Source organism: Pongo abelii, chromosome 12, assembly GCF_028885655.2.
Source record: "Pongo abelii isolate AG06213 chromosome 12, NHGRI_mPonAbe1-v2.0_pri, whole genome shotgun sequence".
Classification (NCBI taxonomy): Eukaryota; Metazoa; Chordata; class Mammalia; order Primates; family Hominidae; genus Pongo; species Pongo abelii.
The window spans coordinates 954085-1098263 of record NC_071997.2 but is presented as its reverse complement, the minus strand read 5'-3'; positions in this window follow the sequence as shown (position 1 = coordinate 1098263).

Below are 144179 nucleotides of genomic sequence, written 5' to 3'. Positions count from 1 at the left end.
TAATTAGCATACGCCTAAATAAAGTTTAAGCAAGCTAGCTCCACTATTCCCAAGCATGTATTATCTAGGGTCTAGTCTTTAGAAGTATAAAGGACAAATCTCAGGAGTACAACTACAGAAAATGTTGTACCCAAACTGGAAAGGCTTAAGTGATCAATTGACGGATTTGTGTTTCCTATGGAAGAGGGTAGAAGGCAGAGTGCTAATATAGATATATAGGGGAGAAGAGGACAGGGCTTTTATGAAATGAATGCAGTCAAATCTTGGGAAAAGTTTCTTTAGTAGCATGAATGTTAGAGAGAGGATTCATGCAATTTCAGCTTTAGCCGTGTCTAAAAATATCAAGACATAGACAGCAGTTTTTGAAAAATAAACTATTCTCAACAAAACTATTAATGAGACTGATGAGGTGTTTCCTTTATTTTTCTTCTTCCAGTTACTTGGGTTTCATAGTCACATATTCAAGGGAGCGTACGGCTGTTTGGTAAAATGAGAGAATTCCACATCATGTTTTTGTTTGTTTGTTTTTAAAGATGAAAGAGCTGAACAACCTTGTTTGGTGTTAGCAATACCACCAAATTGTTCAAATTTCTTTAGAATCGTACTCCTTAAATTACAGTGTGATGTAGTTTCAAAAATTGTCTGTAATGGCCTGTGAATTGACAGCTCATTAGGGCATTCTTCAGTTTGGCTGAAACCAAAAACCTGAAACCGTCGAAATTGAAAAAAAATGGGGTTTGCCAAATTCTGCTTCCTACACTTTCACCTACCACGCCGTGTTCAAATATTGTGCTTGATAAGTATCGGAAACATAAGGTACTCCTGATTTCAGTATAGTTTCACCAAAGTGGTATTCTTTGTGAGAAAGCCATAATCTCATCAGTAATCCCTTTCGAAAAGATCCAACGGAAAATATGAACTAGCAATTCCTCATGACAAGAACGTAAAACTCAGGAAAAATCCTAAGGCAGAGCAGCTTCAGGCCTCAGTGTGAAACTATCATAGTCTGGGCGCAGTGGCTCACGCCTATAGTCCCTTCACTTTGGAAGGCAAGTTGGGGCAGATCATCTGAAGTTGGCAGTTGAAGACCACCCTGGCCCAAATGGTGAAACCTCCTCTACACTTTATAAAAAAGACAAAAATTTGCCTGGCGTGGTGGCGTACTCATTTAGTCCCAGCTACTCTGGAGGCTGAGGCAGGAGAATGCCTTGGGCCCAGGATGCGGAGGCTGCAGTGAGCTGAGCTCAGGACACTGTAATCCAGCCTGAGGGACAGAGGGAGACTCTGTCTCAAAAATAAATCAATAAGTACATAAATAAATAAATAAAATGAGATGAAATTGAAATAATATTTTCATATTCCCCTCACCCAGCCCATTTTATTTCCAGAGTATTGGATAAGCCACCTGTTTCCCTGTGCGTTAGGGATATTTTTTTCTCAGACATTGAAGTTTTCTAAGTGCAACTTCTTAAAAAGTCTCATTTTTAGCGTAAATAGTTTCTTTATGGTTGTGAAACGTGAACTTTGCGATTCTGTGAGGAAGACTGAATTCTGAAATACCCCCTGCATTTCCCGCCCCTCGGAGACTCGCCCTGTGTCTGCCCCTCCCTTGGGGGTGGGCGGAAGCGTGAATTGATGAGCCCGCCCAAATCCCTGATTTCCTTAGGGATATCCTGAGCCAATAGCTGCTAAGGGCTGGGTCTAGTTCAATCATCCGAGCTCTTTATAAGGGAGGACTGGAGCTCCCTGAGATGACATTGCCCTGTGGGAGATTCCCCGGCACTGGCCGTGCAGACCCAGGGAGCCTCACAGCCCAGACCTGGGCAACACTTGCAGGAGCCGAGAGCGTCCTCACGGCAGCAGGCAGAACAGACAAGTGGGCCTGGGGCTCACAACCCGAAGGCATTGAATTCTGCCACCACCTCGAGTCAGATCGAAGCCAGACCCTTCTCAGGTGAAGGCAGCGACCACACAGCCAGACCCATCCCGGAGGTCCCTCGTGTGGCTCTGAGCAGGTGGCAGTCACTTGGACTGGTAGAACTTCTGACCTCTGAGCTGGGGTTTGTTTTAAGTGTCCAAAATTTGTGAGAATTTATTCTGCATTGATGTAAAACTAATATACTCTCCATCCACAAGTTTCTTCACATTGTGGAAGTGAGAAAATTCAGCGTGTGTGTTTGTGTGTGGGAAGGGGAGGCAGGGAGCTGTGTCCAGTTATTTCTAAAGTGGCTCAGCAGAAACACGGCAGCTAAAATCTTCGAAAGGTTCTCGCTGCAGATCCGTAATCAAACCACCCCAGCCAGAACTTCTGCCTCTACAGCTGCCGTCACGGGGCAGACTTGAATCTCACCCGTGGAGATGGGCAGGCAAACAGGTGTGTCTGCTGAGATGTTCGCCATGCCCCGAGGTCTGAAGGGCAGCAAGAAGGATGGAATCCCTGAGGACCTAGGTGGGAACTTGGAAGAACCCAGGGATCAGGGAGGTGAGCTCAGGAGTGAGGATGTCATGGACCTCACAGAAGGGGACAAGGAGGCCTCAGCCTCAGCTCCTCCTGCCGCCAAAAGACGGAAAAGACATACCAAAGGAAAGAAGGAGAGGAAGCCCACCGTGGATGCAGAGGAGGCTCAGAGGATGACAGCCCTGCTGTCTGCCATGTCTGAGGAGCAGCTGGCCCGCTACGAAGTGTGTCGCCGGTCAGCTTTCCCAAAAGCACGCATTGCAGGTCTGATGAAGTCTATCACCGGCAGTTCGGTGTCTGAGAACGCCGCCATTGCCATGGCTGGAATCGCCAAGGTCTTTGTTGGAGAGGTGGTGGAAGAGGCCCTGGACGTGTGTGAGATGTGGGGAGAAACGCCCCCGCTGCAGCCCAAGCATTTAAGGGAGGCTGTCCGCAGGTTAAAGCCCAAGGGCCTCTTCCCCAACAGCAACTACCAAAAAATCATGCTCTAGGCCCAAGGCCAGAGGCAAGGGTCTGTTGGTGCAGGAATAAGTACTGCATTCATCTTCCAGCCACAGGACTGTGTTTGCTGGAGCTTCCGCCTCTCAGTCCACCCTGGATTTACCCACGACCTTAGTGTCTGAAAATGTGAAGTTGCCCTTACCTGGATGAAGACAGCAGACTGTTTCATAGGAGCCTTGGCCAAATGCTTGGGCATCTTCATGGGATATGGAGGCATCTTTCTATGTCTCTCTAGTTGGAAGAATAAAGGTGCCTGGGCCTAGAGCATCCTGTGGACAGGTAGCTGCGTTCAGAGAGGGAAGCCCTTCCCAGGAGTTGTATGGTTTCACGCTGAAGCCTGGTGTAGCCGTGTCTTAGCTTGTAGGCTCATGTCTGGGTTTCAGAAACTGAAGCTTCCGGAAATGTCTCCCAATTGTTGTTCTTCTGTACATTTTCAACGCTCATATGTATTTTTGTGAGCCGCCACAAAATCTGTTAAACTGTTAAACTGTTTTCCAAACTGCAGAAATGAAAATAAAACCGAAAAGCACTTTTTTTCTCTAAGTTGACTCTTCCATTCCTGCCTCCTGTGCTTTATGTCAGCAAGTGACCCTTTGCTTTATTATAATGCAATATAGTAGAGATGCATCACGTAAGACTAGAGGGAAACCAATTCCAAAACTACCTTTCCTCAAGCCGCCGTTTCTAATGAACACATGGGCAGTTTCAAAGACACAGAGAGAGCCTGTGGATACTTCACGTTCGTTACACATGGTGATTTTCCCAGTGCTTCCGGAGACACTGAAATTGACTTCCAAACATTGCTTTAGAGTATTCTTGATTTCATTCATTCTACCGATGACCCACTCAGAATACCCAACCTGAGTGCAGAGACATTGGAGAAGTTGTTAAAGTATCGGACCGACTAGGTTCGTCACGAGTGACAAAGTTATCGCATACTCTACTTGTACATACTCGGCTTTACCTTGATGATGGAAAAGAGGAATTTTTTGTTACAGAAGAAAGACCTGAGATTTATTATGGAATCACCGTGAATCTTCCCAGCACAGCTCACAGCTATCCACGGTGCTGTTTCAGTCTGTTTACCTTTGCCATGTGCCCCCTGAATCGCAGAGGGTAAGCAAAAAGGATCGAAAAGACCCCATAGTTCAGCCCTAATATTGAATGGAGAGTAACATGTGCTCTTTCTTCCTGAAGCCAGAGATACTCCCGGAAAATATAGTTTTATTTCCTCATACCCTCAGCTCTTGTTCTTAAACTAGGACTTATTGTACATAGAATCTGCCTTCGGGTATTACACAAATTTCTAAACTTTACCAAGTATGGGGAAATTCTGTTTCATACCTCCATATTGTGACGTTGTTCAGCTTTCCTTTTATTTTTACCAACTTTCTTGTAAAGGCATGTAACAAGTTAGACCAGCGTATCTTCGAGACACAAGGAGGGTACAGGTTCCTGGAAGAACTGATGGAGATGGGAGGGCTCTCTCGGGAATTAAAGTGCTCGAGCAACCAAAAGAAGTAAGATCCAAGAGACCTAATATCTCCCAGTCTTTAGATTGCTCTCAGCTCATTCCATTTCCATGGCACTGAGGAGTCATGGAAGCTGTATTCTGTCAGATGTTGCAGGTCTAGCACTTTCTGAAGAGTAGAGGAAGAGAGAAGCTGGCCCAGGCAGGTTGGTCTGCTGAGGTGGAGACAAGCAATTTTTCCCGGAGCTTCATTACTATCCTTAAAGTACGTTACTATTTGTAATGTACATTTGGAGACTGCCTAGAAAAATGTGGTCTCTGATTGGTGCTGGTTAAGTGGTGACGAGATAACTCAGAAGTAAAGTGAGTGTACCTGAGTACACACACACACACAGACACACACACACACACACACACACACACATTCATATATATGAAGATGTTTTTTTTCTTTCTTTTTTGAGGCAGAATCCCACTCTGCCGCCCAGGCCGGAGTGCAGTGGCGCAATCTCGGCTCACTGCGAGCTCCGCCTCCCGGGTTCGTGCTCTTCTCCTGCCTCAGCCTCCCGAGTAGCTGAGACTACAAGCGCCTGCCACCACGCCCGGCTAATTTGTGTATGTTTAGCAGAGACGGGGTTTCACCGTGTTAGCCAGGATGGTGTCGATCTCCTGACCTCGTGACCGGCCGCCTCGGCCTCCCAAGGTGCTGGGATTACAGGTCTGAGCCACCACGCCCGGCCTGTACTTGTGTCTTTTCCAAAATTGACTATTTTGGGATAAGCTTAACATCCTCACTGCCTGCCTTTGCCCCCCACAAGTAATTAGCATACGCCTAAATAAAGTTTAAGCAAGCTAGCTCCACTATTCCCAAGCATGTATTATCTAGGGTCTAGTCTTTAGAAGTATAAAGGACAAATCTCAGGAGTACAACTACAGAAAATGTTGTACCCAAACTGGAAAGGCTTAAGTGATCAATTGACGGATTTGTGTTTCCTATGGAAGAGGGTAGAAGGCAGAGTGCTAATATAGATATATAGGGGAGAAGAGGACAGGGCTTTTATGAAATGAATGCAGTCAAATCTTGGGAAAAGTTTCTTTAGTAGCATGAATGTTAGAGAGAGGATTCATGCAATTTCAGCTTTAGCCGTGTCTAAAAATATCAAGACATAGCCAGCAGTTTTTGAAAAATAAACTATTCTCAACAAAACTATTAATGAGACTGATGAGGTGTTTCCTTTATTTTTCTTCTTCCAATTACTTGGGTTTCATAGTCACATATTCAAGGGAGCGTACGGCTGTTTGGTAAAATGAGAGAATTCCACATCATGTTTTTGTTTGTTTGTTTTTAAAGATGAAAGAGCTGAACAACCTTGTTTGGTGTTAGCAATACCACCAGATTGTTCAAATTTCTTTAGAATCGTACTCCTTAAATTACAGTGTGATGTAGTTTCAAAAATTGTCTGTAATGGCCTGTGAATTGACAGCTCATTAGGGCATTCTTCAGTTTGGCTGAAACCAAAAACCTGAAACCGTCGAAATTGAAAAAAAATGGGGTTTGCCAAATTCTGCTTCCTACACTTTCACCTACCACGCCGTGTTCAAATATTGTGCTTGATAAGTATCGGAAACATAAGGTACTCCTGATTTCAGTATAGTTTCACCAAAGTGGTATTCTTTGTGAGAAAGCCATAATCTCATCAGTAATCCCTTTCGAAAAGATCCAACGGAAAATATGAACTAGCAACTCCTCATGACAAGAACGTAAAACTCAGGAAAAATCCTAAGGCAGAGCAGCTTCAGGCCTCAGTGTGAAACTATCATAGTCTGGGCGCAGTGGCTCACGCCTATAGTCCCTTCACTTTGGAAGGCAAGTTGGGGCAGATCATCTGAAGTTGGCAGTTGAAGACCACCCTGGCCCAAATGGTGAAACCTCCTCTACACTTTATAAAAAAGACAAAAATTTGCCTGGCGTGGTGGCGTACTCATTTAGTCCCAGCTACTCTGGAGGCTGAGGCAGGAGAATGCCTTGGGCCCAGGATGCGGAGGCTGCAGTGAGCTGAGCTCAGGACACTGTAATCCAGCCTGAGGGACAGAGGGAGACTCTGTCTCAAAAATAAATCAATAAGTACATAAATAAATAAATAAAATGAGATGAAATTGAAATAATATTTTCATATTCCCCTCACCCAGCCCATTTTATTTCCAGAGTATTGGATAAGCCACCTGTTTCCCTGTGCGTTAGGGATATTTTTTTCTCAGACATTGAAGTTTTCTAAGTGCAACTTCTTAAAAAGTCTCATTTTTAGCGTAAATAGTTTCTTTATGGTTGTGAAACGTGAACTTTGCGATTCTGTGAGGAAGACTGAATTCTGAAATACCCCCTGCATTTCCCGCCCCTCGGAGACTCGCCCTGTGTCTGCCCCTCCCTTGGGGGTGGGCGGAAGCGTGAATTGATGAGCCCGCCCAAATCCCTGATTTCCTTAGGGATATCCTGAGCCAATAGCTGCTAAGGGCTGGGTCTAGTTCAATCATCCGAGCTCTTTATAAGGGAGGACTGGAGCTCCCTGAGATGACATTGCCCTGTGGGAGATTCCCCGGCACTGGCCGTGCAGACCCAGGGAGCCTCACAGCCCAGACCTGGGCAACACTTGCAGGAGCCGAGAGCGTCCTCACGGCAGCAGGCAGAACAGACAAGTGGGCCTGGGGCTCACAACCCGAAGGCATTGAATTCTGCCACCACCTCGAGTCAGATCGAAGCCAGACCCTTCTCAGGTGAAGGCAGCGACCACACAGCCAGACCCATCCCGGAGGTCCCTCGTGTGGCTCTGAGCAGGTGGCAGTCACTTGGACTGGTAGAACTTCTGACCTCTGAGCTGGGGTTTGTTTTAAGTGTCCAAAATTTGTGAGAATTTATTCTGCATTGATGTAAAACTAATATACTCTCCATCCACAAGTTTCTTCACATTGTGGAAGTGAGAAAATTCAGCGTGTGTGTTTGTGTGTGGGAAGGGGAGGCAGGGAGCTGTGTCCAGTTATGGCTAAAGTGGCTCAGCAGAAACACGGCAGCTAAAATCTTCGAAAGGTTCTCGCTGCAGATCCGTAATCAAACCACCCCAGCCAGAACTTCTGCCTCTACAGCTGCTGTCACGGGGCAGACTTGAATCTCACCCGTGGAGATGGGCAGGCAAACAGGTGTGTCTGCTGAGATGTTCGCCATGCCCCGAGGTCTGAAGGGCAGCAAGAAGGATGGAATCCCTGAGGACCTAGGTGGGAACTTGGAAGAACCCAGGGATCAGGGAGGTGAGCTCAGGAGTGAGGATGTCATGGACCTCACAGAAGGGGACAAGGAGGCCTCAGCCTCAGCTCCTCCTGCCGCCAAAAGACGGAAAAGACATACCAAAGGAAAGAAGGAGAGGAAGCCCACCGTGGATGCAGAGGAGGCTCAGAGGATGACAGCCCTGCTGTCTGCCATGTCTGAGGAGCAGCTGGCCCGCTACGAAGTGTGTCGCCGGTCAGCTTTCCCAAAAGCACGCATTGCAGGTCTGATGAAGTCTATCACCGGCAGTTCGGTGTCTGAGAACGCCGCCATTGCCATGGCTGGAATCGCCAAGGTCTTTGTTGGAGAGGTGGTGGAAGAGGCCCTGGACGTGTGTGAGATGTGGGGAGAAACGCCCCCGCTGCAGCCCAAGCATTTAAGGGAGGCTGTCCGCAGGTTAAAGCCCAAGGGCCTCTTCCCCAACAGCAACTACCAAAAAATCATGCTCTAGGCCCAAGGCCAGAGGCAAGGATCTGTTGGTGCAGGAATAAGTACTGCATTCATCTTCCAGCCACAGGACTCTGTTTGCTGGAGCTTCCGCCTCTCAGTCCACCCTGGATTTACCCACGACCTTAGTGTCTGAAAATGTGAAGTTGCCCTTACCTGGATGAAGACAGCAGACTGTTTCATAGGAGCCTTGGCCAAATGCTTGGGCATCTTCATGGGATATGGAGGCATCTTTCTATGTCTCTCTAGTTGGAAGAATAAAGGTGCCTGGGCCTAGAGCATCCTGTGGACAGGTAGCTGCGTTCAGAGAGGGAAGCCCTTCCCAGGAGTTGTATGGTTTCACGCTGAAGCCTGGTGTAGCCGTGTCTTAGCTTGTAGGCTCATGTCTGGGTTTCAGAAACTGAAGCTTCCGGAAATGTCTCCCAATTGTTGTTCTTCTGTACATTTTCAACGCTCATATGTATTTTTGTGAGCCGCCACAAAATCTGTTAAACTGTTAAACTGTTTTCCAAACTGCAGAAATGAAAATAAAACCGAAAAGCACTTTTTTTCTCTAAGTTGACTCTTCCATTCCTGCCTCCTGTGCTTTATGTCAGCAAGTGACCCTTTGCTTTATTATAATGCAATATAGTAGAGATGCATCACGTAAGACTAGAGGGAAACCAATTCCAAAACTACCTTTCCTCAAGCCGCCGTTTCTAATGAACACATGGGCAGTTTCAAAGACACAGAGAGAGCCTGTGGATACTTCACGTTCGTTACACATGGTGATTTTCCCAGTGCTTCCGGAGACACTGAAATTGACTTCCAAACATTGCTTTAGAGTATTCTTGATTTCATTCATTCTACCGATGACCCACTCAGAATATCCAACCTGAGTGCAGAGACATTGGAGAAGTTGTTAAAGTATCGGACCGACTAGGTTCGTCACGAGTGACAAAGTTATCGCATACTCTACTTGTACATACTCGGCTTTACCTTGATGATGGAAAAGAGGAATTTTTTGTTACAGAAGAAAGACCTGAGATTTATTATGGAATCACCGTGAATCTTCCCAGCACAGCTCACAGCTATCCACGGTGCTGTTTCAGTCTGTTTACCTTTGCCATGTGCCCCCTGAATCGCAGAGGGTAAGCAAAAAGGATCGAAAAGACCCCATAGTTCAGCCCTAATATTGAATGGAGAGTAACATGTGCTCTTTCTTCCTGAAGCCAGAGATACTCCCGGAAAATATAGTTTTATTTCCTCATACCCTCAGCTCTTGTTCTTAAACTAGGACTTATTGTACATAGAATCTGCCTTCGGGTATTACACAAATTTCTAAACTTTACCAAGTATGGGGAAATTCTGTTTCATACCTCCATATTGTGACGTTGTTCAGCTTTCCTTTTATTTTTACCAACTTTCTTGTAAAGGCATGTAACAAGTTAGACCAGCGTATCTTCGAGACACAAGGAGGGTACAGGTTCCTGGAAGAACTGATGGAGATGGGAGGGCTCTCTCGGGAATTAAAGTGCTCGAGCAACCAAAAGAAGTAAGATCCAAGAGACCTAATATCTCCCAGTCTTTAGATTGCTCTCAGCTCATTCCATTTCCATGGCACTGAGGAGTCATGGAAGCTGTATTCTGTCAGATGTTGCAGGTCTAGCACTTTCTGAAGAGTAGAGGAAGAGAGAAGCTGGCCCAGGCAGGTTGGTCTGCTGAGGTGGAGACAAGCAATTTTTCCCGGAGCTTCATTACTATCCTTAAAGTACGTTACTATTTGTAATGTACATTTGGAGACTGCCTAGAAAAATGTGGTCTCTGATTGGTGCTGGTTAAGTGGTGACGAGATAACTCAGAAGTAAAGTGAGTGTACCTGAGTACACACACACACACAGACACACACACACACACACACACACACACATTCATATATATGAAGATGTTTTTTTTCTTTCTTTTTTGAGGCAGAATCCCACTCTGCCGCCCAGGCCGGAGTGCAGTGGCGCAATCTCGGCTCACTGCGAGCTCCGCCTCCCGGGTTCGTGCTCTTCTCCTGCCTCAGCCTCCCGAGTAGCTGAGACTACAAGCGCCTGCCACCACGCCCGGCTAATTTGTGTATGTTTAGCAGAGACGGGGTTTCACCGTGTTAGCCAGGATGGTGTCGATCTCCTGACCTCGTGACCGGCCGCCTCGGCCTCCCAAGGTGCTGGGATTACAGGTCTGAGCCACCACGCCCGGCCTGTACTTGTGTCTTTTCCAAAATTGACTATTTTGGGATAAGCTTAACATCCTCACTGCCTGCCTTTGCCCCCCACAAGTAATTAGCATACGCCTAAATAAAGTTTAAGCAAGCTAGCTCCACTATTCCCAAGCATGTATTATCTAGGGTCTAGTCTTTAGAAGTATAAAGGACAAATCTCAGGAGTACAACTACAGAAAATGTTGTACCCAAACTGGAAAGGCTTAAGTGATCAATTGACGGATTTGTGTTTCCTATGGAAGAGGGTAGAAGGCAGAGTGCTAATATAGATATATAGGGGAGAAGAGGACAGGGCTTTTATGAAATGAATGCAGTCAAATCTTGGGAAAAGTTTCTTTAGTAGCATGAATGTTAGAGAGAGGATTCATGCAATTTCAGCTTTAGCCGTGTCTAAAAATATCAAGACATAGCCAGCAGTTTTTGAAAAATAAACTATTCTCAACAAAACTATTAATGAGACTGATGAGGTGTTTCCTTTATTTTTCTTCTTCCAATTACTTGGGTTTCATAGTCACATATTCAAGGGAGCGTACGGCTGTTTGGTAAAATGAGAGAATTCCACATCATGTTTTTGTTTGTTTGTTTTTAAAGATGAAAGAGCTGAACAACCTTGTTTGGTGTTAGCAATACCACCAGATTGTTCAAATTTCTTTAGAATCGTACTCCTTAAATTACAGTGTGATGTAGTTTCAAAAATTGTCTGTAATGGCCTGTGAATTGACAGCTCATTAGGGCATTCTTCAGTTTGGCTGAAACCAAAAACCTGAAACCGTCGAAATTGAAAAAAAATGGGGTTTGCCAAATTCTGCTTCCTACACTTTCACCTACCACGCCGTGTTCAAATATTGTGCTTGATAAGTATCGGAAACATAAGGTACTCCTGATTTCAGTATAGTTTCACCAAAGTGGTATTCTTTGTGAGAAAGCCATAATCTCATCAGTAATCCCTTTCGAAAAGATCCAACGGAAAATATGAACTAGCAACTCCTCATGACAAGAACGTAAAACTCAGGAAAAATCCTAAGGCAGAGCAGCTTCAGGCCTCAGTGTGAAACTATCATAGTCTGGGCGCAGTGGCTCACGCCTATAGTCCCTTCACTTTGGAAGGCAAGTTGGGGCAGATCATCTGAAGTTGGCAGTTGAAGACCACCCTGGCCCAAATGGTGAAACCTCCTCTACACTTTATAAAAAAGACAAAAATTTGCCTGGCGTGGTGGCGTACTCATTTAGTCCCAGCTACTCTGGAGGCTGAGGCAGGAGAATGCCTTGGGCCCAGGATGCGGAGGCTGCAGTGAGCTGAGCTCAGGACACTGTAATCCAGCCTGAGGGACAGAGGGAGACTCTGTCTCAAAAATAAATCAATAAGTACATAAATAAATAAATAAAATGAGATGAAATTGAAATAATATTTTCATATTCCCCTCACCCAGCCCATTTTATTTCCAGAGTATTGGATAAGCCACCTGTTTCCCTGTGCGTTAGGGATATTTTTTTCTCAGACATTGAAGTTTTCTAAGTGCAACTTCTTAAAAAGTCTCATTTTTAGCGTAAATAGTTTCTTTATGGTTGTGAAACGTGAACTTTGCGATTCTGTGAGGAAGACTGAATTCTGAAATACCCCCTGCATTTCCCGCCCCTCGGAGACTCGCCCTGTGTCTGCCCCTCCCTTGGGGGTGGGCGGAAGCGTGAATTGATGAGCCCGCCCAAATCCCTGATTTCCTTAGGGATATCCTGAGCCAATAGCTGCTAAGGGCTGGGTCTAGTTCAATCATCCGAGCTCTTTATAAGGGAGGACTGGAGCTCCCTGAGATGACATTGCCCTGTGGGAGATTCCCCGGCACTGGCCGTGCAGACCCAGGGAGCCTCACAGCCCAGACCTGGGCAACACTTGCAGGAGCCGAGAGCGTCCTCACGGCAGCAGGCAGAACAGACAAGTGGGCCTGGGGCTCACAACCCGAAGGCATTGAATTCTGCCACCACCTCGAGTCAGATCGAAGCCAGACCCTTCTCAGGTGAAGGCAGCGACCACACAGCCAGACCCATCCCGGAGGTCCCTCGTGTGGCTCTGAGCAGGTGGCAGTCACTTGGACTGGTAGAACTTCTGACCTCTGAGCTGGGGTTTGTTTTAAGTGTCCAAAATTTGTGAGAATTTATTCTGCATTGATGTAAAACTAATATACTCTCCATCCACAAGTTTCTTCACATTGTGGAAGTGAGAAAATTCAGCGTGTGTGTTTGTGTGTGGGAAGGGGAGGCAGGGAGCTGTGTCCAGTTATGGCTAAAGTGGCTCAGCAGAAACACGGCAGCTAAAATCTTCGAAAGGTTCTCGCTGCAGATCCGTAATCAAACCACCCCAGCCAGAACTTCTGCCTCTACAGCTGCTGTCATGGGGCAGACTTGAATCTCACCCGTGGAGATGGGCAGGCAAACAGGTGTGTCTGCTGAGATGTTCGCCATGCCCCGAGGTCTGAAGGGCAGCAAGAAGGATGGAATCCCTGAGGACCTAGGTGGGAACTTGGAAGAACCCAGGGATCAGGGAGGTGAGCTCAGGAGTGAGGATGTCATGGACCTCACAGAAGGGGACAAGGAGGCCTCAGCCTCAGCTCCTCCTGCCGCCAAAAGACGGAAAAGACATACCAAAGGAAAGAAGGAGAGGAAGCCCACCGTGGATGCAGAGGAGGCTCAGAGGATGACAGCCCTGCTGTCTGCCATGTCTGAGGAGCAGCTGGCCCGCTACGAAGTGTGTCGCCGGTCAGCTTTCCCAAAAGCACGCATTGCAGGTCTGATGAAGTCTATCACCGGCAGTTCGGTGTCTGAGAACGCCGCCATTGCCATGGCTGGAATCGCCAAGGTCTTTGTTGGAGAGGTGGTGGAAGAGGCCCTGGACGTGTGTGAGATGTGGGGAGAAACGCCCCCGCTGCAGCCCAAGCATTTAAGGGAGGCTGTCCGCAGGTTAAAGCCCAAGGGCCTCTTCCCCAACAGCAACTACCAAAAAATCATGCTCTAGGCCCAAGGCCAGAGGCAAGGATCTGTTGGTGCAGGAATAAGTACTGCATTCATCTTCCAGCCACAGGACTGTGTTTGCTGGAGCTTCCGCCTCTCAGTCCACCCTGGATTTACCCACGACCTTAGTGTCTGAAAATGTGAAGTTGCCCTTACCTGGATGAAGACAGCAGACTGTTTCATAGGAGCCTTGGCCAAATGCTTGGGCATCTTCATGGGATATGGAGGCATCTTTCTATGTCTCTCTAGTTGGAAGAATAAAGGTGCCTGGGCCTAGAGCATCCTGTGGACAGGTAGCTGCGTTCAGAGAGGGAAGCCCTTCCCAGGAGTTGTATGGTTTCACGCTGAAGCCTGGTGTAGCCGTGTCTTAGCTTGTAGGCTCATGTCTGGGTTTCAGAAACTGAAGCTTCCGGAAATGTCTCCCAATTGTTGTTCTTCTGTACATTTTCAACGCTCATATGTATTTTTGTGAGCCGCCACAAAATCTGTTAAACTGTTAAACTGTTTTCCAAACTGCAGAAATGAAAATAAAACCGAAAAGCACTTTTTTTCTCTAAGTTGACTCTTCCATTCCTGCCTCCTGTGCTTTATGTCAGCAAGTGACCCTTTGCTTTATTATAATGCAATATAGTAGAGATGCATCACGTAAGACTAGAGGGAAACCAATTCCAAAACTACCTTTCCTCAAGCCGCCGTTTCTAATGAACACATGGGCAGTTTCAAAGACACAGAGAGAGCCTGTGGATACTTCACGTTCGTTACACATGGTGATTTTCCCAGTGCTTCCGGAGACACTGAAATTGACTTCCAAACATTGCTTTAGAGTATTCTTGATTTCATTCATTCTACCGATGACCCACTCAGAATATCCAAACTGAGTGCAGAGACATTGGAGAAGTTGTTAAAGTATCGGACCGACTAGGTTCGTCACGAGTGACAAAGTTATCGCATACTCTACTTGTACATACTCGGCTTTACCTTGATGATGGAAAAGAGGAATTTTTTGTTACAGAAGAAAGACCTGAGATTTATTATGGAATCACCGTGAATCTTCCCAGCACAGCTCACAGCTATCCACGGTGCTGTTTCAGTCTGTTTACCTTTGCCATGTGCCCCCTGAATCGCAGAGGGTAAGCAAAAAGGATCGAAAAGACCCCATAGTTCAGCCCTAATATTGAATGGAGAGTAACATGTGCTCTTTCTTCCTGAAGCCAGAGATACTCCCAGAAAATATAGTTTTATTTCCTCATACCCTCAGCTCTTGTTCTTAAACTAGGACTTATTGTACATAGAATCTGCCTTCGGGTATTACACAAATTTCTAAACTTTACCATGTATGGGGAAATTCTGTTTCATACCTCCATATTGTGACGTTGTTCAGCTTTCCTTTTATTTTTACCAACTTTCTTGTAAAGGCATGTAACAAGTTAGACCAGCGTATCTTAGAGACACAAGGAGGGTACAGGTTCCTGGAAGAACTGATGGAGATGGGAGGGCTCTCTCGGGAATTAAAGTGCTCGAGCAACCAAAAGAAGTAAGATCCAAGAGACCTAATATCTCCCAGTCTTTAGATTGCTCTCAGCTCGTTCCATTTCCATGGCACTGAGGAGTCATGGAAGCTGTATTCTGTCAGATGTTGCAGGTCTAGCACTTTCTGAAGAGTAGAGGAAGAGAGAAGCTGGCCCAGGCAGGTTGGTCTGCTGAGGTGGAGACAAGCAATTTTTCCCGGAGCTTCATTACTATCCTTAAAGTACGTTACTATTTGTAATGTACATTTGGAGACTGCCTAGAAAAATGTGGTCTCTGATTGGTGCTGGTTAAGTGGTGACGAGATAACTCAGAAGTAAAGTGAGTGTACCTGAGTACACACACACACACAGACACACACACACACACACACACACACTTTCATATATATGAAGATTTTTTTTTCTTTCTTTTTTGAGGCAGAATCCCACTCTGCCGCCCAGGCCGGAGTGCCGTGGCGCAATCTCCGCTCACTGCCAGCTCCGCCTCCCGGGTTCGTGCTCTTCTCCTGCCTCAGCCTCCCGAGTAGCTGAGACTACAAGCGCCTGCCACCACGCCCGGCTAATTTGTGTATGTTTAGCAGAGACGGGGTTTCACCGTGTTAGCCAGGATGGTGTCGATCTCCTGACCTCGTGACCGGCCGCCTCGGCCTCCCAAGGTGCCGGGATTACAGGTCTGAGCCACCACGCCCGGCCTGTACTTGTGTCTTTTCCAAAATTGACTATTTTGCGATAAGCTTAACATCCTCACTGCCTGCCTTTGCCCCCCACAAGTAATTGGCATACGCCTAAATAAAGTTTAAGCAAGCTAGCTCCACTATTCCCAAGCATGTATTATCTAGGGTCTAGTCTTTAGAAGTATAAAGGACAAATCTCAGGAGTACAACTACAGAAAATGTTGTACCCAAACTGGAAAGGCTTAAGTGATCAATTGACGGATTTGTGTTTCCTATGGAAGAGGGTAGAAGGCAGAGTGCTAATATAGATATATAGGGGAGAAGAGGACAGGGCTTTTATGAAATGAATGCAGTCAAATCTTGGGAAAAGTTTCTTTAGTAGCATGAATGTTAGAGAGAGGATTCATGCAATTTCAGCTTTAGCCGTGTCTAAAAATATCAAGACATAGCCAGCAGTTTTTCAAAAATAAACTATTCTCAACAAAACTATTAATGAGACTGATGAGGTGTTTCCTTTAGTTTTCTTCTTCCAATTACTTGGGTTTCATAGTCACATATTCAAGGGAGCGTACGGCTGTTTGGTAAAATGAGAGAATTCCACATCATGTTTTTGTTTGTTTGTTTTTAAAGATGAAAGAGCTGAACAACCTTGTTTGGTGTTAGCAATACCACCAGATTGTTCAAATTTCTTTAGAATCGTACTCCTTAAATTACACCGTGATGTAGTTTCAAATATTGTCTGTAACGGCCTGTGAATTGACAGCTCATAAGGACATTCTTCAGTTTGGCTGAAACCAAAAACCTGAAACCGTCGAAATTGAAAAAATATGGGGATTGCCAAATTCTGCTTCCTACACTTTCACCTACCACGCCGTGTTCAAATATTGTGCTTGATAAGTATCGGAAACATAAGGTACTCCTGATTTCAATATAGTTTCACCAAAGTGGTATTCTTTGTGAGAAAGCCATAATCTCATCAGTAATGCCTTTCGAAAAGAAACAAGGGAAAACATGAACTAGCAACTCATCATGACAAAAAGTAAAACTCAGGAAAAATCCTAAGGCAGAGCAGCTTCAGGCTTCAGTGTGAAACTATCATAGTCTGGGCGCAGTGGCTCATGCCTATAGTCCCTTCACTTTGGGAAGGCAAGTTGGGGCAGATCACCTGAAGTCGGCAGTTGAAGACCACCCTGGCCCAAATGGTGAAACCTCCTCTACACTTTAAAAAAAAAAGACAAAAATTTGCCTGGCGTGGTGGCGTGCTCATTTAGTCCCAGCTACTCTGGAGGCTGAGGCAGGAGAATGCCTTGAGCCCAGGATGCGGAGGCTGCAGTGAGCTGAGCTCAGGACACTGTAATCCAGCCTGAGGGACAGAGGGACACTCTGTCTCAAAAATAAATCAATAAGTACATAAATAAATAAAATGAGATGAAATTGAAATAATATTTTCATATTCCCCTCACCCAGCCCATTTTATTTTCAGAGTATTGGATAAACCACCAGTTTCCCTGTGCGTTAGAGATATTTTTTTCTCAGACATTGAAGTTTTCTAAGTGCAACTTCATAAAAAGTCTCATTTTTAGCGTAAATAGTTTCTTTATGGTTGTGAAACGTGAACTTTGCGATTCTGTGAGGAAGACTGAATTCTGAAATACCCCCTGCATTTCCCTCCCCTCGCGTCCCAGGGGAGTCCGTGTTGGGGCTGGGGCCAGGGTCCCCAGGTCGCCGGGGCTGCGTGGGAACCCCAAGCCGGGGAAGCCCCACCTCCCCAGCCCGCGCCCCCGGAGGCCTCCGCGCGGCAGTGGCAGGTGCAAGCCATCCGGGCGCCCCCCCAGGCGCGGCTCCTCCAGGAGCCGGAGCGCTCCTCTGCACTCCCCTACGCCTGCTGGATGAGCTCCTGGCGAGCCCGGAGTTTCTGCAGCGGGCGCAGCCTTTCCTAGAAACGGAGGCCCCTGGGGAGCTGGAGGCCACGGAAGAGGCCGCCTCGCTGGAACCACCCCTCAGCGAGGAAGAATACCGGGCTCTGCTGGAGGAGCTTTAAAAGGACGCGGGGCTGGGACGGGGTCGGTGCAGGGCGGTGGCCGGTGGCCTCTCTTTCGCGGGGAACACCTGGGTCGGCGTGGATGGGCGTGTCTTCCCTCCGGGCCGACCCGCCTGCGATTCCTGCCTTCCAGGTCTAGGCCCGGTGAGACACTCCACAGAGCGGAGAGATGCCATTCTTTCCTGGGCATCCCGGGGATCCCAGCGCCGGCCCAGGTACCAGCAGGTGGGCCGTCTGCTGCGCACGCGCGGGTTCGCGGGCAGCCGCCTAGGCTCTGGGAGCAGCCCGGGCAGAGCTCTCATGCCTTTCCGCCACGGCCTGACCGACCCCTCGCCACCCCCACCCCCCAATCCCTACCCCCGGAAAATGAGTCTTCACCTGGGCTGGGTGGAGACCCCCTTCCCGCGAAACACCGGGCCCGCGCAGCGTCCGGGCCCGCCATCCCTCCGGCGGCGGCTCTCCTCCTCTGCGCCTCCGCTCCACCGTCGCCCGGCCGCCCGCCCGCCCGCCCATGTCCCTGCAGCCTCCCAGCTGCCACCGTGGAGCGCCTGGCGGCTGAACGCAGACCCCAGGCCCCGCGCACGCCGGCGATGCCGACCGTTCCAGGCGGGAGGGAAGGCGGGCAGAGATGGAGAGACGAACGGGAGACCCAGAGGGGCCGAAGGATGGGCGGAGGGAAGTTGGGAGGGAGGGAGGGAGGGAGAGAGAGGGAGGCAGTTAGGAACGGAGGGATAGACAGAGCGACGCAGGGACAGAGGGCGGGCGGGAGGGAGCCAGGGACAGAGGGAGGAAGGCAGAGAGAATAAACGGTCTTTGGCCTCCGGGAGCAACGGGACCCCCGCGCTCCGGGAAAAGGGTAAGCGCCCGGCGCGGGCTGAGGGCTGGGCCCACGGCCGCCGCGTCGGGCCGGCGGGGCACCCATTGGCCCCGATTCCGTGGCCCAAGGAACGGGCGGCTTCCTCAGAGACAAAAGACCGGGACCCGTGTTGCCTTCGGGTTTTCAACCGCGTGGTTCACAGACCGCACATCCCCAGGCTGAGCCTCGCAACGGAGCGCCAGGCCGACAGCCCCGACCACAGAGGAGCCACCCTCAGGATGACTGAAGCGTGATTTGGGATTCCACGCTGCTGTGCCCTCTGCAAGGGGGCATGTTGCTCACGTCTCTCCGGCCCCCGAAAGGCTGAGCATGTTGACTGTTTGCTTCCGGAGCTCTGCGGGCACCCACGGGCATCCAGGGAAGGGTGGAAGACCAGCATGTTGTCTCTTCGCTCTCCTTGCCAGTTTCCAAACCGGCCACACTGCAGACTCCCCATGTTGCGGGACACAGGAAGCCATCGTCAGGCCATCACGCCTGGGATGCATCTTTTCCCCGGGGTCTCGCTCTGGCCTTCTGCGAGAAGACCTCCCAAGGTGCTGGGATTTCAGGTCTGAGCCACCGCTCGCGGCCTGTACTTGTGTCTTTTCCAAAATTGACTATTTTGGGATAAGCTTAACATCCTCACTGCCTGCCTTTGCCCCCCACAAGTAATTAGCATACGCCTAAATAAAGTTTAAGCAAGCTAGCTCCACTATTCCCAAGCATGTATTATCTAGGGTCTAGTCTTTAGAAGTATAAAGGACAAATCTCAGGAGTACAACTACAGAAAATGTTGTACCCATACTGGAAAGGCTTAAGTGATCAATTGACGGATTTGTGTTTCCTATGGAAGAGGGTAGAAGGCAGAGTGCTAATATAGATATATAGGGGAGAAGAGGACAGGGCTTTTATGAAATGAATGCAGTCAAATCTTGGGAAAAGATTCTTAAGTAGCATGAATGTTAGAGAGAGGATTCATGCAATTTCAACTTTAGCCGTGTCTAAAAATATCAAGACATAGCCAGCAGTTTTTGAAAAATAAACTATTCTCAACAAAACTATTAATGAGACTGATGAGGTGTTTCCTTTATTTTTTTTCTTCCAATTACTTGGGTTTCATAGTCACATATTCAAGGGAGCGTACGGCTGTTTGGTAAAATGAGAGAATTCCACATCATGTTTTTGTTTGTTTGTTTTTAAAGATGAAAGAGCTGAACAACCTTGTTTGGTGTTAGCAATACCACCAGATTGTTCAAATTTCTTTAGAATCGTACTCCTTAAATTACAGTGTGATGTAGTTTCAAAAATTGTCTGTAATGGCCTGTGAATTGACAGCTCATTAGGACATTCTTCAGTTTGGCTGAAACCAAAAACCTGAAACCGTCGAAATTGAAAAAAAATGGGGTTTGCCAAATTCTGCTTCCTACACTTTCACCTACCACGCCGTGTTCAAATATTGTGCTTGATAAGTATCGGAAACATAAGGTACTCCTGATTTCAGTATAGTTTCACCAAAGTGGTATTCTTTGTGAGAAAGCCATAATCTCATCAGTAATCCCTTTCGAAAAGATCCAACGGAAAATATGAACTAGCAACTCATCATGACAAGAACGTAAAACTCAGGAAAAATCCTAAGGCAGAGCAGCTTCAGGCCTCAGTGTGAAACTATCATAGTCTGGGCGCAGTGGCTCACGCCTATAGTCCCTTCACTTTGGAAGGCAAGTTGGGGCAGATCATCTGAAGTTGGCAGTTGAAGACCACCCTGGCCCAAATGGTGAAACCTCCTCTACACTTTATAAAAAAGACAAAAATTTGCCTGGCGTGGTGGCGTACTCATTTAGTCCCAGCTACTCTGGAGGCTGAGGCAGGAGAATGCCTTGGGCCCAGGATGCGGAGGCTGCAGTGAGCTGAGCTCAGGACACTGTAATCCAGCCTGAGGGACAGAGGGAGACTCTGTCTCAAAAATAAATCAATAAGTACATAAATAAATAAATAAAATGAGATGAAATTGAAATAATATTTTCATATTCCCCTCACCCAGCCCATTTTATTTCCAGAGTATTGGATAAGCCACCTGTTTCCCTGTGCGTTAGGGATATTTTTTTCTCAGACATTGAAGTTTTCTAAGTGCAACTTCTTAAAAAGTCTCATTTTTAGCGTAAATAGTTTCTTTATGGTTGTGAAACGTGAACTTTGCGATTCTGTGAGGAAGACTGAATTCTGAAATACCCCCTGCATTTCCCGCCCCTCGGAGACTCGCCCTGTGTCTGCCCCTCCCTTGGGGGTGGGCGGAAGCGTGAATTGATGAGCCCGCCCAAATCCCTGATTTCCTTAGGGATATCCTGAGCCAATAGCTGCTAAGGGCTGGGTCTAGTTCAATCATCCGAGCTCTTTATAAGGGAGGACTGGAGCTCCCTGAGATGACATTGCCCTGTGGGAGATTCCCCGGCACTGGCCGTGCAGACCCAGGGAGCCTCACAGCCCAGACCTGGGCAACACTTGCAGGAGCCGAGAGCGTCCTCACGGCAGCAGGCAGAACAGACAAGTGGGCCTGGGGCTCACAACCCGAAGGCATTGAATTCTGCCACCACCTCGAGTCAGATCGAAGCCAGACCCTTCTCAGGTGAAGGCAGCGACCACACAGCCAGACCCATCCCGGAGGTCCCTCGTGTGGCTCTGAGCAGGTGGCAGTCACTTGGACTGGTAGAACTTCTGACCTCTGAGCTGGGGTTTGTTTTAAGTGTCCAAAACTTGTGAGAATTTATTCTGCATTGATGTAAAACTAATATACTCTCCATCCACAAGTTTCTTCACATTGTGGAAGTGAGAAAATTCAGCGTGTGTGTTTGTGTGTGGGAAGGGGAGGCAGGGAGCTGTGTCCAGTTATGGCTAAAGTGGCTCAGCAGAAACACGGCAGCTAAAATCTTCGAAAGGTTCTCGCTGCAGATCCGTAATCAAACCACCCCAGCCAGAACTTCTGCCTCTACAGCTGCTGTCACGGAGCAGACTTGAATCTCACCCGTGGAGATGGGCAGGCAAACAGGTGTGTCTGCTGAGATGTTCGCCATGCCCCGAGGTCTGAAGGGCAGCAAGAAGGATGGAATCCCTGAGGACCTAGGTGGGAACTTGGAAGAACCCAGGGATCAGGGAGGTGAGCTCAGGAGTGAGGATGTCATGGACCTCACAGAAGGGGACAAGGAGGCCTCAGCCTCAGCTCCTCCTGCCGCCAAAAGACGGAAAAGACATACCAAAGGAAAGAAGGAGAGGAAGCCCACCGTGGATGCAGAGGAGGCTCAGAGGATGACAGCCCTGCTGTCTGCCATGTCTGAGGAGCAGCTGGCCCGCTACGAAGTGTGTCGCCGGTCAGCTTTCCCAAAAGCACGCATTGCAGGTCTGATGAAGTCTATCACCGGCAGTTCGGTGTCTGAGAACGCCGCCATTGCCATGGCTGGAATCGCCAAGGTCTTTGTTGGAGAGGTGGTGGAAGAGGCCCTGGACGTGTGTGAGATGTGGGGAGAAACGCCCCCGCTGCAGCCCAAGCATTTAAGGGAGGCTGTCCGCAGGTTAAAGCCCAAGGGCCTCTTCCCCAACAGCAACTACCAAAAAATCATGCTCTAGGCCCAAGGCCAGAGGCAAGGGTCTGTTGGTGCAGGAATAAGTACTGCATTCATCTTCCAGCCACAGGACTCTGTTTGCTGGAGCTTCCGCCTCTCAGTCCACCCTGGATTTGCCCACGACCTTAGTGTCTGAAAATGTGAAGTTGCCCTTACCTGGATGAAGACAGCAGACTGTTTCATAGGAGCCTTGGCCAAATGCTTGGGCATCTTCATGGGATATGGAGGCATCTTTCTATGTCTCTCTAGTTGGAAGAATAAAGGTGCCTGGGCCTAAAGCATCCTGTGGACAGGTAGCTGCGTTCAGAGAGGGAAGCCCTTCCCAGGAGTTGTATGGTTTCACGCTGAAGCCTGGTGTAGCCGTGTCTTAGCTTGTAGGCTCGTGTCTGGGTTTCAGAAACTGAAGCTTCCGGAAATGTCTCCCAATTGTTGTTCTTCTGTACATTTTCAACGCTCATATGTATTTTTGTGAGCCGCCACAAAATCAGTTAAACTGTTAAACTGTTTTCCAAACTGCAGAAATGAAAATAAAACCGAAAAGCACTTTTTTTCTCTAAGTTGACTCTTCCATTCCTGCCTCCTGTGCTTTATGTCAGCAAGTGACCCTTTGCTTTATTATAATGCAATATAGTAGAGATGCATCACGTAAGACTAGAGGGAAACCAATTCCAAAACCACCTTTCCTCAAGCCGCCGTTTCTAATGAACACATGGGCAGTTTCAAAGACACAGAGAGAGCCTGTGGATACTTCACGTTCGTTACACATGGTGATTTTCCCAGTGCTTCCGGAGACACTGAAATTGACTTCCAAACATTGCTATAGAGTATTCTTGATTTCATTCATTCTACCGATGACCCACTCAGAATATCCAACCTGAGTGCAGAGACATTGGAGAAGTTGTTAAAGTATCGGACCGACTAGGTTCGTCACGAGTGACAAAGTTATCGCATACTCTACTTGTACATACTCGGCTTTACCTTGATGATGGAAAAGAGGAATTTTTTGTTACAGAAGAAAGACCTGAGATTTATTATGGAATCACCGTGAATCTTCCCAGCACAGCTCACAGCTATCCACGGTGCTGTTTCAGTCTGTTTACCTTTGCCATGTGCCCCCTGAATCGCAGAGGGTAAGCAAAAAGGATCGAAAAGACCCCATAGTTCAGCCCTAATATTGAATGGAGAGTAACATGTGCTCTTTCTTCCTGAAGCCAGAGATACTCCCGGAAAATATAGTTTGATTTCCTCACACCCTCAGCTCTTGTTCTTAAACTAGGACTTATTGTACATGGAATCTGCCTTCGGGTATTACACAAATTTCTTAACTTTACCAAGTATGGGGAAATTCTGTTTCATACCTCCATATTGTGACGTTGTTCAGCTTTCCTTTTATTTTTACCAACTTTCTTGTAAAGGCATGTAACTAGTTAGACCAGCGTGTCTTAGAGACACAAGGAGAGTACAGGTTCCTGGAAGAACTGATGGAGATGGGAGGGCTCTCTCGGGAATTAAAGTGCTCGAGCAACCAAAAGAAGTAAGATCCAAGAGACCTAATATCTCCCAGTCTTTAGATTGCTCTCAGCTCGTTCCATTTCCATGGCACTGAGGAGTCATGGAAGCTGTATTCTGTCAGATGTTGCAGGTCTAGCACTTTCTGAAGAGTAGAGGAAGAGAGAAGCTGGCCCAGGCAGGTTGGTCTGCTGAGGTGGAGACAAGCAATTTTTCCCGGAGCTTCATTACTATCCTTAAAGTACGTTACTATTTGTAATGTACATTTGGAGACTGCCTAGAAAAATGTGGTCTCTGATTGGTGCTGGTTAAGTGGTGACGAGATAACTCAGAAGTAAAGTGAGTGTACCTGAGTACACACACACACACAGACACACACACACACACACACACACACATTCATATATATGAAGATGTTTTTTTTCTTTCTTTTTTGAGGCAGAATCCCACTCTGCCGCCCAGGCCGGAGTGCAGTGGCGCAATCTCGGCTCACTGCCAGCTCCGCCTCCCGGGTTCGTGCTCTTCTCCTGCCTCAGCCTCCCGAGTAGCTGAGACTACAAGCGCCTGCCACCACGCCCGGCTAATTTGTGTATGTTTAGCAGAGACGGGGTTTCACCGTGTTAGCCAGGATGGTGTCGATCTCCTGACCTCGTGACCGGCCGCCTCGGCCTCCCAAGGTGCCGGGATTACAGGTCTGAGCCACCACGCCCGGCCTGTACTTGTGTCTTTTCCAAAATTGACTATTTTGGGATAAGCTTAACATCCTCACTGCCTGCCTTTGCCCCCCACAAGTAATTAGCATACGCCTAAATAAAGTTTAAGCAAGCTAGCGCCACTATTCCCAAGCATGTATTATCTAGGGTCTAGTCTTTAGAAGTATAAAGGACAAATCTCAGGAGTACAACTACAGAAAATGTTGTACCCAAACTGGAAAGGCTTAAGTGATCAATTGACGGATTTGTGTTTCCTATGGAAGAGGGTAGAAGGCAGAGTGCTAATATAGATATATAGGGGAGAAGAGGACAGGGCTTTTATGAAATGAATGCAGTCAAATCTTGGGAAAAGTTTCTTTTGTAGCATGAATGTTAGAGAGAGGATTCATGCAATTTCAGCTTTAGCCGTGTCTAAAAATATCAAGACATAGACAGCAGTTTTTGAAAAATAAACTATTCTCAACAAAACTATTAATGAGACTGATGAGGTGTTTCCTTTATTTTTCTTCTTCCAATTACTTGGGTTTCATAGTCACATATTCAAGGGAGCGTACGGCTGTTTGGTAAAATGAGAGAATTCCACATCATGTTTTTGTTTGTTTGTTTTTAAAGATGAAAGAGCTGAACAACCTTGTTTGGTGTTAGCAATACCACCAGATTGTTCAAATTTCTTTAGAATCGTACTCCTTAAATTACACCGTGATGTAGTTTCAAATATTGTCTGTAACGGCCTGTGAATTGACAGCTCATAAGGACATTCTTCAGTTTGGCTGAAACCAAAAACCTGAAACCGTCGAAATTGAAAAAATATGGGGATTGCCAAATTCTGCTTCCTACACTTTCACCTACCACGCCGTGTTCAAATATTGTGCTTGATAAGTATCGGAAACATAAGGTACTCCTGATTTCAATATAGTTTCACCAAAGTGGTATTCTTTGTGAGAAAGCCATAATCTCATCAGTAATGCCTTTCGAAAAGAAACAAGGGAAAACATGAACTAGCAACTCATCATGACAAGAAAGTAAAACTCAGGAAAAATCCTAAGGCAGAGCAGCTTCAGGCTTCAGTGTGAAACTACCATAGTCTGGGCGCAGTGGCTCATGCCTATAGTCCCTTCACTTTGGGAAGGCAAGTTGGGGCAGATCACCTGAAGTCGGCAGTTGAAGACCACCCTGGCCCAAATGGTGAAACCTCCACTACACTTTAAAAAAAAAAGACAAAAATTTGCCTGGCGTGGTGGCGTGCTCATTTAGTCCCAGCTACTCTGGAGGCTGAGGCAGGAGAATGCCTTGAGCCCAGGATGCGGAGGCTGCAGTGAGCTGAGCTCAGGATACTGTAATCCAGCCTGAGGGACAGAGGGACACTCTGTCTCAAAAATAAATCAATAAGTACATAAATAAATAAAATGAGATGAAATTGAAATAATATTTTCATATTCCCCTCACCCAGCCCATTTTATTTTCAGAGTATTGGATAAACCACCAGTTTCCCTGTGCGTTAGAGATATTTTTTTCTCAGACATTGAAGTTTTCTAAGTGCAACTTCATAAAAAGTCTCATTTTTAGCGTAAATAGTTTCTTTATGGTTGTGAAACGTGAACTTTGCGATTCTGTGAGGAAGACTGAATTCTGAAATACCCCCTGCATTTCCCTCCCCTCGCGTCCCAGGGGAGTCCGTGTTGGGGCTGGGGCCAGGGTCCCCAGGTCGCCGGGGCTGCGTGGGAACCCCAAGCCGGGGAAGCCCCACCTCCCCAGCCCGCGCCCCCGGAGGCCTCCGCGCGGCAGTGGCAGGTGCAAGCCATCCGGGCGCCCCCCCAGGCGCGGCTCCTCCAGGAGCCGGAGCGCTCCTCTGCACTCCCCTACGCCTGCTGGATGAGCTCCTGGCGAGCCCGGAGTTTCTGCAGCGGGCGCAGCCTTTCCTAGAAACGGAGGCCCCTGGGGAGCTGGAGGCCACGGAAGAGGCCGCCTCGCTGGAACCACCCCTCAGCGAGGAAGAATACCGGGCTCTGCTGGAGGAGCTTTAAAAGGACGCGGGGCTGGGACGGGGTCGGTGCAGGGCGGTGGCCGGTGGCCTCTCTTTCGCGGGGAACACCTGGGTCGGCGTGGATGGGCGTGTCTTCCCTCCGGGCCGACCCGCCTGCGATTCCTGCCTTCCAGGTCTAGGCCCGGTGAGACACTCCACAGAGCGGAGAGATGCCATTCTTTCCTGGGCATCCCGGGGATCCCAGCGCCGGCCCAGGTACCAGCAGGTGGGCCGTCTGCTGCGCACGCGCGGGTTCGCGGGCAGCCGCCTAGGCTCTGGGAGCAGCCCGGGCAGAGCTCTCATGCCTTTCCGCCACGGCCTGACCGACCCCTCGCCACCCCCACCCCCCAATCCCTACCCCCGGAAAATGAGTCTTCACCTGGGCTGGGTGGAGACCCCCTTCCCGCGAAACACCGGGCCCGCGCAGCGTCCGGGCCCGCCATCCCTCCGGCGGCGGCTCTCCTCCTCTGCGCCTCCGCTCCACCGTCGCCCGGCCGCCCGCCCGCCCGCCCGTGTCCCTGCAGCCTCCCAGCTGCCACCGTGGAGCGCCTGGCGGCTGAACGCAGACCCCAGGCCCCGCGCACGCCGGCGATGCCGACCGTTCCAGGCGGGAGGGAAGGCGGGCAGAGATGGAGAGACGAACGGGAGACCCAGAGGGGCCGAAGGATGGGCGGAGGGAAGTTGGGAGGGAGGGAGGGAGGGAGAGAGAGGGAGGCAGTTAGGAACGGAGGGATAGACAGAGCGACGCAGGGACAGAGGGCGGGCGGGAGGGAGCCAGGGACAGAGGGAGGAAGGCAGAGAGAATAAACGGTCTTTGGCCTCCGGGAGCAACGGGACCCCCGCGCTCCGGGAAAAGGGTAAGCGCCCGGCGCGGGCTGAGGGCTGGGCCCACGGCCGCCGCGTCGGGCCGGCGGGGCACCCATTGGCCCCGATTCCGTGGCCCAAGGAACGGGCGGCTTCCTCAGAGACAAAAGACCGGGACCCGTGTTGCCTTCGGGTTTTCAACCGCGTGGTTCACAGACCGCACATCCCCAGGCTGAGCCTCGCAACGGAGCGCCAGGCCGACAGCCCCGACCACAGAGGAGCCACCCTCAGGATGACTGAAGCGTGATTTGGGATTCCACGCTGCTGTGCCCTCTGCAAGGGGGCATGTTGCTCACGTCTCTCCGGCCCCCGAAAGGCTGAGCATGTTGACTGTTTGCTTCCGGAGCTCTGCGGGCACCCACGGGCATCCAGGGAAGGGTGGAAGACCAGCATGTTGTCTCTTCGCTCTCCTTGCCAGTTTCCAAACCGGCCACACTGCAGACTCCCCATGTTGCGGGACACAGGAAGCCATCGTCAGGCCATCACGCCTGGGATGCATCTTTTCCCCGGGGTCTCGCTCTGGCCTTCTGCGAGAAGACCTCCCAAGGTGCTGGGATTTCAGGTCTGAGCCACCGCTCGCGGCCTGTACTTGTGTCTTTTCCAAAATTGACTATTTTGGGATAAGCTTAACATCCTCACTGCCTGCCTTTGCCCCCCACAAGTAATTAGCATACGCCTAAATAAAGTTTAAGCAAGCTAGCTCCACTATTCCCAAGCATGTATTATCTAGGGTCTAGTCTTTAGAAGTATAAAGGACAAATCTCAGGAGTACAACTACAGAAAATGTTGTACCCATACTGGAAAGGCTTAAGTGATCAATTGACGGATTTGTGTTTCCTATGGAAGAGGGTAGAAGGCAGAGTGCTAATATAGATATATAGGGGAGAAGAGGACAGGGCTTTTATGAAATGAATGCAGTCAAATCTTGGGAAAAGATTCTTAAGTAGCATGAATGTTAGAGAGAGGATTCATGCAATTTCAACTTTAGCCGTGTCTAAAAATATCAAGACATAGCCAGCAGTTTTTGAAAAATAAACTATTCTCAACAAAACTATTAATGAGACTGATGAGGTGTTTCCTTTATTTTTTTTCTTCCAATTACTTGGGTTTCATAGTCACATATTCAAGGGAGCGTACGGCTGTTTGGTAAAATGAGAGAATTCCACATCATGTTTTTGTTTGTTTGTTTTTAAAGATGAAAGAGCTGAACAACCTTGTTTGGTGTTAGCAATACCACCAGATTGTTCAAATTTCTTTAGAATCGTACTCCTTAAATTACAGTGTGATGTAGTTTCAAAAATTGTCTGTAATGGCCTGTGAATTGACAGCTCATTAGGACATTCTTCAGTTTGGCTGAAACCAAAAACCTGAAACCGTCGAAATTGAAAAAAAATGGGGTTTGCCAAATTCTGCTTCCTACACTTTCACCTACCACGCCGTGTTCAAATATTGTGCTTGATAAGTATCGGAAACATAAGGTACTCCTGATTTCAGTATAGTTTCACCAAAGTGGTATTCTTTGTGAGAAAGCCATAATCTCATCAGTAATCCCTTTCGAAAAGATCCAACGGAAAATATGAACTAGCAACTCATCATGACAAGAACGTAAAACTCAGGAAAAATCCTAAGGCAGAGCAGCTTCAGGCCTCAGTGTGAAACTATCATAGTCTGGGCGCAGTGGCTCACGCCTATAGTCCCTTCACTTTGGAAGGCAAGTTGGGGCAGATCATCTGAAGTTGGCAGTTGAAGACCACCCTGGCCCAAATGGTGAAACCTCCTCTACACTTTATAAAAAAGACAAAAATTTGCCTGGCGTGGTGGCGTACTCATTTAGTCCCAGCTACTCTGGAGGCTGAGGCAGGAGAATGCCTTGGGCCCAGGATGCGGAGGCTGCAGTGAGCTGAGCTCAGGACACTGTAATCCAGCCTGAGGGACAGAGGGAGACTCTGTCTCAAAAATAAATCAATAAGTACATAAATAAATAAATAAAATGAGATGAAATTGAAATAATATTTTCATATTCCCCTCACCCAGCCCATTTTATTTCCAGAGTATTGGATAAGCCACCTGTTTCCCTGTGCGTTAGGGATATTTTTTTCTCAGACATTGAAGTTTTCTAAGTGCAACTTCTTAAAAAGTCTCATTTTTAGCGTAAATAGTTTCTTTATGGTTGTGAAACGTGAACTTTGCGATTCTGTGAGGAAGACTGAATTCTGAAATACCCCCTGCATTTCCCGCCCCTCGGAGACTCGCCCTGTGTCTGCCCCTCCCTTGGGGGTGGGCGGAAGCGTGAATTGATGAGCCCGCCCAAATCCCTGATTTCCTTAGGGATATCCTGAGCCAATAGCTGCTAAGGGCTGGGTCTAGTTCAATCATCCGAGCTCTTTATAAGGGAGGACTGGAGCTCCCTGAGATGACATTGCCCTGTGGGAGATTCCCCGGCACTGGCCGTGCAGACCCAGGGAGCCTCACAGCCCAGACCTGGGCAACACTTGCAGGAGCCGAGAGCGTCCTCACGGCAGCAGGCAGAACAGACAAGTGGCCCTGGGGCTCACAACCCGAAGGCATTGAATTCTGCCACCACCTCGAGTCAGATCGAAGCCAGACCCTTCTCAGGTGAAGGCAGCGACCACACAGCCAGACCCATCCCGGAGGTCCCTCGTGTGGCTCTGAGCAGGTGGCAGTCACTTGGAATGGTAGAACTTCTGACCTCTGAGCTGGGGTTTGTTTTAAGTGTCCAAAACTTGTGAGAATTTATTCTGCATTGATGTAAAACTAATATACTCTCCATCCACAAGTTTCTTCACATTGTGGAAGTGAGAAAATTCAGCGTGTGTGTTTGTGTGTGGGAAGGGGAGGCAGGGAGCTGTGTCCAGTTATGGCTAAAGTGGCTCAGCAGAAACACGGCAGCTAAAATCTTCGAAAGGTTCTCGCTGCAGATCCGTAATCAAACCACCCCAGCCAGAACTTCTGCCTCTACAGCTGCTGTCACGGAGCAGACTTGAATCTCACCCGTGGAGATGGGCAGGCAAACAGGTGTGTCTGCTGAGATGTTCGCCATGCCCCGAGGTCTGAAGGGCAGCAAGAAGGATGGAATCCCTGAGGACCTAGGTGGGAACTTGGAAGAACCCAGGGATCAGGGAGGTGAGCTCAGGAGTGAGGATGTCATGGACCTCACAGAAGGGGACAAGGAGGCCTCAGCCTCAGCTCCTCCTGCCGCCAAAAGACGGAAAAGACATACCAAAGGAAAGAAGGAGAGGAAGCCCACCGTGGATGCAGAGGAGGCTCAGAGGATGACAGCCCTGCTGTCTGCCATGTCTGAGGAGCAGCTGGCCCGCTACGAAGTGTGTCGCCGGTCAGCTTTCCCAAAAGCACGCATTGCAGGTCTGATGAAGTCTATCACCGGCAGTTCGGTGTCTGAGAACGCCGCCATTGCCATGGCTGGAATCGCCAAGGTCTTTGTTGGAGAGGTGGTGGAAGAGGCCCTGGACGTGTGTGAGATGTGGGGAGAAACGCCCCCGCTGCAGCCCAAGCATTTAAGGGAGGCTGTCCGCAGGTTAAAGCCCAAGGGCCTCTTCCCCAACAGCAACTACCAAAAAATCATGCTCTAGGCCCAAGGCCAGAGGCAAGGGTCTGTTGGTGCAGGAATAAGTACTGCATTCATCTTCCAGCCACAGGACTCTGTTTGCTGGAGCTTCCGCCTCTCAGTCCACCCTGGATTTGCCCACGACCTTAGTGTCTGAAAATGTGAAGTTGCCCTTACCTGGATGAAGACAGCAGACTGTTTCATAGGAGCCTTGGCCAAATGCTTGGGCATCTTCATGGGATATGGAGGCATCTTTCTATGTCTCTCTAGTTGGAAGAATAAAGGTGCCTGGGCCTAGAGCATCCTGTGGACAGGTAGCTGCGTTCAGAGAGGGAAGCCCTTCCCAGGAGTTGTATGGTTTCACGCTGAAGCCTGGTGTAGCCGTGTCTTAGCTTGTAGGCTCGTGTCTGGGTTTCAGAAACTGAAGCTTCCGGAAATGTCTCCCAATTGTTGTTCTTCTGTACATTTTCAACGCTCATATGTATTTTTGTGAGCCGCCACAAAATCAGTTAAACTGTTAAACTGTTTTCCAAACTGCAGAAATGAAAATAAAACCGAAAAGCACTTTTTTTCTCTAAGTTGACTCTTCCATTCCTGCCTCCTGTGCTTTATGTCAGCAAGTGACCCTTTGCTCTATTATAATGCAATATAGTAGAGATGCATCACGTAAGACTAGAGGGAAACCAATTCCAAAACCACCTTTCCTCAAGCCGCCGTTTCTAATGAACACATGGGCAGTTTCAAAGACACAGAGAGAGCCTGTGGATACTTCACGTTCGTTACACATGGTGATTTTCCCAGTGCTTCCGGAGACACTGAAATTGACTTCCAAACATTGCTATAGAGTATTCTTGATTTCATTCATTCTACCGATGACCCACTCAGAATATCCAACCTGAGTGCAGAGACATTGGAGAAGTTGTTAAAGTATCGGACCGACTAGGTTCGTCACGAGTGACAAAGTTATCGCATACTCTACTTGTACATACTCGGCTTTACCTTGATGATGGAAAAGAGTAATTTTTTGTTACAGAAGAAAGACCTGAGATTTATTATGGAATCACCGTGAATCTTCCCAGCACAGCTCACAGCTATCCACGGTGCTGTTTCAGTCTGTTTACCTTTGCCATGTGCCCCCTGAATCGCAGAGGGTAAGCAAAAAGGATCGAAAAGACCCCATAGTTCAGCCCTAATATTGAATGGAGAGTAACATGTGCTCTTTCTTCCTGAAGCCAGAGATACTCCCGGAAAATATAGTTTTATTTCCTCACACCCTCAGCTCTTGTTCTTAAACTAGGACTTATTGTACATGGAATCTGCCTTCGGGTATTACACAAATTTCTTAACTTTACCAATTATGGGGAAATTCTGTTTCATACCTCCATATTGTGACGTTGTTCAGCTTTCCTTTTATTTTTACCAACTTTCTTGTAAAGGCATGTAACTAGTTAGACCAGCGTGTCTTAGAGACACAAGGAGAGTACAGGTTCCTGGAAGAACTGATGGAGATGGGAGGGCTCTCTCGGGAATTAAAGTGCTCGAGCAACCAAAAGAAGTAAGATCCAAGAGACCTAATATCTCCCAGTCTTTAGATTGCTCTCAGCTCGTTCCATTTCCATGGCACTGAGGAGTCATGGAAGCTGTATTCTGTCAGATGTTGCAGGTCTAGCACTTTCTGAAGAGTAGAGGAAGAGAGAAGCTGGCCCAGGCAGGTTGGTCTGCTGAGGTGGAGACAAGCAATTTTTCCCGGAGCTTCATTACTATCCTTAAAGTACGTTACTATTTGTAATGTACATTTGGAGACTGCCTAGAAAAATGTGGTCTCTGATTGGTGCTGGTTAAGTGGTGACGAGATAACTCAGAAGTAAAGTGAGTGTACCTGAGTACACACACACACACAGACACACACACACACACACACACACACATTCATATATATGAAGATGTTTTTTTTCTTTCTTTTTTGAGGCAGAATCCCACTCTGCCGCCCAGGCCGGAGTGCAGTGGCGCAATCTCGGCTCACTGCCAGCTCCGCCTCCCGGGTTCGTGCTCTTCTCCTGCCTCAGCCTCCCGAGTAGCTGAGACTACAAGCGCCTGCCACCACGACCGGCTAATTTGTGTATGTTTAGCAGAGACGGGGTTTCACCGTGTTAGCCAGGATGGTGTCGATCTCCTGACCTCGTGACCGGCCGCCTCGGCCTCCCAAGGTGCCGGGATTACAGGTCTGAGCCACCACGCCCGGCCTGTACTTGTGTCTTTTCCAAAATTGACTATTTTGGGATAAGCTTAACATCCTCACTGCCTGCCTTTGCCCCCCACAAGTAATTAGCATACGCCTAAATAAAGTTTAAGCAAGCTAGCGCCACTATTCCCAAGCATGTATTATCTAGGGTCTAGTCTTTAGAAGTATAAAGGACAAATCTCAGGAGTACAACTACAGAAAATGTTGTACCCAAACTGGAAAGGCTTAAGTGATCAATTGACGGATTTGTGTTTCCTATGGAAGAGGGTAGAAGGCAGAGTGCTAATATAGATATATAGGGGAGAAGAGGACAGGGCTTTTATGAAATGAATGCAGTCAAATCTTGGGAAAAGTTTCTTTAGTAGCATGAATGTTAGAGAGAGGATTCATGCAATTTCAGCTTTAGCCGTGTCTAAAAATATCAAGACATAGACAGCAGTTTTTGAAAAATAAACTATTCTCAACAAAACTATTAATGAGACTGATGAGGTGTTTCCTTTATTTTTCTTCTTCCAATTACTTGGGTTTCATAGTCACATATTCAAGGGAGCGTACGGCTGTTTGGTAAAATGAGAGAATTCCACATCATGTTTTTGTTTGTTTGTTTTTAAAGATGAAAGAGCTGAACAACCTTGTTTGGTGTTAGCAATACCACCAGATTGTTCAAATTTCTTTAGAATCGTACTCCTTAAATTACACCGTGATGTAGTTTCAAATATTGTCTGTAACGGCCTGTGAATTGACAGCTCATAAGGACATTCTTCAGTTTGGCTGAAACCAAAAACCTGAAACCGTCGAAATTGAAAAAATATGGGGATTGCCAAATTCTGCTTCCTACACTTTCACCTACCACGCCGTGTTCAAATATTGTGCTTGATAAGTATCGGAAACATAAGGTACTCCTGATTTCAATATAGTTTCACCAAAGTGGTATTCTTTGTGAGAAAGCCATAATCTCATCAGTAATGCCTTTCGAAAAGAAACAAGGGAAAACATGAACTAGCAACTCATCATGACAAGAAAGTAAAACTCAGGAAAAATCCTAAGGCAGAGCAGCTTCAGGCTTCAGTGTGAAACTACCATAGTCTGGGCGCAGTGGCTCATGCCTATAGTCCCTTCACTTTGGGAAGGCAAGTTGGGGCAGATCACCTGAAGTCGGCAGTTGAAGACCACCCTGGCCCAAATGGTGAAACCTCCACTACACTTTAAAAAAAAAAGACAAAAATTTGCCTGGCGTGGTGGCGTGCTCATTTAGTCCCAGCTACTCTGGAGGCTGAGGCAGGAGAATGCCTTGAGCCCAGGATGCGGAGGCTGCAGTGAGCTGAGCTCAGGACACTGTAATCCAGCCTGAGGGACAGAGGGACACTCTGTCTCAAAAATAAATCAATAAGTACATAAATAAATAAAATGAGATGAAATTGAAATAATATTTTCATATTCCCCTCACCCAGCCCTTTTTATTTTCAGAGTATTGGATAAACCACCAGTTTCCCTGTGCGTTAGAGATATTTTTTTCTCAGACATTGAAGTTTTCTAAGTGCAACTTCATAAAAAGTCTCATTTTTAGCGTAAATAGTTTCTTTATGGTTGTGAAACGTGAACTTTGCGATTCTGTGAGGAAGACTGAATTCTGAAATACCCCCTGCATTTCCCTCCCCTCGCGTCCCAGGGGAGTCCGTGTTGGGGCTGGGGCCAGGGTCCCCAGGTCGCCGGGGCTGCGTGGGAACCCCAAGCCGGGGAAGCCCCACCTCCCCAGCCCGCGCCCCCGGAGGCCTCCGCGCGGCAGTGGCAGGTGCAAGCCATCCGGGCGCCCCCCCAGGCGCGGCTCCTCCAGGAGCCGGAGCGCTCGTCTGCACTCCCCTACGCCTGCTGGATGAGCTCCTGGCGAGCCCGGAGTTTCTGCAGCGGGCGCAGCCTTTCCTAGAAACGGAGGCCCCTGGGGAGCTGGAGGCCACGGAAGAGGCCGCCTCGCTGGAACCACCCCTCAGCGAGGAAGAATACCGGGCTCTGCTGGAGGAGCTTTAAAAGGACGCGGGGCTGGGACGGGGTCGGTGCAGGGCGGTGGCCGGTGGCCTCTCTTTCGCGGGGAACACCTGGGTCGGCGTGGATGGGCGTGTCTTCCCTCCGGGCCGACCCGCCTGCGATTCCTGCCTTCCAGGTCTAGGCCCGGTGAGACACTCCACAGAGCGGAGAGATGCCATTCTTTCCTGGGCATCCCGGGGATCCCAGCGCCGGCCCAGGTACCAGCAGGTGGGCCGTCTGCTGCGCACGCGCGGGTTCGCGGGCAGCCGCCTAGGCTCTGGGAGCAGCCCGGGCAGAGCTCTCATGCCTTTCCGCCACGGCCTGACCGACCCCTCGCCACCCCCACCCCCCAATCCCTACCCCCGGAAAATGAGTCTTCCCCTGGGCTGGGTGGAGACCCCCTTCCCGCGAAACACCGGGCCCGCGCAGCGTCCGGGCCCGCCATCCCTCCGGCGGCGGCTCGCCTCCTCTGCGCCTCCGCTCCACCGTCGCCCGGCCGCCCGCCCGCCCGCCCGTGTCCCTGCAGCCTCCCAGCTGCCACCGTGGAGCGCCTGGCGGCTGAACGCAGACCCCAGGCCCCGCGCACGCCGGCGATGCCGACCGTTCCAGGCGGGAGGGAAGGCGGGCAGAGATGGAGAGACGAACGGGAGACCCAGAGGGGCCGAAGGATGGGCGGAGGGAAGTTGGGAGGGAGGGAGGGAGGGAGAGAGAGGGAGGCAGTTAGGAACGGAGGGATAGACAGAGCGACGCAGGGACAGAGGGCGGGCGGGAGGGAGCCAGGGACAGAGGGAGGAAGGCAGAGAGAATAAACGGTCTTTGGCCTCCGGGAGCAACGGGACCCCCGCGCTCCGGGAAAAGGGTAAGCGCCCGGCGCGGGCTGAGGGCTGGGCCCACGGCCGCCGCGTCGGGCCGGCGGGGCACCCATTGGCCCCGATTCCGTGGCCCAAGGAACGGGCGGCTTCCTCAGAGACAAAAGACCGGGACCCGTGTTGCCTTCGGGTTTTCAACCGCGTGGTTCACAGACCGCACATCCCCAGGCTGAGCCTCGCAACGGAGCGCCAGGCCGACAGCCCCGACCACAGAGGAGCCACCCTCAGGATGACTGAAGCGTGATTTGGGATTCCACGCTGCTGTGCCCTCTGCAAGGGGGCATGTTGCTCACGTCTCTCCGGCCCCCGAAAGGCTGAGCATGTTGACTGTTTGCTTCCGGAGCTCTGCGGGCACCCACGGGCATCCAGGGAAGGGTGGAAGACCAGCATGTTGTCTCTTCGCTCTCCTTGCCAGTTTCCAAACCGGCCACACTGCAGACTCCCCATGTTGCGGGACACAGGAAGCCATCGTCAGGCCATCACGCCTGGGATGCATCTTTTCCCCGGGGTCTCGCTCTGGCCTTCTGCGAGAAGACCTCCCAAGGTGCTGGGATTTCAGGTCTGAGCCACCGCTCGCGGCCTGTACTTGTGTCTTTTCCAAAATTGACTATTTTGGGATAAGCTTAACATCCTCACTGCCTGCCTTTGCCCCCCACAAGTAATTAGCATACGCCTAAATAAAGTTTAAGCAAGCTAGCTCCACTATTCCCAAGCATGTATTATCTAGGGTCTAGTCTTTAGAAGTATAAAGGACAAATCTCAGGAGTACAACTACAGAAAATGTTGTACCCATACTGGAAAGGCTTAAGTGATCAATTGACGGATTTGTGTTTCCTATGGAAGAGGGTAGAAGGCAGAGTGCTAATATAGATATATAGGGGAGAAGAGGACAGGGCTTTTATGAAATGAATGCAGTCAAATCTTGGGAAAAGATTCTTAAGTAGCATGAATGTTAGAGAGAGGATTCATGCAATTTCAACTTTAGCCGTGTCTAAAAATATCAAGACATAGCCAGCAGTTTTTGAAAAATAAACTATTCTCAACAAAACTATTAATGAGACTGATGAGGTGTTTCCTTTATTTTTTTTCTTCCAATTACTTGGGTTTCATAGTCACATATTCAAGGGAGCGTACGGCTGTTTGGTAAAATGAGAGAATTCCACATCATGTTTTTGTTTGTTTGTTTTTAAAGATGAAAGAGCTGAACAACCTTGTTTGGTGTTAGCAATACCACCAGATTGTTCAAATTTCTTTAGAATCGTACTCCTTAAATTACAGTGTGATGTAGTTTCAAAAATTGTCTGTAATGGCCTGTGAATTGACAGCTCATTAGGACATTCTTCAGTTTGGCTGAAACCAAAAACCTGAAACCGTCGAAATTGAAAAAAAATGGGGTTTGCCAAATTCTGCTTCCTACACTTTCACCTACCACGCCGTGTTCAAATATTGTGCTTGATAAGTATCGGAAACATAAGGTACTCCTGATTTCAGTATAGTTTCACCAAAGTGGTATTCTTTGTGAGAAAGCCATAATCTCATCAGTAATCCCTTTCGAAAAGATCCAACGGAAAATATGAACTAGCAACTCATCATGACAAGAACGTAAAACTCAGGAAAAATCCTAAGGCAGAGCAGCTTCAGGCCTCAGTGTGAAACTATCATAGTCTGGGCGCAGTGGCTCACGCCTATAGTCCCTTCACTTTGGAAGGCAAGTTGGGGCAGATCATCTGAAGTTGGCAGTTGAAGACCACCCTGGCCCAAATGGTGAAACCTCCTCTACACTTTATAAAAAGACAAAAATTTGCCTGGCGTGGTGGCGTACTCATTTAGTCCCAGCTACTCTGGAGGCTGAGGCAGGAGAATGCCTTGGGCCCAGGATGCGGAGGCTGCAGTGAGCTGAGCTCAGGACACTGTAATCCAGCCTGAGGGACAGAGGGAGACTCTGTCTCAAAAATAAATCAATAAGTACATAAATAAATAAATAAAATGAGATGAAATTGAAATAATATTTTCATATTCCCCTCACCCAGCCCATTTTATTTCCAGAGTATTGGATAAGCCACCTGTTTCCCTGTGCGTTAGGGATATTTTTTTCTCAGACATTGAAGTTTTCTAAGTGCAACTTCTTAAAAAGTCTCATTTTTAGCGTAAATAGTTTCTTTATGGTTGTGAAACGTGAACTTTGCGATTCTGTGAGGAAGACTGAATTCTGAAATACCCCCTGCATTTCCCGCCCCTCGGAGACTCGCCCTGTGTCTGCCCCTCCCTTGGGGGTGGGCGGAAGCGTGAATTGATGAGCCCGCCCAAATCCCTGATTTCCTTAGGGATATCCTGAGCCAATAGCTGCTAAGGGCTGGGTCTAGTTCAATCATCCGAGCTCTTTATAAGGGAGGACTGGAGCTCCCTGAGATGACATTGCCCTGTGGGAGATTCCCCGGCACTGGCCGTGCAGACCCAGGGAGCCTCACAGCCCAGACCTGGGCAACACTTGCAGGAGCCGAGAGCGTCCTCACGGCAGCAGGCAGAACAGACAAGTGGGCCTGGGGCTCACAACCCGAAGGCATTGAATTCTGCCACCACCTCGAGTCAGATCGAAGCCAGACCCTTCTCAGGTGAAGGCAGCGACCACACAGCCAGACCCATCCCGGAGGTCCCTCGTGTGGCTCTGAGCAGGTGGCAGTCACTTGGACTGGTAGAACTTCTGACCTCTGAGCTGGGGTTTGTTTTAAGTGTCCAAAACTTGTGAGAATTTATTCTGCATTGATGTAAAACTAATATACTCTCCATCCACAAGTTTCTTCACATTGTGGAAGTGAGAAAATTCAGCGTGTGTGTTTGTGTGTGGGAAGGGGAGGCAGGGAGCTGTGTCCAGTTATGGCTAAAGTGGCTCAGCAGAAACACGGCACTAAAATCTTCGAAAGGTTCTCGCTGCAGATCCGTAATCAAACCACCCCAGCCAGAACTTCTGCCTCTACAGCTGCTGTCACGGAGCAGACTTGAATCTCACCCGTGGAGACGGGCAGGCAAACAGGTGTGTCTGCTGAGATGTTCGCCATGCCCCGAGGTCTGAAGGGCAGCAAGAAGGATGGAATCCCTGAGGACCTAGGTGGGAACTTGGAAGAACCCAGGGATCAGGGAGGTGAGCTCAGGAGTGAGGATGTCATGGACCTCACAGAAGGGGACAAGGAGGCCTCAGCCTCAGCTCCTCCTGCCGCCAAAAGACGGAAAAGACATACCAAAGGAAAGAAGGAGAGGAAGCCCACCGTGGATGCAGAGGAGGCTCAGAGGATGACAGCCCTGCTGTCTGCCATGTCTGAGGAGCAGCTGGCCCGCTACGAAGTGTGTCGCCGGTCAGCTTTCCCAAAAGCACGCATTGCAGGTCTGATGAAGTCTATCACCGGCAGTTCGGTGTCTGAGAACGCCGCCATTGCCATGGCTGGAATCGCCAAGGTCTTTGTTGGAGAGGTGGTGGAAGAGGCCCTGGACGTGTGTGAGATGTGGGGAGAAACGCCCCCGCTGCAGCCCAAGCATTTAAGGGAGGCTGTCCGCAGGTTAAAGCCCAAGGGCCTCTTCCCCAACAGCAACTACCAAAAAATCATGCTCTAGGCCCAAGGCCAGAGGCAAGGGTCTGTTGGTGCAGGAATAAGTACTGCATTCATCTTCCAGCCACAGGACTCTGTTTGCTGGAGCTTCCGCCTCTCAGTCCACCCTGGATTTGCCCACGACCTTAGTGTCTGAAAATGTGAAGTTGCCCTTACCTGGATGAAGACAGCAGACTGTTTCATAGGAGCCTTGGCCAAATGCTTGGGCATCTTCATGGGATATGGAGGCATCTTTCTATGTCTCTCTAGTTGGAAGAATAAAGGTGCCTGGGCCTAGAGCATCCTGTGGACAGGTAGCTGCGTTCAGAGAGGGAAGCCCTTCCCAGGAGTTGTATGGTTTCACGCTGAAGCCTGGTGTAGCCGTGTCTTAGCTTGTAGGCTCGTGTCTGGGTTTCAGAAACTGAAGCTTCCGGAAATGTCTCCCAATTGTTGTTCTTCTGTACATTTTCAACGCTCATATGTATTTTTGTGAGCCGCCACAAAATCAGTTAAACTGTTAAACTGTTTTCCAAACTGCAGAAATGAAAATAAAACCGAAAAGCACTTTTTTTCTCTAAGTTGACTCTTCCATTCCTGCCTCCTGTGCTTTATGTCAGCAAGTGACCCTTTGCTCTATTATAATGCAATATAGTAGAGATGCATCACGTAAGACTAGAGGGAAACCAATTCCAAAACCACCTTTCCTCAAGCCGCCGTTTCTAATGAACACATGGGCAGTTTCAAAGACACAGAGAGAGCCTGTGGATACTTCACGTTCGTTACACATGGTGATTTTCCCAGTGCTTCCGGAGACACTGAAATTGACTTCCAAACATTGCTATAGAGTATTCTTGATTTCATTCATTCTACCGATGACCCACTCAGAATATCCAACCTGAGTGCAGAGACATTGGAGAAGTTGTTAAAGTATCGGACCGACTAGGTTCGTCACGAGTGACAAAGTTATCGCATACTCTACTTGTACATACTCGGCTTTACCTTGATGATGGAAAAGAGTAATTTTTTGTTACAGAAGAAAGACCTGAGATTTATTATGGAATCACCGTGAATCTTCCCAGCACAGCTCACAGCTATCCACGGTGCTGTTTCAGTCTGTTTACCTTTGCCATGTGCCCCCTGAATCGCAGAGGGTAAGCAAAAAGGATCGAAAAGACCCCATAGTTCAGCCCTAATATTGAATGGAGAGTAACATGTGCTCTTTCTTCCTGAAGCCAGAGATACTCCCGGAAAATATAGTTTTATTTCCTCATACCCTCAGCTCTTGTTCTTAAACTAGGACTTATTGTACATGGAATCTGCCTTCGGGTATTACACAAATTTCTAAACTTTACCAAGTATGGGGAAATTCTGTTTCATACCTCCATATTGTGACGTTGTTCAGCTTTCCTTTTATTTTTACCAACTTTCTTGTAAAGGCATGTAACAAGTTAGACCAGCGTATCTTAGAGACACAAGGAGGGTACAGGTTCCTGGAAGAACTGATGGAGATGGGAGGGCTCTCTCGGGAATTAAAGTGCTCGAGCAACCAAAAGAAGTAAGATCCAAGAGACCTAATATCTCCCAGTCTTTAGATTGCTCTCAGCTCGTTCCATTTCCATGGCACTGAGGAGTCATGGAAGCTGTATTCTGTCAGATGTTGCAGGTCTAGCACTTTCTGAAGAGTAGAGGAAGAGAGAAGCTGGCCCAGGCAGGTTGGTCTGCTGAGGTGGAGACAAGCAATTTTTCCCGGAGCTTCATTACTATCCTTAAAGTACGTTACTATTTGTAATGTACATTTGGAGACTGCCTAGAAAAATGTGGTCTCTGATTGGTGCTGGTTAAGTGGTGACGAGATAACTCAGAAGTAAAGTGAGTGTACCTGAGTACACACACACACACAGACACACACACACACACACACACACACATTCATATATATGAAGATGTTTTTTTTCTTTCTTTTTTGAGGCAGAATCCCACTCTGCCGCCCAGGCCGGAGTGCAGTGGCGCAATCTCGGCTCACTGCCAGCTCCGCCTCCCGGGTTCGTGCTCTTCTCCTGCCTCAGCCTCCCGAGTAGCTGAGACTACAAGCGCCTGCCACCACGCCCGGCTAATTTGTGTATGTTTAGCAGAGACGGGGTTTCACCGTGTTAGCCAGGATGGTGTCGATCTCCTGACCTCGTGACCGGCCGCCTCGGCCTCCCAAGGTGCCGGGATTACAGGTCTGAGCCACCACGCCCGGCCTGTACTTGTGTCTTTTCCAAAATTGACTATTTTGGGATAAGCTTAACATCCTCACTGCCTGCCTTTGCCCCCCACAAGTAATTAGCATACGCCTAAATAAAGTTTAAGCAAGCTAGCGCCACTATTCCCAAGCATGTATTATCTAGGGTCTAGTCTTTAGAAGTATAAAGGACAAATCTCAGGAGTACAACTACAGAAAATGTTGTACCCAAACTGGAAAGGCTTAAGTGATCAATTGACGGATTTGTGTTTCCTATGGAAGAGTGTAGAAGGCAGAGTGCTAATATAGATATATAGGGGAGAAGAGGACAGGGCTTTTATGAAATGAATGCAGTCAAATCTTGGGAAAAGTTTCTTTAGTAGCATGAATGTTAGAGAGAGGATTCATGCAATTTCAGCTTTAGCCGTGTCTAAAAATATCAAGACATAGACAGCAGTTTTTGAAAAATAAACTATTCTCAACAAAACTATTAATGAGACTGATGAGGTGTTTCCTTTATTTTTCTTCTTCCAATTACTTGGGTTTCATAGTCACATATTCAAGGGAGCGTACGGCTGTTTGGTAAAATGAGAGAATTCCACATCATGTTTTTGTTTGTTTGTTTTTAAAGATGAAAGAGCTGAACAACCTTGTTTGGTGTTAGCAATACCACCAGATTGTTCAAATTTCTTTAGAATCGTACTCCTTAAATTACACCGTGATGTAGTTTCAAAAATTGTCTGTAACGGCCTGTGAATTGACAGCTCATAAGGACATTCTTCAGTTTGGCTGAAACCAAAAACCTGAAACCGTCGAAATTGAAAAAATATGGGGATTGCCAAATTCTGCTTCCTACACTTTCACCTACCACGCCGTGTTCAAATATTGTGCTTGATAAGTATCGGAAACATAAGGTACTCCTGATTTCAATATAGTTTCACCAAAGTGGTATTCTTTGTGAGAAAGCCATAATCTCATCAGTAATGCCTTTCGAAAAGAAACAAGGGAAAACATGAACTAGCAACTCATCATGACAAGAAAGTAAAACTCAGGAAAAATCCTAAGGCAGAGCAGCTTCAGGCTTCAGTGTGAAACTATCATAGTCTGGGCGCAGTGGCTCATGCCTATAGTCCCTTCACTTTGGGAAGGCAAGTTGGGGCAGATCACCTGAAGTCGGCAGTTGAAGACCACCCTGGCCCAAATGGTGAAACCTCCTCTACACTTTAAAAAAAAAAGACAAAAATTTGCCTGGCGTGGTGGCGTGCTCATTTAGTCCCAGCTACTCTGGAGGCTGAGGCAGGAGAATGCCTTGAGCCCAGGATGCGGAGGCTGCAGTGAGCTGAGCTCAGGACACTGTAATCCAGCCTGAGGGACAGAGGGACACTCTGTCTCAAAAATAAATCAATAAGTACATAAATAAATAAAATGAGATGAAATTGAAATAATATTTTCATATTCCCCTCACCCAGCCCATTTTATTTTCAGAGTATTGGATAAACCACCAGTTTCCCTGTGCGTTAGAGATATTTTTTTCTCAGACATTGAAGTTTTCTAAGTGCAACTTCATAAAAAGTCTCATTTTTAGCGTAAATAGTTTCTTTATGGTTGTGAAACGTGAACTTTGCGATTCTGTGAGGAAGACTGAATTCTGAAATACCCCCTGCATTTCCCTCCCCTCGCGTCCCAGGGGAGTCCGTGTTGGGGCTGGGGCCAGGGTCCCCAGGTCGCCGGGGCTGCGTGGGAACCCCAAGCCGGGGAAGCCCCACCTCCCCAGCCCGCGCCCCCGGAGGCCTCCGCGCGGCAGTGGCAGGTGCAAGCCATCCGGGCGCCCCCCCAGGCGCGGCTCCTCCAGGAGCCGGAGCGCTCGTCTGCACTCCCCTACGCCTGCTGGATGAGCTCCTGGCGAGCCCGGAGTTTCTGCAGCGGGCGCAGCCTTTCCTAGAAACGGAGGCCCCTGGGGAGCTGGAGGCCACGGAAGAGGCCGCCTCGCTGGAACCACCCCTCAGCGAGGAAGAATACCGGGCTCTGCTGGAGGAGCTTTAAAAGGACGCGGGGCTGGGACGGGGTCGGTGCAGGGCGGTGGCCGGTGGCCTCTCTTTCGCGGGGAACACCTGGGTCGGCGTGGATGGGCGTGTCTTCCCTCCGGGCCGACCCGCCTGCGATTCCTGCCTTCCAGGTCTAGGCCCGGTGAGACACTCCACAGAGCGGAGAGATGCCATTCTTTCCTGGGCATCCCGGGGATCCCAGCGCCGGCCCAGGTACCAGCAGGTGGGCCGTCTGCTGCGCACGCGCGGGTTCGCGGGCAGCCGCCTAGGCTCTGGGAGCAGCCCGGGCAGAGCTCTCATGCCTTTCCGCCACGGCCTGACCGACCCCTCGCCACCCCCACCCCCCAATCCCTACCCCCGGAAAATGAGTCTTCCCCTGGGCTGGGTGGAGACCCCCTTCCCGCGAAACACCGGGCCCGCGCAGCGTCCGGGCCCGCCATCCCTCCGGCGGCGGCTCGCCTCCTCTGCGCCTCCTCTGCGCCTCCGCTCCACCGTCGCCCGGCCGCCCGCCCGCCCGCCCGTGTCCCTGCAGCCTCCCAGCTGCCACCGTGGAGCGCCTGGCGGCTGAACGCAGACCCCAGGCCCCGCGCACGCCGGCGATGCCGACCGTTCCAGGCGGGAGGGAAGGCGGGCAGAGATGGAGAGACGAACGGGAGACCCAGAGGGGCCGAAGGATGGGCGGAGGGAAGTTGGGAGGGAGGGAGGGAGGGAGAGAGAGGGAGGCAGTTAGGAACGGAGGGATAGACAGAGCGACGCAGGGACAGAGGGCGGGCGGGAGGGAGCCAGGGACAGAGGGAGGAAGGCAGAGAGAATAAACGGTCTTTGGCCTCCGGGAGCAACGGGACCCCCGCGCTCCGGGAAAAGGGTAAGCGCCCGGCGCGGGCTGAGGGCTGGGCCCACGGCCGCCGCGTCGGGCCGGCGGGGCACCCATTGGCCCCGATTCCGTGGCCCAAGGAACGGGCGGCTTCCTCAGAGACAAAAGACCGGGACCCGTGTTGCCTTCGGGTTTTCAACCGCGTGGTTCACAGACCGCACATCCCCAGGCTGAGCCTCGCAACGGAGCGCCAGGCCGACAGCCCCGACCACAGAGGAGCCACCCTCAGGATGACTGAAGCGTGATTTGGGATTCCACGCTGCTGTGCCCTCTGCAAGGGGGCATGTTGCTCACGTCTCTCCGGCCCCCGAAAGGCTGAGCATGTTGACTGTTTGCTTCCGGAGCTCTGCGGGCACCCACGGGCATCCAGGGAAGGGTGGAAGACCAGCATGTTGTCTCTTCGCTCTCCTTGCCAGTTTCCAAACCGGCCACACTGCAGACTCCCCATGTTGCGGGACACAGGAAGCCATCGTCAGGCCATCACGCCTGGGATGCATCTTTTCCCCGGGGTCTCGCTCTGGCCTTCTGCGAGAAGACCTCCCAAGGTGCTGGGATTTCAGGTCTGAGCCACCGCTCGCGGCCTGTACTTGTGTCTTTTCCAAAATTGACTATTTTGGGATAAGCTTAACATCCTCACTGCCTGCCTTTGCCCCCCACAAGTAATTAGCATACGCCTAAATAAAGTTTAAGCAAGCTAGCTCCACTATTCCCAAGCATGTATTATCTAGGGTCTAGTCTTTAGAAGTATAAAGGACAAATCTCAGGAGTACAACTACAGAAAATGTTGTACCCATACTGGAAAGGCTTAAGTGATCAATTGACGGATTTGTGTTTCCTATGGAAGAGGGTAGAAGGCAGAGTGCTAATATAGATATATAGGGGAGAAGAGGACAGGGCTTTTATGAAATGAATGCAGTCAAATCTTGGGAAAAGATTCTTAAGTAGCATGAATGTTAGAGAGAGGATTCATGCAATTTCAACTTTAGCCGTGTCTAAAAATATCAAGACATAGCCAGCAGTTTTTGAAAAATAAACTATTCTCAACAAAACTATTAATGAGACTGATGAGGTGTTTCCTTTATTTTTTTTCTTCCAATTACTTGGGTTTCATAGTCACATATTCAAGGGAGCGTACGGCTGTTTGGTAAAATGAGAGAATTCCACATCATGTTTTTGTTTGTTTGTTTTTAAAGATGAAAGAGCTGAACAACCTTGTTTGGTGTTAGCAATACCACCAGATTGTTCAAATTTCTTTAGAATCGTACTCCTTAAATTACAGTGTGATGTAGTTTCAAAAATTGTCTGTAATGGCCTGTGAATTGACAGCTCATTAGGACATTCTTCAGTTTGGCTGAAACCAAAAACCTGAAACCGTCGAAATTGAAAAAAAATGGGGTTTGCCAAATTCTGCTTCCTACACTTTCACCTACCACGCCGTGTTCAAATATTGTGCTTGATAAGTATCGGAAACATAAGGTACTCCTGATTTCAGTATAGTTTCACCAAAGTGGTATTCTTTGTGAGAAAGCCATAATCTCATCAGTAATCCCTTTCGAAAAGATCCAACGGAAAATATGAACTAGCAACTCCTCATGACAAGAACGTAAAACTCAGGAAAAATCCTAAGGCAGAGCAGCTTCAGGCCTCAGTGTGAAACTATCATAGTCTGGGCGCAGTGGCTCACGCCTATAGTCCCTTCACTTTGGAAGGCAAGTTGGGGCAGATCATCTGAAGTTGGCAGTTGAAGACCACCCTGGCCCAAATGGTGAAACCTCCTCTACACTTTATAAAAAAGACAAAAATTTGCCTGGCGTGGTGGCGTACTCATTTAGTCCCAGCTACTCTGGAGGCTGAGGCAGGAGAATGCCTTGGGCCCAGGATGCGGAGGCTGCAGTGAGCTGAGCTCAGGACACTGTAATCCAGCCTGAGGGACAGAGGGAGACTCTGTCTCAAAAATAAATCAATAAGTACATAAATAAATAAATAAAATGAGATGAAATTGAAATAATATTTTCATATTCCCCTCACCCAGCCCATTTTATTTCCAGAGTATTGGATAAGCCACCTGTTTCCCTGTGCGTTAGGGATATTTTTTTCTCAGACATTGAAGTTTTCTAAGTGCAACTTCTTAAAAAGTCTCATTTTTAGCGTAAATAGTTTCTTTATGGTTGTGAAACGTGAACTTTGCGATTCTGTGAGGAAGACTGAATTCTGAAATACCCCCTGCATTTCCCGCCCCTCGGAGACTCGCCCTGTGTCTGCCCCTCCCTTGGGGGTGGGCGGAAGCGTGAATTGATGAGCCCGCCCAAATCCCTGATTTCCTTAGGGATATCCTGAGCCAATAGCTGCTAAGGGCTGGGTCTAGTTCAATCATCCGAGCTCTTTATAAGGGAGGACTGGAGCTCCCTGAGATGACATTGCCCTGTGGGAGATTCCCCGGCACTGGCCGTGCAGACCCAGGGAGCCTCACAGCCCAGACCTGGGCAACACTTGCAGGAGCCGAGAGCGTCCTCACGGCAGCAGGCAGAACAGACAAGTGGGCCTGGGGCTCACAACCCGAAGGCATTGAATTCTGCCACCACCTCGAGTCAGATCGAAGCCAGACCCTTCTCAGGTGAAGGCAGCGACCACACAGCCAGACCCATCCCGGAGGTCCCTCGTGTGGCTCTGAGCAGGTGGCAGTCACTTGGACTGGTAGAACTTCTGACCTCTGAGCTGGGGTTTGTTTTAAGTGTCCAAAACTTGTGAGAATTTATTCTGCATTGATGTAAAACTAATATACTCTCCATCCACAAGTTTCTTCACATTGTGGAAGTGAGAAAATTCAGCGTGTGTGTTTGTGTGTGGGAAGGGGAGGCAGGGAGCTGTGTCCAGTTATGGCTAAAGTGGCTCAGCAGAAACACGGCACTAAAATCTTCGAAAGGTTCTCGCTGCAGATCCGTAATCAAACCACCCCAGCCAGAACTTCTGCCTCTACAGCTGCTGTCACGGAGCAGACTTGAATCTCACCCGTGGAGACGGGCAGGCAAACAGGTGTGTCTGCTGAGATGTTCGCCATGCCCCGAGGTCTGAAGGGCAGCAAGAAGGATGGAATCCCTGAGGACCTAGGTGGGAACTTGGAAGAACCCAGGGATCAGGGAGGTGAGCTCAGGAGTGAGGATGTCATGGACCTCACAGAAGGGGACAAGGAGGCCTCAGCCTCAGCTCCTCCTGCCGCCAAAAGACGGAAAAGACATACCAAAGGAAAGAAGGAGAGGAAGCCCACCGTGGATGCAGAGGAGGCTCAGAGGATGACAGCCCTGCTGTCTGCCATGTCTGAGGAGCAGCTGGCCCGCTACGAAGTGTGTCGCCGGTCAGCTTTCCCAAAAGCACGCATTGCAGGTCTGATGAAGTCTATCACCGGCAGTTCGGTGTCTGAGAACGCCGCCATTGCCATGGCTGGAATCGCCAAGGTCTTTGTTGGAGAGGTGGTGGAAGAGGCCCTGGACGTGTGTGAGATGTGGGGAGAAACGCCCCCGCTGCAGCCCAAGCATTTAAGGGAGGCTGTCCGCAGGTTAAAGCCCAAGGGCCTCTTCCCCAACAGCAACTACCAAAAAATCATGCTCTAGGCCCAAGGCCAGAGGCAAGGGTCTGTTGGTGCAGGAATAAGTACTGCATTCATCTTCCAGCCACAGGACTCTGTTTGCTGAAGCTTCCGCCTCTCAGTCCACCCTGGATTTGCCCACGACCTTAGTGTCTGAAAATGTGAAGTTGCCCTTACCTGGATGAAGACAGCAGACTGTTTCATAGGAGCCTTGGCCAAATGCTTGGGCATCTTCATGGGATATGGAGGCATCTTTCTATGTCTCTCTAGTTGGAAGAATAAAGGTGCCTGGGCCTAGAGCATCCTGTGGACAGGTAGCTGCGTTCAGAGAGGGAAGCCCTTCCCAGGAGTTGTATGGTTTCACGCTGAAGCCTGGTGTAGCCGTGTCTTAGCTTGTAGGCTCGTGTCTGGGTTTCAGAAACTGAAGCTTCCGGAAATGTCTCCCAATTGTTGTTCTTCTGTACATTTTCAACGCTCATATGTATTTTTGTGAGCCGCCACAAAATCAGTTAAACTGTTAAACTGTTTTCCAAACTGCAGAAATGAAAATAAAACCGAAAAGCACTTTTTTTCTCTAAGTTGACTCTTCCATTCCTGCCTCCTGTGCTTTATGTCAGCAAGTGACCCTTTGCTCTATTATAATGCAATATAGTAGAGATGCATCACGTAAGACTAGAGGGAAACCAATTCCAAAACCACCTTTCCTCAAGCCGCCGTTTCTAATGAACACATGGGCAGTTTCAAAGACACAGAGAGAGCCTGTGGATACTTCACGTTCGTTACACATGGTGATTTTCCCAGTGCTTCCGGAGACACTGAAATTGACTTCCAAACATTGCTTTAGAGTATTCTTGATTTCATTCATTCTACCGATGACCCACTCAGAATATCCAACCTGAGTGCAGAGACATTGGAGAAGTTGTTAAAGTATCGGACCGACTAGGTTCGTCACGAGTGACAAAGTTATCGCATACTCTACTTGTACATACTCGGCTTTACCTTGATGATGGAAAAGAGGAATTTTTTGTTACAGAAGAAAGGCCTGAGATTTATTATGGAATCACCGTGAATCTTCCCAGCACAGCTCACAGCTATCCACGGTGCTGTTTCAGTCTGTTTACCTTTGCCATGTGCCCCCTGAATCGCAGAGGGTAAGCAAAAAGGATCGAAAAGACCCCATAGTTCAGCCCTAATATTGAATGGAGAGTAACATGTGCTCTTTCTTCCTGAAGCCAGAGATACTCCCGGAAAATATAGTTTTATTTCCTCATACCCTCAGCTCTTGTTCTTAAACTAGGACTTATTGTACATGGAATCTGCCTTCGGGTATTACACAAATTTCTAAACTTTACCAAGTATGGGGAAATTCTGTTTCATACCTCCATATTGTGACGTTGTTCAGCTTTCCTTTTATTTTTACCAACTTTCTTGTAAAGGCATGTAACAAGTTAGACCAGCGTATCTTAGAGACACAAGGAGGGTACAGGTTCCTGGAAGAACTGATGGAGATGGGAGGGCTCTCTCGGGAATTAAAGTGCTCGAGCAACCAAAAGAAGTAAGATCCAAGAGACCTAATATCTCCCAGTCTTTAGATTGCTCTCAGCTCGTTCCATTTCCATGGCACTGAGGAGTCATGGAAGCTGTATTCTGTCAGATGTTGCAGGTCTAGCACTTTCTGAAGAGTAGAGGAAGAGAGAAGCTGGCCCAGGCAGGTTGGTCTGCTGAGGTGGAGACAAGCAATTTTTCCCGGAGCTTCATTACTATCCTTAAAGTACGTTACTAATTGTAATGTACATTTGGAGACTGCCTAGAAAAATGTGGTCTCTGATTGGTGCTGGTTAAGTGGTGACGAGATAACTCAGAAGTAAAGTGAGTGTACCTGAGTACACACACACACACAGACACACACACACACACACACACACACATTCATATATATGAAGATGTTTTTTTTCTTTCTTTTTTGAGGCAGAATCCCACTCTGCCGCCCAGGCCGGAGTGCAGTGGCGCAATCTCGGCTCACTGCCAGCTCCGCCTCCCGGGTTCGTGCTCTTCTCCTGCCTCAGCCTCCCGAGTAGCTGAGACTACAAGCGCCTGCCACCACGCCCGGCTAATTTGTGTATGTTTAGCAGAGACGGGGTTTCACCGTGTTAGCCAGGATGGTGTCGATCTCCTGACCTCGTGACCGGCCGCCTCGGCCTCCCAAGGTGCCGGGATTACAGGTCTGAGCCACCACGCCCGGCCTGTACTTGTGTCTTTTCCAAAATTGACTATTTTGGGATAAGCTTAACATCCTCACTGCCTGCCTTTGCCCCCCACAAGTAATTAGCATACGCCTAAATAAAGTTTAAGCAAGCTAGCGCCACTATTCCCAAGCATGTATTATCTAGGGTCTAGTCTTTAGAAGTATAAAGGACAAATCTCAGGAGTACAACTACAGAAAATGTTGTACCCAAACTGGAAAGGCTTAAGTGATCAATTGACGGATTTGTGTTTCCTATGGAAGAGTGTAGAAGGCAGAGTGCTAATATAGATATATAGGGGAGAAGAGGACAGGGCTTTTATGAAATGAATGCAGTCAAATCTTGGGAAAAGTTTCTTTAGTAGCATGAATGTTAGAGAGAGGATTCATGCAATTTCAGCTTTAGCCGTGTCTAAAAATATCAAGACATAGACAGCAGTTTTTGAAAAATAAACTATTCTCAACAAAACTATTAATGAGACTGATGAGGTGTTTCCTTTATTTTTCTTCTTCCAATTACTTGGGTTTCATAGTCACATATTCAAGGGAGCGTACGGCTGTTTGGTAAAATGAGAGAATTCCACATCATGTTTTTGTTTGTTTGTTTTTAAAGATGAAAGAGCTGAACAACCTTGTTTGGTGTTAGCAATACCACCAGATTGTTCAAATTTCTTTAGAATCGTACTCCTTAAATTACACCGTGATGTAGTTTCAAAAATTGTCTGTAACGGCCTGTGAATTGACAGCTCATAAGGACATTCTTCAGTTTGGCTGAAACCAAAAACCTGAAACCGTCGAAATTGAAAAAATATGGGGATTGCCAAATTCTGCTTCCTACACTTTCACCTACCACGCCGTGTTCAAATATTGTGCTTGATAAGTATCGGAAACATAAGGTACTCCTGATTTCAATATAGTTTCACCAAAGTGGTATTCTTTGTGAGAAAGCCATAATCTCATCAGTAATGCCTTTCGAAAAGAAACAAGGGAAAACATGAACTAGCAACTCATCATGACAAGAAAGTAAAACTCAGGAAAAATCCTAAGGCAGAGCAGCTTCAGGCTTCAGTGTGAAACTATCATAGTCTGGGCGCAGTGGCTCATGCCTATAGTCCCTTCACTTTGGGAAGGCAAGTTGGGGCAGATCACCTGAAGTCGGCAGTTGAAGACCACCCTGGCCCAAATGGTGAAACCTCCTCTACACTTTAAAAAAAAAAGACAAAAATTTGCCTGGCGTGGTGGCGTGCTCATTTAGTCCCAGCTACTCTGGAGGCTGAGGCAGGAGAATGCCTTGAGCCCAGGATGCGGAGGCTGCAGTGAGCTGAGCTCAGGACACTGTAATCCAGCCTGAGGGACAGAGGGACACTCTGTCTCAAAAATAAATCAATAAGTACATAAATAAATAAAATGAGATGAAATTGAAATAATATTTTCATATTCCCCTCACCCAGCCCATTTTATTTTCAGAGTATTGGATAAACCACCAGTTTCCCTGTGCGTTAGAGATATTTTTTTCTCAGACATTGAAGTTTTCTAAGTGCAACTTCATAAAAAGTCTCATTTTTAGCGTAAATAGTTTCTTTATGGTTGTGAAACGTGAACTTTGCGATTCTGTGAGGAAGACTGAATTCTGAAATACCCCCTGCATTTCCCTCCCCTCGCGTCCCAGGGGAGTCCGTGTTGGGGCTGGGGCCAGGGTCCCCAGGTCGCCGGGGCTGCGTGGGAACCCCAAGCCGGGGAAGCCCCACCTCCCCAGCCCGCGCCCCCGGAGGCCTCCGCGCGGCAGTGGCAGGTGCAAGCCATCCGGGCGCCCCCCCAGGCGCGGCTCCTCCAGGAGCCGGAGCGCTCGTCTGCACTCCCCTACGCCTGCTGGATGAGCTCCTGGCGAGCCCGGAGTTTCTGCAGCGGGCGCAGCCTTTCCTAGAAACGGAGGCCCCTGGGGAGCTGGAGGCCACGGAAGAGGCCGCCTCGCTGGAACCACCCCTCAGCGAGGAAGAATACCGGGCTCTGCTGGAGGAGCTTTAAAAGGACGCGGGGCTGGGACGGGGTCGGTGCAGGGCGGTGGCCGGTGGCCTCTCTTTCGCGGGGAACACCTGGGTCGGCGTGGATGGGCGTGTCTTCCCTCCGGGCCGACCCGCCTGCGATTCCTGCCTTCCAGGTCTAGGCCCGGTGAGACACTCCACAGAGCGGAGAGATGCCATTCTTTCCTGGGCATCCCGGGGATCCCAGCGCCGGCCCAGGTACCAGCAGGTGGGCCGTCTGCTGCGCACGCGCGGGTTCGCGGGCAGCCGCCTAGGCTCTGGGAGCAGCCCGGGCAGAGCTCTCATGCCTTTCCGCCACGGCCTGACCGACCCCTCGCCACCCCCACCCCCCAATCCCTACCCCCGGAAAATGAGTCTTCCCCTGGGCTGGGTGGAGACCCCCTTCCCGCGAAACACCGGGCCCGCGCAGCGTCCGGGCCCGCCATCCCTCCGGCGGCGGCTCGCCTCCTCTGCGCCTCCTCTGCGCCTCCGCTCCACCGTCGCCCGGCCGCCCGCCCGCCCGCCCGTGTCCCTGCAGCCTCCCAGCTGCCACCGTGGAGCGCCTGGCGGCTGAACGCAGACCCCAGGCCCCGCGCACGCCGGCGATGCCGACCGTTCCAGGCGGGAGGGAAGGCGGGCAGAGATGGAGAGACGAACGGGAGACCCAGAGGGGCCGAAGGATGGGCGGAGGGAAGTTGGGAGGGAGGGAGGGAGGGAGAGAGAGGGAGGCAGTTAGGAACGGAGGGATAGACAGAGCGACGCAGGGACAGAGGGCGGGCGGGAGGGAGCCAGGGACAGAGGGAGGAAGGCAGAGAGAATAAACGGTCTTTGGCCTCCGGGAGCAACGGGACCCCCGCGCTCCGGGAAAAGGGTAAGCGCCCGGCGCGGGCTGAGGGCTGGGCCCACGGCCGCCGCGTCGGGCCGGCGGGGCACCCATTGGCCCCGATTCCGTGGCCCAAGGAACGGGCGGCTTCCTCAGAGACAAAAGACCGGGACCCGTGTTGCCTTCGGGTTTTCAACCGCGTGGTTCACAGACCGCACATCCCCAGGCTGAGCCTCGCAACGGAGCGCCAGGCCGACAGCCCCGACCACAGAGGAGCCACCCTCAGGATGACTGAAGCGTGATTTGGGATTCCACGCTGCTGTGCCCTCTGCAAGGGGGCATGTTGCTCACGTCTCTCCGGCCCCCGAAAGGCTGAGCATGTTGACTGTTTGCTTCCGGAGCTCTGCGGGCACCCACGGGCATCCAGGGAAGGGTGGAAGACCAGCATGTTGTCTCTTCGCTCTCCTTGCCAGTTTCCAAACCGGCCACACTGCAGACTCCCCATGTTGCGGGACACAGGAAGCCATCGTCAGGCCATCACGCCTGGGATGCATCTTTTCCCCGGGGTCTCGCTCTGGCCTTCTGCGAGAAGACCTCCCAAGGTGCTGGGATTTCAGGTCTGAGCCACCGCTCGCGGCCTGTACTTGTGTCTTTTCCAAAATTGACTATTTTGGGATAAGCTTAACATCCTCACTGCCTGCCTTTGCCCCCCACAAGTAATTAGCATACGCCTAAATAAAGTTTAAGCAAGCTAGCTCCACTATTCCCAAGCATGTATTATCTAGGGTCTAGTCTTTAGAAGTATAAAGGACAAATCTCAGGAGTACAACTACAGAAAATGTTGTACCCATACTGGAAAGGCTTAAGTGATCAATTGACGGATTTGTGTTTCCTATGGAAGAGGGTAGAAGGCAGAGTGCTAATATAGATATATAGGGGAGAAGAGGACAGGGCTTTTATGAAATGAATGCAGTCAAATCTTGGGAAAAGATTCTTAAGTAGCATGAATGTTAGAGAGAGGATTCATGCAATTTCAACTTTAGCCGTGTCTAAAAATATCAAGACATAGCCAGCAGTTTTTGAAAAATAAACTATTCTCAACAAAACTATTAATGAGACTGATGAGGTGTTTCCTTTATTTTTTTTCTTCCAATTACTTGGGTTTCATAGTCACATATTCAAGGGAGCGTACGGCTGTTTGGTAAAATGAGAGAATTCCACATCATGTTTTTGTTTGTTTGTTTTTAAAGATGAAAGAGCTGAACAACCTTGTTTGGTGTTAGCAATACCACCAGATTGTTCAAATTTCTTTAGAATCGTACTCCTTAAATTACAGTGTGATGTAGTTTCAAAAATTGTCTGTAATGGCCTGTGAATTGACAGCTCATTAGGACATTCTTCAGTTTGGCTGAAACCAAAAACCTGAAACCGTCGAAATTGAAAAAAAATGGGGTTTGCCAAATTCTGCTTCCTACACTTTCACCTACCACGCCGTGTTCAAATATTGTGCTTGATAAGTATCGGAAACATAAGGTACTCCTGATTTCAGTATAGTTTCACCAAAGTGGTATTCTTTGTGAGAAAGCCATAATCTCATCAGTAATCCCTTTCGAAAAGATCCAACGGAAAATATGAACTAGCAACTCATCATGACAAGAACGTAAAACTCAGGAAAAATCCTAAGGCAGAGCAGCTTCAGGCCTCAGTGTGAAACTATCATAGTCTGGGCGCAGTGGCTCACGCCTATAGTCCCTTCACTTTGGAAGGCAAGTTGGGGCAGATCATCTGAAGTTGGCAGTTGAAGACCACCCTGGCCCAAATGGTGAAACCTCCTCTACACTTTATAAAAAAGACAAAAATTTGCCTGGCGTGGTGGCGTACTCATTTAGTCCCAGCTACTCTGGAGGCTGAGGCAGGAGAATGCCTTGGGCCCAGGATGCGGAGGCTGCAGTGAGCTGAGCTCAGGACACTGTAATCCAGCCTGAGGGACAGAGGGAGACTCTGTCTCAAAAATAAATCAATAAGTACATAAATAAATAAATAAAATGAGATGAAATTGAAATAATATTTTCATATTCCCCTCACCCAGCCCATTTTATTTCCAGAGTATTGGATAAGCCACCTGTTTCCCTGTGCGTTAGGGATATTTTTTTCTCAGACATTGAAGTTTTCTAAGTGCAACTTCTTAAAAAGTCTCATTTTTAGCGTAAATAGTTTCTTTATGGTTGTGAAACGTGAACTTTGCGATTCTGTGAGGAAGACTGAATTCTGAAATACCCCCTGCATTTCCCGCCCCTCGGAGACTCGCCCTGTGTCTGCCCCTCCCTTGGGGGTGGGCGGAAGCGTGAATTGATGAGCCCGCCCAAATCCCTGATTTCCTTAGGGATATCCTGAGCCAATAGCTGCTAAGGGCTGGGTCTAGTTCAATCATCCGAGCTCTTTATAAGGGAGGACTGGAGCTCCCTGAGATGACATTGCCCTGTGGGAGATTCCCCGGCACTGGCCCCGCAGACCCAGGGAGCCTCACAGCCCAGACCTGGGCAACACTTGCAGGAGCCGAGAGCGTCCTCACGGCAGCAGGCAGAACAGACAAGTGGGCCTGGGGCTCACAACCCGAAGGCATTGAATTCTGCCACCACCTCGAGTCAGATCGAAGCCAGACCCTTCTCAGGTGAAGGCAGCGACCACACAGCCAGACCCATCCCGGAGGACCCTCGTGTGGCTCTGAGCAGGTGGCAGTCACTTGGACTGGTAGAACTTCTGACCTCTGAGCTGGGGTTTGTTTTAAGTGTCCAAAATTTGTGAGAATTTATTCTGCGTTGATGTAAAACTAATATACTCTCCATCCACAAGTTTCTTCACATTGTGGAAGTGAGAAAATTCAGCGTGTGTGTTTGTGTGTGGGAAGGGGAGGCAGGGAGCTGTGTCCAGTTATGGCTAAAGTGGCTCAGCAGAAACACGGCAGCTAAAATCTTCGAAAGGTTCTCGCTGCAGATCCGTAATCAAACCACCCCAGCCAGAACTTCTGCCTCTACAGCTGCTGTCACGGGGCAGACTTGAATCTCACCCGTGGAGACGGGCAGGCAAACAGGTGTGTCTGCTGAGATGTTCGCCATGCCCCGAGGTCTGAAGGGCAGCAAGAAGGATGGAATCCCTGAGGACCTAGGTGGGAACTTGGAAGAACCCAGGGATCAGGGAGGTGAGCTCAGGAGTGAGGATGTCATGGACCTCACAGAAGGGGACAAGGAGGCCTCAGCCTCAGCTCCTCCTGCCGCCAAAAGACGGAAAAGACATACCAAAGGAAAGAAGGAGAGGAAGCCCACCGTGGATGCAGAGGAGGCTCAGAGGATGACAGCCCTGCTGTCTGCCATGTCTGAGGAGCAGCTGGCCCGCTACGAAGTGTGTCGCCGGTCAGCTTTCCCAAAAGCACGCATTGCAGGTCTGATGAAGTCTATCACCGGCAGTTCGGTGTCTGAGAACGCCGCCATTGCCATGGCTGGAATCGCCAAGGTCTTTGTTGGAGAGGTGGTGGAAGAGGCCCTGGACGTGTGTGAGATGTGGGGAGAAACGCCCCCGCTGCAGCCCAAGCTTTTAAGGGAGGCTGTCCGCAGGTTAAAGCCCAAGGGCCTCTTCCCCAACAGCAACTACCAAAAAATCATGCTCTAGGCCCAAGGCCAGAGGCAAGGGTCTGTTGGTGCAGGAATAAGTACTGCATTCATCTTCCAGCCACAGGACTCTGTTTGCTGGAGCTTCCGCCTCTCAGTCCACCCTGGATTTGCCCACGACCTTAGTGTCTGAAAATGTGAAGTTGCCCTTACCTGGATGAAGACAGCAGACTGTTTCATAGGAGCCTTGGCCAAATGCTTGGGCATCTTCATGGGATATGGAGGCATCTTTCTATGTCTCTCTAGTTGGAAGAATAAAGGTGCCTGGGCCTAGAGCATCCTGTGGACAGGTAGCTGCGTTCAGAGAGGGAAGCCCTTCCCAGGAGTTGTATGGTTTCACGCTGAAGCCTGGTGTAGCCGTGTCTTAGCTTGTAGGCTCATGTCTGGGTTTCAGAAACTGAAGCTTCCGGAAATGTCTCCCAATTGTTGTTCTTCTGTACATTTTCAACGCTCATATGTATTTTTGTGAGCCGCCACAAAATCAGTTAAACTGTTAAACTGTTTTCCAAACTGCAGAAATGAAAATAAAACCGAAAAGCACTTTTTTTCTCTAAGTTGACTCTTCCATTCCTGCCTCCTGTGCTTTATGTCAGCAAGTGACCCTTTGCTCTATTATAATGCAATATAGTAGAGATGCATCACGTAAGACTAGAGGGAAACCAATTCCAAAACCACCTTTCCTCAAGCCGCCGTTTCTAATGAACACATGGGCAGTTTCAAAGACACAGAGAGAGCCTGTGGATACTTCACGTTCGTTACACATGGTGATTTTCCCAGTGCTTCCGGAGACACTGAAATTGACTTCCAAACATTGCTTTAGAGTATTCTTGATTTCATTCATTCTACCGATGACCCACTCAGAATATCCAACCTGAGTGCAGAGACATTGGAGAAGTTGTTAAAGTATCGGACCGACTAGGTTCGTCACGAGTGACAAAGTTATCGCATACTCTACTTGTACATACTCGGCTTTACCTTGATGATGGAAAAGAGGAATTTTTTGTTACAGAAGAAAGGCCTGAGATTTATTATGGAATCACCGTGAATCTTCCCAGCACAGCTCACAGCTATCCACGGTGCTGTTTCAGTCTGTTTACCTTTGCCATGTGCCCCCTGAATCGCAGAGGGTAAGCAAAAAGGATCGAAAAGACCCCATAGTTCAGCCCTAATATTGAATGGAGAGTAACATGTGCTCTTTCTTCCTGAAGCCAGAGATACTCCCGGAAAATATAGTTTTATTTCCTCATACCCTCAGCTCTTGTTCTTAAACTAGGACTTATTGTACATGGAATCTGCCTTCGGGTATTACACAAATTTCTTAACTTTACCAAGTATGGGGAAATTCTGTTTCATACCTCCATATTGTGACGTTGTTCAGCTTTCCTTTTATTTTTACCAACTTTCTTGTAGAGGCATGTAACAAGTTAGACCAGCGTATCTTAGAGACACAAGGAGGGTACAGGTTCCTGGAAGAACTGATGGAGATGGGAGGGCTCTCTCGGGAATTAAAGTGCTCGAGCAACCAAAAGAAGTAAGATCCAAGAGACCTAATATCTCCCAGTCTTTAGATTGCTCTCAGCTCGTTCCATTTCCATGGCACTGAGGAGTCATGGAAGCTGTATTCTGTCAGATGTTGCAGGTCTAGCACTTTCTGAAGAGTAGAGGAAGAGAGAAGCTGGCCCAGGCAGGTTGGTCTGCTGAGGTGGAGACAAGCAATTTTTCCCGGAGCTTCATTACTATCCTTAAAGTACGTTACTATTTGTAATGTACATTTGGAGACTGCCTAGAAAAATGTGGTCTCTGATTGGTGCTGGTTAAGTGGTGACGAGATAACTCAGAAGTAAAGTGAGTGTACCTGAGTACACACACACACACAGACACACACACACACACACACACACACATTCATATATATGAAGATGTTTTTTTTCTTTCTTTTTTGAGGCAGAATCCCACTCTGCCGCCCAGGCCGGAGTGCAGTGGCGCAATCTCGGCTCACTGCCAGCTCCGCCTCCCGGGTTCGTGCTCTTCTCCTGCCTCAGCCTCCCGAGTAGCTGAGACTACAAGCGCCTGCCACCACGCCCGGCTAATTTGTGTATGTTTAGCAGAGACGGGGTTTCACCGTGTTAGCCAGGATGGTGTCGATCTCCTGACCTCGTGACCGGCCGCCTCGGCCTCCCAAGGTGCCGGGATTACAGGTCTGAGCCACCACGCCCGGCCTGTACTTGTGTCTTTTCCAAAATTGACTATTTTGGGATAAGCTTAACATCCTCACTGCCTGCCTTTGCCCCCCACAAGTAATTAGCATACGCCTAAATAAAGTTTAAGCAAGCTAGCGCCACTATTCCCAAGCATGTATTATCTAGGGTCTAGTCTTTAGAAGTATAAAGGACAAATCTCAGGAGTACAACTACAGAAAATGTTGCACCCAAACTGGAAAGGCTTAAGTGATCAATTGACGGATTTGTGTTTCCTATGGAAGAGGGTAGAAGGCAGAGTGCTAATATAGATATATAGGGGAGAAGAGGACAGGGCTTTTATGAAATGAATGCAGTCAAATCTTGGGAAAAGTTTCTTTAGTAGCATGAATGTTAGAGAGAGGATTCATGCAATTTCAGCTTTAGCCGTGTCTAAAAATATCAAGACATAGACAGCAGTTTTTGAAAAATAAACTATTCTCAACAAAACTATTAATGAGACTGATGAGGTGTTTCCTTTATTTTTCTTCTTCCAATTACTTGGGTTTCATAGTCACATATTCAAGGGAGCGTACGGCTGTTTGGTAAAATGAGAGAATTCCACATCATGTTTTTGTTTGTTTGTTTTTAAAGATGAAAGAGCTGAACAACCTTGTTTGGTGTTAGCAATACCACCAGATTGTTCAAATTTCTTTAGAATCGTACTCCTTAAATTACAGTGTGATGTAGTTTCAAAAATTGTCTGTAATGGCCTGTGAATTGACAGCTCATTAGGACATTCTTCAGTTTGGCTGAAACCAAAAACCTGAAACCGTCGAAATTGAAAAAAAATGGGGTTTGCCAAATTCTGCTTCCTACACTTTCACCTACCACGCCGTGTTCAAATATTGTGCTTGATAAGTATCGGAAACATAAGGTACTCCTGATTTCAGTATAGTTTCACCAAAGTGGTATTCTTTGTGAGAAAGCCATAATCTCATCAGTAATCCCTTTCGAAAAGATCCAACGGAAAATATGAACTAGCAACTCCTCATGACAAGAACGTAAAACTCAGGAAAAATCCTAAGGCAGAGCAGCTTCAGGCCTCAGTGTGAAACTATCATAGTCTGGGCGCAGTGGCTCACGCCTATAGTCCCTTCACTTTGGAAGGCAAGTTGGGGCAGATCATCTGAAGTTGGCAGTTGAAGACCACCCTGGCCCAAATGGTGAAACCTCCTCTACACTTTATAAAAAAGACAAAAATTTGCCTGGCGTGGTGGCGTACTCATTTAGTCCCAGCTACTCTGGAGGCTGAGGCAGGAGAATGCCTTGGGCCCAGGATGCGGAGGCTGCAGTGAGCTGAGCTCAGGACACTGTAATCCAGCCTGAGGGACAGAGGGAGACTCTGTCTCAAAAATAAATCAATAAGTACATAAATAAATAAATAAAATGAGATGAAATTGAAATAATATTTTCATATTCCCCTCACCCAGCCCATTTTATTTCCAGAGTATTGGATAAGCCACCTGTTTCCCTGTGCGTTAGGGATATTTTTTTCTCAGACATTGAAGTTTTCTAAGTGCAACTTCTTAAAAAGTCTCATTTTTAGCGTAAATAGTTTCTTTATGGTTGTGAAACGTGAACTTTGCGATTCTGTGAGGAAGACTGAATTCTGAAATACCCCCTGCATTTCCCGCCCCTCGGAGACTCGCCCTGTGTCTGCCCCTCCCTTGGGGGTGGGCGGAAGCGTGAATTGATGAGCCCGCCCAAATCCCTGATTTCCTTAGGGATATCCTGAGCCAATAGCTGCTAAGGGCTGGGTCTAGTTCAATCATCCGAGCTCTTTATAAGGGAGGACTGGAGCTCCCTGAGATGACATTGCCCTGTGGGAGATTCCCCGGCACTGGCCGTGCAGACCCAGGGAGCCTCACAGCCCAGACCTGGGCAACACTTGCAGGAGCCGAGAGCGTCCTCACGGCAGCAGGCAGAACAGACAAGTGGGCCTGGGGCTCACAACCCGAAGGCATTGAATTCTGCCACCACCTCGAGTCAGATCGAAGCCAGACCCTTCTCAGGTGAAGGCAGCGACCACACAGCCAGACCCATCCCGGAGGTCCCTCGTGTGGCTCTGAGCAGGTGGCAGTCACTTGGACTGGTAGAACTTCTGACCTCTGAGCTGGGGTTTGTTTTAAGTGTCCAAAACTTGTGAGAATTTATTCTGCATTGATGTAAAACTAATATACTCTCCATCCACAAGTTTCTTCACATTGTGGAAGTGAGAAAATTCAGCGTGTGTGTTTGTGTGTGGGAAGGGGAGGCAGGGAGCTGTGTCCAGTTATGGCTAAAGTGGCTCAGCAGAAACACGGCAGCTAAAATCTTCGAAAGGTTCTCGCTGCAGATCCGTAATCAAACCACCCCAGCCAGAACTTCTGCCTCTACAGCTGCTGTCACGGGGCAGACTTGAATCTCACCCGTGGAGACGGGCAGGCAAACAGGTGTGTCTGCTGAGATGTTCGCCATGCCCCGAGGTCTGAAGGGCAGCAAGAAGGATGGAATCCCTGAGGACCTAGGTGGGAACTTGGAAGAACCCAGGGATCAGGGAGGTGAGCTCAGGAGTGAGGATGTCATGGACCTCACAGAAGGGGACAAGGAGGCCTCAGCCTCAGCTCCTCCTGCCGCCAAAAGACGGAAAAGACATACCAAAGGAAAGAAGGAGAGGAAGCCCACCGTGGATGCAGAGGAGGCTCAGAGGATGACAGCCCTGCTGTCTGCCATGTCTGAGGAGCAGCTGGCCCGCTACGAAGTGTGTCGCCGGTCAGCTTTCCCAAAAGCACGCATTGCAGGTCTGATGAAGTCTATCACCGGCAGTTCGGTGTCTGAGAACGCCGCCATTGCCATGGCTGGAATCGCCAAGGTCTTTGTTGGAGAGGTGGTGGAAGAGGCCCTGGACGTGTGTGAGATGTGGGGAGAAACGCCCCCGCTGCAGCCCAAGCTTTTAAGGGAGGCTGTCCGCAGGTTAAAGCCCAAGGGCCTCTTCCCCAACAGCAACTACCAAAAAATCATGCTCTAGGCCCAAGGCCAGAGGCAAGGGTCTGTTGGTGCAGGAATAAGTACTGCATTCATCTTCCAGCCACAGGACTCTGTTTGCTGGAGCTTCCGCCTCTCAGTCCACCCTGGATTTGCCCACGACCTTAGTGTCTGAAAATGTGAAGTTGCCCTTACCTGGATGAAGACAGCAGACTGTTTCATAGGAGCCTTGGCCAAATGCTTGGGCATCTTCATGGGATATGGAGGCATCTTTCTATGTCTCTCTAGTTGGAAGAATAAAGGTGCCTGGGCCTAGAGCATCCTGTGGACAGGTAGCTGCGTTCAGAGAGGGAAGCCCTTCCCAGGAGTTGTATGGTTTCACGCTGAAGCCTGGTGTAGCCGTGTCTTAGCTTGTAGGCTCGTGTCTGGGTTTCAGAAACTGAAGCTTCCGGAAATGTCTCCCAATTGTTGTTCTTCTGTACATTTTCAACGCTCATATGTATTTTTGTGAGCCGCCACAAAATCAGTTAAACTGTTAAACTGTTTTCCAAACTGCAGAAATGAAAATAAAACCGAAAAGCACTTTTTTTCTCTAAGTTGACTCTTCCATTCCTGCCTCCTGTGCTTTATGTCAGCAAGTGACCCTTTGCTCTATTATAATGCAATATAGTAGAGATGCATCACGTAAGACTAGAGGGAAACCAATTCCAAAACCACCTTTCCTCAAGCCGCCGTTTCTAATGAACACATGGGCAGTTTCAAAGACACAGAGAGAGCCTGTGGATACTTCACGTTCGTTACACATGGTGATTTTCCCAGTGCTTCCGGAGACACTGAAATTGACTTCCAAACATTGCTTTAGAGTATTCTTGATTTCATTCATTCTACCGATGACCCACTCAGAATATCCAACCTGAGTGCAGAGACATTGGAGAAGTTGTTAAAGTATCGGACCGACTAGGTTCGTCACGAGTGACAAAGTTATCGCATACTCTACTTGTACATACTCGGCTTTACCTTGATGATGGAAAAGAGGAATTTTTTGTTACAGAAGAAAGGCCTGAGATTTATTATGGAATCACCGTGAATCTTCCCAGCACAGCTCACAGCTATCCACGGTGCTGTTTCAGTCTGTTTACCTTTGCCATGTGCCCCCTGAATCGCAGAGGGTAAGCAAAAAGGATCGAAAAGACCCCATAGTTCAGCCCTAATATTGAATGGAGAGTAACATGTGCTCTTTCTTCCTGAAGCCAGAGATACTCCCGGAAAATATAGTTTTATTTCCTCATACCCTCAGCTCTTGTTCTTAAACTAGGACTTATTGTACATGGAATCTGCCTTCGGGTATTACACAAATTTCTAAACTTTACCAAGTATGGGGAAATTCTGTTTCATACCTCCACATTGTGACGTTGTTCAGCTTTCCTTTTATTTTTACCAACTTTCTTGTAAAGGCATGTAACAAGTTAGACCAGCGTATCTTAGAGACACAAGGAGGGTACAGGTTCCTGGAAGAACTGATGGAGATGGGAGGGCTCTCTCGGGAATTAAAGTGCTCGAGCAACCAAAAGAAGTAAGATCCAAGAGACCTAATATCTCCCAGTCTTTAGATTGCTCTCAGCTCGTTCCATTTCCATGGCACTGAGGAGTCATGGAAGTTGTATTCTGTCAGATGTTGCAGGTCTAGCACTTTCTGAAGAGTAGAGGAAGAGAGAAGCTGGCCCAGGCAGGTTGGTCTGCTGAGGTGGAGACAAGCAATTTTTCCCGGAGCTTCATTACTATCCTTAAAGTACGTTACTATTTGTAATGTACATTTGGAGACTGCCTAGAAAAATGTGGTCTCTGATTGGTGCTGGTTAAGTGGTGACGAGATAACTCAGAAGTAAAGTGAGTGTACCTGAGAACACACACACACACAGACACACACACACACACACACACACACATTCACATATATGAAGATGTTTTTTTTCTTTCTTTTTTGAGGCAGAATCCCACTCTGCCGCCCAGGCCGGAGTGCAGTGGCGCAATCTCGGCTCACTGCCAGCTCCGCCTCCCGGGTTCGTGCTCTTCTCCTGCCTCAGCCTCCCGAGTAGCTGAGACTACAAGCGCCTGCCACCACGCCCGGCTAATTTGTGTATGTTTAGCAGAGACGGGGTTTCACCGTGTTAGCCAGGATGGTGTCGATCTCCTGACCTCGTGACCGGCCGCCTCGGCCTCCCAAGGTGCCGGGATTACAGGTCTGAGCCACCACGCCCGGCCTGTACTTGTGTCTTTTCCAAAATTGACTATTTTGGGATAAGCTTAACATCCTCACTGCCTGCCTTTGCCCCCCACAAGTAATTAGCATACGCCTAAATAAAGTTTAAGCAAGCTAGCGCCACTATTCCCAAGCATGTATTATCTAGGGTCTAGTCTTTAGAAGTATAAAGGACAAATCTCAGGAGTACAACTACAGAAAATGTTGTACCCAAACTGGAAAGGCTTAAGTGATCAATTGACGGATTTGTGTTTCCTATGGAAGAGGGTAGAAGGCAGAGTGCTAATATAGATATATAGGGGAGAAGAGGACAGGGCTTTTATGAAATGAATGCAGTCAAATCTTGGGAAAAGTTTCTTTAGTAGCATGAATGTTAGAGAGAGGATTCATGCAATTTCAGCTTTAGCCGTGTCTAAAAATATCAAGACATAGACAGCAGTTTTTGAAAAATAAACTATTCTCAACAAAACTATTAATGAGACTGATGAGGTGTTTCCTTTAGTTTTCTTCTTCCAATTACTTGGGTTTCATAGTCACATATTCAAGGGAGCGTACGGCTGTTTGGTAAAATGAGAGAATTCCACATCATGTTTTTGTTTGTTTGTTTTTAAAGATGAAAGAGCTGAACAACCTTGTTTGGTGTTAGCAATACCACCAGATTGTTCAAATTTCTTTAGAATCGTACTCCTTAAATTACACCGTGCTGTAGTTTCAAAAATTGTCTGTAACGGCCTGTGAATTGACAGCTCATAAGGACATTCTTCAGTTTGGCTGAAACCAAAAACCTGAAACCGTCGAAATTGAAAAAATATGGGGATTGCCAAATTCTGCTTCCTACACTTTCACCTACCACGCCGTGTTCAAATATTGTGCTTGATAAGTATCGGAAACATAAGGTACTCCTGATTTCAATATAGTTTCACCAAAGTGGTATTCTTTGTGAGAAAGCCATAATCTCATCAGTAATGCCTTTCGAAAAGAAACAAGGGAAAACGTGAACTAGCAACTCATCATGACAAGAAAGTAAAACTCAGGAAAAATCCTAAGGCAGAGCAGCTTCAGGCTTCAGTGTGAAACTATCATAGTCTGGGCGCAGTGGCTCATGCCTATAGTCCCTTCACTTTGGGAAGGCAAGTTGGGGCAGATCACCTGAAGTCGGCAGTTGAAGACCACCGTGGCCCAAATGGTGAAACCTCCTCTACACTTTAAAAAAAAAAGACAAAAATTTGCCTGGCGTGGTGGCGTGCTCATTTAGTCCCAGCTACTCTGGAGGCTGAGGCAGGAGAATGCCTTGAGCCCAGGATGCGGAGGCTGCAGTGAGCTGAGCTCAGGACACTGTAATCCAGCCTGAGGGACAGAGGGACACTCTGTCTCAAAAATAAATCAATAAGTACATAAATAAATAAAATGAGATGAAATTGAAATAATATTTTCATATTCCCCTCACCCAGCCCATTTTATTTTCAGAGTATTGGATAAACCACCAGTTTCCCTGTGCGTTAGAGATATTTTTTTCTCAGACATTGAAGTTTTCTAAGTGCAACTTCATAAAAAGTCTCATTTTTAGCGTAAATAGTTTCTTTATGGTTGTGAAACGTGAACTTTGCGATTCTGTGAGGAAGACTGAATTCTGAAATACCCCCTGCATTTCCCTCCCCTCGCGTCCCAGGGGAGTCCGTGTTGGGGCTGGGGCCAGGGTCCCCAGGTCGCCGGGGCTGCGTGGGAACCCCAAGCCGGGGAAGCCCCACCTCCCCAGCCCGCGCCCCCGGAGGCCTCCGCGCGGCAGTGGCAGGTGCAAGCCATCCGGGCGCCCCCCCAGGCGCGGCTCCTCCAGGAGCCGGAGCGCTCGTCTGCACTCCCCTACGCCTGCTGGATGAGCTCCTGGCGAGCCCGGAGTTTCTGCAGCGGGCGCAGCCTTTCCTAGAAACGGAGGCCCCTGGGGAGCTGGAGGCCACGGAAGAGGCCGCCTCGCTGGAACCACCCCTCAGCGAGGAAGAATACCGGGCTCTGCTGGAGGAGCTTTAAAAGGACGCGGGGCTGGGACGGGGTCGGTGCAGGGCGGTGGCCGGTGGCCTCTCTTTCGCGGGGAACACCTGGGTCGGCGTGGATGGGCGTGTCTTCCCTCCGGGCCGACCCGCCTGCGATTCCTGCCTTCCAGGTCTAGGCCCGGTGAGACACTCCACAGAGCGGAGAGATGCCATTCTTTCCTGGGCATCCCGGGGATCCCAGCGCCGGCCCAGGTACCAGCAGGTGGGCCGTCTGCTGCGCACGCGCGGGTTCGCGGGCAGCCGCCTAGGCTCTGGGAGCAGCCCGGGCAGAGCTCTCATGCCTTTCCGCCACGGCCTGACCGACCCCTCGCCACCCCCACCCCCCAATCCCTACCCCCGGAAAATGAGTCTTCCCCTGGGCTGGGTGGAGACCCCCTTCCCGCGAAACACCGGGCCCGCGCAGCGTCCGGGCCCGCCATCCCTCCGGCGGCGGCTCGCCTCCTCTGCGCCTCCTCTGCGCCTCCGCTCCACCGTCGCCCGGCCGCCCGCCCGCCCGCCCGTGTCCCTGCAGCCTCCCAGCTGCCACCGTGGAGCGCCTGGCGGCTGAACGCAGACCCCAGGCCCCGCGCACGCCGGCGATGCCGACCGTTCCAGGCGGGAGGGAAGGCGGGCAGAGATGGAGAGACGAACGGGAGACCCAGAGGGGCCGAAGGATGGGCGGAGGGAAGTTGGGAGGGAGGGAGGGAGGGAGAGAGAGGGAGGCAGTTAGGAACGGAGGGATAGACAGAGCGACGCAGGGACAGAGGGCGGGCGGGAGGGAGCCAGGGACAGAGGGAGGAAGGCAGAGAGAATAAACGGTCTTTGGCCTCCGGGAGCAACGGGACCCCCGCGCTCCGGGAAAAGGGTAAGCGCCCGGCGCGGGCTGAGGGCTGGGCCCACGGCCGCCGCGTCGGGCCGGTGGGGCACCCATTGGCCCCGATTCCGTGGCCCAAGGAACGGGCGGCTTCCTCAGAGACAAAAGACCGGGACCCGTGTTGCCTTCGGGTTTTCAACCGCGTGGTTCACAGACCGCACATCCCCAGGCTGAGCCTCGCAACGGAGCGCCAGGCCGACAGCCCCGACCACAGAGGAGCCACCCTCAGGATGACTGAAGCGTGATTTGGGATTCCACGCTGCTGTGCCCTCTGCAAGGGGGCATGTTGCTCACGTCTCTCCGGCCCCCGAAAGGCTGAGCATGTTGACTGTTTGCTTCCGGAGCTCTGCGGGCACCCACGGGCATCCAGGGAAGGGTGGAAGACCAGCATGTTGTCTCTTCGCTCTCCTTGCCAGTTTCCAAACCGGCCACACTGCAGACTCCCCATGTTGCGGGACACAGGAAGCCATCGTCAGGCCATCACGCCTGGGATGCATCTTTTCCCCGGGGTCTCGCTCTGGCCTTCTGCGAGAAGACCTCCCAAGGTGCTGGGATTTCAGGTCTGAGCCACCGCTCGCGGCCTGTACTTGTGTCTTTTCCAAAATTGACTATTTTGGGATAAGCTTAACATCCTCACTGCCTGCCTTTGCCCCCCACAAGTAATTAGCATACGCCTAAATAAAGTTTAAGCAAGCTAGCTCCACTACTCCCAAGCATGTATTATCTAGGGTCTAGTCTTTAGAAGTATAAAGGACAAATCTCAGGAGTACAACTACAGAAAATGTTGTACCCAAACTGGAAAGGCTTAAGTGATCAATTGACGGATTTGTGTTTCCTATGGAAGAGGGTAGAAGGCAGAGTGCTAATATAGATATATAGGGGAGAAGAGGACAGGGCTTTTATGAAATGAATGCAGTCAAATCTTGGGAAAAGATTCTTAAGTAGCATGAATGTTAGAGAGAGGATTCATGCAATTTCAACTTTAGCCGTGTCTAAAAATATCAAGACATAGCCAGCAGTTTTTGAAAAATAAACTATTCTCAACAAAACTATTAATGAGACTGATGAGGTGTTTCCTTTATTTTTTTTCTTCCAATTACTTGGGTTTCATAGTCACATATTCAAGGGAGCGTACGGCTGTTTGGTAAAATGAGAGAATTCCACATCATGTTTTTGTTTGTTTGTTTTTAAAGATGAAAGAGCTGAACAACCTTGTTTGGTGTTAGCAATACCACCAGATTGTTCAAATTTCTTTAGAATCGTACTCCTTAAATTACAGTGTGATGTAGTTTCAAAAATTGTCTGTAATGGCCTGTGAATTGACAGCTCATTAGGACATTCTTCAGTTTGGCTGAAACCAAAAACCTGAAACCGTCGAAATTGAAAAAAAATGGGGTTTGCCAAATTCTGCTTCCTACACTTTCACCTACCACGCCGTGTTCAAATATTGTGCTTGATAAGTATCGGAAACATAAGGTACTCCTGATTTCAGTATAGTTTCACCAAAGTGGTATTCTTTGTGAGAAAGCCATAATCTCATCAGTAATCCCTTTCGAAAAGATCCAACGGAAAATATGAACTAGCAACTCATCATGACAAGAACGTAAAACTCAGGAAAAATCCTAAGGCAGAGCAGCTTCAGGCCTCAGTGTGAAACTATCATAGTCTGGGCGCAGTGGCTCACGCCTATAGTCCCTTCACTTTGGAAGGCATGTTGGGGCAGATCATCTGAAGTTGGCAGTTGAAGACCACCCTGGCCCAAATGGTGAAACCTCCTCTACACTTTATAAAAAAGACAAAAATTTGCCTGGCGTGGTGGCGTACTCATTTAGTCCCAGCTACTCTGGAGGCTGAGGCAGGAGAATGCCTTGGGCCCAGGATGCGGAGGCTGCAGTGAGCTGAGCTCAGGACACTGTAATCCAGCCTGAGGGACAGAGGGAGACTCTGTCTCAAAAATAAATCAATATGTACATAAATAAATAAATAAAATGAGATGAAATTGAAATAATATTTTCATATTCCCCTCACCCAGCCCATTTTATTTCCAGAGTATTGGATAAGCCACCTGTTTCCCTGTGCGTTAGGGATATTTTTTTCTCAGACATTGAAGTTTTCTAAGTGCAACTTCTTAAAAAGTCTCATTTTTAGCCTAAATAGTTTCTTTATGGTTGTGAAACGTGAACTTTGCGATTCTGTGAGGAAGACTGAATTCTGAAATACCCCCTGCATTTCCCGCCCCTCGGAGACTCGCCCTGTGTCTGCCCCTCCCTTGGGGGTGGGCGGAAGCGTGAATTGATGAGCCCGCCCAAATCCCTGATTTCCTTAGGGATATCCTGAGCCAATAGCTGCTAAGGGCTGGGTCTAGTTCAATCATCCGAGCTCTTTATAAGGGAGGACTGGAGCTCCCTGAGATGACATTGCCCTGTGGGAGATTCCCCGGCACTGGCCCCGCAGACCCAGGGAGCCTCACAGCCCAGACCTGGGCAACACTTGCAGGAGCCGAGAGCGTCCTCACGGCAGCAGGCAGAACAGACAAGTGGGCCTGGGGCTCACAACCCGAAGGCATTGAATTCTGCCACCACCTCGAGTCAGATCGAAGCCAGACCCTTCTCAGGTGAAGGCAGCGACCACACAGCCAGACCCATCCCGGAGGACCCTCGTGTGGCTCTGAGCAGGTGGCAGTCACTTGGACTGGTAGAACTTCTGACCTCTGAGCTGGGGTTTGTTTTAAGTGTCCAAAATTTGTGAGAATTTATTCTGCGTTGATGTAAAACTAATATACTCTCCATCCACAAGTTTCTTCACATTGTGGAAGTGAGAAAATTCAGCGTGTGTGTTTGTGTGTGGGAAGGGGAGGCAGGGAGCTGTGTCCAGTTATGGCTAAAGTGGCTCAGCAGAAACACGGCAGCTAAAATCTTCGAAAGGTTCTCGCTGCAGATCCGTAATCAAACCACCCCAGCCAGAACTTCTGCCTCTACAGCTGCTGTCACGGGGCAGACTTGAATCTCACCCGTGGAGACGGGCAGGCAAACAGGTGTGTCTGCTGAGATGTTCGCCATGCCCCGAGGTCTGAAGGGCAGCAAGAAGGATGGAATCCCTGAGGACCTAGGTGGGAACTTGGAAGAACCCAGGGATCAGGGAGGTGAGCTCAGGAGTGAGGATGTCATGGACCTCACAGAAGGGGACAAGGAGGCCTCAGCCTCAGCTCCTCCTGCCGCCAAAAGACGGAAAAGACATACCAAAGGAAAGAAGGAGAGGAAGCCCACCGTGGATGCAGAGGAGGCTCAGAGGATGACAGCCCTGCTGTCTGCCATGTCTGAGGAGCAGCTGGCCCGCTACGAAGTGTGTCGCCGGTCAGCTTTCCCAAAAGCACGCATTGCAGGTCTGATGAAGTCTATCACCGGCAGTTCGGTGTCTGAGAACGCCGCCATTGCCATGGCTGGAATCGCCAAGGTCTTTGTTGGAGAGGTGGTGGAAGAGGCCCTGGACGTGTGTGAGATGTGGGGAGAAACGCCCCCGCTGCAGCCCAAGCTTTTAAGGGAGGCTGTCCGCAGGTTAAAGCCCAAGGGCCTCTTCCCCAACAGCAACTACCAAAAAATCATGCTCTAGGCCCAAGGCCAGAGGCAAGGGTCTGTTGGTGCAGGAATAAGTACTGCATTCATCTTCCAGCCACAGGACTCTGTTTGCTGGAGCTTCCGCCTCTCAGTCCACCCTGGATTTGCCCACGACCTTAGTGTCTGAAAATGTGAAGTTGCCCTTACCTGGATGAAGACAGCAGACTGTTTCATAGGAGCCTTGGCCAAATGCTTGGGCATCTTCATGGGATATGGAGGCATCTTTCTATGTCTCTCTAGTTGGAAGAATAAAGGTGCCTGGGCCTAGAGCATCCTGTGGACAGGTAGCTGCGTTCAGAGAGGGAAGCCCTTCCCAGGAGTTGTATGGTTTCACGCTGAAGCCTGGTGTAGCCGTGTCTTAGCTTGTAGGCTCGTGTCTGGGTTTCAGAAACTGAAGCTTCCGGAAATGTCTCCCAATTGTTGTTCTTCTGTACATTTTCAACGCTCATATGTATTTTTGTGAGCCGCCACAAAATCAGTTAAACTGTTAAACTGTTTTCCAAACTGCAGAAATGAAAATAAAACCGAAAAGCACTTTTTTTCTCTAAGTTGACTCTTCCATTCCTGCCTCCTGTGCTTTATGTCAGCAAGTGACCCTTTGCTCTATTATAATGCAATATAGTAGAGATGCATCACGTAAGACTAGAGGGAAACCAATTCCAAAACCACCTTTCCTCAAGCCGCCGTTTCTAATGAACACATGGGCAGTTTCAAAGACACAGAGAGAGCCTGTGGATACTTCACGTTCGTTACACATGGTGATTTTCCCAGTGCTTCCGGAGACACTGAAATTGACTTCCAAACATTGCTTTAGAGTATTCTTGATTTCATTCATTCTACCGATGACCCACTCAGAATATCCAACCTGAGTGCAGAGACATTGGAGAAGTTGTTAAAGTATCGGACCGACTAGGTTCGTCACGAGTGACAAAGTTATCGCATACTCTACTTGTACATACTCGGCTTTACCTTGATGATGGAAAAGAGGAATTTTTTGTTACAGAAGAAAGGCCTGAGATTTATTATGGAATCACCGTGAATCTTCCCAGCACAGCTCACAGCTATCCACGGTGCTGTTTCAGTCTGTTTACCTTTGCCATGTGCCCCCTGAATCGCAGAGGGTAAGCAAAAAGGATCGAAAAGACCCCATAGTTCAGCCCTAATATTGAATGGAGAGTAACATGTGCTCTTTCTTCCTGAAGCCAGAGATACTCCCGGAAAATATAGTTTTATTTCCTCATACCCTCAGCTCTTGTTCTTAAACTAGGACTTATTGTACATGGAATCTGCCTTCGGGTATTACACAAATTTCTAAACTTTACCAAGTATGGGGAAATTCTGTTTCATACCTCCACATTGTGACGTTGTTCAGCTTTCCTTTTATTTTTACCAACTTTCTTGTAAAGGCATGTAACAAGTTAGACCAGCGTATCTTAGAGACACAAGGAGGGTACAGGTTCCTGGAAGAACTGATGGAGATGGGAGGGCTCTCTCGGGAATTAAAGTGCTCGAGCAACCAAAAGAAGTAAGATCCAAGAGACCTAATATCTCCCAGTCTTTAGATTGCTCTCAGCTCGTTCCATTTCCATGGCACTGAGGAGTCATGGAAGTTGTATTCTGTCAGATGTTGCAGGTCTAGCACTTTCTGAAGAGTAGAGGAAGAGAGAAGCTGGCCCAGGCAGGTTGGTCTGCTGAGGTGGAGACAAGCAATTTTTCCCGGAGCTTCATTACTATCCTTAAAGTACGTTACTATTTGTAATGTACATTTGGAGACTGCCTAGAAAAATGTGGTCTCTGATTGGTGCTGGTTAAGTGGTGACGAGATAACTCAGAAGTAAAGTGAGTGTACCTGAGAACACACACACACACAGACACACACACACACACACACACACACATTCACATATATGAAGATGTTTTTTTTCTTTCTTTTTTGAGGCAGAATCCCACTCTGCCGCCCAGGCCGGAGTGCAGTGGCGCAATCTCGGCTCACTGCCAGCTCCGCCTCCCGGGTTCGTGCTCTTCTCCTGCCTCAGCCTCCCGAGTAGCTGAGACTACAAGCGCCTGCCACCACGCCCGGCTAATTTGTGTATGTTTAGCAGAGACGGGGTTTCACCGTGTTAGCCAGGATGGTGTCGATCTCCTGACCTCGTGACCGGCCGCCTCGGCCTCCCAAGGTGCCGGGATTACAGGTCTGAGCCACCACGCCCGGCCTGTACTTGTGTCTTTTCCAAAATTGACTATTTTGGGATAAGCTTAACATCCTCACTGCCTGCCTTTGCCCCCCACAAGTAATTAGCATACGCCTAAATAAAGTTTAAGCAAGCTAGCGCCACTATTCCCAAGCATGTATTATCTAGGGTCTAGTCTTTAGAAGTATAAAGGACAAATCTCAGGAGTACAACTACAGAAAATGTTGCACCCAAACTGGAAAGGCTTAAGTGATCAATTGACGGATTTGTGTTTCCTATGGAAGAGGGTAGAAGGCAGAGTGCTAATATAGATATATAGGGGAGAAGAGGACAGGGCTTTTATGAAATGAATGCAGTCAAATCTTGGGAAAAGTTTCTTTAGTAGCATGAATGTTAGAGAGAGGATTCATGCAATTTCAGCTTTAGCCGTGTCTAAAAATATCAAGACATAGACAGCAGTTTTTGAAAAATAAACTATTCTCAACAAAACTATTAATGAGACTGATGAGGTGTTTCCTTTATTTTTCTTCTTCCAATTACTTGGGTTTCATAGTCACATATTCAAGGGAGCGTACGGCTGTTTGGTAAAATGAGAGAATTCCACATCATGTTTTTGTTTGTTTGTTTTTAAAGATGAAAGAGCTGAACAACCTTGTTTGGTGTTAGCAATACCACCAGATTGTTCAAATTTCTTTAGAATCGTACTCCTTAAATTACAGTGTGATGTAGTTTCAAAAATTGTCTGTAATGGCCTGTGAATTGACAGCTCATTAGGACATTCTTCAGTTTGGCTGAAACCAAAAACCTGAAACCGTCGAAATTGAAAAAAAATGGGGTTTGCCAAATTCTGCTTCCTACACTTTCACCTACCACGCCGTGTTCAAATATTGTGCTTGATAAGTATCGGAAACATAAGGTACTCCTGATTTCAGTATAGTTTCACCAAAGTGGTATTCTTTGTGAGAAAGCCATAATCTCATCAGTAATCCCTTTCGAAAAGATCCAACGGAAAATATGAACTAGCAACTCCTCATGACAAGAACGTAAAACTCAGGAAAAATCCTAAGGCAGAGCAGCTTCAGGCCTCAGTGTGAAACTATCATAGTCTGGGCGCAGTGGCTCACGCCTATAGTCCCTTCACTTTGGAAGGCAAGTTGGGGCAGATCATCTGAAGTTGGCAGTTGAAGACCACCCTGGCCCAAATGGTGAAACCTCCTCTACACTTTATAAAAAAGACAAAAATTTGCCTGGCGTGGTGGCGTACTCATTTAGTCCCAGCTACTCTGGAGGCTGAGGCAGGAGAATGCCTTGGGCCCAGGATGCGGAGGCTGCAGTGAGCTGAGCTCAGGACACTGTAATCCAGCCTGAGGGACAGAGGGAGACTCTGTCTCAAAAATAAATCAATAAGTACATAAATAAATAAATAAAATGAGATGAAATTGAAATAATATTTTCATATTCCCCTCACCCAGCCCATTTTATTTCCAGAGTATTGGATAAGCCACCTGTTTCCCTGTGCGTTAGGGATATTTTTTTCTCAGACATTGAAGTTTTCTAAGTGCAACTTCTTAAAAAGTCTCATTTTTAGCGTAAATAGTTTCTTTATGGTTGTGAAACGTGAACTTTGCGATTCTGTGAGGAAGACTGAATTCTGAAATACCCCCTGCATTTCCCGCCCCTCGGAGACTCGCCCTGTGTCTGCCCCTCCCTTGGGGGTGGGCGGAAGCGTGAATTGATGAGCCCGCCCAAATCCCTGATTTCCTTAGGGATATCCTGAGCCAATAGCTGCTAAGGGCTGGGTCTAGTTCAATCATCCGAGCTCTTTATAAGGGAGGACTGGAGCTCCCTGAGATGACATTGCCCTGTGGGAGATTCCCCGGCACTGGCCGTGCAGACCCAGGGAGCCTCACAGCCCAGACCTGGGCAACACTTGCAGGAGCCGAGAGCGTCCTCACGGCAGCAGGCAGAACAGACAAGTGGGCCTGGGGCTCACAACCCGAAGGCATTGAATTCTGCCACCACCTCGAGTCAGATCGAAGCCAGACCCTTCTCAGGTGAAGGCAGCGACCACACAGCCAGACCCATCCCGGAGGTCCCTCGTGTGGCTCTGAGCAGGTGGCAGTCACTTGGACTGGTAGAACTTCTGACCTCTGAGCTGGGGTTTGTTTTAAGTGTCCAAAACTTGTGAGAATTTATTCTGCATTGATGTAAAACTAATATACTCTCCATCCACAAGTTTCTTCACATTGTGGAAGTGAGAAAATTCAGCGTGTGTGTTTGTGTGTGGGAAGGGGAGGCAGGGAGCTGTGTCCAGTTATGGCTAAAGTGGCTCAGCAGAAACACGGCAGCTAAAATCTTCGAAAGGTTCTCGCTGCAGATCCGTAATCAAACCACCCCAGCCAGAACTTCTGCCTCTACAGCTGCTGTCACGGGGCAGACTTGAATCTCACCCGTGGAGACGGGCAGGCAAACAGGTGTGTCTGCTGAGATGTTCGCCATGCCCCGAGGTCTGAAGGGCAGCAAGAAGGATGGAATCCCTGAGGACCTAGGTGGGAACTTGGAAGAACCCAGGGATCAGGGAGGTGAGCTCAGGAGTGAGGATGTCATGGACCTCACAGAAGGGGACAAGGAGGCCTCAGCCTCAGCTCCTCCTGCCGCCAAAAGACGGAAAAGACATACCAAAGGAAAGAAGGAGAGGAAGCCCACCGTGGATGCAGAGGAGGCTCAGAGGATGACAGCCCTGCTGTCTGCCATGTCTGAGGAGCAGCTGGCCCGCTACGAAGTGTGTCGCCGGTCAGCTTTCCCAAAAGCACGCATTGCAGGTCTGATGAAGTCTATCACCGGCAGTTCGGTGTCTGAGAACGCCGCCATTGCCATGGCTGGAATCGCCAAGGTCTTTGTTGGAGAGGTGGTGGAAGAGGCCCTGGACGTGTGTGAGATGTGGGGAGAAACGCCCCCGCTGCAGCCCAAGCTTTTAAGGGAGGCTGTCCGCAGGTTAAAGCCCAAGGGCCTCTTCCCCAACAGCAACTACCAAAAAATCATGCTCTAGGCCCAAGGCCAGAGGCAAGGGTCTGTTGGTGCAGGAATAAGTACTGCATTCATCTTCCAGCCACAGGACTCTGTTTGCTGGAGCTTCCGCCTCTCAGTCCACCCTGGATTTGCCCACGACCTTAGTGTCTGAAAATGTGAAGTTGCCCTTACCTGGATGAAGACAGCAGACTGTTTCATAGGAGCCTTGGCCAAATGCTTGGGCATCTTCATGGGATATGGAGGCATCTTTCTATGTCTCTCTAGTTGGAAGAATAAAGGTGCCTGGGCCTAGAGCATCCTGTGGACAGGTAGCTGCGTTCAGAGAGGGAAGCCCTTCCCAGGAGTTGTATGGTTTCACGCTGAAGCCTGGTGTAGCCGTGTCTTAGCTTGTAGGCTCGTGTCTGGGTTTCAGAAACTGAAGCTTCCGGAAATGTCTCCCAATTGTTGTTCTTCTGTACATTTTCAACGCTCATATGTATTTTTGTGAGCCGCCACAAAATCAGTTAAACTGTTAAACTGTTTTCCAAACTGCAGAAATGAAAATAAAACCGAAAAGCACTTTTTTTCTCTAAGTTGACTCTTCCATTCCTGCCTCCTGTGCTTTATGTCAGCAAGTGACCCTTTGCTCTATTATAATGCAATATAGTAGAGATGCATCACGTAAGACTAGAGGGAAACCAATTCCAAAACCACCTTTCCTCAAGCCGCCGTTTCTAATGAACACATGGGCAGTTTCAAAGACACAGAGAGAGCCTGTGGATACTTCACGTTCGTTACACATGGTGATTTTCCCAGTGCTTCCGGAGACACTGAAATTGACTTCCAAACATTGCTTTAGAGTATTCTTGATTTCATTCATTCTACCGATGACCCACTCAGAATATCCAACCTGAGTGCAGAGACATTGGAGAAGTTGTTAAAGTATCGGACCGACTAGGTTCGTCACGAGTGACAAAGTTATCGCATACTCTACTTGTACATACTCGGCTTTACCTTGATGATGGAAAAGAGGAATTTTTTGTTACAGAAGAAAGGCCTGAGATTTATTATGGAATCACCGTGAATCTTCCCAGCACAGCTCACAGCTATCCACGGTGCTGTTTCAGTCTGTTTACCTTTGCCATGTGCCCCCTGAATCGCAGAGGGTAAGCAAAAAGGATCGAAAAGACCCCATAGTTCAGCCCTAATATTGAATGGAGAGTAACATGTGCTCTTTCTTCCTGAAGCCAGAGATACTCCCGGAAAATATAGTTTTATTTCCTCATACCCTCAGCTCTTGTTCTTAAACTAGGACTTATTGTACATGGAATCTGCCTTCGGGTATTACACAAATTTCTAAACTTTACCAAGTATGGGGAAATTCTGTTTCATACCTCCATATTGTGACGTTGTTCAGCTTTCCTTTTATTTTTACCAACTTTCTTGTAAAGGCATGTAACAAGTTAGACCAGCGTATCTTAGAGACACAAGGAGGGTACAGGTTCCTGGAAGAACTGATGGAGATGGGAGGGCTCTCTCGGGAATTAAAGTGCTCGAGCAACCAAAAGAAGTAAGATCCAAGAGACCTAATATCTCCCAGTCTTTAGATTGCTCTCAGCTCGTTCCATTTCCATGGCACTGAGGAGTCATGGAAGTTGTATTCTGTCAGATGTTGCAGGTCTAGCACTTTCTGAAGAGTAGAGGAAGAGAGAAGCTGGCCCAGGCAGGTTGGTCTGCTGAGGTGGAGACAAGCAATTTTTCCCGGAGCTTCATTACTATCCTTAAAGTACGTTACTATTTGTAATGTACATTTGGAGACTGCCTAGAAAAATGTGGTCTCTGATTGGTGCTGGTTAAGTGGTGACGAGATAACTCAGAAGTAAAGTGAGTGTACCTGAGAACACACACACACACAGACACACACACACACACACACACACACATTCACATATATGAAGATGTTTTTTTTCTTTCTTTTTTGAGGCAGAATCCCACTCTGCCGCCCAGGCCGGAGTGCAGTGGCGCAATCTCGGCTCACTGCCAGCTCCGCCTCCCGGGTTCGTGCTCTTCTCCTGCCTCAGCCTCCCGAGTAGCTGAGACTACAAGCGCCTGCCACCACGCCCGGCTAATTTGTGTATGTTTAGCAGAGACGGGGTTTCACCGTGTTAGCCAGGATGGTGTCGATCTCCTGACCTCGTGACCGGCCGCCTCGGCCTCCCAAGGTGCCGGGATTACAGGTCTGAGCCACCACGCCCGGCCTGTACTTGTGTCTTTTCCAAAATTGACTATTTTGGGATAAGCTTAACATCCTCACTGCCTGCCTTTGCCCCCCACAAGTAATTAGCATACGCCTAAATAAAGTTTAAGCAAGCTAGCGCCACTATTCCCAAGCATGTATTATCTAGGGTCTAGTCTTTAGAAGTATAAAGGACAAATCTCAGGAGTACAACTACAGAAAATGTTGTACCCAAACTGGAAAGGCTTAAGTGATCAATTGACGGATTTGTGTTTCCTATGGAAGAGGGTAGAAGGCAGAGTGCTAATATAGATATATAGGGGAGAAGAGGACAGGGCTTTTATGAAATGAATGCAGTCAAATCTTGGGAAAAGTTTCTTTAGTAGCATGAATGTTAGAGAGAGGATTCATGCAATTTCAGCTTTAGCCGTGTCTAAAAATATCAAGACATAGACAGCAGTTTTTGAAAAATAAACTATTCTCAACAAAACTATTAATGAGACTGATGAGGTGTTTCCTTTAGTTTTCTTCTTCCAATTACTTGGGTTTCATAGTCACATATTCAAGGGAGCGTACGGCTGTTTGGTAAAATGAGAGAATTCCACATCATGTTTTTGTTTGTTTGTTTTTAAAGATGAAAGAGCTGAACAACCTTGTTTGGTGTTAGCAATACCACCAGATTGTTCAAATTTCTTTAGAATCGTACTCCTTAAATTACACCGTGCTGTAGTTTCAAAAATTGTCTGTAACGGCCTGTGAATTGACAGCTCATAAGGACATTCTTCAGTTTGGCTGAAACCAAAAACCTGAAACCGTCGAAATTGAAAAAATATGGGGATTGCCAAATTCTGCTTCCTACACTTTCACCTACCACGCCGTGTTCAAATATTGTGCTTGATAAGTATCGGAAACATAAGGTACTCCTGATTTCAATATAGTTTCACCAAAGTGGTATTCTTTGTGAGAAAGCCATAATCTCATCAGTAATGCCTTTCGAAAAGAAACAAGGGAAAACGTGAACTAGCAACTCATCATGACAAGAAAGTAAAACTCAGGAAAAATCCTAAGGCAGAGCAGCTTCAGGCTTCAGTGTGAAACTATCATAGTCTGGGCGCAGTGGCTCATGCCTATAGTCCCTTCACTTTGGGAAGGCAAGTTGGGGCAGATCACCTGAAGTCGGCAGTTGAAGACCACCCTGGCCCAAATGGTGAAACCTCCTCTACACTTTAAAAAAAAAAGACAAAAATTTGCCTGGCGTGGTGGCGTGCTCATTTAGTCCCAGCTACTCTGGAGGCTGAGGCAGGAGAATGCCTTGAGCCCAGGATGCGGAGGCTGCAGTGAGCTGAGCTCAGGACACTGTAATCCAGCCTGAGGGACAGAGGGACACTCTGTCTCAAAAATAAATCAATAAGTACATAAATAAATAAAATGAGATGAAATTGAAATAATATTTTCATATTCCCCTCACCCAGCCCATTTTATTTTCAGAGTATTGGATAAACCACCAGTTTCCCTGTGCGTTAGAGATATTTTTTTCTCAGACATTGAAGTTTTCTAAGTGCAACTTCATAAAAAGTCTCATTTTTAGCGTAAATAGTTTCTTTATGGTTGTGAAACGTGAACTTTGCGATTCTGTGAGGAAGACTGAATTCTGAAATACCCCCTGCATTTCCCTCCCCTCGCGTCCCAGGGGAGTCCGTGTTGGGGCTGGGGCCAGGGTCCCCAGGTCGCCGGGGCTGCGTGGGAACCCCAAGCCGGGGAAGCCCCACCTCCCCAGCCCGCGCCCCCGGAGGCCTCCGCGCGGCAGTGGCAGGTGCAAGCCATCCGGGCGCCCCCCCAGGCGCGGCTCCTCCAGGAGCCGGAGCGCTCGTCTGCACTCCCCTACGCCTGCTGGATGAGCTCCTGGCGAGCCCGGAGTTTCTGCAGCGGGCGCAGCCTTTCCTAGAAACGGAGGCCCCTGGGGAGCTGGAGGCCACGGAAGAGGCCGCCTCGCTGGAACCACCCCTCAGCGAGGAAGAATACCGGGCTCTGCTGGAGGAGCTTTAAAAGGACGCGGGGCTGGGACGGGGTCGGTGCAGGGCGGTGGCCGGTGGCCTCTCTTTCGCGGGGAACACCTGGGTCGGCGTGGATGGGCGTGTCTTCCCTCCGGGCCGACCCGCCTGCGATTCCTGCCTTCCAGGTCTAGGCCCGGTGAGACACTCCACAGAGCGGAGAGATGCCATTCTTTCCTGGGCATCCCGGGGATCCCAGCGCCGGCCCAGGTACCAGCAGGTGGGCCGTCTGCTGCGCACGCGCGGGTTCGCGGGCAGCCGCCTAGGCTCTGGGAGCAGCCCGGGCAGAGCTCTCATGCCTTTCCGCCACGGCCTGACCGACCCCTCGCCACCCCCACCCCCCAATCCCTACCCCCGGAAAATGAGTCTTCCCCTGGGCTGGGTGGAGACCCCCTTCCCGCGAAACACCGGGCCCGCGCAGCGTCCGGGCCCGCCATCCCTCCGGCGGCGGCTCGCCTCCTCTGCGCCTCCGCTCCACCGTCGCCCGGCCGCCCGCCCGCCCGCCCGTGTCCCTGCAGCCTCCCAGCTGCCACCGTGGAGCGCCTGGCGGCTGAACGCAGACCCCAGGCCCCGCGCACGCCGGCGATGCCGACCGTTCCAGGCGGGAGGGAAGGCGGGCAGAGATGGAGAGACGAACGGGAGACCCAGAGGGGCCGAAGGATGGGCGGAGGGAAGTTGGGAGGGAGGGAGGGAGGGAGAGAGAGGGAGGCAGTTAGGAACGGAGGGATAGACAGAGCGACGCAGGGACAGAGGGCGGGCGGGAGGGAGCCAGGGACAGAGGGAGGAAGGCAGAGAGAATAAACGGTCTTTGGCCTCCGGGAGCAACGGGACCCCCGCGCTCCGGGAAAAGGGTAAGCGCCCGGCGCGGGCTGAGGGCTGGGCCCACGGCCGCCGCGTCGGGCCGGTGGGGCACCCATTGGCCCCGATTCCGTGGCCCAAGGAACGGGCGGCTTCCTCAGAGACAAAAGACCGGGACCCGTGTTGCCTTCGGGTTTTCAACCGCGTGGTTCACAGACCGCACATCCCCAGGCTGAGCCTCGCAACGGAGCGCCAGGCCGACAGCCCCGACCACAGAGGAGCCACCCTCAGGATGACTGAAGCGTGATTTGGGATTCCACGCTGCTGTGCCCTCTGCAAGGGGGCATGTTGCTCACGTCTCTCCGGCCCCCGAAAGGCTGAGCATGTTGACTGTTTGCTTCCGGAGCTCTGCGGGCACCCACGGGCATCCAGGGAAGGGTGGAAGACCAGCATGTTGTCTCTTCGCTCTCCTTGCCAGTTTCCAAACCGGCCACACTGCAGACTCCCCATGTTGCGGGACACAGGAAGCCATCGTCAGGCCATCACGCCTGGGATGCATCTTTTCCCCGGGGTCTCGCTCTGGCCTTCTGCGAGAAGACCTCCCAAGGTGCTGGGATTTCAGGTCTGAGCCACCGCTCGCGGCCTGTACTTGTGTCTTTTCCAAAATTGACTATTTTGGGATAAGCTTAACATCCTCACTGCCTGCCTTTGCCCCCCACAAGTAATTAGCATACGCCTAAATAAAGTTTAAGCAAGCTAGCTCCACTACTCCCAAGCATGTATTATCTAGGGTCTAGTCTTTAGAAGTATAAAGGACAAATCTCAGGAGTACAACTACAGAAAATGTTGTACCCAAACTGGAAAGGCTTAAGTGATCAATTGACGGATTTGTGTTTCCTATGGAAGAGGGTAGAAGGCAGAGTGCTAATATAGATATATAGGGGAGAAGAGGACAGGGCTTTTATGAAATGAATGCAGTCAAATCTTGGGAAAAGATTCTTAAGTAGCATGAATGTTAGAGAGAGGATTCATGCAATTTCAACTTTAGCCGTGTCTAAAAATATCAAGACATAGCCAGCAGTTTTTGAAAAATAAACTATTCTCAACAAAACTATTAATGAGACTGATGAGGTGTTTCCTTTATTTTTTTTCTTCCAATTACTTGGGTTTCATAGTCACATATTCAAGGGAGCGTACGGCTGTTTGGTAAAATGAGAGAATTCCACATCATGTTTTTGTTTGTTTGTTTTTAAAGATGAAAGAGCTGAACAACCTTGTTTGGTGTTAGCAATACCACCAGATTGTTCAAATTTCTTTAGAATCGTACTCCTTAAATTACAGTGTGATGTAGTTTCAAAAATTGTCTGTAATGGCCTGTGAATTGACAGCTCATTAGGACATTCTTCAGTTTGGCTGAAACCAAAAACCTGAAACCGTCGAAATTGAAAAAAAATGGGGTTTGCCAAATTCTGCTTCCTACACTTTCACCTACCACGCCGTGTTCAAATATTGTGCTTGATAAGTATCGGAAACATAAGGTACTCCTGATTTCAGTATAGTTTCACCAAAGTGGTATTCTTTGTGAGAAAGCCATAATCTCATCAGTAATCCCTTTCGAAAAGATCCAACGGAAAATATGAACTAGCAACTCATCATGACAAGAACGTAAAACTCAGGAAAAATCCTAAGGCAGAGCAGCTTCAGGCCTCAGTGTGAAACTATCATAGTCTGGGCGCAGTGGCTCACGCCTATAGTCCCTTCACTTTGGAAGGCATGTTGGGGCAGATCATCTGAAGTTGGCAGTTGAAGACCACCCTGGCCCAAATGGTGAAACCTCCTCTACACTTTATAAAAAAGACAAAAATTTGCCTGGCGTGGTGGCGTACTCATTTAGTCCCAGCTACTCTGGAGGCTGAGGCAGGAGAATGCCTTGGGCCCAGGATGCGGAGGCTGCAGTGAGCTGAGCTCAGGACACTGTAATCCAGCCTGAGGGACAGAGGGAGACTCTGTCTCAAAAATAAATCAATATGTACATAAATAAATAAATAAAATGAGATGAAATTGAAATAATATTTTCATATTCCCCTCACCCAGCCCATTTTATTTCCAGAGTATTGGATAAGCCACCTGTTTCCCTGTGCGTTAGGGATATTTTTTTCTCAGACATTGAAGTTTTCTAAGTGCAACTTCTTAAAAAGTCTCATTTTTAGCCTAAATAGTTTCTTTATGGTTGTGAAACGTGAACTTTGCGATTCTGTGAGGAAGACTGAATTCTGAAATACCCCCTGCATTTCCCGCCCCTCGGAGACTCGCCCTGTGTCTGCCCCTCCCTTGGGGGTGGGCGGAAGCGTGAATTGATGAGCCCGCCCAAATCCCTGATTTCCTTAGGGATATCCTGAGCCAATAGCTGCTAAGGGCTGGGTCTAGTTCAATCATCCGAGCTCTTTATAAGGGAGGACTGGAGCTCCCTGAGATGACATTGCCCTGTGGGAGATTCCCCGGCACTGGCCCCGCAGACCCAGGGAGCCTCACAGCCCAGACCTGGGCAACACTTGCAGGAGCCGAGAGCGTCCTCACGGCAGCAGGCAGAACAGACAAGTGGGCCTGGGGCTCACAACCCGAAGGCATTGAATTCTGCCACCACCTCGAGTCAGATCGAAGCCAGACCCTTCTCAGGTGAAGGCAGCGACCACACAGCCAGACCCATCCCGGAGGACCCTCGTGTGGCTCTGAGCAGGTGGCAGTCACTTGGACTGGTAGAACTTCTGACCTCTGAGCTGGGGTTTGTTTTAAGTGTCCAAAATTTGTGAGAATTTATTCTGCGTTGATGTAAAACTAATATACTCTCCATCCACAAGTTTCTTCACATTGTGGAAGTGAGAAAATTCAGCGTGTGTGTTTGTGTGTGGGAAGGGGAGGCAGGGAGCTGTGTCCAGTTATGGCTAAAGTGGCTCAGCAGAAACACGGCAGCTAAAATCTTCGAAAGGTTCTCGCTGCAGATCCGTAATCAAACCACCCCAGCCAGAACTTCTGCCTCTACAGCTGCTGTCACGGGGCAGACTTGAATCTCACCCGTGGAGACGGGCAGGCAAACAGGTGTGTCTGCTGAGATGTTCGCCATGCCCCGAGGTCTGAAGGGCAGCAAGAAGGATGGAATCCCTGAGGACCTAGGTGGGAACTTGGAAGAACCCAGGGATCAGGGAGGTGAGCTCAGGAGTGAGGATGTCATGGACCTCAGAGAAGGGGACAAGGAGGCCTCAGCCTCAGCTCCTCCTGCCGCCAAAAGACGGAAAAGACATACCAAAGGAAAGAAGGAGAGGAAGCCCACCGTGGATGCAGAGGAGGCTCAGAGGATGACAGCCCTGCTGTCTGCCATGTCTGAGGAGCAGCTGGCCCGCTACGAAGTGTGTCGCCGGTCAGCTTTCCCAAAAGCACGCATTGCAGGTCTGATGAAGTCTATCACCGGCAGTTCGGTGTCTGAGAACGCCGCCATTGCCATGGCTGGAATCGCCAAGGTCTTTGTTGGAGAGGTGGTGGAAGAGGCCCTGGACGTGTGTGAGATGTGGGGAGAAACGCCCCCGCTGCAGCCCAAGCTTTTAAGGGAGGCTGTCCGCAGGTTAAAGCCCAAGGGCCTCTTCCCCAACAGCAACTACCAAAAAATCATGCTCTAGGCCCAAGGCCAGAGGCAAGGGTCTGTTGGTGCAGGAATAAGTACTGCATTCATCTTCCAGCCACAGGACTCTGTTTGCTGGAGCTTCCGCCTCTCAGTCCACCCTGGATTTGCCCACGACCTTAGTGTCTGAAAATGTGAAGTTGCCCTTACCTGGATGAAGACAGCAGACTGTTTCATAGGAGCCTTGGCCAAATGCTTGGGCATCTTCATGGGATATGGAGGCATCTTTCTATGTCTCTCTAGTTGGAAGAATAAAGGTGCCTGGGCCTAGAGCATCCTGTGGACAGGTAGCTGCGTTCAGAGAGGGAAGCCCTTCCCAGGAGTTGTATGGTTTCACGCTGAAGCCTGGTGTAGCCGTGTCTTAGCTTGTAGGCTCGTGTCTGGGTTTCAGAAACTGAAGCTTCCGGAAATGTCTCCCAATTGTTGTTCTTCTGTACATTTTCAACGCTCATATGTATTTTTGTGAGCCGCCACAAAATCAGTTAAACTGTTAAACTGTTTTCCAAACTGCAGAAATGAAAATAAAACCGAAAAGCACTTTTTTTCTCTAAGTTGACTCTTCCATTCCTGCCTCCTGTGCTTTATGTCAGCAAGTGACCCTTTGCTCTATTATAATGCAATATAGTAGAGATGCATCACGTAAGACTAGAGGGAAACCAATTCCAAAACCACCTTTCCTCAAGCCGCCGTTTCTAATGAACACATGGGCAGTTTCAAAGACACAGAGAGAGCCTGTGGATACTTCACGTTCGTTACACATGGTGATTTTCCCAGTGCTTCCGGAGACACTGAAATTGACTTCCAAACATTGCTTTAGAGTATTCTTGATTTCATTCATTCTACCGATGACCCACTCAGAATATCCAACCTGAGTGCAGAGACATTGGAGAAGTTGTTAAAGTATCGGACCGACTAGGTTCGTCACGAGTGACAAAGTTATCGCATACTCTACTTGTACATACTCGGCTTTACCTTGATGATGGAAAAGAGGAATTTTTTGTTACAGAAGAAAGGCCTGAGATTTATTATGGAATCACCGTGAATCTTCCCAGCACAGCTCACAGCTATCCACGGTGCTGTTTCAGTCTGTTTACCTTTGCCATGTGCCCCCTGAATCGCAGAGGGTAAGCAAAAAGGATCGAAAAGACCCCATAGTTCAGCCCTAATATTGAATGGAGAGTAACATGTGCTCTTTCTTCCTGAAGCCAGAGATACTCCCGGAAAATATAGTTTTATTTCCTCATACCCTCAGCTCTTGTTCTTAAACTAGGACTTATTGTACATGGAATCTGCCTTCGGGTATTACACAAATTTCTTAACTTTACCAAGTATGGGGAAATTCTGTTTCATACCTCCATATTGTGACGTTGTTCAGCTTTCCTTTTATTTTTACCAACTTTCTTGTAGAGGCATGTAACAAGTTAGACCAGCGTATCTTAGAGACACAAGGAGGGTACAGGTTCCTGGAAGAACTGATGGAGATGGGAGGGCTCTCTCGGGAATTAAAGTGCTCGAGCAACCAAAAGAAGTAAGATCCAAGAGACCTAATATCTCCCAGTCTTTAGATTGCTCTCAGCTCGTTCCATTTCCATGGCACTGAGGAGTCATGGAAGCTGTATTCTGTCAGATGTTGCAGGTCTAGCACTTTCTGAAGAGTAGAGGAAGAGAGAAGCTGGCCCAGGCAGGTTGGTCTGCTGAGGTGGAGACAAGCAATTTTTCCCGGAGCTTCATTACTATCCTTAAAGTACGTTACTATTTGTAATGTACATTTGGAGACTGCCTAGAAAAATGTGGTCTCTGATTGGTGCTGGTTAAGTGGTGACGAGATAACTCAGAAGTAAAGTGAGTGTACCTGAGTACACACACACACACAGACACACACACACACACACACACACACATTCATATATATGAAGATGTTTTTTTTCTTTCTTTTTTGAGGCAGAATCCCACTCTGCCGCCCAGGCCGGAGTGCAGTGGCGCAATCTCGGCTCACTGCCAGCTCCGCCTCCCGGGTTCGTGCTCTTCTCCTGCCTCAGCCTCCCGAGTAGCTGAGACTACAAGCGCCTGCCACCACGCCCGGCTAATTTGTGTATGTTTAGCAGAGACGGGGTTTCACCGTGTTAGCCAGGATGGTGTCGATCTCCTGACCTCGTGACCGGCCGCCTCGGCCTCCCAAGGTGCTGGGATTTCAGGTCTGAGCCACCGCTCGCGGCCTGTACTTGTGTCTTTTCCAAAATTGACTATTTTGGGATAAGCTTAACATCCTCACTGCCTGCCTTTGCCCCCCACAAGTAATTAGCATACGCCTAAATAAAGTTTAAGCAAGCTAGCTCCACTATTCCCAAGCATGTATTATCTAGGGTCTAGTCTTTAGAAGTATAAAGGACAAATCTCAGGAGTACAACTACAGAAAATGTTGTACCCAAACTGGAAAGGCTTAAGTGATCAATTGACGGATTTGTGTTTCCTATGGAAGAGGGTAGAAGGCAGAGTGCTAATATAGATATATAGGGGAGAAGAGGACAGGGCTTTTATGAAATGAATGCAGTCAAATCTTGGGAAAAGATTCTTAAGTAGCATGAATGTTAGAGAGAGGATTCATGCAATTTCAACTTTAGCCGTGTCTAAAAATATCAAGACATAGCCAGCAGTTTTTGAAAAATAAACTATTCTCAACAAAACTATTAATGAGACTGATGAGGTGTTTCCTTTATTTTTTTTCTTCCAATTACTTGGGTTTCATAGTCACATATTCAAGGGAGCGTACGGCTGTTTGGTAAAATGAGAGAATTCCACATCATGTTTTTGTTTGTTTGTTTTTAAAGATGAAAGAGCTGAACAACCTTGTTTGGTGTTAGCAATACCACCAGATTGTTCAAATTTCTTTAGAATCGTACTCCTTAAATTACAGTGTGATGTAGTTTCAAAAATTGTCTGTAATGGCCTGTGAATTGACAGCTCATTAGGACATTCTTCAGTTTGGCTGAAACCAAAAACCTGAAACCGTCGAAATTGAAAAAAAATGGGGTTTGCCAAATTCTGCTTCCTACACTTTCGCCTACCACGCCGTGTTCAAATATTGTGCTTGATAAGTATCGGAAACATAAGGTACTCCTGATTTCAGTATAGTTTCACCAAAGTGGTATTCTTTGTGAGAAAGCCATAATCTCATCAGTAATCCCTTTCGAAAAGATCCAACGGAAAATATGAACTAGCAACTCATCATGACAAGAACGTAAAACTCAGGAAAAATCCTAAGGCAGAGCAGCTTCAGGCCTCAGTGTGAAACTATCATAGTCTGGGCGCAGTGGCTCACGCCTATAGTCCCTTCACTTTGGAAGGCAAGTTGGGGCAGATCATCTGAAGTTGGCAGTTGAAGACCACCCTGGCCCAAATGGTGAAACCTCCTCTACACTTTATAAAAAAGACAAAAATTTGCCTGGCGTGGTGGCGTACTCATTTAGTCCCAGCTACTCTGGAGGCTGAGGCAGGAGAATGCCTTGGGCCCAGGATGCGGAGGCTGCAGTGAGCTGAGCTCAGGACACTGTAATCCAGCCTGAGGGACAGAGGGAGACTCTGTCTCAAAAATAAATCAATAAGTACATAAATAAATAAATAAAATGAGATGAAATTGAAATAATATTTTCATATTCCCCTCACCCAGCCCATTTTATTTCCAGAGTATTGGATAAGCCACCTGTTTCCCTGTGCGTTAGGGATATTTTTTTCTCAGACATTGAAGTTTTCTAAGTGCAACTTCTTAAAAAGTCTCATTTTTAGCGTAAATAGTTTCTTTATGGTTGTGAAACGTGAACTTTGCGATTCTGTGAGGAAGACTGAATTCTGAAATACCCCCTGCATTTCCCGCCCCTCGGAGACTCGCCCTGTGTCTGCCCCTCCCTTGGGGGTGGGCGGAAGCGTGAATTGATGAGCCCGCCCAAATCCCTGATTTCCTTAGGGATATCCTGAGCCAATAGCTGCTAAGGGCTGGGTCTAGTTCAATCATCCGAGCTCTTTATAAGGGAGGACTGGAGCTCCCTGAGATGACATTGCCCTGTGGGAGATTCCCCGGCACTGGCCCCGCAGACCCAGGGAGCCTCACAGCCCAGACCTGGGCAACACTTGCAGGAGCCGAGAGCGTCCTCACGGCAGCAGGCAGAACAGACAAGTGGGCCTGGGGCTCACAACCCGAAGGCATTGAATTCTGCCACCACCTCGAGTCAGATCGAAGCCAGACCCTTCTCAGGTGAAGGCAGCGACCACACAGCCAGACCCATCCCGGAGGTCCCTCGTGTGGCTCTGAGCAGGTGGCAGTCACTTGGACTGGTAGAACTTCTGACCTCTGAGCTGGGGTTTGTTTTAAGAGTCCAAAATTTGTGAGAATTTATTCTGCATTGATGTAAAACTAATATACTCTCCATCCACAAGTTTCTTCACATTGTGGAAGTGAGAAAATTCAGCGTGTGTGTTTGTGTGTGGGAAGGGGAGGCAGGGAGCTGTGTCCAGTTATGGCTAAAGTGGCTCAGCAGAAACACGGCAGCTAAAATCTTCGAAAGGTTCTCGCTGCAGATCCGTAATCAAACCACCCCAGCCAGAACTTCTGCCTCTACAGCTGCTGTCACGGGGCAGACTTGAATCTCACCCGTGGAGACGGGCAGGCAAACAGGTGTGTCTGCTGAGATGTTCGCCATGCCCCGAGGTCTGAAGGGCAGCAAGAAGGATGGAATCCCTGAGGACCTAGGTGGGAACTTGGAAGAACCCAGGGATCAGGGAGGTGAGCTCAGGAGTGAGGATGTCATGGACCTCACAGAAGGGGACAAGGAGGCCTCAGCCTCAGCTCCTCCTGCCGCCAAAAGACGGAAAAGACATACCAAAGGAAAGAAGGAGAGGAAGCCCACCGTGGATGCAGAGGAGGCTCAGAGGATGACAGCCCTGCTGTCTGCCATGTCTGAGGAGCAGCTGGCCCGCTACGAAGTGTGTCGCCGGTCAGCTTTCCCAAAAGCACGCATTGCAGGTCTGATGAAGTCTATCACCGGCAGTTCGGTGTCTGAGAACGCCGCCATTGCCATGGCTGGAATCGCCAAGGTCTTTGTTGGAGAGGTGGTGGAAGAGGCCCTGGACGTGTGTGAGATGTGGGGAGAAACGCCCCCGCTGCAGCCCAAGCATTTAAGGGAGGCTGTCCGCAGGTTAAAGCCCAAGGGCCTCTTCCCCAACAGCAACTACCAAAAAATCATGCTCTAGGCCCAAGGCCAGAGGCAAGGGTCTGTTGGTGCAGGAATAAGTACTGCATTCATCTTCCAGCCACAGGACTCTGTTTGCTGGAGCTTCCGCCTCTCAGTCCACCCTGGATTTACCCACGACCTTAGTGTCTGAAAATGTGAAGTTGCCCTTACCTGGATGAAGACAGCAGACTATTTCATAGGAGCCTTGGCCAAATGCTTCGGCATCTTCATGGGATATGGAGGCATCTTTCTATGTCTCTCTAGTTGGAAGAATAAAGGTGCCTGGGCCTAGAGCATCCTGTGGACAGGTAGCTGCGTTCAGAGAGGGAAGCCCTTCCCAGGAGTTGTATGGTTTCACGCTGAAGCCTGGTGTAGCCGTGTCGTAGCTTGTAGGCTCATGTCTGGGTTTCAGAAACTGAAGCTTCCGGAAATGTCTCCCAATTGTTGTTCTTCTGTACATTTTCAACGCTCATATGTATTTTTGTGAGCCGCCACAAAATCTGTTAAACTGTTAAACTGTTTTCCAAACTGCAGAAATGAAAATAAAACCGAAAAGCACTTTTTTTCTCTAAGTTGACTCTTCCATTCCTGCCTCCTGTGCTTTATGTCAGCAAGTGACCCTTTGCTTTATTATAATGCAATATAGTAGAGATGCATCACGTAAGACTAGAGGGAAACCAATTCCAAAACTACCTTTCCTCAAGCCGCCGTTTCTAATGAACACATGGGCAGTTTCAAAGACACAGAGAGAGCCTGTGGATACTTCACGTTCGTTACACATGGTGATTTTCCCAGTGCTTCCGGAGACACTGAAATTGACTTCCAAACATTGCTTTAGAGTATTCTTGATTTCATTCATTCTACCGATGACCCACTCAGAATATCCAACCTGAGTGCAGAGACATTGGAGAAGTTGTTAAAGTATCGGACCGACTAGGTTCGTCACGAGTGACAAAGTTATCGCATACTCTACTTGTACATACTCGGCTTTACCTTGATGATGGAAAAGAGGAATTTTTTGTTACAGAAGAAAGACCTGAGATTTATTATGGAATCACCGTGAATCTTCCCAGCACAGCTCACAGCTATCCACGGTGCTGTTTCAGTCTGTTTACCTTTGCCATGTGCCCCCTGAATCGCAGAGGGTAAGCAAAAAGGATCGAAAAGACCCCATAGTTCAGCCCTAATATTGAATGGAGAGTAACATGTGCTCTTTCTTCCTGAAGCCAGAGATACTCCCGGAAAATATAGTTTTATTTCCTCATACCCTCAGCTCTTGTTCTTAAACTAGGACTTATTGTACATAGAATCTGCCTTCGGGTATTACACAAATTTCTAAACTTTACCAAGTATGGGGAAATTCTGTTTCATACCTCCATATTGTGACGTTGTTCAGCTTTCCTTTTATTTTTACCAACTTTCTTGTAAAGGCATGTAACAAGTTAGACCAGCGTATCTTAGAGACACAAGGAGGGTACAGGTTCCTGGAAGAACTGATGGAGATGGGAGGGCTCTCTCGGGAATTAAAGTGCTCGAGCGACCAAAAGAAGTAAGATCCAAGAGACCTAATATCTCCCAGTCTTTAGATTGCTCTCAGCTCGTTCCATTTCCATGGCACTGAGGAGTCATGGAAGCTGTATTCTGTCAGATGTTGCAGGTCTAGCACTTTCTGAAGAGTAGAGGAAGAGAGAAGCTGGCCCAGGCAGGTTGGTCTGCTGAGGTGGAGACAAGCAATTTTTCCCGGAGCTTCATTACTATCCTTAAAGTACGTTACTATTTGTAATGTACATTTGGAGACTGCCTAGAAAAATGTGGTCTCTGATTGGTGCTGGTTAAGTGGTGACGAGATAACTCAGAAGTAAAGTGAGTGTACCTGAGTACACACACACACACAGACACACACACACACACACACACACACATTCATATATATGAAGATGTTTTTTTTCTTTCTTTTTTGAGGCAGAATCCCACTCTGCCGCCCAGGCCGGAGTGCAGTGGCGCAATCTCGGCTCACTGCCAGCTCCGCCTCCCGGGTTCGTGCTCTTCTCCTGCCTCAGCCTCCCGAGTAGCTGAGACTACAAGCGCCTGCCACCACGCCCGGCTAATTTGTGTATGTTTAGCAGAGACGGGGTTTCACCGTGTTAGCCAGGATGGTGTCGATCTCCTGACCTCGTGACCGGCCGCCTCGGCCTCCCAAGGTGCTGGGATTACAGGTCTGAGCCACCACGCCCGGCCTGTACTTGTGTCTTTTCCAAAATTGACTATTTTGGGATAAGCTTAACATCCTCACTGCCTGCCTTTGCCCCCCACAAGTAATTAGCATACGCCTAAATAAAGTTTAAGCAAGCTAGCTCCACTAATCCCAAGCATGTATTATCTAGGGTCTAGTCTTTAGAAGTATAAAGGACAAATCTCAGGAGTACAACTACAGAAAATGTTGTACCCAAACTGGAAAGGCTTAAGTGATCAATTGACGGATTTGTGTTTCCTATGGAAGAGGGTAGAAGGCAGAGTGCTAATATAGATATATAGGGGAGAAGAGGACAGGGCTTTTATGAAATGAATGCAGTCAAATCTTGGGAAAAGTTTCTTTAGTAGCATGAATGTTAGAGAGAGGATTCATGCAATTTCAGCTTTAGCCGTGTCTAAAAATATCAAGACATAGACAGCAGTTTTTGAAAAATAAACTATTCTCAACAAAACTATTAATGAGACTGATGAGGTGTTTCCTTTATTTTTCTTCTTCCAATTACTTGGGTTTCATAGTCACATATTCAAGGGAGCGTACGGCTGTTTGGTAAAATGAGAGAATTCCACATCATGTTTTTGTTTGTTTGTTTTTAAAGATGAAAGAGCTGAACAACCTTGTTTGGTGTTAGCAATACCACCAGATTGTTCAAATTTCTTTAGAATCGTACTCCTTAAATTACAGTGTGATGTAGTTTCAAAAATTGTCTGTAATGGCCTGTGAATTGACAGCTCATTAGGACATTCTTCAGTTTGGCTGAAACCAAAATCCTGAAACCGTTGAAATTGAAAAAAAATGGGGTTTGCCAAATTCTGCTTCCTACACTTTCGCCTACCACGCCGTGTTCAAATATTGTGCTTGATAAGTATCGGAAACATAAGGTACTCCTGATTTCAGTATAGTTTCACCAAAGTGGTATTCTTTGTGAGAAAGCCATAATCTCATCAGTAATCCCTTTCGAAAAGATCCAACGGAAAAGATGAACTAGCAACTCATCATGACAAGAACGTAAAACTCAGGAAAAATCCTAAGGCAGAGCAGCTTCAGGCCTCAGTGTGAAACTATCATAGTCTGGGCGCAGTGGCTCACGCCTATAGTCCCTTCACTTTGGAAGGCAAGTTGGGGCAGATCATCTGAAGTTGGCAGTTGAAGACCACCCTGGCCCAAATGGTGAAACCTCCTCTACACTTTATAAAAAAGACAAAAATTTGCCTGGCGTGGTGGCGTACTCATTTAGTCCCAGCTACTCTGGAGGCTGAGGCAGGAGAATGCCTTGGGCCCAGGATGCGGAGGCTGCAGTGAGCTGAGCTCAGGACACTGTAATCCAGCCTGAGGGACAGAGGGAGACTCTGTCTCAAAAATAAATCAATAAGTACATAAATAAATAAATAAAATGAGATGAAATTGAAATAATATTTTCATATTCCCCTCACCCAGCCCATTTTATTTCCAGAGTATTGGATAAGCCACCTGTTTCCCTGTGCGTTAGGGATATTTTTTTCTCAGACATTGAAGTTTTCTAAGTGCAACTTCTTAAAAAGTCTCATTTTTAGCGTAAATAGTTTCTTTATGGTTGTGAAACGTGAACTTTGCGATTCTGTGAGGAAGACTGAATTCTGAAATACCCCCTGCATTTCCCGCCCCTCGGAGACTCGCCCTGTGTCTGCCCCTCCCTTGGGGGTTGGCGGAAGCGTGAATTGATGAGCCCGCCCAAATCCCTGATTTCCTTAGGGATATCCTGAGCCAATAGCTGCTAAGGGCTGGGTCTAGTTCAATCATCCGAGCTCTTTATAAGGGAGGACTGGAGCTCCCTGAGATGACATTGCCCTGTGGGAGATTCCCCGGCACTGGCCGTGCAGACCCAGGGAGCCTCACAGCCCAGACCTGGGCAACACTTGCAGGAGCCGAGAGCGTCCTCACGGCAGCAGGCAGAACAGACAAGTGGGCCTGGGGCTCACAACCCGAAGGCATTGAATTCTGCCACCACCTCGAGTCAGATCGAAGCCAGACCCTTCTCAGGTGAAGGCAGCGACCACACAGCCAGACCCATCCCGGAGGTCCCTCGTGTGGCTCTGAGCAGGTGGCAGTCACTTGGACTGGTAGAACTTCTGACCTCTGAGCTGGGGTTTGTTTTAAGAGTCCAAAATTTGTGAGAATTTATTCTGCATTGATGTAAAACTAATATACTCTCCATCCACAAGTTTCTTCACATTGTGGAAGTGAGAAAATTCAGCGTGTGTGTTTGTGTGTGGGAAGGGGAGGCAGGGAGCTGTGTCCAGTTATGGCTAAAGTGGCTCAGCAGAAACACGGCAGCTAAAATCTTTGAAAGGTTCTCGCTGCAGATCCGTAATCAAACCACCCCAGCCAGAACTTCTGCCTCTACAGCTGCTGTCACGGGGCAGACTTGAATCTCACCCGTGGAGACGGGCAGGCAAACAGGTGTGTCTGCTGAGATGTTCGCCATGCCCCGAGGTCTGAAGGGCAGCAAGAAGGATGGAATCCCTGAGGACCTAGGTGGGAACTTGGAAGAACCCAGGGATCAGGGAGGTGAGCTCAGGAGTGAGGATGTCATGGACCTCACAGAAGGGGACAAGGAGGCCTCAGCCTCAGCTCCTCCTGCCGCCAAAAGACGGAAAAGACATACCAAAGGAAAGAAGGAGAGGAAGCCCACCGTGGATGCAGAGGAGGCTCAGAGGATGACAGCCCTGCTGTCTGCCATGTCTGAGGAGCAGCTGGCCCGCTACGAAGTGTGTCGCCGGTCAGCTTTCCCAAAAGCACGCATTGCAGGTCTGATGAAGTCTATCACCGGCAGTTCGGTGTCTGAGAACGCCGCCATTGCCATGGCTGGAATCGCCAAGGTCTTTGTTGGAGAGGTGGTGGAAGAGGCCCTGGACGTGTGTGAGATGTGGGGAGAAACGCCCCCGCTGCAGCCCAAGCTTTTAAGGGAGGCTGTCCGCAGGTTAAAGCCCAAGGGCCTCTTCCCCAACAGCAACTACCAAAAAATCATGCTCTAGGCCCAAGGCCAGAGGCAAGGGTCTGTTGGTGCAGGAATAAGTACTGCATTCATCTTCCAGCCACAGGACTCTGTTTGCTGGAGCTTCCGCCTCTCAGTCCACCCTGGATTTGCCCACGACCTTAGTGTCTGAAAATGTGAAGTTGCCCTTACCTGGATGAAGACAGCAGACTGTTTCATAGGAGCCTTGGCCAAATGCTTGGGCATCTTCATGGGATATGGAGGCATCTTTCTATGTCTCTCTAGTTGGAAGAATAAAGGTGCCTGGGCCTAGAGCATCCTGTGGACAGGTAGCTGCGTTCAGAGAGGGAAGCCCTTCCCAGGAGTTGTATGGTTTCACGCTGAAGCCTGGTGTAGCCGTGTCTTAGCTTGTAGGCTCGTGTCTGGGTTTCAGAAACTGAAGCTTCCGGAAATGTCTCCCAATTGTTGTTCTTCTGTACATTTTCAACGCTCATATGTATTTTTGTGAGCCGCCACAAAATCAGTTAAACTGTTAAACTGTTTTCCAAACTGCAGAAATGAAAATAAAACCGAAAAGCACTTTTTTTCTCTAAGTTGACTCTTCCATTCCTGCCTCCTGTGCTTTATGTCAGCAAGTGACCCTTTGCTCTATTATAATGCAATATAGTAGAGATGCATCACGTAAGACTAGAGGGAAACCAATTCCAAAACCACCTTTCCTCAAGCCGCCGTTTCTAATGAACACATGGGCAGTTTCAAAGACACAGAGAGAGCCTGTGGATACTTCACGTTCGTTACACATGGTGATTTTCCCAGTGCTTCCGGAGACACTGAAATTGACTTCCAAACATTGCTTTAGAGTATTCTTGATTTCATTCATTCTACCGATGACCCACTCAGAATATCCAACCTGAGTGCAGAGACATTGGAGAAGTTGTTAAAGTATCGGACCGACTAGGTTCGTCACGAGTGACAAAGTTATCGCATACTCTACTTGTACATACTCGGCTTTACCTTGATGATGGAAAAGAGGAATTTTTTGTTACAGAAGAAAGGCCTGAGATTTATTATGGAATCACCGTGAATCTTCCCAGCACAGCTCACAGCTATCCACGGTGCTGTTTCAGTCTGTTTACCTTTGCCATGTGCCCCCTGAATCGCAGAGGGTAAGCAAAAAGGATCGAAAAGACCCCATAGTTCAGCCCTAATATTGAATGGAGAGTAACATGTGCTCTTTCTTCCTGAAGCCAGAGATACTCCCGGAAAATATAGTTTTATTTCCTCATACCCTCAGCTCTTGTTCTTAAACTAGGACTTATTGTACATGGAATCTGCCTTCGGGTATTACACAAATTTCTAAACTTTACCAAGTATGGGGAAATTCTGTTTCATACCTCCACATTGTGACGTTGTTCAGCTTTCCTTTTATTTTTACCAACTTTCTTGTAAAGGCATGTAACAAGTTAGACCAGCGTATCTTAGAGACACAAGGAGGGTACAGGTTCCTGGAAGAACTGATGGAGATGGGAGGGCTCTCTCGGGAATTAAAGTGCTCGAGCAACCAAAAGAAGTAAGATCCAAGAGACCTAATATCTCCCAGTCTTTAGATTGCTCTCAGCTCGTTCCATTTCCATGGCACTGAGGAGTCATGGAAGTTGTATTCTGTCAGATGTTGCAGGTCTAGCACTTTCTGAAGAGTAGAGGAAGAGAGAAGCTGGCCCAGGCAGGTTGGTCTGCTGAGGTGGAGACAAGCAATTTTTCCCGGAGCTTCATTACTATCCTTAAAGTACGTTACTATTTGTAATGTACATTTGGAGACTGCCTAGAAAAATGTGGTCTCTGATTGGTGCTGGTTAAGTGGTGACGAGATAACTCAGAAGTAAAGTGAGTGTACCTGAGAACACACACACACACAGACACACACACACACACACACACACACATTCACATATATGAAGATGTTTTTTTTCTTTCTTTTTTGAGGCAGAATCCCACTCTGCCGCCCAGGCCGGAGTGCAGTGGCGCAATCTCGGCTCACTGCCAGCTCCGCCTCCCGGGTTCGTGCTCTTCTCCTGCCTCAGCCTCCCGAGTAGCTGAGACTACAAGCGCCTGCCACCACGCCCGGCTAATTTGTGTATGTTTAGCAGAGACGGGGTTTCACCGTGTTAGCCAGGATGGTGTCGATCTCCTGACCTCGTGACCGGCCGCCTCGGCCTCCCAAGGTGCCGGGATTACAGGTCTGAGCCACCACGCCCGGCCTGTACTTGTGTCTTTTCCAAAATTGACTATTTTGGGATAAGCTTAACATCCTCACTGCCTGCCTTTGCCCCCCACAAGTAATTAGCATACGCCTAAATAAAGTTTAAGCAAGCTAGCGCCACTATTCCCAAGCATGTATTATCTAGGGTCTAGTCTTTAGAAGTATAAAGGACAAATCTCAGGAGTACAACTACAGAAAATGTTGTACCCAAACTGGAAAGGCTTAAGTGATCAATTGACGGATTTGTGTTTCCTATGGAAGAGGGTAGAAGGCAGAGTGCTAATATAGATATATAGGGGAGAAGAGGACAGGGCTTTTATGAAATGAATGCAGTCAAATCTTGGGAAAAGTTTCTTTAGTAGCATGAATGTTAGAGAGAGGATTCATGCAATTTCAGCTTTAGCCGTGTCTAAAAATATCAAGACATAGACAGCAGTTTTTGAAAAATAAACTATTCTCAACAAAACTATTAATGAGACTGATGAGGTGTTTCCTTTAGTTTTCTTCTTCCAATTACTTGGGTTTCATAGTCACATATTCAAGGGAGCGTACGGCTGTTTGGTAAAATGAGAGAATTCCACATCATGTTTTTGTTTGTTTGTTTTTAAAGATGAAAGAGCTGAACAACCTTGTTTGGTGTTAGCAATACCACCAGATTGTTCAAATTTCTTTAGAATCGTACTCCTTAAATTACACCGTGCTGTAGTTTCAAAAATTGTCTGTAACGGCCTGTGAATTGACAGCTCATAAGGACATTCTTCAGTTTGGCTGAAACCAAAAACCTGAAACCGTCGAAATTGAAAAAATATGGGGATTGCCAAATTCTGCTTCCTACACTTTCACCTACCACGCCGTGTTCAAATATTGTGCTTGATAAGTATCGGAAACATAAGGTACTCCTGATTTCAATATAGTTTCACCAAAGTGGTATTCTTTGTGAGAAAGCCATAATCTCATCAGTAATGCCTTTCGAAAAGAAACAAGGGAAAACGTGAACTAGCAACTCATCATGACAAGAAAGTAAAACTCAGGAAAAATCCTAAGGCAGAGCAGCTTCAGGCTTCAGTGTGAAACTATCATAGTCTGGGCGCAGTGGCTCATGCCTATAGTCCCTTCACTTTGGGAAGGCAAGTTGGGGCAGATCACCTGAAGTCGGCAGTTGAAGACCACCCTGGCCCAAATGGTGAAACCTCCTCTACACTTTAAAAAAAAAAGACAAAAATTTGCCTGGCGTGGTGGCGTGCTCATTTAGTCCCAGCTACTCTGGAGGCTGAGGCAGGAGAATGCCTTGAGCCCAGGATGCGGAGGCTGCAGTGAGCTGAGCTCAGGACACTGTAATCCAGCCTGAGGGACAGAGGGACACTCTGTCTCAAAAATAAATCAATAAGTACATAAATAAATAAAATGAGATGAAATTGAAATAATATTTTCATATTCCCCTCACCCAGCCCATTTTATTTTCAGAGTATTGGATAAACCACCAGTTTCCCTGTGCGTTAGAGATATTTTTTTCTCAGACATTGAAGTTTTCTAAGTGCAACTTCATAAAAAGTCTCATTTTTAGCGTAAATAGTTTCTTTATGGTTGTGAAACGTGAACTTTGCGATTCTGTGAGGAAGACTGAATTCTGAAATACCCCCTGCATTTCCCTCCCCTCGCGTCCCAGGGGAGTCCGTGTTGGGGCTGGGGCCAGGGTCCCCAGGTCGCCGGGGCTGCGTGGGAACCCCAAGCCGGGGAAGCCCCACCTCCCCAGCCCGCGCCCCCGGAGGCCTCCGCGCGGCAGTGGCAGGTGCAAGCCATCCGGGCGCCCCCCCAGGCGCGGCTCCTCCAGGAGCCGGAGCGCTCGTCTGCACTCCCCTACGCCTGCTGGATGAGCTCCTGGCGAGCCCGGAGTTTCTGCAGCGGGCGCAGCCTTTCCTAGAAACGGAGGCCCCTGGGGAGCTGGAGGCCACGGAAGAGGCCGCCTCGCTGGAACCACCCCTCAGCGAGGAAGAATACCGGGCTCTGCTGGAGGAGCTTTAAAAGGACGCGGGGCTGGGACGGGGTCGGTGCAGGGCGGTGGCCGGTGGCCTCTCTTTCGCGGGGAACACCTGGGTCGGCGTGGATGGGCGTGTCTTCCCTCCGGGCCGACCCGCCTGCGATTCCTGCCTTCCAGGTCTAGGCCCGGTGAGACACTCCACAGAGCGGAGAGATGCCATTCTTTCCTGGGCATCCCGGGGATCCCAGCGCCGGCCCAGGTACCAGCAGGTGGGCCGTCTGCTGCGCACGCGCGGGTTCGCGGGCAGCCGCCTAGGCTCTGGGAGCAGCCCGGGCAGAGCTCTCATGCCTTTCCGCCACGGCCTGACCGACCCCTCGCCACCCCCACCCCCCAATCCCTACCCCCGGAAAATGAGTCTTCCCCTGGGCTGGGTGGAGACCCCCTTCCCGCGAAACACCGGGCCCGCGCAGCGTCCGGGCCCGCCATCCCTCCGGCGGCGGCTCGCCTCCTCTGCGCCTCCGCTCCACCGTCGCCCGGCCGCCCGCCCGCCCGCCCGTGTCCCTGCAGCCTCCCAGCTGCCACCGTGGAGCGCCTGGCGGCTGAACGCAGACCCCAGGCCCCGCGCACGCCGGCGATGCCGACCGTTCCAGGCGGGAGGGAAGGCGGGCAGAGATGGAGAGACGAACGGGAGACCCAGAGGGGCCGAAGGATGGGCGGAGGGAAGTTGGGAGGGAGGGAGGGAGGGAGAGAGAGGGAGGCAGTTAGGAACGGAGGGATAGACAGAGCGACGCAGGGACAGAGGGCGGGCGGGAGGGAGCCAGGGACAGAGGGAGGAAGGCAGAGAGAATAAACGGTCTTTGGCCTCCGGGAGCAACGGGACCCCCGCGCTCCGGGAAAAGGGTAAGCGCCCGGCGCGGGCTGAGGGCTGGGCCCACGGCCGCCGCGTCGGGCCGGTGGGGCACCCATTGGCCCCGATTCCGTGGCCCAAGGAACGGGCGGCTTCCTCAGAGACAAAAGACCGGGACCCGTGTTGCCTTCGGGTTTTCAACCGCGTGGTTCACAGACCGCACATCCCCAGGCTGAGCCTCGCAACGGAGCGCCAGGCCGACAGCCCCGACCACAGAGGAGCCACCCTCAGGATGACTGAAGCGTGATTTGGGATTCCACGCTGCTGTGCCCTCTGCAAGGGGGCATGTTGCTCACGTCTCTCCGGCCCCCGAAAGGCTGAGCATGTTGACTGTTTGCTTCCGGAGCTCTGCGGGCACCCACGGGCATCCAGGGAAGGGTGGAAGACCAGCATGTTGTCTCTTCGCTCTCCTTGCCAGTTTCCAAACCGGCCACACTGCAGACTCCCCATGTTGCGGGACACAGGAAGCCATCGTCAGGCCATCACGCCTGGGATGCATCTTTTCCCCGGGGTCTCGCTCTGGCCTTCTGCGAGAAGACCTCCCAAGGTGCTGGGATTTCAGGTCTGAGCCACCGCTCGCGGCCTGTACTTGTGTCTTTTCCAAAATTGACTATTTTGGGATAAGCTTAACATCCTCACTGCCTGCCTTTGCCCCCCACAAGTAATTAGCATACGCCTAAATAAAGTTTAAGCAAGCTAGCTCCACTACTCCCAAGCATGTATTATCTAGGGTCTAGTCTTTAGAAGTATAAAGGACAAATCTCAGGAGTACAACTACAGAAAATGTTGTACCCAAACTGGAAAGGCTTAAGTGATCAATTGACGGATTTGTGTTTCCTATGGAAGAGGGTAGAAGGCAGAGTGCTAATATAGATATATAGGGGAGAAGAGGACAGGGCTTTTATGAAATGAATGCAGTCAAATCTTGGGAAAAGATTCTTAAGTAGCATGAATGTTAGAGAGAGGATTCATGCAATTTCAACTTTAGCCGTGTCTAAAAATATCAAGACATAGCCAGCAGTTTTTGAAAAATAAACTATTCTCAACAAAACTATTAATGAGACTGATGAGGTGTTTCCTTTATTTTTTTTCTTCCAATTACTTGGGTTTCATAGTCACATATTCAAGGGAGCGTACGGCTGTTTGGTAAAATGAGAGAATTCCACATCATGTTTTTGTTTGTTTGTTTTTAAAGATGAAAGAGCTGAACAACCTTGTTTGGTGTTAGCAATACCACCAGATTGTTCAAATTTCTTTAGAATCGTACTCCTTAAATTACAGTGTGATGTAGTTTCAAAAATTGTCTGTAATGGCCTGTGAATTGACAGCTCATTAGGACATTCTTCAGTTTGGCTGAAACCAAAAACCTGAAACCGTCGAAATTGAAAAAAAATGGGGTTTGCCAAATTCTGCTTCCTACACTTTCACCTACCACGCCGTGTTCAAATATTGTGCTTGATAAGTATCGGAAACATAAGGTACTCCTGATTTCAGTATAGTTTCACCAAAGTGGTATTCTTTGTGAGAAAGCCATAATCTCATCAGTAATCCCTTTCGAAAAGATCCAACGGAAAATATGAACTAGCAACTCATCATGACAAGAACGTAAAACTCAGGAAAAATCCTAAGGCAGAGCAGCTTCAGGCCTCAGTGTGAAACTATCATAGTCTGGGCGCAGTGGCTCACGCCTATAGTCCCTTCACTTTGGAAGGCATGTTGGGGCAGATCATCTGAAGTTGGCAGTTGAAGACCACCCTGGCCCAAATGGTGAAACCTCCTCTACACTTTATAAAAAAGACAAAAATTTGCCTGGCGTGGTGGCGTACTCATTTAGTCCCAGCTACTCTGGAGGCTGAGGCAGGAGAATGCCTTGGGCCCAGGATGCGGAGGCTGCAGTGAGCTGAGCTCAGGACACTGTAATCCAGCCTGAGGGACAGAGGGAGACTCTGTCTCAAAAATAAATCAATATGTACATAAATAAATAAATAAAATGAGATGAAATTGAAATAATATTTTCATATTCCCCTCACCCAGCCCATTTTATTTCCAGAGTATTGGATAAGCCACCTGTTTCCCTGTGCGTTAGGGATATTTTTTTCTCAGACATTGAAGTTTTCTAAGTGCAACTTCTTAAAAAGTCTCATTTTTAGCCTAAATAGTTTCTTTATGGTTGTGAAACGTGAACTTTGCGATTCTGTGAGGAAGACTGAATTCTGAAATACCCCCTGCATTTCCCGCCCCTCGGAGACTCGCCCTGTGTCTGCCCCTCCCTTGGGGGTGGGCGGAAGCGTGAATTGATGAGCCCGCCCAAATCCCTGATTTCCTTAGGGATATCCTGAGCCAATAGCTGCTAAGGGCTGGGTCTAGTTCAATCATCCGAGCTCTTTATAAGGGAGGACTGGAGCTCCCTGAGATGACATTGCCCTGTGGGAGATTCCCCGGCACTGGCCCCGCAGACCCAGGGAGCCTCACAGCCCAGACCTGGGCAACACTTGCAGGAGCCGAGAGCGTCCTCACGGCAGCAGGCAGAACAGACAAGTGGGCCTGGGGCTCACAACCCGAAGGCATTGAATTCTGCCACCACCTCGAGTCAGATCGAAGCCAGACCCTTCTCAGGTGAAGGCAGCGACCACACAGCCAGACCCATCCCGGAGGACCCTCGTGTGGCTCTGAGCAGGTGGCAGTCACTTGGACTGGTAGAACTTCTGACCTCTGAGCTGGGGTTTGTTTTAAGTGTCCAAAATTTGTGAGAATTTATTCTGCGTTGATGTAAAACTAATATACTCTCCATCCACAAGTTTCTTCACATTGTGGAAGTGAGAAAATTCAGCGTGTGTGTTTGTGTGTGGGAAGGGGAGGCAGGGAGCTGTGTCCAGTTATGGCTAAAGTGGCTCAGCAGAAACACGGCAGCTAAAATCTTCGAAAGGTTCTCGCTGCAGATCCGTAATCAAACCACCCCAGCCAGAACTTCTGCCTCTACAGCTGCTGTCACGGGGCAGACTTGAATCTCACCCGTGGAGACGGGCAGGCAAACAGGTGTGTCTGCTGAGATGTTCGCCATGCCCCGAGGTCTGAAGGGCAGCAAGAAGGATGGAATCCCTGAGGACCTAGGTGGGAACTTGGAAGAACCCAGGGATCAGGGAGGTGAGCTCAGGAGTGAGGATGTCATGGACCTCAGAGAAGGGGACAAGGAGGCCTCAGCCTCAGCTCCTCCTGCCGCCAAAAGACGGAAAAGACATACCAAAGGAAAGAAGGAGAGGAAGCCCACCGTGGATGCAGAGGAGGCTCAGAGGATGACAGCCCTGCTGTCTGCCATGTCTGAGGAGCAGCTGGCCCGCTACGAAGTGTGTCGCCGGTCAGCTTTCCCAAAAGCACGCATTGCAGGTCTGATGAAGTCTATCACCGGCAGTTCGGTGTCTGAGAACGCCGCCATTGCCATGGCTGGAATCGCCAAGGTCTTTGTTGGAGAGGTGGTGGAAGAGGCCCTGGACGTGTGTGAGATGTGGGGAGAAACGCCCCCGCTGCAGCCCAAGCTTTTAAGGGAGGCTGTCCGCAGGTTAAAGCCCAAGGGCCTCTTCCCCAACAGCAACTACCAAAAAATCATGCTCTAGGCCCAAGGCCAGAGGCAAGGGTCTGTTGGTGCAGGAATAAGTACTGCATTCATCTTCCAGCCACAGGACTCTGTTTGCTGGAGCTTCCGCCTCTCAGTCCACCCTGGATTTGCCCACGACCTTAGTGTCTGAAAATGTGAAGTTGCCCTTACCTGGATGAAGACAGCAGACTGTTTCATAGGAGCCTTGGCCAAATGCTTGGGCATCTTCATGGGATATGGAGGCATCTTTCTATGTCTCTCTAGTTGGAAGAATAAAGGTGCCTGGGCCTAGAGCATCCTGTGGACAGGTAGCTGCGTTCAGAGAGGGAAGCCCTTCCCAGGAGTTGTATGGTTTCACGCTGAAGCCTGGTGTAGCCGTGTCTTAGCTTGTAGGCTCGTGTCTGGGTTTCAGAAACTGAAGCTTCCGGAAATGTCTCCCAATTGTTGTTCTTCTGTACATTTTCAACGCTCATATGTATTTTTGTGAGCCGCCACAAAATCAGTTAAACTGTTAAACTGTTTTCCAAACTGCAGAAATGAAAATAAAACCGAAAAGCACTTTTTTTCTCTAAGTTGACTCTTCCATTCCTGCCTCCTGTGCTTTATGTCAGCAAGTGACCCTTTGCTCTATTATAATGCAATATAGTAGAGATGCATCACGTAAGACTAGAGGGAAACCAATTCCAAAACCACCTTTCCTCAAGCCGCCGTTTCTAATGAACACATGGGCAGTTTCAAAGACACAGAGAGAGCCTGTGGATACTTCACGTTCGTTACACATGGTGATTTTCCCAGTGCTTCCGGAGACACTGAAATTGACTTCCAAACATTGCTTTAGAGTATTCTTGATTTCATTCATTCTACCGATGACCCACTCAGAATATCCAACCTGAGTGCAGAGACATTGGAGAAGTTGTTAAAGTATCGGACCGACTAGGTTCGTCACGAGTGACAAAGTTATCGCATACTCTACTTGTACATACTCGGCTTTACCTTGATGATGGAAAAGAGGAATTTTTTGTTACAGAAGAAAGGCCTGAGATTTATTATGGAATCACCGTGAATCTTCCCAGCACAGCTCACAGCTATCCACGGTGCTGTTTCAGTCTGTTTACCTTTGCCATGTGCCCCCTGAATCGCAGAGGGTAAGCAAAAAGGATCGAAAAGACCCCATAGTTCAGCCCTAATATTGAATGGAGAGTAACATGTGCTCTTTCTTCCTGAAGCCAGAGATACTCCCGGAAAATATAGTTTTATTTCCTCATACCCTCAGCTCTTGTTCTTAAACTAGGACTTATTGTACATGGAATCTGCCTTCGGGTATTACACAAATTTCTTAACTTTACCAAGTATGGGGAAATTCTGTTTCATACCTCCATATTGTGACGTTGTTCAGCTTTCCTTTTATTTTTACCAACTTTCTTGTAGAGGCATGTAACAAGTTAGACCAGCGTATCTTAGAGACACAAGGAGGGTACAGGTTCCTGGAAGAACTGATGGAGATGGGAGGGCTCTCTCGGGAATTAAAGTGCTCGAGCAACCAAAAGAAGTAAGATCCAAGAGACCTAATATCTCCCAGTCTTTAGATTGCTCTCAGCTCGTTCCATTTCCATGGCACTGAGGAGTCATGGAAGCTGTATTCTGTCAGATGTTGCAGGTCTAGCACTTTCTGAAGAGTAGAGGAAGAGAGAAGCTGGCCCAGGCAGGTTGGTCTGCTGAGGTGGAGACAAGCAATTTTTCCCGGAGCTTCATTACTATCCTTAAAGTACGTTACTATTTGTAATGTACATTTGGAGACTGCCTAGAAAAATGTGGTCTCTGATTGGTGCTGGTTAAGTGGTGACGAGATAACTCAGAAGTAAAGTGAGTGTACCTGAGTACACACACACACACAGACACACACACACACACACACACACACATTCATATATATGAAGATGTTTTTTTTCTTTCTTTTTTGAGGCAGAATCCCACTCTGCCGCCCAGGCCGGAGTGCAGTGGCGCAATCTCGGCTCACTGCCAGCTCCGCCTCCCGGGTTCGTGCTCTTCTCCTGCCTCAGCCTCCCGAGTAGCTGAGACTACAAGCGCCTGCCACCACGCCCGGCTAATTTGTGTATGTTTAGCAGAGACGGGGTTTCACCGTGTTAGCCAGGATGGTGTCGATCTCCTGACCTCGTGACCGGCCGCCTCGGCCTCCCAAGGTGCTGGGATTTCAGGTCTGAGCCACCGCTCGCGGCCTGTACTTGTGTCTTTTCCAAAATTGACTATTTTGGGATAAGCTTAACATCCTCACTGCCTGCCTTTGCCCCCCACAAGTAATTAGCATACGCCTAAATAAAGTTTAAGCAAGCTAGCTCCACTATTCCCAAGCATGTATTATCTAGGGTCTAGTCTTTAGAAGTATAAAGGACAAATCTCAGGAGTACAACTACAGAAAATGTTGTACCCAAACTGGAAAGGCTTAAGTGATCAATTGACGGATTTGTGTTTCCTATGGAAGAGGGTAGAAGGCAGAGTGCTAATATAGATATATAGGGGAGAAGAGGACAGGGCTTTTATGAAATGAATGCAGTCAAATCTTGGGAAAAGATTCTTAAGTAGCATGAATGTTAGAGAGAGGATTCATGCAATTTCAACTTTAGCCGTGTCTAAAAATATCAAGACATAGCCAGCAGTTTTTGAAAAATAAACTATTCTCAACAAAACTATTAATGAGACTGATGAGGTGTTTCCTTTATTTTTTTTCTTCCAATTACTTGGGTTTCATAGTCACATATTCAAGGGAGCGTACGGCTGTTTGGTAAAATGAGAGAATTCCACATCATGTTTTTGTTTGTTTGTTTTTAAAGATGAAAGAGCTGAACAACCTTGTTTGGTGTTAGCAATACCACCAGATTGTTCAAATTTCTTTAGAATCGTACTCCTTAAATTACAGTGTGATGTAGTTTCAAAAATTGTCTGTAATGGCCTGTGAATTGACAGCTCATTAGGACATTCTTCAGTTTGGCTGAAACCAAAAACCTGAAACCGTCGAAATTGAAAAAAAATGGGGTTTGCCAAATTCTGCTTCCTACACTTTCGCCTACCACGCCGTGTTCAAATATTGTGCTTGATAAGTATCGGAAACATAAGGTACTCCTGATTTCAGTATAGTTTCACCAAAGTGGTATTCTTTGTGAGAAAGCCATAATCTCATCAGTAATCCCTTTCGAAAAGATCCAACGGAAAATATGAACTAGCAACTCATCATGACAAGAACGTAAAACTCAGGAAAAATCCTAAGGCAGAGCAGCTTCAGGCCTCAGTGTGAAACTATCATAGTCTGGGCGCAGTGGCTCACGCCTATAGTCCCTTCACTTTGGAAGGCAAGTTGGGGCAGATCATCTGAAGTTGGCAGTTGAAGACCACCCTGGCCCAAATGGTGAAACCTCCTCTACACTTTATAAAAAAGACAAAAATTTGCCTGGCGTGGTGGCGTACTCATTTAGTCCCAGCTACTCTGGAGGCTGAGGCAGGAGAATGCCTTGGGCCCAGGATGCGGAGGCTGCAGTGAGCTGAGCTCAGGACACTGTAATCCAGCCTGAGGGACAGAGGGAGACTCTGTCTCAAAAATAAATCAATAAGTACATAAATAAATAAATAAAATGAGATGAAATTGAAATAATATTTTCATATTCCCCTCACCCAGCCCATTTTATTTCCAGAGTATTGGATAAGCCACCTGTTTCCCTGTGCGTTAGGGATATTTTTTTCTCAGACATTGAAGTTTTCTAAGTGCAACTTCTTAAAAAGTCTCATTTTTAGCGTAAATAGTTTCTTTATGGTTGTGAAACGTGAACTTTGCGATTCTGTGAGGAAGACTGAATTCTGAAATACCCCCTGCATTTCCCGCCCCTCGGAGACTCGCCCTGTGTCTGCCCCTCCCTTGGGGGTGGGCGGAAGCGTGAATTGATGAGCCCGCCCAAATCCCTGATTTCCTTAGGGATATCCTGAGCCAATAGCTGCTAAGGGCTGGGTCTAGTTCAATCATCCGAGCTCTTTATAAGGGAGGACTGGAGCTCCCTGAGATGACATTGCCCTGTGGGAGATTCCCCGGCACTGGCCCCGCAGACCCAGGGAGCCTCACAGCCCAGACCTGGGCAACACTTGCAGGAGCCGAGAGCGTCCTCACGGCAGCAGGCAGAACAGACAAGTGGGCCTGGGGCTCACAACCCGAAGGCATTGAATTCTGCCACCACCTCGAGTCAGATCGAAGCCAGACCCTTCTCAGGTGAAGGCAGCGACCACACAGCCAGACCCATCCCGGAGGTCCCTCGTGTGGCTCTGAGCAGGTGGCAGTCACTTGGACTGGTAGAACTTCTGACCTCTGAGCTGGGGTTTGTTTTAAGAGTCCAAAATTTGTGAGAATTTATTCTGCATTGATGTAAAACTAATATACTCTCCATCCACAAGTTTCTTCACATTGTGGAAGTGAGAAAATTCAGCGTGTGTGTTTGTGTGTGGGAAGGGGAGGCAGGGAGCTGTGTCCAGTTATGGCTAAAGTGGCTCAGCAGAAACACGGCAGCTAAAATCTTCGAAAGGTTCTCGCTGCAGATCCGTAATCAAACCACCCCAGCCAGAACTTCTGCCTCTACAGCTGCTGTCACGGGGCAGACTTGAATCTCACCCGTGGAGACGGGCAGGCAAACAGGTGTGTCTGCTGAGATGTTCGCCATGCCCCGAGGTCTGAAGGGCAGCAAGAAGGATGGAATCCCTGAGGACCTAGGTGGGAACTTGGAAGAACCCAGGGATCAGGGAGGTGAGCTCAGGAGTGAGGATGTCATGGACCTCACAGAAGGGGACAAGGAGGCCTCAGCCTCAGCTCCTCCTGCCGCCAAAAGACGGAAAAGACATACCAAAGGAAAGAAGGAGAGGAAGCCCACCGTGGATGCAGAGGAGGCTCAGAGGATGACAGCCCTGCTGTCTGCCATGTCTGAGGAGCAGCTGGCCCGCTACGAAGTGTGTCGCCGGTCAGCTTTCCCAAAAGCACGCATTGCAGGTCTGATGAAGTCTATCACCGGCAGTTCGGTGTCTGAGAACGCCGCCATTGCCATGGCTGGAATCGCCAAGGTCTTTGTTGGAGAGGTGGTGGAAGAGGCCCTGGACGTGTGTGAGATGTGGGGAGAAACGCCCCCGCTGCAGCCCAAGCATTTAAGGGAGGCTGTCCGCAGGTTAAAGCCCAAGGGCCTCTTCCCCAACAGCAACTACCAAAAAATCATGCTCTAGGCCCAAGGCCAGAGGCAAGGGTCTGTTGGTGCAGGAATAAGTACTGCATTCATCTTCCAGCCACAGGACTCTGTTTGCTGGAGCTTCCGCCTCTCAGTCCACCCTGGATTTACCCACGACCTTAGTGTCTGAAAATGTGAAGTTGCCCTTACCTGGATGAAGACAGCAGACTATTTCATAGGAGCCTTGGCCAAATGCTTCGGCATCTTCATGGGATATGGAGGCATCTTTCTATGTCTCTCTAGTTGGAAGAATAAAGGTGCCTGGGCCTAGAGCATCCTGTGGACAGGTAGCTGCGTTCAGAGAGGGAAGCCCTTCCCAGGAGTTGTATGGTTTCACGCTGAAGCCTGGTGTAGCCGTGTCGTAGCTTGTAGGCTCATGTCTGGGTTTCAGAAACTGAAGCTTCCGGAAATGTCTCCCAATTGTTGTTCTTCTGTACATTTTCAACGCTCATATGTATTTTTGTGAGCCGCCACAAAATCTGTTAAACTGTTAAACTGTTTTCCAAACTGCAGAAATGAAAATAAAACCGAAAAGCACTTTTTTTCTCTAAGTTGACTCTTCCATTCCTGCCTCCTGTGCTTTATGTCAGCAAGTGACCCTTTGCTTTATTATAATGCAATATAGTAGAGATGCATCACGTAAGACTAGAGGGAAACCAATTCCAAAACTACCTTTCCTCAAGCCGCCGTTTCTAATGAACACATGGGCAGTTTCAAAGACACAGAGAGAGCCTGTGGATACTTCACGTTCGTTACACATGGTGATTTTCCCAGTGCTTCCGGAGACACTGAAATTGACTTCCAAACATTGCTTTAGAGTATTCTTGATTTCATTCATTCTACCGATGACCCACTCAGAATATCCAACCTGAGTGCAGAGACATTGGAGAAGTTGTTAAAGTATCGGACCGACTAGGTTCGTCACGAGTGACAAAGTTATCGCATACTCTACTTGTACATACTCGGCTTTACCTTGATGATGGAAAAGAGGAATTTTTTGTTACAGAAGAAAGACCTGAGATTTATTATGGAATCACCGTGAATCTTCCCAGCACAGCTCACAGCTATCCACGGTGCTGTTTCAGTCTGTTTACCTTTGCCATGTGCCCCCTGAATCGCAGAGGGTAAGCAAAAAGGATCGAAAAGACCCCATAGTTCAGCCCTAATATTGAATGGAGAGTAACATGTGCTCTTTCTTCCTGAAGCCAGAGATACTCCCGGAAAATATAGTTTTATTTCCTCATACCCTCAGCTCTTGTTCTTAAACTAGGACTTATTGTACATAGAATCTGCCTTCGGGTATTACACAAATTTCTAAACTTTACCAAGTATGGGGAAATTCTGTTTCATACCTCCATATTGTGACGTTGTTCAGCTTTCCTTTTATTTTTACCAACTTTCTTGTAAAGGCATGTAACAAGTTAGACCAGCGTATCTTAGAGACACAAGGAGGGTACAGGTTCCTGGAAGAACTGATGGAGATGGGAGGGCTCTCTCGGGAATTAAAGTGCTCGAGCGACCAAAAGAAGTAAGATCCAAGAGACCTAATATCTCCCAGTCTTTAGATTGCTCTCAGCTCGTTCCATTTCCATGGCACTGAGGAGTCATGGAAGCTGTATTCTGTCAGATGTTGCAGGTCTAGCACTTTCTGAAGAGTAGAGGAAGAGAGAAGCTGGCCCAGGCAGGTTGGTCTGCTGAGGTGGAGACAAGCAATTTTTCCCGGAGCTTCATTACTATCCTTAAAGTACGTTACTATTTGTAATGTACATTTGGAGACTGCCTAGAAAAATGTGGTCTCTGATTGGTGCTGGTTAAGTGGTGACGAGATAACTCAGAAGTAAAGTGAGTGTACCTGAGTACACACACACACACAGACACACACACACACACACACACACACATTCATATATATGAAGATGTTTTTTTTCTTTCTTTTTTGAGGCAGAATCCCACTCTGCCGCCCAGGCCGGAGTGCAGTGGCGCAATCTCGGCTCACTGCCAGCTCCGCCTCCCGGGTTCGTGCTCTTCTCCTGCCTCAGCCTCCCGAGTAGCTGAGACTACAAGCGCCTGCCACCACGCCCGGCTAATTTGTGTATGTTTAGCAGAGACGGGGTTTCACCGTGTTAGCCAGGATGGTGTCGATCTCCTGACCTCGTGACCGGCCGCCTCGGCCTCCCAAGGTGCTGGGATTACAGGTCTGAGCCACCACGCCCGGCCTGTACTTGTGTCTTTTCCAAAATTGACTATTTTGGGATAAGCTTAACATCCTCACTGCCTGCCTTTGCCCCCCACAAGTAATTAGCATACGCCTAAATAAAGTTTAAGCAAGCTAGCTCCACTAATCCCAAGCATGTATTATCTAGGGTCTAGTCTTTAGAAGTATAAAGGACAAATCTCAGGAGTACAACTACAGAAAATGTTGTACCCAAACTGGAAAGGCTTAAGTGATCAATTGACGGATTTGTGTTTCCTATGGAAGAGGGTAGAAGGCAGAGTGCTAATATAGATATATAGGGGAGAAGAGGACAGGGCTTTTATGAAATGAATGCAGTCAAATCTTGGGAAAAGTTTCTTTAGTAGCATGAATGTTAGAGAGAGGATTCATGCAATTTCAGCTTTAGCCGTGTCTAAAAATATCAAGACATAGACAGCAGTTTTTGAAAAATAAACTATTCTCAACAAAACTATTAATGAGACTGATGAGGTGTTTCCTTTATTTTTCTTCTTCCAATTACTTGGGTTTCATAGTCACATATTCAAGGGAGCGTACGGCTGTTTGGTAAAATGAGAGAATTCCACATCATGTTTTTGTTTGTTTGTTTTTAAAGATGAAAGAGCTGAACAACCTTGTTTGGTGTTAGCAATACCACCAGATTGTTCAAATTTCTTTAGAATCGTACTCCTTAAATTACAGTGTGATGTAGTTTCAAAAATTGTCTGTAATGGCCTGTGAATTGACAGCTCATTAGGACATTCTTCAGTTTGGCTGAAACCAAAATCCTGAAACCGTTGAAATTGAAAAAAAATGGGGTTTGCCAAATTCTGCTTCCTACACTTTCGCCTACCACGCCGTGTTCAAATATTGTGCTTGATAAGTATCGGAAACATAAGGTACTCCTGATTTCAGTATAGTTTCACCAAAGTGGTATTCTTTGTGAGAAAGCCATAATCTCATCAGTAATCCCTTTCGAAAAGATCCAACGGAAAAGATGAACTAGCAACTCATCATGACAAGAACGTAAAACTCAGGAAAAATCCTAAGGCAGAGCAGCTTCAGGCCTCAGTGTGAAACTATCATAGTCTGGGCGCAGTGGCTCACGCCTATAGTCCCTTCACTTTGGAAGGCAAGTTGGGGCAGATCATCTGAAGTTGGCAGTTGAAGACCACCCTGGCCCAAATGGTGAAACCTCCTCTACACTTTATAAAAAAGACAAAAATTTGCCTGGCGTGGTGGCGTACTCATTTAGTCCCAGCTACTCTGGAGGCTGAGGCAGGAGAATGCCTTGGGCCCAGGATGCGGAGGCTGCAGTGAGCTGAGCTCAGGACACTGTAATCCAGCCTGAGGGACAGAGGGAGACTCTGTCTCAAAAATAAATCAATAAGTACATAAATAAATAAATAAAATGAGATGAAATTGAAATAATATTTTCATATTCCCCTCACCCAGCCCATTTTATTTCCAGAGTATTGGATAAGCCACCTGTTTCCCTGTGCGTTAGGGATATTTTTTTCTCAGACATTGAAGTTTTCTAAGTGCAACTTCTTAAAAAGTCTCATTTTTAGCGTAAATAGTTTCTTTATGGTTGTGAAACGTGAACTTTGCGATTCTGTGAGGAAGACTGAATTCTGAAATACCCCCTGCATTTCCCGCCCCTCGGAGACTCGCCCTGTGTCTGCCCCTCCCTTGGGGGTTGGCGGAAGCGTGAATTGATGAGCCCGCCCAAATCCCTGATTTCCTTAGGGATATCCTGAGCCAATAGCTGCTAAGGGCTGGGTCTAGTTCAATCATCCGAGCTCTTTATAAGGGAGGACTGGAGCTCCCTGAGATGACATTGCCCTGTGGGAGATTCCCCGGCACTGGCCGTGCAGACCCAGGGAGCCTCACAGCCCAGACCTGGGCAACACTTGCAGGAGCCGAGAGCGTCCTCACGGCAGCAGGCAGAACAGACAAGTGGGCCTGGGGCTCACAACCCGAAGGCATTGAATTCTGCCACCACCTCGAGTCAGATCGAAGCCAGACCCTTCTCAGGTGAAGGCAGCGACCACACAGCCAGACCCATCCCGGAGGTCCCTCGTGTGGCTCTGAGCAGGTGGCAGTCACTTGGACTGGTAGAACTTCTGACCTCTGAGCTGGGGTTTGTTTTAAGAGTCCAAAATTTGTGAGAATTTATTCTGCATTGATGTAAAACTAATATACTCTCCATCCACAAGTTTCTTCACATTGTGGAAGTGAGAAAATTCAGCGTGTGTGTTTGTGTGTGGGAAGGGGAGGCAGGGAGCTGTGTCCAGTTATGGCTAAAGTGGCTCAGCAGAAACACGGCAGCTAAAATCTTTGAAAGGTTCTCGCTGCAGATCCGTAATCAAACCACCCCAGCCAGAACTTCTGCCTCTACAGCTGCTGTCACGGGGCAGACTTGAATCTCACCCGTGGAGACGGGCAGGCAAACAGGTGTGTCTGCTGAGATGTTCGCCATGCCCCGAGGTCTGAAGGGCAGCAAGAAGGATGGAATCCCTGAGGACCTAGGTGGGAACTTGGAAGAACCCAGGGATCAGGGAGGTGAGCTCAGGAGTGAGGATGTCATGGACCTCACAGAAGGGGACAAGGAGGCCTCAGCCTCAGCTCCTCCTGCCGCCAAAAGACGGAAAAGACATACCAAAGGAAAGAAGGAGAGGAAGCCCACCGTGGATGCAGAGGAGGCTCAGAGGATGACAGCCCTGCTGTCTGCCATGTCTGAGGAGCAGCTGGCCCGCTACGAAGTGTGTCGCCGGTCAGCTTTCCCAAAAGCACGCATTGCAGGTCTGATGAAGTCTATCACCGGCAGTTCGGTGTCTGAGAACGCCGCCATTGCCATGGCTGGAATCGCCAAGGTCTTTGTTGGAGAGGTGGTGGAAGAGGCCCTGGACGTGTGTGAGATGTGGGGAGAAACGCCCCCGCTGCAGCCCAAGCATTTAAGGGAGGCTGTCCGCAGGTTAAAGCCCAAGGGCCTCTTCCCCAACAGCAACTACCAAAAAATCATGCTCTAGGCCCAAGGCCAGAGGCAAGGGTCTGTTGGTGCAGGAATAAGTACTGCATTCATCTTCCAGCCACAGGACTGTGTTTGCTGGAGCTTCCGCCTCTCAGTCCACCCTGGATTTACCCACGACCTTAGTGTCTGAAAATGTGAAGTTGCCCTTACCTGGATGAAGACAGCAGACTGTTTCATAGGAGCCTTGGCCAAATGCTTGGGCATCTTCATGGGATATGGAGGCATCTTTCTATGTCTCTCTAGTTGGAAGAATAAAGGTGCCTGGGCCTAGAGCATCCTGTGGACAGGTAGCTGCGTTCAGAGAGGGAAGCCCTTCCCAGGAGTTGTATGGTTTCACGCTGAAGCCTGGTGTAGCCGTGTCGTAGCTTGTAGGCTCATGTCTGGGTTTCAGAAACTGAAGCTTCCGGAAATGTCTCCCAATTGTTGTTCTTCTGTACATTTTCAACGCTCATATGTATTTTTGTGAGCCGCCACAAAATCTGTTAAACTGTTAAACTGTTTTCCAAACTGCAGAAATGAAAATAAAACCGAAAAGCACTTTTTTTCTCTAAGTTGACTCTTCCATTCCTGCCTCCTGTGCTTTATGTCAGCAAGTGACCCTTTGCTTTATTATAATGCAATATAGTAGAGATGCATCACGTAAGACTAGAGGGAAACCAATTCCAAAACTACCTTTCCTCAAGCCGCCGTTTCTAATGAACACATGGGCAGTTTCAAAGACACAGAGAGAGCCTGTGGATACTTCACGTTCGTTACACATGGTGATTTTCCCAGTGCTTCCGGAGACACTGAAATTGACTTCCAAACATTGCTTTAGAGTATTCTTGATTTCATTCATTCTACCGATGACCCACTCAGAATATCCAACCTGAGTGCAGAGACATTGGAGAAGTTGTTAAAGTATCGGACCGACTAGGTTCGTCACGAGTGACAAAGTTATCGCATACTCTACTTGTACATACTCGGCTTTACCTTGATGATGGAAAAGAGGAATTTTTTGTTACAGAAGAAAGACCTGAGATTTATTATGGAATCACCGTGAATCTTCCCAGCACAGCTCACAGCTATCCACGGTGCTGTTTCAGTCTGTTTACCTTTGCCATGTGCCCCCTGAATCGCAGAGGGTAAGCAAAAAGGATCGAAAAGACCCCATAGTTCAGCCCTAATATTGAATGGAGAGTAACATGTGCTCTTTCTTCCTGAAGCCAGAGATACTCCCGGAAAATATAGTTTTATTTCCTCATACCCTCAGCTCTTGTTCTTAAACTAGGACTTATTGTACATAGAATCTGCCTTCGGGTATTACACAAATTTCTAAACTTTACCAAGTATGGGGAAATTCTGTTTCATACCTCCATATTGTGACGTTGTTCAGCTTTCCTTTTATTTTTACCAACTTTCTTGTAAAGGCATGTAACAAGTTAGACCAGCGTATCTTAGAGACACAAGGAGGGTACAGGTTCCTGGAAGAACTGATGGAGATGGGAGGGCTCTCTCGGGAATTAAAGTGCTCGAGCAACCAAAAGAAGTAAGATCCAAGAGACCTAATATCTCCCAGTCTTTAGATTGCTCTCAGCTCGTTCCATTTCCATGGCACTGAGGAGTCATGGAAGCTGTATTCTGTCAGATGTTGCAGGTCTAGCACTTTCTGAAGAGTAGAGGAAGAGAGAAGCTGGCCCAGGCAGGTTGGTCTGCTGAGGTGGAGACAAGCAATTTTTCCCGAAGCTTCATTACTATCCTTAAAGTACGTTACTATTTGTAATGTACATTTGGAGACTGCCTAGAAAAATGTGGTCTCTGATTGGTGCTGGTTAAGTGGTGACGAGATAACTCAGAAGTAAAGTGAGTGTACCTGAGTACACACACACACACAGACACACACACACACACACACACACACATTCATATATATGAAGATGTTTTTTTTCTTTCTTTTTTGAGGCAGAATCCCACTCTGCCGCCCAGGCCGGAGTGCAGTGGCGCAATCTCGGCTCACTGCCAGCTCCGCCTCCCGGGTTCGTGCTCTTCTCCTGCCTCAGCCTCCCGAGTAGCTGAGACTACAAGCGCCTGCCACCACGCCCGGCTAATTTGTGTATGTTTAGCAGAGACGGGGTTTCACCGTGTTAGCCAGGATGGTGTCGATCTCCTGACCTCGTGACCGGCCGCCTCGGCCTCCCAAGGTGCTGGGATTACAGGTCTGAGCCACCACGCCCGGCCTGTACTTGTGTCTTTTCCAAAATTGACTATTTTGGGATAAGCTTAACATCCTCACTGCCTGCCTTTGCCCCCCACAAGTAATTAGCATACGCCTAAATAAAGTTTAAGCAAGCTAGCTCCACTATTCCCAAGCATGTATTATCTAGGGTCTAGTCTTTAGAAGTATAAAGGACAAATCTCAGGAGTACAACTACAGAAAATGTTGTACCCAAACTGGAAAGGCTTAAGTGATCAATTGACGGATTTGTGTTTCCTATGGAAGAGGGTAGAAGGCAGAGTGCTAATGTAGATATATAGGGGAGAAGAGGACAGGGCTTTTATGAAATGAATGCAGTCAAATCTTGGGAAAAGTTTCTTTAGTAGCATGAATGTTAGAGAGAGGATTCATGCAATTTCAGCTTTAGCCGTGTCTAAAAATATCAAGACATAGACAGCAGTTTTTGAAAAATAAACTATACTCAACAAAACTATTAATGAGACTGATGAGGTGTTTCCTTTATTTTTCTTCTTCCAATTACTTGGGTTTCATAGTCACATATTCAAGGGAGCGTACGGCTGTTTGGTAAAATGAGAGAATTCCACATCATGTTTTTGTTTGTTTGTTTTTAAAGATGAAAGAGCTGAACAACCTTGTTTGGTGTTAGCAATACCACCAGATTGTTCAAATTTCTTTAGAATCGTACTCCTTAAATTACACCGTGATGTAGTTTCAAATATTGTCTGTAACGGCCTGTGAATTGACAGCTCATAAGGACATTCTTCAGTTTGGCTGAAACCAAAAACCTGAAACCGTCGAAATTGAAAAAATATGGGGATTGCCAAAATCTGCTTCCTACACTTTCACCTACCAGGCCGTGTTCAAATATTGTGCTTGATAAGTATCGGAAACATAAGGTACTCCTGATTTCAATATAGTTTCACCAAAGTGGTATTCTCTGTGAGAAAGCCATAATCTCATCAGTAATGCCTTTCGAAAAGAAACAAGGGAAAACATGAACTAGCAACTCATCATGACAAGAAAGTAAAACTCAGGAAAAATCCTAAGGCAGAGCAGCTTCAGGCTTCAGTGTGAAACTACCATAGTCTGGGCGCAGTGGCTCATGCCTATAGTCCCTTCACTTTGGGAAGGCAAGTTGGGGCCGATCACCTGAAGTCGGCAGTTGAAGACCACCCTGGCCCAAATGGTGAAACCTCCACTACACTTTAAAAAAAAAAGACAAAAATTTGCCTGGCGTGGTGGCATGCTCATTTAGTCCCAGCTACTCTGGAGGCTGAGGCAGGAGAATGCCTTGAGCCCAGGATGCGGAGGCTGCAGTGAGCTGAGCTCAGGACACTGTAATCCAGCCTGAGGGACAGAGGGACACTCTGTCTCAAAAATAAATCAATAAGTACATAAATAAATAAAATGAGATGAAATTGAAATAATATTTTCATATTCCCCTCACCCAGCCCATTTTATTTTCAGAGTATTGGATAAACCACCAGTTTCCCTGTGCGTTAGAGATATTTTTTTCTCAGACATTGAAGTTTTCTAAGTGCAACTTCATAAAAAGTCTCATTTTTAGCGTAAATAGTTTCTTTATGGTTGTGAAACGTGAACTTTGCGATTCTGTGAGGAAGACTGAATTCTGAAATACCCCCTGCATTTCCCTCCCCTCGCGTCCCAGGGGAGTCCGTGTTGGGGCTGGGGCCAGGGTCCCCAGGTCGCCGGGGCTGCGTGGGAACCCCAAGCCGGGGAAGCCCCACCTCCCCAGCCCGCGCCCCCGGAGGCCTCCGCGCGGCAGTGGCAGGTGCAAGCCATCCGGGCGCCCCCCAAGGCGCGGCTCCTCCAGGAGCCGTAGCGCTCGTCTGCACTCCCCTATGCCTGCTGGATGAGCTCCTGGCGAGCCCGGAGTTTCTGCAGCGGGCGCAGCCTTTCCTAGAAACGGAGGCCCCTGGGGAGCTGGAGGCCACGGAAGAGGCCGCCTCGCTGGAACCACCCCTCAGCGAGGAAGAATATCGGGCTCTGCTGGAGGAGCTTTAAAAGGACGCGGGGCTGGGACGGGGTCGGTGCAGGGCGGTGGCCGGTGGCCTCTCTTTCGCGGGGAACACCTGGGTCGGCGTGGATGGGCGTGTCTTCCCTCCGGGCCGACCCGCCTGCGATTCCTGCCTTCCAGGTCTAGGCCCGGTGAGACACTCCACAGAGCGGAGAGATGCCATTCTTTCCTGGGCATCCCGGGGATCCCAGCGCCGGCCCAGGTACCAGCAGGTGGGCCGTCTGCTGCGCACGCGCGGGTTCGCGGGCAGCCGCCTAGGCTCTGGGAGCAGCCCGGGCAGAGCTCTCATGCCTTTCCGCCACGGCCTGACCGACCCCTCGCCACCCCCACCCCCCAATCCCTACCCCCGGAAAATGAGTCTTCCCCTGGGCTGGGTGGAGACCCACTTCCCGCGAAACACCGGGCCCGCGCAGCGTCCGGGCCCGCCATCCCTCCGGCGGCGGCTCGCCTCCTCTGCGCCTCCGCTCCACCGTCGCCCGGCCGCCCGCCCGCCCGCCCGTGTCCCTGCAGCCTCCCAGCTGCCACCGTGGAGCGCCTGGCGGCTGAACGCAGACCCCAGGCCCCGCGCACGCCGGCGATGCCGACCGTTCCAGGCGGGAGGGAAGGCGGGCAGAGATGGAGAGACGAACGGGAGACCCAGAGGGGCCGAAGGATGGGCGGAGGGAAGTTGGGAGGGAGGGAGGGAGGGAGAGAGAGGGAGGCAGTTAGGAACGGAGGGATAGACAGAGCGACGCAGGGACAGAGGGCGGGCGGGAGGGAGCCAGGGACAGAGGGAGGAAGGCAGAGAGAATAAACGGTCTTTGGCCTCCGGGAGCAACGGGACCCCCGCGCTCCGGGAAAAGGGTAAGCGCCCGGCGCGGGCTGAGGGCTGGGCCCACGGCCGCCGCGTCGGGCCGGCGGGGCACCCATTGGCCCCGATTCCGTGGCCCAAGGAACGGGCGGCTTCCTCAGAGACAAAAGACCGGGACCCGTGTTGCCTTCGGGTTTTCAACCGCGTGGTTCACAGACCGCACATCCCCAGGCTGAGCCTCGCAACGGAGCGCCAGGCCGACAGCCCCGACCACAGAGGAGCCACCCTCAGGATGACTGAAGCGTGATTTGGGATTCCACGCTGCTGTGCCCTCTGCAAGGGGGCATGTTGCTCACGTCTCTCCGGCCCCCGAAAGGCTGAGCATGTTGACTGTTTGCTTCCGGAGCTCTGCGCGCACCCACGGGCATCCAGGGAAGGGTGGAAGACCAGCATGTTGTCTCTTCGCTCTCCTTGCCAGTTTCCAAACCGGCCACACTGCAGACTCCCCATGTTGCGGGACACAGGAAGCCATCGTCAGGCCATCACGCCTGGGATGAATCTTTTCCCCGGGGTCTCGCTCTGGCCTTCTGCGAGAAGACCTCCCAAGGTGCTGGGAATTCAGGTCTGAGCCACCGCTCGCGGCCTGTACTTGTGTCTTTTCCAAAATTGACTATTTTGGGATAAGCTTAACATCCTCACTGCCTGCCTTTGCCCCCCACAAGTAATTAGCATACGCCTAAATAAAGTTTAAGCAAGCTAGCTCCACTATTCCCAAGCATGTATTATCTAGGGTCTAGTCTTTAGAAGTATAAAGCACAAATCTCAGGAGTACAACTACAGAAAATGTTGTACCCATACTGGAAAGGCTTAAGTGATCAATTGACGGATTTGTGTTTCCTATGGAAGAGGGTAGAAGGCAGAGTGCTAATATAGATATATAGGGGAGAAGAGGACAGGGCTTTTATGAAATGAATGCAGTCAAATCTTGGGAAAAGATTCTTAAGTAGCATGAATGTTAGAGAGAGGATTCATGCAATTTCAACTTTAGCCGTGTCTAAAAATATCAAGACATAGCCAGCAGTTTTTCAAAAATAAACTATTCTCAACAAAACTATTAATGAGACTGATGAGGTGTTTCCTTTATTTTTCTTCTTCCAATTACTTGGGTTTCATAGTCACATATTCAAGGGAGCGTACGGCTGTTTGGTAAAATGAGAGAATTCCACATCATGTTTTTGTTTGTTTGTTTTTAAAGATGAAAGAGCTGAACAACCTTGTTTGGTGTTAGCAATACCACCAGATTGTTCAAATTTCTTTAGAATCGTACTCCTTAAATTACAGTGTGATGTAGTTTCAAAAATTGTCTGTAATGGCCTGTGAATTGACAGCTCATTAGGACATTCTTCAGTTTGGCTGAAACCAAAAACCTGAAACCGTCGAAATTGAAAAAAAATGGGGTTTGCCAAATTCTGCTTCCTACACTTTCACCTACCACGCCGTGTTCAAATATTGTGCTTGATAAGTATCGGAAACATAAGGTACTCCTGATTTCAGTATAGTTTCACCAAAGTGGTATTCTTTGTGAGAAAGCCATAATCTCATCAGTAATCCCTTTCGAAAAGATCCAACGGAAAATATGAACTAGCAACTCATCATGACAAGAACGTAAAACTCAGGAAAAATCCTAAGGCAGAGCAGCTTCAGGCCTCAGTGTGAAACTATCATAGTCTGGGCGCAGTGGCTCACGCCTATAGTCCCTTCACTTTGGAAGGCAAGTTGGGGCAGATCATCTGAAGTTGGCAGTTGAAGACCACCCTGGCCCAAATGGTGAAACCTCCTCTACACTTTATAAAAAAGACAAAAATTTGCCTGGCGTGGTGGCGTACTCATTTAGTCCCAGCTACTCTGGAGGCTGAGGCAGGAGAATGCCTTGGGCCCAGGATGCGGAGGCTGCAGTGAGCTGAGCTCAGGACACTGTACTCCAGCCTGAGGGACAGAGGGAGACTCTGTCTCAAAAATAAATCAATAAGTACATAAATAAATAAATAAAATGAGATGAAATTGAAATAATATTTTCATATTCCCCTCACCCAGCCCATTTTATTTCCAGAGTATTGGATAAGCCACCTGTTTCCCTGTGCGTTAGGGATATTTTTTTCTCAGACATTGAAGTTTTCTAAGTGCAACTTCTTAAAAAGTCTCATTTTTAGCGTAAATAGTTTCTTTATGGTTGTGAAACGTGAACTTTGCGATTCTGTGAGGAAGACTGAATTCTGAAATACCCCCTGCATTTCCCGCCCCTCGGAGACTCGCCCTGTGTCTGCCCCTCCCTTGGGGGTGGGCGGAAGCGTGAATTGATGAGCCCGCCCAAATCCCTGATTTCCTTAGGGATATCCTGAGCCAATAGCTGCTAAGGGCTGGGTCTAGTTCAATCATCCGAGCTCTTTATAAGGGAGGACTGGAGCTCCCTGAGATGACATTGCCCTGTGGGAGATTCCCCGGCACTGGCCGTGCAGACCCAGGGAGCCTCACAGCCCAGACCTGGGCAACACTTGCAGGAGCCGAGAGCGTCCTCACGGCAGCAGGCAGAACAGACAAGTGGGCCTGGGGCTCACAACCCGAAGGCATTGAATTCTGCCACCACCTCGAGTCAGATCGAAACCAGACCCTTCTCAGGTGAAGGCAGCGACCACACAGCCAGACCCATCCCGGAGGTCCCTCGTGTGGCTCTGAGCAGGTGGCAGTCACTTGGACTGGTAGAACTTCTGACCTCTGAGCTGGGGTTTGTTTTAAGAGTCCAAAATTTGTGAGAATTTATTCTGCATTGATGTAAAACTAATATACTCTCCATCCACAAGTTTCTTCACATTGTGGAAGTGAGAAAATTCAGCGTGTGTGTTTGTGTGTGGGAAGGGGAGGCAGGGAGCTGTGTCCAGTTATGGCTAAAGTGGCTCAGCAGAAACACGGCAGCTAAAATCTTCGAAAGGTTCTCGCTGCAGATCCGTAATCAAACCACCCCAGCCAGAACTTCTGCCTCTACAGCTGCTGTCACGGGGCAGACTTGAATCTCACCCGTGGAGACGGGCAGGCAAACAGGTGTGTCTGCTGAGATGTTCGCCATGCCCCGAGGTCTGAAGGGCAGCAAGAAGGATGGAATCCCTGAGGACCTAGGTGGGAACTTGGAAGAACCCAGGGATCAGGGAGGTGAGCTCAGGAGTGAGGATGTCATGGACCTCACAGAAGGGGACAAGGAGGCCTCAGCCTCAGCTCCTCCTGCCGCCAAAAGACGGAAAAGACATACCAAAGGAAAGAAGGAGAGGAAGCCCACCGTGGATGCAGAGGAGGCTCAGAGGATGACAGCCCTGCTGTCTGCCATGTCTGAGGAGCAGCTGGCCCGCTACGAAGTGTGTCGCCGGTCAGCTTTCCCAAAAGCACGCATTGCAGGTCTGATGAAGTCTATCACCGGCAGTTCGGTGTCTGAGAACGCCGCCATTGCCATGGCTGGAATCGCCAAGGTCTTTGTTGGAGAGGTGGTGGAAGAGGCCCTGGACGTGTGTGAGATGTGGGGAGAAACGCCCCCGCTGCAGCCCAAGCATTTAAGGGAGGCTGTCCGCAGGTTAAAGCCCAAGGGCCTCTTCCCCAACAGCAACTACCAAAAAATCATGCTCTAGGCCCAAGGCCAGAGGCAAGGGTCTGTTGGTGCAGGAATAAGTACTGCATTCATCTTCCAGCCACAGGACTGTGTTTGCTGGAGCTTCCGCCTCTCAGTCCACCCTGGATTTACCCACGACCTTAGTGTCTGAAAATGTGAAGTTGCCCTTACCTGGATGAAGACAGCAGACTGTTTCATAGGAGCCTTGGCCAAATGCTTGGGCATCTTCATGGGATATGGAGGCATCTTTCTATGTCTCTCTAGTTGGAAGAATAAAGGTGCCTGGGCCTAGAGCATCCTGTGGACAGGTAGCTGCGTTCAGAGAGGGAAGCCCTTCCCAGGAGTTGTATGGTTTCACGCTGAAGCCTGGTGTAGCCGTGTCTTAGCTTGTAGGCTCATGTCTGGGTTTCAGAAACTGAAGCTTCCGGAAATGTCTCCCAATTGTTGTTCTTCTGTACATTTTCAACGCTCATATGTATTTTTGTGAGCCGCCACAAAATCTGTTAAACTGTTAAACTGTTTTCCAAACTGCAGAAATGAAAATAAAACCGAAAAGCACTTTTTTTCTCTAAGTTGACTCTTCCATTCCTGCCTCCTGTGCTTTATGTCAGCAAGTGACCCTTTGCTTTATTATAATGCAATATAGTAGAGATGCATCACGTAAGACTAGAGGGAAACCAATTCCAAAACCACCTTTCCTCAAGCCGCCGTTTCTAATGAACACATGGGCAGTTTCAAAGACACAGAGAGAGCCTGTGGATACTTCACGTTCGTTACACATGGTGATTTTCCCAGTGCTTCCGGAGACACTGAAATTGACTTCCAAACATTGCTTTAGAGTATTCTTGATTTCATTCATTCTACCGATGACCCACTCAGAATATCCAACCTGAGTGCAGAGACATTGGAGAAGTTGTTAAAGTATCGGACCGACTAGGTTCGTCACGAGTGACAAAGTTATCGCATACTCTACTTGTACATACTCGGCTTTACCTTGATGATGGAAAAGAGGAATTTTTTGTTACAGAATAAAGACCTGAGATTTATTATGGAATCACCGTGAATCTTCCCAGCACAGCTCACAGCTATCCACGGTGCTGTTTCAGTCTGTTTACCTTTGCCATGTGCCCCCTGAATCGCAGAGGGTAAGCAAAAAGGATCGAAAAGACCCCATAGTTCAGCCCTAATATTGAATGGAGAGTAACATGTGCTCTTTCTTCCTGAAGCCAGAGATACTCCCGGAAAATATAGTTTTATTTCCTCATACCCTCAGCTCTTGTTCTTAAACTAGGACTTATTGTACATGGAATCTGCCTTCGGGTATTACACAAATTTCTAAACTTTACCAAGTATGGGGAAATTCTGTTTCATACCTCCATATTGTGACGTTGTTCAGCTTTCCTTTTATTTTTACCAACTTTCTTGTAAAGGCATGTAACAAGTTAGACCAGCGTATCTTAGAGACACAAGGAGGGTACAGGTTCCTGGAAGAACTGATGGAGATGGGAGGGCTCTCTCGGGAATTAAAGTGCTCGAGCAACCAAAAGAAGTAAGATCCAAGAGACCTAATATCTCCCAGTCTTTAGATTGCTCTCAGCTCGTTCCATTTCCATGGCACTGAGGAGTCATGGAAGCTGTATTCTGTCAGATGTTGCAGGTCTAGCACTTTCTGAAGAGTAGAGGAAGAGAGAAGCTGGCCCAGGCAGGTTGGTCTGCTGAGGTGGAGACAAGCAATTTTTCCCGGAGTTTCATTACTATCCTTAAAGTACGTTACTATTTGTAATGTACATTTGGAGACTGCCTAGAAAAATGTGGTCTCTGATTGGTGCTGGTTAAGTGGTGACGATATAACTCAGAAGTAAAGTGAGTGTACCTGAGTACACACACACACACAGACACACACACACACACACACACACACACATTCATATATATGAAGATGTTTTTTTTCTTTCTTTTTTGAGGCAGAATCCCACTCTGCCGCCCAGGCCGGAGTGCAGTGGCGCAATCTCGGCTCACTGCCAGCTCCGCCTCCCGGGTTCGTGCTCTTCTCCTGCCTCAGCCTCCCGAGTAGCTGAGACTACAAGCGCCTGCCACCACGCCCGGCTAATTTGTGTATGTTTAGCAGAGACGGGGTTTCACCGTGTTAGCCAGGATGGTGTCGATCTCCTGACCTCGTGACCGGCCGCCTCGGCCTCCCAAGGTGCTGGGATTACAGGTCTGAGCCACCACGCCCGGCCTGTACTTGTGTCTTTTCCAAAATTGACTATTTTGGGATAAGCTTAACATCCTCACTGCCTGCCTTTGCCCCCCACAAGTAATTAGCATACGCCTAAATAAAGTTTAAGCAAGCTAGCTCCACTATTCCCAAGCATGTATTATCTAGGGTCTAGTCTTTAGAAGTATAAAGGACAAATCTCAGGAGTACAACTACAGAAAATGTTGTACCCAAACTGGAAAGGCTTAAGTGATCAATTGACGGATTTGTGTTTCCTATGGAAGAGGGTAGAAGGCAGAGTGCTAATATAGATATATAGGGGAGAAGAGGACAGGGCTTTTATGAAATGAATGCAGTCAAATCTTGGGAAAAGTTTCTTTAGTAGCATGAATGTTAGAGAGAGGATTCATGCAATTTCAGCTTTAGCCGTGTCTAAAAATATCAAGACATAGCCAGCAGTTTTTGAAAAATAAACTATTCTCAACAAAACTATTAATGAGACTGATGAGGTGTTTCCTTTATTTTTCTTCTTCCAATTACTTGGGTTTCATAGTCACATATTCAAGGGAGCGTACGGCTGTTTGGTAAAATGAGAGAATTCCACATCATGTTTTTGTTTGTTTGTTTTTAAAGATGAAAGAGCTGAACAACCTTGTTTGGTGTTAGCAATACCACCAGATTGTTCAAATTTCTTTAGAATCGTACTCCTTAAATTACAGTGTGATGTAGTTTCAAAAATTGTCTGTAATGGCCTGTGAATTGACAGCTCATTAGGACATTCTTCAGTTTGGCTGAAACCAAAATCCTGAAACCGTCGAAATTGAAAAAAAATGGGGTTTGCCAAATTCTGCTTCCTACACTTTCGCCTACCACGCCGTGTTCAAATATTGTGCTTGATAAGTATCGGAAACATAAGGTACTCCTGATTTCAGTATAGTTTCACCAAAGTGGTATTCTTTGTGAGAAAGCCATAATCTCATCAGTAATCCCTTTCGAAAAGATCCAACGGAAAATATGAACTAGCAACTCATCATGACAAGAACGTAAAACTCAGGAAAAATCCTAAGGCAGAGCAGCTTCAGGCCTCAGTGTGAAACTATCATAGTCTGGGTTCAGTGGCTCACGCCTATAGTCCCTTCACTTTGGAAGGCAAGTTGGGGCAGATCATCTGAAGTTGGCAGTTGAAGACCACCCTGGCCCAAATGGTGAAACCTCCTCTACACTTTATAAAAAAGACAAAAATTTGCCTGGCGTGGTGGCGTACTCATTTAGTCCCAGCTACTCTGGAGGCTGAGGCAGGAGAATGCCTTGGGCCCAGGATGCGGAGGCTGCAGTGAGCTGAGCTCAGGACACTGTAATCCAGCCTGAGGGACAGAGGGAGACTCTGTCTCAAAAATAAATCAATAAGTACATAAATAAATAAATAAAATGAGATGAAATTGAAATAATATTTTCATATTCCCCTCACCCAGCCCATTTTATTTCCAGAGTATTGGATAAGCCACCTGTTTCCCTGTGCGTTAGGGATATTTTTTTCTCAGACATTGAAGTTTTCTAAGTGCAACTTCTTAAAAAGTCTCATTTTTAGCGTAAATAGTTTCTTTATGGTTGTGAAACGTGAACTTTGCGATTCTGTGAGGAAGACTGAATTCTGAAATACCCCCTGCATTTCCCGCCCCTCGGAGACTCGCCCTGTGTCTGCCCCTCCCTTGGGGGTGGGCGGAAGCGTGAATTGATGAGCCCGCCCAAATCCCTGATTTCCTTAGGGATATCCTGAGCCAATAGCTGCTAAGGGCTGGGTCTAGTTCAATCATCCGAGCTCTTTATAAGGGAGGACTGGAGCTCCCTGAGATGACATTGCCCTGTGGGAGATTCCCCGGCACTGGCCGTGCAGACCCAGGGAGCCTCACAGCCCAGACCTGGGCAACACTTGCAGGAGCCGAGAGCGTCCTCACGGCAGCAGGCAGAACAGACAAGTGGGCCTGGGGCTCACAACCCGAAGGCATTGAATTCTGCCACCACCTCGAGTCAGATCGAAGCCAGACCCTTCTCAGGTCAAGGCAGCGACCACACAGCCAGACCCATCCCGGAGGTCCCTCGTGTGGCTCTGAGCAGGTGGCAGTCACTTGGACTGGTAGAACTTCTGACCTCTGAGCTGGGGTTTGTTTTAAGTGTCCAAAATTTGTGAGAATTTATTCTGCATTGATGTAAAACTAATATACTCTCCATCCACAAGTTTCTTCACATTGTGGAAGTGAGAAAATTCAGCGTGTGTGTTTGTGTGTGGGAAGGGGAGGCAGGGAGCTGTGTCCAGTTATGGCTAAAGTGGCTCAGCAGAAACACGGCAGCTAAAATCTTCGAAAGGTTCTCGCTGCAGATCCGTAATCAAACCACCCCAGCCAGAACTTCTGCCTCTACAGCTGCTGTCACGGGGCAGACTTGAATCTCACCCGTGGAGACGGGCAGGCAAACAGGTGTGTCTGCTGAGATGTTCGCCATGCCCCGAGGTCTGAAGGGCAGCAAGAAGGATGGAATCCCTGAGGACCTAGGTGGGAACTTGGAAGAACCCAGGGATCAGGGAGGTGAGCTCAGGAGTGAGGATGTCATGGACCTCACAGAAGGGGACAAGGAGGCCTCAGCCTCAGCTCCTCCTGCCGCCAAAAGACGGAAAAGACATACCAAAGGAAAGAAGGAGAGGAAGCCCACCGTGGATGCAGAGGAGGCTCAGAGGATGACAGCCCTGCTGTCTGCCATGTCTGAGGAGCAGCTGGCCCGCTACGAAGTGTGTCGCCGGTCAGCTTTCCCAAAAGCACGCATTGCAGGTCTGATGAAGTCTATCACCGGCAGTTCGGTGTCTGAGAACGCCGCCATTGCCATGGCTGGAATCGCCAAGGTCTTTGTTGGAGAGGTGGTGGAAGAGGCCCTGGACGTGTGTGAGATGTGGGGAGAAACGCCCCCGCTGCAGCCCAAGCATTTAAGGGAGGCTGTCCGCAGGTTAAAGCCCAAGGGCCTCTTCCCCAACAGCAACTACCAAAAAATCATGCTCTAGGCCCAAGGCCAGAGGCAAGGGTCTGTTGGTGCAGGAATAAGTACTGCATTCATCTTCCAGCCACAGGACTGTGTTTGCTGGAGCTTCCGCCTCTCAGTCCACCCTGGATTTACCCACGACCTTAGTGTCTGAAAATGTGAAGTTGCCCTTACCTGGATGAAGACAGCAGACTGTTTCATAGGAGCCTTGGCCAAATGCTTGGGCATCTTCATGGGATATGGAGGCATCTTTCTATGTCTCTCTAGTTGGAAGAATAAAGGTGCCTGGGCCTAGAGCATCCTGTGGACAGGTAGCTGCGTTCAGAGAGGGAAGCCCTTCCCAGGAGTTGTATGGTTTCACGCTGAAGCCTGGTGTAGCCGTGTCTTAGCTTGTAGGCTCATGTCTGGGTTTCAGAAACTGAAGCTTCCGGAAATGTCTCCCAATTGTTGTTCTTCTGTACATTTTCAACGCTCATATGTATTTTTGTGAGCCGCCACAAAATCTGTTAAACTGTTAAACTGTTTTCCAAACTGCAGAAATGAAAATAAAACCGAAAAGCACTTTTTTTCTCTAAGTTGACTCTTCCATTCCTGCCTCCTGTGCTTTATGTCAGCAAGTGACCCTTTGCTTTATTATAATGCAATATAGTAGAGATGCATCACGTAAGACTAGAGGGAAACCAATTCCAAAACCACCTTTCCTCAAGCCGCCGTTTCTAATGAACACATGGGCAGTTTCAAAGACACAGAGAGAGCCTGTGGATACTTCACGTTCGTTACACATGGTGATTTTCCCAGTGCTTCCGGAGACACTGAAATTGACTTCCAAACATTGCTTTAGAGTATTCTTGATTTCATTCATTCTACCGATGACCCACTCAGAATATCCAACCTGAGTGCAGAGACATTGGAGAAGTTGTTAAAGTATCGGACCGACTAGGTTCGTCACGAGTGACAAAGTTATCGCATACTCTACTTGTACATACTCGGCTTTACCTTGATGATGGAAAAGAGGAATTTTTTGTTACAGAATAAAGACCTGAGATTTATTATGGAATCACCGTGAATCTTCCCAGCACAGCTCACAGCTATCCACGGTGCTGTTTCAGTCTGTTTACCTTTGCCATGTGCCCCCTGAATCGCAGAGGGTAAGCAAAAAGGATCGAAAAGACCCCATAGTTCAGCCCTAATATTGAATGGAGAGTAACATGTGCTCTTTCTTCCTGAAGCCAGAGATACTCCCGGAAAATATAGTTTTATTTCCTCATACCCTCAGCTCTTGTTCTTAAACTAGGACTTATTGTACATGGAATCTGCCTTCGGGTATTACACAAATTTCTAAACTTTACCAAGTATGGGGAAATTCTGTTTCATACCTCCATATTGTGACGTTGTTCAGCTTTCCTTTTATTTTTACCAACTTTCTTGTAAAGGCATGTAACAAGTTAGACCAGCGTATCTTAGAGACACAAGGAGGGTACAGGTTCCTGGAAGAACTGATGGAGATGGGAGGGCTCTCTCGGGAATTAAAGTGCTCGAGCAACCAAAAGAAGTAAGATCCAAGAGACCTAATATCTCCCAGTCTTTAGATTGCTCTCAGCTCGTTCCATTTCCATGGCACTGAGGAGTCATGGAAGCTGTATTCTGTCAGATGTTGCAGGTCTAGCACTTTCTGAAGAGTAGAGGAAGAGAGAAGCTGGCCCAGGCAGGTTGGTCTGCTGAGGTGGAGACAAGCAATTTTTCCCGGAGCTTCATTACTATCCTTAAAGTACGTTACTATTTGTAATGTACATTTGGAGACTGCCTAGAAAAATGTGGTCTCTGATTGGTGCTGGTTAAGTGGTGACGATATAACTCAGAAGTAAAGTGAGTGTACCTGAGTACACACACACACACAGACACACACACACACACACACACATTCATATATATGAAGATGTTTTTTTTCTTTCTTTTTTGAGGCAGAATCCCACTCTGCCGCCCAGGCCGGAGTGCAGTGGCGCAATCTCGGCTCACTGCCAGCTCCGCCTCCCGGGTTCGTGCTCTTCTCCTGCCTCAGCCTCCCGAGTAGCTGAGACTACAAGCGCCTGCCACCACGCCCGGCTAATTTGTGTATGTTTAGCAGAGACGGGGTTTCACCGTGTTAGCCAGGATGGTGTCGATCTCCTGACCTCGTGACCGGCCGCCTCGGCCTCCCAAGGTGCTGGGATTACAGGTCTGAGCCACCACGCCCGGCCTGTACTTGTGTCTTTTCCAAAATTGACTATTTTGGGATAAGCTTAACATCCTCACTGCCTGCCTTTGCCCCCCACAAGTAATTAGCATACGCCTAAATAAAGTTTAAGCAAGCTAGCTCCACTATTCCCAAGCATGTATTATCTAGGGTCTAGTCTTTAGAAGTATAAAGGACAAATCTCAGGAGTACAACTACAGAAAATGTTGTACCCAAACTGGAAAGGCTTAAGTGATCAATTGACGGATTTGTGTTTCCTATGGAAGAGGGTAGAAGGCAGAGTGCTAATATAGATATATAGGGGAGAAGAGGACAGGGCTTTTATGAAATGAATGCAGTCAAATCTTGGGAAAAGTTTCTTTAGTAGCATGAATGTTAGAGAGAGGATTCATGCAATTTCAGCTTTAGCCGTGTCTAAAAATATCAAGACATAGCCAGCAGTTTTTGAAAAATAAACTATTCTCAACAAAACTATTAATGAGACTGATGAGGTGTTTCCTTTATTTTTCTTCTTCCAATTACTTGGGTTTCATAGTCACATATTCAAGGGAGCGTACGGCTGTTTGGTAAAATGAGAGAATTCCACATCATGTTTTTGTTTGTTTGTTTTTAAAGATGAAAGAGCTGAACAACCTTGTTTGGTGTTAGCAATACCACCAGATTGTTCAAATTTCTTTAGAATCGTACTCCTTAAATTACAGTGTGATGTAGTTTCAAAAATTGTCTGTAATGGCCTGTGAATTGACAGCTCATTAGGACATTCTTCAGTTTGGCTGAAACCAAAATCCTGAAACCGTCGAAATTGAAAAAAAATGGGGTTTGCCAAATTCTGCTTCCTACACTTTCGCCTACCACGCCGTGTTCAAATATTGTGCTTGATAAGTATCGGAAACATAAGGTACTCCTGATTTCAGTATAGTTTCACCAAAGTGGTATTCTTTGTGAGAAAGCCATAATCTCATCAGTAATCCCTTTCGAAAAGATCCAACGGAAAAGATGAACTAGCAACTCATCATGACAAGAACGTAAAACTCAGGAAAAATCCTAAGGCAGAGCAGCTTCAGGCCTCAGTGTGAAACTATCATAGTCTGGGCGCAGTGGCTCACGCCTATAGTCCCTTCACTTTGGAAGGCAAGTTGGGGCAGATCATCTGAAGTTGGCAGTTGAAGACCACCCTGGCCCAAATGGTGAAACCTCCTCTACACTTTATAAAAAAGACAAAAATTTGCCTGGCGTGGTGGCGTACTCATTTAGTCCCAGCTACTCTGGAGGCTGAGGCAGGAGAATGCCTTGGGCCCAGGATGCGGAGGCTGCAGTGAGCTGAGCTCAGGACACTGTAATCCAGCCTGAGGGACAGAGGGAGACTCTGTCTCAAAAATAAATCAATAAGTACATAAATAAATAAATAAAATGAGATGAAATTGAAATAATATTTTCATATTCCCCTCACCCAGCCCATTTTATTTCCAGAGTATTGGATAAGCCACCTGTTTCCCTGTGCGTTAGGGATATTTTTTTCTCAGACATTGAAGTTTTCTAAGTGCAACTTCTTAAAAAGTCTCATTTTTAGCGTAAATAGTTTCTTTATGGTTGTGAAACGTGAACTTTGCGATTCTGTGAGGAAGACTGAATTCTGAAATACCCCCTGCATTTCCCGCCCCTCGGAGACTCGCCCTGTGTCTGCCCCTCCCTTGGGGGTTGGCGGAAGCGTGAATTGATGAGCCCGCCCAAATCCCTGATTTCCTTAGGGATATCCTGAGCCAATAGCTGCTAAGGGCTGGGTCTAGTTCAATCATCCGAGCTCTTTATAAGGGAGGACTGGAGCTCCCTGAGATGACATTGCCCTGTGGGAGATTCCCCGGCACTGGCCGTGCAGACCCAGGGAGCCTCACAGCCCAGACCTGGGCAACACTTGCAGGAGCCGAGAGCGTCCTCACGGCAGCAGGCAGAACAGACAAGTGGGCCTGGGGCTCACAACCCGAAGGCATTGAATTCTGCCACCACCTCGAGTCAGATCGAAGCCAGACCCTTCTCAGGTGAAGGCAGCGACCACACAGCCAGACCCATCCCGGAGGTCCCTCGTGTGGCTCTGAGCAGGTGGCAGTCACTTGGACTGGTAGAACTTCTGACCTCTGAGCTGGGGTTTGTTTTAAGAGTCCAAAATTTGTGAGAATTTATTCTGCATTGATGTAAAACTAATATACTCTCCATCCACAAGTTTCTTCACATTGTGGAAGTGAGAAAATTCAGCGTGTGTGTTTGTGTGTGGGAAGGGGAGGCAGGGAGCTGTGTCCAGTTATGGCTAAAGTGGCTCAGCAGAAACACGGCAGCTAAAATCTTTGAAAGGTTCTCGCTGCAGATCCGTAATCAAACCACCCCAGCCAGAACTTCTGCCTCTACAGCTGCTGTCACGGGGCAGACTTGAATCTCACCCGTGGAGACGGGCAGGCAAACAGGTGTGTCTGCTGAGATGTTCGCCATGCCCCGAGGTCTGAAGGGCAGCAAGAAGGATGGAATCCCTGAGGACCTAGGTGGGAACTTGGAAGAACCCAGGGATCAGGGAGGTGAGCTCAGGAGTGAGGATGTCATGGACCTCACAGAAGGGGACAAGGAGGCCTCAGCCTCAGCTCCTCCTGCCGCCAAAAGACGGAAAAGACATACCAAAGGAAAGAAGGAGAGGAAGCCCACCGTGGATGCAGAGGAGGCTCAGAGGATGACAGCCCTGCTGTCTGCCATGTCTGAGGAGCAGCTGGCCCGCTACGAAGTGTGTCGCCGGTCAGCTTTCCCAAAAGCACGCATTGCAGGTCTGATGAAGTCTATCACCGGCAGTTCGGTGTCTGAGAACGCCGCCATTGCCATGGCTGGAATCGCCAAGGTCTTTGTTGGAGAGGTGGTGGAAGAGGCCCTGGACGTGTGTGAGATGTGGGGAGAAACGCCCCCGCTGCAGCCCAAGCATTTAAGGGAGGCTGTCCGCAGGTTAAAGCCCAAGGGCCTCTTCCCCAACAGCAACTACCAAAAAATCATGCTCTAGGCCCAAGGCCAGAGGCAAGGGTCTGTTGGTGCAGGAATAAGTACTGCATTCATCTTCCAGCCACAGGACTGTGTTTGCTGGAGCTTCCGCCTCTCAGTCCACCCTGGATTTACCCACGACCTTAGTGTCTGAAAATGTGAAGTTGCCCTTACCTGGATGAAGACAGCAGACTGTTTCATAGGAGCCTTGGCCAAATGCTTGGGCATCTTCATGGGATATGGAGGCATCTTTCTATGTCTCTCTAGTTGGAAGAATAAAGGTGCCTGGGCCTAGAGCATCCTGTGGACAGGTAGCTGCGTTCAGAGAGGGAAGCCCTTCCCAGGAGTTGTATGGTTTCACGCTGAAGCCTGGTGTAGCCGTGTCGTAGCTTGTAGGCTCATGTCTGGGTTTCAGAAACTGAAGCTTCCGGAAATGTCTCCCAATTGTTGTTCTTCTGTACATTTTCAACGCTCATATGTATTTTTGTGAGCCGCCACAAAATCTGTTAAACTGTTAAACTGTTTTCCAAACTGCAGAAATGAAAATAAAACCGAAAAGCACTTTTTTTCTCTAAGTTGACTCTTCCATTCCTGCCTCCTGTGCTTTATGTCAGCAAGTGACCCTTTGCTTTATTATAATGCAATATAGTAGAGATGCATCACGTAAGACTAGAGGGAAACCAATTCCAAAACTACCTTTCCTCAAGCCGCCGTTTCTAATGAACACATGGGCAGTTTCAAAGACACAGAGAGAGCCTGTGGATACTTCACGTTCGTTACACATGGTGATTTTCCCAGTGCTTCCGGAGACACTGAAATTGACTTCCAAACATTGCTTTAGAGTATTCTTGATTTCATTCATTCTACCGATGACCCACTCAGAATATCCAACCTGAGTGCAGAGACATTGGAGAAGTTGTTAAAGTATCGGACCGACTAGGTTCGTCACGAGTGACAAAGTTATCGCATACTCTACTTGTACATACTCGGCTTTACCTTGATGATGGAAAAGAGGAATTTTTTGTTACAGAAGAAAGACCTGAGATTTATTATGGAATCACCGTGAATCTTCCCAGCACAGCTCACAGCTATCCACGGTGCTGTTTCAGTCTGTTTACCTTTGCCATGTGCCCCCTGAATCGCAGAGGGTAAGCAAAAAGGATCGAAAAGACCCCATAGTTCAGCCCTAATATTGAATGGAGAGTAACATGTGCTCTTTCTTCCTGAAGCCAGAGATACTCCCGGAAAATATAGTTTTATTTCCTCATACCCTCAGCTCTTGTTCTTAAACTAGGACTTATTGTACATAGAATCTGCCTTCGGGTATTACACAAATTTCTAAACTTTACCAAGTATGGGGAAATTCTGTTTCATACCTCCATATTGTGACGTTGTTCAGCTTTCCTTTTATTTTTACCAACTTTCTTGTAAAGGCATGTAACAAGTTAGACCAGCGTATCTTAGAGACACAAGGAGGGTACAGGTTCCTGGAAGAACTGATGGAGATGGGAGGGCTCTCTCGGGAATTAAAGTGCTCGAGCAACCAAAAGAAGTAAGATCCAAGAGACCTAATATCTCCCAGTCTTTAGATTGCTCTCAGCTCGTTCCATTTCCATGGCACTGAGGAGTCATGGAAGCTGTATTCTGTCAGATGTTGCAGGTCTAGCACTTTCTGAAGAGTAGAGGAAGAGAGAAGCTGGCCCAGGCAGGTTGGTCTGCTGAGGTGGAGACAAGCAATTTTTCCCGAAGCTTCATTACTATCCTTAAAGTACGTTACTATTTGTAATGTACATTTGGAGACTGCCTAGAAAAATGTGGTCTCTGATTGGTGCTGGTTAAGTGGTGACGAGATAACTCAGAAGTAAAGTGAGTGTACCTGAGTACACACACACACACAGACACACACACACACACACACACACACATTCATATATATGAAGATGTTTTTTTTCTTTCTTTTTTGAGGCAGAATCCCACTCTGCCGCCCAGGCCGGAGTGCAGTGGCGCAATCTCGGCTCACTGCCAGCTCCGCCTCCCGGGTTCGTGCTCTTCTCCTGCCTCAGCCTCCCGAGTAGCTGAGACTACAAGCGCCTGCCACCACGCCCGGCTAATTTGTGTATGTTTAGCAGAGACGGGGTTTCACCGTGTTAGCCAGGATGGTGTCGATCTCCTGACCTCGTGACCGGCCGCCTCGGCCTCCCAAGGTGCTGGGATTACAGGTCTGAGCCACCACGCCCGGCCTGTACTTGTGTCTTTTCCAAAATTGACTATTTTGGGATAAGCTTAACATCCTCACTGCCTGCCTTTGCCCCCCACAAGTAATTAGCATACGCCTAAATAAAGTTTAAGCAAGCTAGCTCCACTATTCCCAAGCATGTATTATCTAGGGTCTAGTCTTTAGAAGTATAAAGGACAAATCTCAGGAGTACAACTACAGAAAATGTTGTACCCAAACTGGAAAGGCTTAAGTGATCAATTGACGGATTTGTGTTTCCTATGGAAGAGGGTAGAAGGCAGAGTGCTAATGTAGATATATAGGGGAGAAGAGGACAGGGCTTTTATGAAATGAATGCAGTCAAATCTTGGGAAAAGTTTCTTTAGTAGCATGAATGTTAGAGAGAGGATTCATGCAATTTCAGCTTTAGCCGTGTCTAAAAATATCAAGACATAGACAGCAGTTTTTGAAAAATAAACTATACTCAACAAAACTATTAATGAGACTGATGAGGTGTTTCCTTTATTTTTCTTCTTCCAATTACTTGGGTTTCATAGTCACATATTCAAGGGAGCGTACGGCTGTTTGGTAAAATGAGAGAATTCCACATCATGTTTTTGTTTGTTTGTTTTTAAAGATGAAAGAGCTGAACAACCTTGTTTGGTGTTAGCAATACCACCAGATTGTTCAAATTTCTTTAGAATCGTACTCCTTAAATTACACCGTGATGTAGTTTCAAATATTGTCTGTAACGGCCTGTGAATTGACAGCTCATAAGGACATTCTTCAGTTTGGCTGAAACCAAAAACCTGAAACCGTCGAAATTGAAAAAATATGGGGATTGCCAAAATCTGCTTCCTACACTTTCACCTACCACGCCGTGTTCAAATATTGTGCTTGATAAGTATCGGAAACATAAGGTACTCCTGATTTCAATATAGTTTCACCAAAGTGGTATTCTCTGTGAGAAAGCCATAATCTCATCAGTAATGCCTTTCGAAAAGAAACAAGGGAAAACATGAACTAGCAACTCATCATGACAAGAAAGTAAAACTCAGGAAAAATCCTAAGGCAGAGCAGCTTCAGGCTTCAGTGTGAAACTACCATAGTCTGGGCGCAGTGGCTCATGCCTATAGTCCCTTCACTTTGGGAAGGCAAGTTGGGGCCGATCACCTGAAGTCGGCAGTTGAAGACCACCCTGGCCCAAATGGTGAAACCTCCACTACACTTTAAAAAAAAAAGACAAAAATTTGCCTGGCGTGGTGGCATGCTCATTTAGTCCCAGCTACTCTGGAGGCTGAGGCAGGAGAATGCCTTGAGCCCAGGATGCGGAGGCTGCAGTGAGCTGAGCTCAGGACACTGTAATCCAGCCTGAGGGACAGAGGGACACTCTGTCTCAAAAATAAATCAATAAGTACATAAATAAATAAAATGAGATGAAATTGAAATAATATTTTCATATTCCCCTCACCCAGCCCATTTTATTTTCAGAGTATTGGATAAACCACCAGTTTCCCTGTGCGTTAGAGATATTTTTTTCTCAGACATTGAAGTTTTCTAAGTGCAACTTCATAAAAAGTCTCATTTTTAGCGTAAATAGTTTCTTTATGGTTGTGAAACGTGAACTTTGCGATTCTGTGAGGAAGACTGAATTCTGAAATACCCCCTGCATTTCCCTCCCCTCGCGTCCCAGGGGAGTCCGTGTTGGGGCTGGGGCCAGGGTCCCCAGGTCGCCGGGGCTGCGTGGGAACCCCAAGCCGGGGAAGCCCCACCTCCCCAGCCCGCGCCCCCGGAGGCCTCCGCGCGGCAGTGGCAGGTGCAAGCCATCCGGGCGCCCCCCAAGGCGCGGCTCCTCCAGGAGCCGTAGCGCTCGTCTGCACTCCCCTATGCCTGCTGGATGAGCTCCTGGCGAGCCCGGAGTTTCTGCAGCGGGCGCAGCCTTTCCTAGAAACGGAGGCCCCTGGGGAGCTGGAGGCCACGGAAGAGGCCGCCTCGCTGGAACCACCCCTCAGCGAGGAAGAATATCGGGCTCTGCTGGAGGAGCTTTAAAAGGACGCGGGGCTGGGACGGGGTCGGTGCAGGGCGGTGGCCGGTGGCCTCTCTTTCGCGGGGAACACCTGGGTCGGCGTGGATGGGCGTGTCTTCCCTCCGGGCCGACCCGCCTGCGATTCCTGCCTTCCAGGTCTAGGCCCGGTGAGACACTCCACAGAGCGGAGAGATGCCATTCTTTCCTGGGCATCCCGGGGATCCCAGCGCCGGCCCAGGTACCAGCAGGTGGGCCGTCTGCTGCGCACGCGCGGGTTCGCGGGCAGCCGCCTAGGCTCTGGGAGCAGCCCGGGCAGAGCTCTCATGCCTTTCCGCCACGGCCTGACCGACCCCTCGCCACCCCCACCCCCCAATCCCTACCCCCGGAAAATGAGTCTTCCCCTGGGCTGGGTGGAGACCCACTTCCCGCGAAACACCGGGCCCGCGCAGCGTCCGGGCCCGCCATCCCTCCGGCGGCGGCTCGCCTCCTCTGCGCCTCCGCTCCACCGTCGCCCGGCCGCCCGCCCGCCCGCCCGTGTCCCTGCAGCCTCCCAGCTGCCACCGTGGAGCGCCTGGCGGCTGAACGCAGACCCCAGGCCCCGCGCACGCCGGCGATGCCGACCGTTCCAGGCGGGAGGGAAGGCGGGCAGAGATGGAGAGACGAACGGGAGACCCAGAGGGGCCGAAGGATGGGCGGAGGGAAGTTGGGAGGGAGGGAGGGAGGGAGAGAGAGGGAGGCAGTTAGGAACGGAGGGATAGACAGAGCGACGCAGGGACAGAGGGCGGGCGGGAGGGAGCCAGGGACAGAGGGAGGAAGGCAGAGAGAATAAACGGTCTTTGGCCTCCGGGAGCAACGGGACCCCCGCGCTCCGGGAAAAGGGTAAGCGCCCGGCGCGGGCTGAGGGCTGGGCCCACGGCCGCCGCGTCGGGCCGGCGGGGCACCCATTGGCCCCGATTCCGTGGCCCAAGGAACGGGCGGCTTCCTCAGAGACAAAAGACCGGGACCCGTGTTGCCTTCGGGTTTTCAACCGCGTGGTTCACAGACCGCACATCCCCAGGCTGAGCCTCGCAACGGAGCGCCAGGCCGACAGCCCCGACCACAGAGGAGCCACCCTCAGGATGACTGAAGCGTGATTTGGGATTCCACGCTGCTGTGCCCTCTGCAAGGGGGCATGTTGCTCACGTCTCTCCGGCCCCCGAAAGGCTGAGCATGTTGACTGTTTGCTTCCGGAGCTCTGCGCGCACCCACGGGCATCCAGGGAAGGGTGGAAGACCAGCATGTTGTCTCTTCGCTCTCCTTGCCAGTTTCCAAACCGGCCACACTGCAGACTCCCCATGTTGCGGGACACAGGAAGCCATCGTCAGGCCATCACGCCTGGGATGAATCTTTTCCCCGGGGTCTCGCTCTGGCCTTCTGCGAGAAGACCTACCAAGGTGCTGGGAATTCAGGTCTGAGCCACCGCTCGCGGCCTGTACTTGTGTCTTTTCCAAAATTGACTATTTTGGGATAAGCTTAACATCCTCACTGCCTGCCTTTGCCCCCCACAAGTAATTAGCATACGCCTAAATAAAGTTTAAGCAAGCTAGCTCCACTATTCCCAAGCATGTATTATCTAGGGTCTAGTCTTTAGAAGTATAAAGCACAAATCTCAGGAGTACAACTACAGAAAATGTTGTACCCATACTGGAAAGGCTTAAGTGATCAATTGACGGATTTGTGTTTCCTATGGAAGAGGGTAGAAGGCAGAGTGCTAATATAGATATATAGGGGAGAAGAGGACAGGGCTTTTATGAAATGAATGCAGTCAAATCTTGGGAAAAGATTCTTAAGTAGCATGAATGTTAGAGAGAGGATTCATGCAATTTCAACTTTAGCCGTGTCTAAAAATATCAAGACATAGCCAGCAGTTTTTCAAAAATAAACTATTCTCAACAAAACTATTAATGAGACTGATGAGGTGTTTCCTTTATTTTTCTTCTTCCAATTACTTGGGTTTCATAGTCACATATTCAAGGGAGCGTACGGCTGTTTGGTAAAATGAGAGAATTCCACATCATGTTTTTGTTTGTTTGTTTTTAAAGATGAAAGAGCTGAACAACCTTGTTTGGTGTTAGCAATACCACCAGATTGTTCAAATTTCTTTAGAATCGTACTCCTTAAATTACAGTGTGATGTAGTTTCAAAAATTGTCTGTAATGGCCTGTGAATTGACAGCTCATTAGGACATTCTTCAGTTTGGCTGAAACCAAAAACCTGAAACCGTCGAAATTGAAAAAAAATGGGGTTTGCCAAATTCTGCTTCCTACACTTTCACCTACCACGCCGTGTTCAAATATTGTGCTTGATAAGTATCGGAAACATAAGGTACTCCTGATTTCAGTATAGTTTCACCAAAGTGGTATTCTTTGTGAGAAAGCCATAATCTCATCAGTAATCCCTTTCGAAAAGATCCAACGGAAAATATGAACTAGCAACTCATCATGACAAGAACGTAAAACTCAGGAAAAATCCTAAGGCAGAGCAGCTTCAGGCCTCAGTGTGAAACTATCATAGTCTGGGCGCAGTGGCTCACGCCTATAGTCCCTTCACTTTGGAAGGCAAGTTGGGGCAGATCATCTGAAGTTGGCAGTTGAAGACCACCCTGGCCCAAATGGTGAAACCTCCTCTACACTTTATAAAAAAGACAAAAATTTGCCTGGCGTGGTGGCGTACTCATTTAGTCCCAGCTACTCTGGAGGCTGAGGCAGGAGAATGCCTTGGGCCCAGGATGCGGAGGCTGCAGTGAGCTGAGCTCAGGACACTGTACTCCAGCCTGAGGGACAGAGGGAGACTCTGTCTCAAAAATAAATCAATAAGTACATAAATAAATAAATAAAATGAGATGAAATTGAAATAATATTTTCATATTCCCCTCACCCAGCCCATTTTATTTCCAGAGTATTGGATAAGCCACCTGTTTCCCTGTGCGTTAGGGATATTTTTTTCTCAGACATTGAAGTTTTCTAAGTGCAACTTCTTAAAAAGTCTCATTTTTAGCGTAAATAGTTTCTTTATGGTTGTGAAACGTGAACTTTGCGATTCTGTGAGGAAGACTGAATTCTGAAATACCCCCTGCATTTCCCGCCCCTCGGAGACTCGCCCTGTGTCTGCCCCTCCCTTGGGGGTGGGCGGAAGCGTGAATTGATGAGCCCGCCCAAATCCCTGATTTCCTTAGGGATATCCTGAGCCAATAGCTGCTAAGGGCTGGGTCTAGTTCAATCATCCGAGCTCTTTATAAGGGAGGACTGGAGCTCCCTGAGATGACATTGCCCTGTGGGAGATTCCCCGGCACTGGCCGTGCAGACCCAGGGAGCCTCACAGCCCAGACCTGGGCAACACTTGCAGGAGCCGAGAGCGTCCTCACGGCAGCAGGCAGAACAGACAAGTGGGCCTGGGGCTCACAACCCGAAGGCATTGAATTCTGCCACCACCTCGAGTCAGATCGAAACCAGACCCTTCTCAGGTGAAGGCAGCGACCACACAGCCAGACCCATCCCGGAGGTCCCTCGTGTGGCTCTGAGCAGGTGGCAGTCACTTGGACTGGTAGAACTTCTGACCTCTGAGCTGGGGTTTGTTTTAAGAGTCCAAAATTTGTGAGAATTTATTCTGCATTGATGTAAAACTAATATACTCTCCATCCACAAGTTTCTTCACATTGTGGAAGTGAGAAAATTCAGCGTGTGTGTTTGTGTGTGGGAAGGGGAGGCAGGGAGCTGTGTCCAGTTATGGCTAAAGTGGCTCAGCAGAAACACGGCAGCTAAAATCTTCGAAAGGTTCTCGCTGCAGATCCGTAATCAAACCACCCCAGCCAGAACTTCTGCCTCTACAGCTGCTGTCACGGGGCAGACTTGAATCTCACCCGTGGAGACGGGCAGGCAAACAGGTGTGTCTGCTGAGATGTTCGCCATGCCCCGAGGTCTGAAGGGCAGCAAGAAGGATGGAATCCCTGAGGACCTAGGTGGGAACTTGGAAGAACCCAGGGATCAGGGAGGTGAGCTCAGGAGTGAGGATGTCATGGACCTCACAGAAGGGGACAAGGAGGCCTCAGCCTCAGCTCCTCCTGCCGCCAAAAGACGGAAAAGACATACCAAAGGAAAGAAGGAGAGGAAGCCCACCGTGGATGCAGAGGAGGCTCAGAGGATGACAGCCCTGCTGTCTGCCATGTCTGAGGAGCAGCTGGCCCGCTACGAAGTGTGTCGCCGGTCAGCTTTCCCAAAAGCACGCATTGCAGGTCTGATGAAGTCTATCACCGGCAGTTCGGTGTCTGAGAACGCCGCCATTGCCATGGCTGGAATCGCCAAGGTCTTTGTTGGAGAGGTGGTGGAAGAGGCCCTGGACGTGTGTGAGATGTGGGGAGAAACGCCCCCGCTGCAGCCCAAGCATTTAAGGGAGGCTGTCCGCAGGTTAAAGCCCAAGGGCCTCTTCCCCAACAGCAACTACCAAAAAATCATGCTCTAGGCCCAAGGCCAGAGGCAAGGGTCTGTTGGTGCAGGAATAAGTACTGCATTCATCTTCCAGCCACAGGACTGTGTTTGCTGGAGCTTCCGCCTCTCAGTCCACCCTGGATTTACCCACGACCTTAGTGTCTGAAAATGTGAAGTTGCCCTTACCTGGATGAAGACAGCAGACTGTTTCATAGGAGCCTTGGCCAAATGCTTGGGCATCTTCATGGGATATGGAGGCATCTTTCTATGTCTCTCTAGTTGGAAGAATAAAGGTGCCTGGGCCTAGAGCATCCTGTGGACAGGTAGCTGCGTTCAGAGAGGGAAGCCCTTCCCAGGAGTTGTATGGTTTCACGCTGAAGCCTGGTGTAGCCGTGTCTTAGCTTGTAGGCTCATGTCTGGGTTTCAGAAACTGAAGCTTCCGGAAATGTCTCCCAATTGTTGTTCTTCTGTACATTTTCAACGCTCATATGTATTTTTGTGAGCCGCCACAAAATCTGTTAAACTGTTAAACTGTTTTCCAAACTGCAGAAATGAAAATAAAACCGAAAAGCACTTTTTTTCTCTAAGTTGACTCTTCCATTCCTGCCTCCTGTGCTTTATGTCAGCAAGTGACCCTTTGCTTTATTATAATGCAATATAGTAGAGATGCATCACGTAAGACTAGAGGGAAACCAATTCCAAAACCACCTTTCCTCAAGCCGCCGTTTCTAATGAACACATGGGCAGTTTCAAAGACACAGAGAGAGCCTGTGGATACTTCACGTTCGTTACACATGGTGATTTTCCCAGTGCTTCCGGAGACACTGAAATTGACTTCCAAACATTGCTTTAGAGTATTCTTGATTTCATTCATTCTACCGATGACCCACTCAGAATATCCAACCTGAGTGCAGAGACATTGGAGAAGTTGTTAAAGTATCGGACCGACTAGGTTCGTCACGAGTGACAAAGTTATCGCATACTCTACTTGTACATACTCGGCTTTACCTTGATGATGGAAAAGAGGAATTTTTTGTTACAGAAGAAAGACCTGAGATTTATTATGGAATCACCGTGAATCTTCCCAGCACAGCTCACAGCTATCCACGGTGCTGTTTCAGTCTGTTTACCTTTGCCATGTGCCCCCTGAATCGCAGAGGGTAAGCAAAAAGGATCGAAAAGACCCCATAGTTCAGCCCTAATATTGAATGGAGAGTAACATGTGCTCTTTCTTCCTGAAGCCAGAGATACTCCCGGAAAATATAGTTTTATTTCCTCATACCCTCAGCTCTTGTTCTTAAACTAGGACTTATTGTACATGGAATCTGCCTTCGGGTATTACACAAATTTCTAAACTTTACCAAGTATGGGGAAATTCTGTTTCATACCTCCATATTGTGACGTTGTTCAGCTTTCCTTTTATTTTTACCAACTTTCTTGTAAAGGCATGTAACAAGTTAGACCAGCGTATCTTAGAGACACAAGGAGGGTACAGGTTCCTGGAAGAACTGATGGAGATGGGAGGGCTCTCTCGGGAATTAAAGTGCTCGAGCAACCAAAAGAAGTAAGATCCAAGAGACCTAATATCTCCCAGTCTTTAGATTGCTCTCAGCT